The following is a 142,320-nucleotide window of genomic DNA, read 5'->3' as shown; positions in this document are numbered from 1 at the left end:
CGCTTCCTCTACCGCCTCTCTTCTTTTCTTTCCTTTTTCTTCTTTGGTCGGTTGTTGCTTCTCCTTCCTTACCCTTTACAATATAGTGCTCCTGTTGTGCTGCACTTGAAATGGTCCGGGTATGCATCATGTTTGCTGCTCCACTCATTAGTAGCAAGGCGGCGTCACAACCTTAGTGATCCACTAGATGTCTAGATACCATGTGGAAGGCATTATTCTTTGCTTTTCTTTACTAGTTGTGTTATCATAGGTTGCTTCCTTGACAACCAGGGTTTTAAGTAGCCTGCTCTATGATGATATATTGATTATTCTACTGCTACCGCTAACAATGTTTTTAGCTTCGCTAAATAGTTTTATTTCAGCTTAGCCACGGAATAGCCTTAGTACCGTAAAATACTACCTCTGGCGTCTGCTAGTTATTTTTGAACTAAAAGCGTGTGTATTAGCCTGTTATTTAAAATATTACAATGTGTGCTTTCCATCAGCGTTTTCTGCTACTGCATGGAAGGGCACACCTACCAATTCGTGTAAAAAGTTTAGCCTATTCCAATGATTGAAACCATCCAGTTGTACGCAAAATAATTGGATATGTACAATTCTTCTCTGTGTTCTAGTGTGTTATAGCAACCCATTTGTGTAACCATATCCATATACAGACGTTTGCCCATCAACACCCATAACGTATAGAGCTAGATTATCCGGAGAAGGCCGCAAAAGATGAAAGGAAGATGTATTGATAGCACCATGTGTATATATAACTTTAGGGTGTTTGGTTTTTTTAGGGACTAATTTTTAGTCCATCTATTTTATTCTATTTTAGTATCTAAATTACTAAATATGGAAACTAAAATTTATATTTTAGTTTTCATATTTGATAATTTAAGACTAAAATGAAATAAAATGAAGGGACTAAAAATTACTCTCTAAAAAACAAACATCATCTTAATATAGAAAAACTGCAAATAATCTAAGAACCTATAAGCTATGTTGTTTGAATCAATTGTATCTTATTTTAGCAACTAGCAGTTTATTTTAGCTAACTTAAATAGGACCTAAGTCAAACTTATTTAGTTTTAATTATTTTTTATAAAAAAACACAAGCATTCACAACATTAAGCAAGATTTCTAGATGCATTGAAAATACAATTCTGTGGTGTATTTATTTGATGTTATAAATTTAATATATTTTCTATAAAGTTATCTAAAGTTAGCTAGTACAGAAAACCAAAATTTACGGTTTAATAAAAACCGACGTGGTAACAAAACGACTTACGTTTTGGCGGTGCATTTGTTCGATGTTATATACCTGCATCATTTGTCAAAATCCGGATATGTATTGGTAGTTGTGGTACTTGTGTTTTAGCACGAAGCACTACCGGAATCGTGTTCTTTGCCGAGTGTCTAAGACACTCGGCAAAGGCTATTTTACACTCGGCAAAGGCTTTGCCGAGTGTAACACTCGGCAAATAACACTCGGCAAATATTTCATCGGCAAAGGGTTCTTTGCCGAGTGCTTTTTTTCGGACACTCGGCAAAGACTTTGCCGAGTGTCAAAAAACACTCGGCAAAGAAAAACACTCGGCAAATTAAGAATCGAAAAAATTAAAAAAAAAACAGCAAAACATTTTTTAAATTTTAGGAACAACTCTCCAACCCTACCCTATTACCTTACCCGTTGCCCTATTATTTTTCAGTATTATTTTGAATCAAACTTATATGTTTTGTAAATGGTGATTACCTTACCCGTTGCCCTATTATTTTTCAGTATTATTTTGAATCAAACTTATATGTTTTGTAAATGGTGAGATTCGAACTCGCAACCTCTCTCTCGCGCATACCCTCCTATACCACTACACTACTACACTAATTATGTTTATATTACGTTTTCATTCCTCATATACTATAACAAATCGAGAGTAATTTGATTATTTAAGGCACTAAATGAGTTCATTTCAAAATGTGACCAACTATAAAGTTGCATAACTTTTTGAGATCTAAAAGTTTTATTTTAATAGTTTCTACATCCGAGACCGTTTATAAAATTTGAATTTTAAATTTAAAAACTTTACACGAAATTTTCAATGATAAGATGATTTCAAATCAAAAAATTGTCAACTACAAAGTTTCATTATATTTCAAGACCTACAACTTTTATTTTGGTGGTTTTTCCATCCGAGACAGTTTGAAAAATTCAAATTTCAAAATTCAAACATAATTTTGCATAACAAGATGATTTCAAACTAAAACATTGTCAACTACAAAGTTTCATAACTCTTCAATACCTACAACTTTCATGTTGGTGGTTTTTCCTTTCGAAGTCGTTTTCAAAATTCAAATTTTAAATTTTTTAAATTCAGACGTAGTTTTCGTTGACAATATGACTACAAATGAAAAAGTTGTCAACTATAAACTTCTATAACTTCTCAAGATCTACAAAGTTTATTTTGGTTGTTTGGTAATTTGTTTATCTCAGATGATGGTTCTAACAATATGCACAAATTCTATACGTCTCTCTCGTAGTTTCATAAACTACGAGAGACATATAGGTTTTATGAACAAATTTATTTTTATTTTGTCATATGAAGAAATGTTCAATATATAAATTGTAGATCATGATGAGTTATACAAATTTGTAGTTGAAAACTTTTTCATTTGAATTAATTTACTACTTTAAAATGTGATTTTTAAATTGTCTTTGCCTAGTGTTGGAGAAAAAACACTCGGCAAAGAGCTCTTTGCCGAGTGTTGTATTTGTGACACTCGGCAAAGAGCCCTTTGCCGAGTGTCAAAAAAAGACACTCGGCAAAGAAACTCTTTGCCGAGTGTCAAAAATAAAACACTCGGCAAAGAGCTTCTTCGCCGAGTGTTTTCTTTTACCGAGGGTTTTTTGCGTGGCACTCGGCAAAGAGCTCTTTGCCGAGTGCCCGAAATAAAACACTCGGCAAAGAATATGGCACTCGGCAAAGAACCAAATTCCGGTAGTGAAGGGTCCCGAGATTAGCATACCATATATAATTTAATCGACTAGTAGAGTGTTCTTGCTAAGGCTACAGCGATATTTCAAAGATGCACATGAAAATAACTAAATACCAGTTTTTTATAGTTTAAGGTTCATGCAAGCGTATATCACCATGTAATTAGGACATGTTTGATCCTTGTGGCAAACAGTTTGCTGACTAATTTTAGTACCTTAACCTTCAAACAGGTAGGCTAACAAATTGGTTAATTATTAGCCGGAGGGTTGCAAACTATTTGCTCATTAGCCATTTGACTTTGCTAATAAATAGTATAAAGAGAAAATAACATCTATTAACCAAGTATCCAAACATATTCTTACTAATTTTTGCTGGCTAATTATTTGCAGGCTAATTTTAGCCACTATCGAATAATAAGACAGGAAGATACAAACATGACCTTAGTATTCCATCTGTTCCAAAATAGTGGTCGTTTTAATTCTTTATTTTTATGTATATATTTAAATTGATGAAGATAAATCTAGACACATATATAAAATACATACATCAAATATTGTGTGAATCTAGTAGATTTCTAAAACAAATTTATTGGGGACAGAGGGAGTAGTTAGTATTGTTTTTAGTGAATTTAAACAGGGCTTACGGGGAGAATAGGTGTTTGGTTTGGGCTATCTCAGCAGAGAGGTTTTATAGATAGACTTCGAAATGAAAACAACGATGCTTTATTAATATGATAGGACAGATATTAGTGGGATAGCCCAAACCTCGCAAAAGAAAATCCGAAATTCAGGATTACTTCACGCGCTGCAGGTTAGCAAGCTGAATTTTGTGGCCACGGCCCAAAAGAACATGGGCTCCGCTTAGATCGTCAACACCGACATGGGCTCGACGCCCAAGAGGCCGAGAGCTTTGCCAATGCCATGTGTGCACTATGCAGTGCAAGTGTGCAACCAGGAACCCTAGACTTCTGATCACCACATCAGACATCACCTCTTGTCCTCTTCGTGGCCGGCCTGCTCGCTCACGAACTAGGTGTGGCTCGTCGTCTACCGTGGTCATCAAGCTCGGTAAGGTATATATGCCGGCCCCTATTCGTCGTCCGACGGGATCGATGCCCATTGCAATTGCTCCTCTCGGTCCTCAAACATGAATCACCCACTGATGGAGCAGGGATGAGGAGCCTAAGCTGCTAAATTTATCACTGGGGCAGAAGCCAGCCAAACTGTTTGAACTTTTGAAGGAACCCCATCTCCACAACCAGCCCTCAGTTCTTAAACCATAGATTTGTCGCATTCTGGATATACTTATAGGCTTTTGTTATGTCTGCCAGGCACAACTTGCAACTGGTCCTAGACCTAGCTAGTACTAGTGGTAGTGGATTGGCAAGAAATTTTAGTTAGGCCATGAATAATCTGCAGGAGGAATATGGTGCAACTTGTGGTGGTATCTGCATAGGTTTTGTCTAATTCTTGGAATCTTGATCCGTTACTTGTGGCGGTTCAAGCGGTTGAAGACGATGCAGATAGTCAGCACTCAGCAGGGTGAACCAACCACTGACGGCTGCACGGTATCAGCGATTATGGGGATCAGTGAGCAAGTAGATAAGATCTGGAACCGAGTGAATACTATGCTTCAGTATTTAGAATGTTTGAATAAACTAGAGCTAATAGTTATCTGCTAAAATTAGCTAAAGACATAAACAGTCTAGCTAATAATTAAACTATTAGCTGCTTTTAATAAATTAGCTAATAGTTACATTGTTATTTGTTAAGTAGCTAAATCCACCACCAATTTTTTTAAACTAATTATTAACTTTAGCGCATTTAAACACCTCTTAGGCCTAGTTTGGGTACTCTAGTATAGAAATGGTTTGGAGTGATTGGAGAGTGTATAAATCCTTAATAGATCAAAAACTCTCATAATGCATCTTAATCCACTCCAATCCCTTTCATTACTAGATTATCGAAACTAGCCCTTATGGGCTCTAACGATTAAATACGGCTCTAATGTAGTGAGGCACTTTGTAATTATGTCGCTGATGTTTTGGTTGTAGTTTAATGAGGTGTTTGAATGCAATAGAGCTAATAGTTAGTGACTAAAATTAGTTAGAGACATCAAAACACCTTAACTAATAGTTTAACTATTAGTTATTTTTAGTAAAATTAGTTAAAAGTTAGCTCGCTATTTATTATGTAGCTGACATTTTTTCGTCAACTAACTATTAATTCTAGTGCATTAAGCAGCCAACGTATATAGATGTTATCTGAATCCTGCGGAGTGCGGAGCTTGGCGACTTCTCTTTATTCAGTTCTTTGATCCGTTCTGTTTGGGGTGGAATTTGGAAACCAGACATGAGTGAGTGGAGCACTGGATAACTTTTTTTTGTACGTCCTCGTTCAATTCGATACGAACGGGGTTTCCAGACGGCCGTTTGTTTGTATGTTTGAGCTTTGCATGCAGAAGAGCACCATTGCACCAGGACAAATCGAAACACCGACAAAGTTTTGCATGCATGCCCCCCCCTCCCGAGATCTGTCTCCTGCTGCAACAAACAGAAACAGTCTTGACTGGCACTCTGGCAGTGCCAGATGTATATATATACACTACTGTAGGACTCATCTGCTGATAACTCTCGGCTATGGCTATGGCGATGCTTTGCTTAATTTTTTTTTCGCGTCCACTTGGTGAAAAAATAGGCTGGAGATGGGTTTCAGTCAGATTTGATTACGTGCCCACTGCATGCATGGTTCGCACGTTGATCTTTCTCCCTCAGTACGTCCAGCCTGGTTTTGTTAGGTCTGGTCTGTAAAAAAAAATATACTTGCGTTTGCGTACTGACTGATCTGGGCATCTGTGATTGAGAGCAAGATGCGACCGGAAGTTACAGAAAACAGTTGACATTTTAATTATGAATTCTGGATAGGGCACGCTGCTAGCTTTCTGACTTAGTGCTAGGCTGCTAGCCTTTGAACTCGTTGTCTGTTCTGCATGTGTGCAGTGCAGCTGTGAAGTTCAGTATCAGTGCAGCAACGTACGCTTCCTTTCTGATGCTCATTCTGTCGTGATAGATCTCCCGGAGTCGGGACCGATTTGTCGTAGCCGCACACGAGGCTGTCACAGTCACAGGTGGAGTGTGTTGGCGCTAGCACTCACTGATGCAATACAGCTCACATTTTTTTCCAGATATCATGAATAATGTCACATATTTCTGTAAGTAGGCGGCGGCTTCCCACCACACAGACACAGACGATGCATGCAAATAGAGCCCCCAGACTCATCTCTTCTCTCCGATCAGCAGCTGGTGTCGAGCATGGCCTCGTGGAAGGCGGCGACGCGGTCCGGGGTGACGCACTGCGTGATGAGCCGCGCCCCTGGCTTGTGGGCCCAGGGCTTCACGAGGATGCACGTGGCGATGTAGTCCAGGTTTGTCAGCGGCACGACGTGCGCGGGCGGGCCCCATCCGTAGTCCACCTCCGCGAAGCCGAGGCGCGTCCAGTCGGACACCAGCAGCGTGCGGTAGTCGGACGTGATCTGGTAGGGGTCGACGCCGCCGGCGCCCAGCTCCCCCGCCGCCCAGCGCGCGAACTCCGCGGGCATCCGGCGCTTCCCGTCCTTGATCATCCTCACCACCTCCGCGACCGAGGCGCCCGCCACCTTCCCCGCGGGCGCCGACACGCGCATGATGTAGTAGCAGTTGCCGTAGAACCCGGCGCCGCCCCGCGGGAGCGACGCGTGCAGCATGGGCCGCGCGTTCACGGCGAAGCAGAGGTGCACGGCGGAGTCCGGGTCGTCGAACCCGGCCGCGCGGGTGCGGCTCCGCCACGCCTTGGCGATCAGCACCTCGAACGCGGAGCACCACGCGGCGCCTCCGCCGCCGTGCGCGGCCGCGCTGTACTGCGCCTTGTAGTGGGCGACGTAGTCGGCGGAGATGTCGATGGCGAGGTACTCGAGCCGCCGCCGCTGGCTGCCGGGACCGGGAGCCGGGAGCCGCCCCACCAGCGCGGCCGCGGGGTCCGGGACGGCGTCGCGGCCCCACTGCGGCTCCACCGACGGCACCGCGAGCGCGAGGCCTTGGCCGGCGGCTCGCGCCAGCTCCCCGACCGCGGTCATGAACTGCGCGGCGCCCGGGCCGTCGGCCACGGCGTGGCTGAAGCGGAAGCCCACGACGAAGCCGCCGCACGCGAAGGCGGTGACCTGGACGAGCAGGACCAGCGCGCGCTCGTCCTCGCCGTCGCCGGCCGGGGTGGGCGGGAGGAGCTCGTCCTTGGGCACCATCAGCGGCGCCTCCAGGTAGTCCACGTCCTCCAGGGTGCAGGCGGCCTCGGCCTCCGTGAACCACACGCCGGCGTTGCTGCAGTCCACCGCCTGCTGCGCGCCGGACTCCGACAGCACCAGGCGGCCCGCCAGAGGGTAGTAGCGGACCAGCGCGCGCGCGAGCGCCCGCTCGATGGTCCTGGCCGGGCTGGCGGCGGCGTCAGTGCTGCCGGTCTTGGTGGCGGGCCGGTCGGGGGCCGCCTTGAACACGTGGAGCGACTCGATGAGCGCCATCTGCGTCGGGTAGCGGTCTAGCCAGGACAGGCGGAGCGGGCCGGTTGGCGTGGGCTCGGCCGGGACCACCCGGCGCGCCGCCAGCCGGTCGATGGACTTATTGGCCGCCGCCATGGATCGATGGATCAGGATCACGGGATGGAGCTGGGTGAGGAAAGGAGAAGGGAGCCTGCCAGGTAAGCAAACCGCCTGCCGCCTGCGCTTGGTTTGGTTGTTGGATTGACGACGGGAAGGAGAATGGTTGATGGCGTATTTATAGGCGTGTACGGTCGCGCGGGGGTATTGAGAAGACAATTCCCTGCGCGCGCTCCCCACCAGGCACGCGACGCATCACGCATTCCTCTGAAAGCGACGTCCCATCATGAGCATGTAGCACGAGGGATGAGCACGCTTGCATGCACTCCATCTCCATGCGACGCCTTCCTCCCTTCCGATGCTCCGATCAAGTACGCTAAGCTAGTGTGGAAACCACGCTCCCTCCCGTAGTTTCAGTCAGTCAGGCATACTACACGCGTATGCTTCCTCCAAGCAAGGCACGAAAGCTACGGAGCCCTGGAGACGAGACGAGACGACACGGTCCAAGCCACGGCGCGTACTGATTGGCGAAGCAGCGATCGATCGAGTGATCGATTGGTCAAAAAATACTCACCGTCGTCAGTCGTCACCACGGAGATAGAGGACGCGGGCGGGCGGGTTAATTAGCGAGACAGAGACTGGTGGTGCCGTCGTACGGGTTCGGTTGTTTGGCTGAATTAGCACGGAAAGCACACGTACGCTATGCGTGAGCGTTGTCGCCACTCGATAGGCCGGCGCTAGCAGTTATAGGTGTACATTTGGGACCGGTTTGATAGGCCGGCCCGAAGCACGGAAAAAAAGCACGGTCCAGACACGGTACGGTTTGAAATATTTTAGTGTCGGGCCGGTACGGCCCAATATATCAGGCCAGGTTTGTGCCGAGGTCGCGGCCCATGGGCGGGCACGGGCCCAATATATCAGACCGGGTTTGGGTCGAGGTCGCGGCCCATGGACGGGCACGAGCACGACCCGTTTAAGACAAGCACGAAATAGCCTATATAGAGGCATGAAAAGGCACATATCTCTACTATACGTAAAGCACCAATTTCAACGGTCATCCCGCGTCATCTTTTTTCAAATAACCCCTATTTTAAATTATCCCGCTGCATGCCTATAGATGGCCAAATGGCGGCCCGTCACGGGCCAGACGCCCGCGGAGCACAACTCTGGCCCAGGCACGTCATGCCGGCCTGCTGACTGTGTTGGGCTGGCCCGTTAGCCCGTCAGCCCATTTGATTAAAGCAGCGTGAAATGTTAAAAAAAGGGTGCAGGAAGTGGGGTTTGAACCCATGTCTTGATGCAGGAATGGCGGAAGACAATGTGTGAAGCTGTCTAACCAATAGAACATCATGCTCAAATGTTTTTAATATTGAATACAAATTGTATATATATGTATATATGTTTTTTAAAATAAAAAATATATAATCGGGTCTGGCCAGGCCAGACCAGCGCTACGGGCCGAGGCTACAGCCCAAGCACGACACAACGTTCTTGCTCTTGCTAGCATTAGGTCGTTTCTGAAACCACATTGGCGCAATGGACTCCATGGTGTTTGAGGTTGCTGAATTGGATGAAACAACAATGATTTGTCACACTAACAGTAAAATGAAAGGTTATTTGTTGGTTAAATGTTAGTAATTGCTACGAAGTAACATAATTTATATGGAGCGCATCCAGTTTTTATTGATGCCTGACTTTAGCAATCACTCCATATTTTGATCTATCTTTTTTATAAGTTTGAGTTCATGTAACTTATTTTAAAAACTTGAGCTCACAAACTTTCTTTTATTTGGTCTCTGTATGGTGGAATTATGTCATTATATAATCTCTGTTCGTTCAGTCAGTCGTTGTGAACTCTCTTCTAATCGCTCACTTTATTGGCCATGTTGTACCAAGACATATTGGATGGAGTATGAAAGGGAATTAGGCTTACACCTAGTCCCTAATTAATTTTGGTGGTTGAATTGCCCAACACAAATATTGGACTAACTAGTTTGCTCTAGTGTATAAGTTATACAGGTGCCAAAGGTTCACACTTAGCCAATAAAATGACCAAGTATTGGGTTCGACAAAAGAGCAAAGGGACAACCGAAGGCACCTCTGGTCTGGCGCACCGGACTGTCCGGTGTGCCACCGGACATGTCCGGTGCACCAAGAGGACTCCGACTCAAACTCGTCACCTTCGGGAAATTCCAGAGGCAACTCCGCTATAATTCACCGGACTGTCCGGTGTACACCGGACATGTCCGGTGCTCCAAGGAAGAGCGGCCTCCGGAACTCGCCAGCCTCGGGAATTCATTTCAGCTGCTCCGCTAAAATTCACCGGACTGTCCGGTGTACACCGGACTGTCCGGTGTAACAGCGGGGCAACGACTACTTCTAGTGCCAACGGCTACCTGCGACGCATTAAATGCGCGCCAGCGCGCGCAGAGGTCAGGCACGCCCATGCTGGCGCACCGGACAATCAACATTACATGTCCGGTGCGCCACCGGACATCCAGGCGGGCCCAGAAGTCAGAACTCCAACGGTCGGAACCCAACGGCTTTGGTGACGTGGCTGGCGCACCAGACTGTCCGGTGTGCACCAGACTGTCCGGTGCACCATACGACAGCCAGCCTGCACCAAACGGCTAGTTTGGTGGTTGGGGCTATAAATACCCCCAACCACCCCACATTCAAGTCATCCAAGTTTTCCACTTCCCAACTACTTACAAGAGCTATAGCATTCAATTCTAGACACACTCAAGAGATCAAATCCTCTCCCAAATTCCACACAAAGCTTTAGTGACTAGTGAGAGAGATTTGCTTGTGTTCTTTTGAGCTCTTGCACTTGGATTGCTTTCTTCATTCTTGATTCTTTCTTGCGATCAAACTCACTTGTAATTGAGGCAAGAGACACCAATCTTGTAGTGATCCTTGTAGGAACTTTGTGTTCCAAGTGATTGAGAAGAGAAAGCTCACTCGGTCCGAGGGACCGTTTGAGAGAGGGTAAGGGTTGAAAGAGACCCGGCCTTTGTGGCCTCCTCAACGGGGAGTAGGTTTGCGAGAACCGAACCTCGGTAAAACAAATCCGCGTGTCACACTTCTTATTCGCTTGCGATTTGTTTTGCGCCCTCTCTCGCGGACTCGATTATATTTCTAACGCTAACCCGGCTTGTAGTTGTGATTATTTTTGAGAATTTCAGTTTCGCCCTATTCACCCCCCCTCTAGGCGACTTTCAATTGGTATCAGAGCCCGGTGCTTCATTAGAGCCTAACCGCTCGAAGTGATGTCGGGAGATCACACCAAGAGGGATATGGAGACCGGCGACAAGCCCACTACGAGCCACGGGAGCACTTCATCGGAAGAGTCTGTCACACCCGGTTTTAGAAGGCAAACCGAATGCAAACCATGTACGTGCCAGGATCAGTTATTCACGTACACAGCAGTTACATAATATGGACATCATCACACAGTGCTCAAAATAGTATTAAAAGGGAATAATAGTCGATTACATTGTACGTCTGAGACGTCCATATAGTTCTTACAATAAATCAAAGTGCGGAAAAGAAACGTAGATAACCGCGGCCTTCACAGGCAGCCGACTGGGGGTTGCCGCTAACCCACACCTAGAACTCGTCGTAGTCTTGGAACTCCTGGAAGTCTCCTTCCACAGCTTCATCTTCGCCTGAGCAGTGGTTGCAATGCTGACAGCCTGGGGGGGGGGGGGGGTTGGTGTGTAGAGCAAGGGTGAGTACACATCAACATACTCAGCAAGTATCCTGTTTGGCTGTAGTGGACTAGCTTTATGTGGGGATAAGTCAAGCAGTTGCTTTTAGTTGGTCAGATTATTATTTACTAGTAGAAAGCCAAGTTTTAGCATTAACCCAAGTTATTAACCCGATGTACCCTTTCCAAACGGAAAGAATACCACTTACCAGCACCATAGTCATAACCAAAACCATCAATCTCATAACCACCTGTACCAAAGTATCTCTGATCAAGTACCACTAATCACTGGAGCTCCCTTGGCCGCTCATAACCGTGAGCACGGCTGATATATCAGTTTTCAAACACTCTGCAGAGGTTGTGCACTTTACCCACAAGCCGTGATTCCCATTCTGCCCGGAGATCATGACTCTCCATTGATCACTACCAAGGTGACCCAGCAGGGCATCACTACGTAGCCTTTACAAAGATTCCCCGGGGCTGTAGCCACCCGTTAGGTTTCCTAAATGTACCGCACTCCTCCCCAAGGGACAAATCAACCTTGGCAGAGCGAGCCGCATACACCGAGCCCCATTGACGGCACGACGGCTAAGTGAACTACATCCCGGATCCTCTAATTATTCAGCTAAGGGCACCCCATTCTACCCTCATGGTTGCACTGTTTTCCCGGGCGGTCATCCATAGAACAGGTCCTTACGGAGAGGCACTCGAGAAACCGCTCGAGCCCCCTTGAGGCCACAAGTACAACATCATAATAAGAGAAGGGAAAACAGCATATCATAGATAATCTCATCATATTCATTGATTAGAGTTAAGCAATAGCATAAAGCTAAACAATAATAATCCAACCCAAATAGGTGAACAAGGACATGGATCACAAAAGCTAGTCAATCCTTAGGCATAAATGTGTAAAGCGGGAGGTGAATTAAAGAATGAATAGGACAGAGATAGGTCAAAGGACACTTGCCTCCACCAACCGACTGCTGCTCAGGGGCTTCTCCCGCGAGTTCCTCGGGCTCTTCAACCGGATCGTTCTCTATGCGAGCGCAAACATACATACATCCACATATTTAATACAAAAGAACAGTACACCATACAATAGAATGCAATAAGTAAACAGACGTTCTACGCGGGCTCGCGAGTACGGTTAAGAGAGAAAGAGGAAAAGACAGTCGAGAAACGATCACGTTACATGATTATAAATTAACCACTCGCTTAATGGAAGGAAATTTAATGTAGACACTATGTTTAGCGTAAAGTAAAGTCATGTTTCATGTCTAATTATTATAAGCAGGTGGAGATAAACAAAAAGATGGTCGCGTGGCGAGACGCGCGACAAGGCTCTCTAAAACAAACTAAGAAGTTAACGACTCGTCGTGCGACCGAGCACGCAACGAGACACTTCGCCTTAGTTACGAGGAGACGTTAAGCGTCGCGCGACGAAGCGCACGACGACATACGTCGACTAAACTGAGTCCAAAGTGGAACGTCGTGTGAATACACACGCGGCGTTACACCTTAAACAACCTGAAACAAAAATGGATCGTCGCGCGACGAAGCGCACGACGCAACACAAGATAGAATCTGAATTTAGATAAATCCGTCGCGCGGCGAAGCGCGCGACGCAACACGCTAATTAACGAATAATCACCGCGAGCGCGGGCGAGCGAAGATATGGTCGGGCGAGGCCGGGACGGGAACGGGCGGCCGAACGGGGGGGGGGGCGGTTGAACCGGTCCAGGGGCGGTTGAACCGGCCGGGGGCCGCGCCGGGGACGCGAACCGGCGAGCAGGGGCGGGCGGGATCGCCGCCGCGGGGTCGGGGGACGGGAGGGGGCGGGCGAGGTCGCCGAGGTCGGGGGAGGGGAGGGGGAGGCCGGCCGCGGGCCGGGGGAGGAGCGGGCGCCGCCGCCGCGGGCCGGGGGAGCCGGGGGCGGGCGCCGAGCGCCGCCGCGGAGGGGCCGAGCGGGGAGGGCCGAGCGGGGAGGCCGAGCGCTGTCGGGGAGGGGCCGAGCGGGCGGGCCGAGCGGGGAGGCCGAGCGCCGCCGGGGAGGGGCCGAGCGGGCGGGCCGAGCGGGGAGGCCGAGCGCCGCCGGGGAGGGGCCGAGCGGGGAGGCCGAGCGCCGCCAGGGAGGGGCCGAGCGGGCGGGCCGAGCGGGGAGGCCGAGCGCCGCCGCGGGGAGGGGCGGGCAGGGGCGCCGCCACGCCGGGCAGGGGCGGGGATGGGGTCGGGCGCGGGCAGGGGAGAGGGAGGGCGCGCGCGTGGGGAAGAAGAGGAGGGAGAGGGAGAGAGAGAAGAGAAGGGGAGGGGAGGGGAGCTCACCTCGGGGTCCAAAATCCGGTGATCGCCGTCTCCAAACCCTTGGGCACCACGGGGAGAGAGAGGTGGGAGAGGGAGAGGGAAGTTGTTGCGCGGGAGATCCAAATGAGGGAGAGAGAGAGGATGGGGGGCGCATGGGGGGGGGGGGGGGGGGGTTGGGCGCCAGGGGCGCGCAGGCCGGGGCGGGCCGGGCCGGCTGAGCTGGGCTGGGCTAAGTTGGGCTGGGCCGAGCCACTTCGCGGATTGAAAACCCACGACGCGCGCGGACCACTAAACGGACTTAAAACGCGAATCAAAATCCAGAACGGAACGAGACGAACACTCAACCTCAGACAAAGAAATGTGCTTCGGCATGATGCAACACCCATGACACTTAGGTTTTGGTTTATACATGACACGGACACCTGCCACTATACTGGTTTGAAATTGGGAAGAAGGAGCAAACGGGGAAAGAGAAGAGAGAGTAACGCCCGAATTTGGTGAGAGAAAAGAAGAAAAAAATTCTACCCCCAAATTCAGGGCGTTACAAACCTATCCCCCTTAAAAGAATCTCGCCCTCGAGATTCAGGGTTGGCTAGCAAAGAGCTCAGGGTATTTAGCCATCAGATCATCTTCACGCTCCCAGGTTGCTTCTTCCTCAGAGTGATGATTCCATTTGACTTTGCACATTCTGATGGTCTTCCTTCGGGTGACTCTGTCTGCAACCTCAAGGATTTGCACTGGCTTCTCAACGTAGGTCAAGTCCTCTTGGACTTCAAGACCTTCCACTGGCAACTGCTCTTCTGGCACACGCAAGCACTTCTTCAACTGAGACACATGAAAGACATCATGCACAGCAGACAAATTCTCGGGTAAACTGAGCTGATAGGCCACTTCTCCACGTCTTGCAAGAATCTGATACGGACCAATGTAGCGGGGTGCTAGCTTGCCTTTCACTCCGAATCTTCTGACTCCTCTGATCGGTGACACTTTCAGATAGACAAAGTCTCCGACTTCAAAACTCAGCTCCCTTCTTCTTGTGTCTGCATAGCTTCGCTGTCTCGATTGCGCTATCTTCAGATTCTCTCGGACCATCTTGATGTTCTCTTCGGCTTCAAGCAAAATGTCTGGCCCAAACACTTGCTTCTCTCCAGGCTGATCCCATTGCAACAGAGTTCTGCAACTCCTTCCATAGAGCGCCTGAAATGGTGACATCTTCAAACTGGCCTGGTAACTGTTGTTATAGGAAAACTCTGCATAAGGCAATCTCTTATCCCATCCGGACTGATCTTGCAACGCACAGGCTCTCAACATGTCTTCAAGAATTTGATTGGTCCTTTCGGTCTGACCATCCGTCTGCGGATGATAAGCTGAACTGAAATTCAGATGCGTGCCCAAGGCTTCATGCAACTGCTGCCAAAAATGAGAGGTGAACTGCGTTCCTCTGTCTGACACTATCTTCTTTGGCACACCATGAAGACAAACGATCCGAGACATATACAATTCTGCCAATACGGCACTGCTATAGTTGGTCTTGACAGGTATGAAGTGGGCTGACTTGGTCAAGCGGTCCACTACTACCCAAATGGAATCGTAGCCGGCTCGAGTGCGAGGCAATCCGACTATGAAATCCATACCAATTTCATCCCATTTCCACTGAGGGATCTGCAACGGTTGCAACAATCCAGCAGGTCTCTGGTGCTCTGCCTTAATTCTTCGACAACTATCGCACATAGCCACATGCTCTGCGATTTCCCTCTTCATTCCGTACCACCAGAATTTCTTCTTCAGATCCTGATACATCTTCTCACTGCCAGGGTGAATCGAATAGGCTGTCTCATGAGCTTCCTTAAGGATCAACTCCCGAATGGACTGGACATTGGGAACACACAAGCGGTCTTTGAACCATATCACGCTTTCTGCATCTTCTCGAAAATCTTTGCCTCTGCCATCTAGAATCAGTCGCCGGATCTCATTGATCTTCTCATCATTCTTCTGCGCTTCTTTGATTTCGCGCTCCAAGGTAGGTTCCAACTCGACTGTGACTCCTCGCGAATTGTTCAGAAATCCGAGACTCAACCTGTCAAACTCCTTGGCCAACTCATAAGGCATCGGACGAGCAACCATCAGATTGACTTGACTCTTTCTGCTCAAAGCATCTGCCACTACGTTTGCTTTGCCTGGATGGTAATGAATCTCCAACTCATAATCTTTGATCAACTCTAACCATCTTCGTTGCCTCATGTTCAATTCTGACTGAGTGAATATGTACTTCAGACTCTTGTGATCTGTGTAAACATCACATTTCTGTCCATACAGATAGTGCCTCCATGACTTCAGTGCATGAACCACTGCTGCCAACTCTAGGTCATGGATGGGGTAGTTCTTCTCATGAACCTTCAACTGTCGGGACGAGTAAGCCACAACTCTTCCCTCTTGCATCAACACGCATCCCAAACATGTGTAACAAGCATCACAATACACCGAGAAGGGCTTGTGCACATCAGGCAAGACTTGGACATGCGATGTAGTCAACTTCTCTTTCAGCGCTTCAAAGGCCTCTTGGCATTTCTGGGTCCACTTGAACTCAACTTTGTTGCCTAGCAACGCTGTCATCGGTTTTGCAATCTTCGAAAACCCTTCAATGAATCGCCGATAATATCCGGCCATTCTAATGAAACTCTTGATTCCTCGAGCATCTGTTGGCGCTTTCCAGTTCAGAATGTCTGCCACTTTCTTCGGATCCACAGCCAATCCTTCTTTGTTGATTATATGACCCAAGAACAGGACTTCACTGATCCAGAACTCACACTTGCTCAACTTTGCATACAACTGGTGCTCTCGCAATCTCTGCAATACCATCTTCAAATGATCTGCATGCTCTTCTTCGCTTTGAGAATAAACCAGAATGTCATCAATGAATACCACCACAAACTTATCAAGATAATCCATGAATACACTGTTCATCAAGTTCATGAAGAATGCTGGCGCATTGGTCAAACCAAAAGACATCACTGTGAACTCATACAAACCATACTTGGAAATGAATGCCGTCTTCGGAATGTCCGAAGGTCGGATCCTGAGCTGATGATAACCTGACCTCAGATCAATCTTGGAGAACACACTGGCTCCTCTCAACTGGTCGAACAGATCTTCTATTCTGGGCAAAGGGTACTTGTTCTTGATCGTGACCTCATTCAAAGCTCGATAATCGATGCACATCCTTTTGGTGCCATCTTTCTTCTCCACAAATAGGACAGGGGCGGCCCAAGGCGAGGTGCTTGGCCGAATGTAACCTTTCTCTGACAGCTCGTCAATTTGCTTCTTAAGCTCAACCAACTCTGGTCCAGATATTCTGTAAGCTCTCTTGAAGATAGGGGCGGTTCCAGGAAGAAGCTCTATGGCAAACTCAACTTTCCGCTCTGGTGGCATACCCGGTAAGTCCTTTGGAAACACATCCGGGAACTCGGACACAACCTTGATCCTCTCGATTGGGTCTGCTTTACTGCTATCAATAGCTATCTGATAACAACTTCCTTTCTTTGGCTCAGGCGGGACTAACTTGGTCACCACTTCCTCTCCTAGTGGGGACACCAACTTGATTGTCCTCTTATCACAACTGATAACTGCCTGATACTTATCTAGCCAATTCATCCCTAGGATGACATCTATTCCCTGAGTACCCATTACTATAAGGTTGGCGGGAAACGCTATCCCCCTTATTTCCACACTTATATTCAAACAAATGCTATCGGCTCGAATTCTACCACCGGCTGAGTCAATTTGAATGGGGTTTGACATGGTAGTAATTGGAAGATTATGTGCTTCTACCCACGATGCAGTAATGAAAGAATGCGTTGCTCCAGTATCAAATAACACTTCTGCAATATGGGAGTCGACTGGGAACATACCTACTATCATGCCGGGGGTCTCCTGAACTGCTTCAGCCTCCAAGTGGTTCAGCCTTCCATGATTATAACGCGGCTGAGGGCGATTGCCTGCTCCAGGCTGAGGCACATTCTGCTTTGCTGGGGCATTGGGGCATGACTGCTGCTGGGCTGCCTTCTTCGGACATTGCATCACCCAGTGGCCTTGCTCTTCACAGTGGAAACATGCTCTGTTTCCAACCTGAGCTGGTGCTGCCTGACTGTTCTGTTGGTTTGCTGGGGCAGGAAGACGAGGTGCCTGCTGATTCTGCCTCGGAAACTGACCTCCTGACTGATTGTTCTGACGGTTCTGGTACTAATGCTGAGGATACTGCCTTTGGAACTGCTGATGCTGAGGCGGACGCTGGTTTTGCCTGAACTGCTGAGGTTGATTGCCTGAGAAACGAGGACGACTGCTGCTTCCAGGCTGGGGTCCACTGATCTTGCGCTTACGATCTTCCATCTTTTTACGCTTCCTCTCTGTCATGATTGCTCTGTCAATCAGGTGCTGGAATGTCGGGAAAGTGTGATTCATCAGTTGGTACTGCAGAGGGTCAACCAAGCCTCTCAGGAAACGGTATTGTCGCTTGGCGTCAGTGTTGACATCTTCAGGAGCATAGCGAGACAATTGCAGAAATCTGTCTCGGTATTCACTGACAGACGATGACCCTTGCTTGAGAGCCAGGAACTCCTCTTTCTTCACTGTCATCAGACCTGCAGGAACATGGTACTGACGAAAGCTACCTCTGAACTCTTCCCAAGTGATGGCGTCAGGGTGGGCATGGGTGGCGAGGTAAGACTCCCACCATGACTGGGCTGCTCCTCTCAACAGACGGGGACCGTACAGAACCTTCTCCCTGTCATCGCACTGAGCGGTATGCAACTCCCGCTCCACAGTGCGCAGCCAGTCTTCAGCATCCATGGGGTCAGAAGAATGAGCAAACGTTGGTGGATGACCTCTCATGAATTCAGCACGCTTGTCTCTGGGCATCTGAGGCATCTGAGGCTGAGGTGGGGCCTGCTGTTGTTGCTGCTGCTGCTGCTGAATGGCGGCCAAAGTCTGACCGATGGCTTGAACTGCCTGAGTCTGCATCAGAAACATCTGCTCGATGGACATCGGGGGCGGGGGCGGCAGGTGCTGCTGCTGGGGCACCTCATCCTGCTGAGCGGCTCGCTCCTGTTGAGCACGCCTTCCTCCTCTGCGCCTGTTCTCTGACATCTGCAGAACGCAACCACACATCAGAACTGATCTGGCAAATCTTGCAGCATAAGAAAAGAGGATAGAATTCTTCAACAGCACTGAACAGATGAACATCTTCACTGATCTCCAACACAGACCACACAACTTCTCAAATAAAGAGGAAAGTGGAATAAAAGGTTTCCCCACTATATAACTAACTTTATTAACATAATAGGTAAACCAAAATGCAGGGGATACCCACACTCTGGTGACAATCATTACAAAGATCCAAACCAAACAAAGTTCATCATGACAAACATAGATGCACAGGATATAGCAAACTACCCTGTCTAACTAAGACTAACTAAGACCAAGACTAACGCTAAGACTGAAGCTTCTACGTATATATTTTGTATTAATTACAAGATCCAACTCTAACGAGCTATGGTTCTAGAGTTATCTTGGTCTTGCAGTCGGGATTGCCATAAGACTGGTGTCCACGCTGAGGTGAGCGGTACGGGTGCTGAGTCCCGACGGGAGCGGGGGAACCACCGTCCAGGTGACGACGTTCCGCGCACTCAGCCCGCAGCAGGGCGATCTCAGCACGAGCCCTACTCAGCTCGTCTAATGCATGGTCCAGCTCCGTGTTTAGCACGGCGGCTAGGTTGACTGTGCTGCTCAACCTAGGATTGCCCTCACCGACAGGTGAGACAATCACGCCTCCTGTGCTGCCAGATGAACGGCGGGGGTAATACTTCAGGTCAAGACCGTCAGCTGCCCTACCGAAAACCGAGAAGTAGTGTGAAAGCGCACGCCGTGCAGCATCTTGCATGGCTGCCTCAGCTGAGTCCCGCTCAGAGATAGAATAGTGCTCTGAGCAGACCTCAGCACCCTGGAGACTGTTCTCCGGGCAGCGCACCAAGCAGGTTGCCTCCCAGCGGTCCGGGTAGACCCCGCGACTGTGCTGGTAGACCACACAGCGATACTCGACGGACCAAGTATGCCGGTCAAATGCCCGACGTAGCAGGGTGTCGAGCGCATCGTGGAAGTGACACCCGCGAGCAGCGTCGCGAGTGATGGGTCGAGCAACCCATCCTTCCGGCTCAAGGTTAGCAGAGAAGTCGGTGTCGTGGCTTGAGCTGTCGTCGCCTCCTTCGTCGTCTGGGTCTCCTCCAGCAGCTACTCCAGAAGCTGGGACGCCCAGTGGTGGTGCAGGGGGCGGCTCCAGAGGAAGCACAGGGGAGCGGCTCCTCACAGACTCTATCTCCTGGTGGAGCGAGAAAGAAGAGCCCTGCTGCTCCTGTCGTCGACGTTCCTGCTCCTCATGCAGGCGGTGGTGCAGTCTCTCCAAGTGGCTGGACTGTCCAGCCACGGGACGGCGAAGCGGACGCTCAGCAAGGCGGGAGGGTAAGAAAGGGATGACTGACTTTCGTGCAGTGTGTCTAAGTCGAGCCATCTACAAAAGACATCGCAAGCAAAAGGGTGAGAACAGAATTAATAGGACCAGCAAATAATGAATCATGAGTGAATGAAGGATTAGAATAAAACATGATTTTCAGCAAGGTATAATGTATAGTAGAACATAGGTTTGGTCGGTATGACCAACTTTTGAAGGGATACCAAAGTCAAGGCAGAGACAGAGGTCTATAGTCCTTAGAACGACCATTCTACTCTAGGTTAGCGGTCCTACAGTCAGGACGACTTTGATACCACTTATGTCACACCCGGTTTTAGAAGGCAAACCGAATGCAAACCATGTACGTGCCAGGATCAGTTATTCACGTACACAGCAGTTACATAATATGGACATCATCACACAGTGCTCAAAATAGTATTAAAAGGGAATAATAGTCGATTACATCGTACGTCTGAGACGTCCATATAGTTCTTACAATAAATCAAAGTGCGGAAAAGAAACGTAGATAACCGCGGCCTTCACAGGCAGCCGACTGGGGGTTGCCGCTAACCCACACCTAGAACTCGTCGTAGTCTTGGAACTCCTGGAAGTCTCCTTCCACAGCTTCATCTTCGCCTGAGCAGTGGTTGCAATGCTGACAACCTGGGGGGGGTTGGTGTGTAGAGCAAGGGTGAGTACACATCAACATACTCAGCAAGTATCCTGTTTGGCTGTAGTGGACTAGCTTTATGTGGGGATAAGTCAAGCAGTTGCTTTTAGTTGGTCAGATTATTATTTACTAGTAGAAAGCCAAGTTTTAGCATTAACCCAAGTTATTAACCCGATGTACCCTTTCCAAACGGAAAGAATACCACTTACCAGCACCATAGTCATAACCAAAACCATCAATCTCATAACCACCTGTACCAAAGTACCTCTGATCAAGTACCACTAATCACTGGAGCTCCCTTGGCCGCTCATAACCGTGAGCACGGCTGATATATCAGTTTTCAAACACTCTGCAGAGGTTGTGCACTTTACCCACAAGCCGTGATTCCCATTCTGCCCGGAGATCATGACTCTCCATTGATCACTACCAAGGTGACCCAGCAGGGCATCACTACGTAGCCTTTACAAAGATTCCCCGGGGCTGTAGCCACCCGTTAGGTTTCCTAAATGTACCGCACTCCTCCCCAAGGGACAAATCAACCTTGGCAGAGCGAGCCGCATACACCGAGCCCCATTGACGGCACGACGACTAAGTGAACTACATCCCGGATCCTCTAATTATTCAGCTAAGGGCACCCCATTCTACCCTCATGGTTGCACTGTTTTCCCAGGCGGTCATCCATAGAACAGGTCCTTACGGAGAGGCACTCGAGAAACCGCTCGAGCCCCCTTGAGGCCACAAGTACAACATCATAATAAGAGAAGGGAAAACAGCGTATCATAGATAATCTCATCATATTCATTGATTAGAGTTAAGCAATAGCATAAAGCTAAACAATAATAATCCAACCCAAATAGGTGAACAAGGACATGGATCACAAAAGCTAGTCAATCCTTAGGCATAAATGTGTAAAGCGGGAGGTGAATTAAAGAATGAATAGGACAGAGATAGGTCAAAGGACACTTGCCTCCACCAACCGACTGCTGCTCAGGGGCTTCTCCCGCGAGTTCCTCGGGCTCTTCAACCGGATCGTTCTCTATGCGAGCACAAACATACATACATCCACATATTTAATACAAAAGAACAGTACACCATACAATAGAATGCAATAAGTAAACAGACGTTCTACGCGGGCTCGCGAGTACGGTTAAGAGAGAAAGAGGAAAAGACAGTCGAGAAACGATCACGTTACATGATTATAAATTAACCACTCGCTTAATGGAAGGAAATTTAATGTAGACACTATGTTTAGCGTAAAGTAAAGTCATGTTTCATGTCTAATTATTATAAGCAGGTGGAGATAAACAAAAAGATGGTCGCGTGGCGAGACGCGCGACAAGGCTCTCTAAAACAAACTAAGAAGTTAACGACTCGTCGTGCGACCGAGCACACAACGAGACACTTCGCCTTAGTTACGAGGAGACGTTAAGCGTCGCGCGACGAAGCGCACGACGGCATACGTCGACTAAACTGAGTCCAAAGTGGAACGTCGCGTGAATACACACGCGGCGTTACACCTTAAACAACCTGAAACAAAAATGGATCGTCGCGCGACGAAGCGCACGACGCAACACAAGATAGAATCTGAATTTAGACAAATCCGTCGCGCGGCGAAGCGCGCGACGCAACACGCTAATTAACGAATAATCACCGCGAGCGCGGGCGAGCGAAGATACGGTCGGGCGAGGCCGGGACGGGAACGGGCGGCCGAACGGGGGGGGGGGCGGTTGAACCGGTCCAGGGGCGGTTGAACCGGCCGGGGCCGCGCCGGGGCCGAAGGCCGCGCCAGGGGCCGCGCCGGGGACGCGAACCGGCGAGCAGGGGCGGGCGGGATCGCCGCCGCGGGTCGGGGGACGGGAGGGGGCGGGCGAGGTCGCCGAGGTCGGGGGAGGGGAGGGGGAGGCCGGCCGCGGGCCGGGGGAGCCGGGGACGGGCGCCGAGCGGGCGAGCCGGGGGCGGGCGCCGAGCGCCGCCGCGGCGGGGCCGAGCGGGGAGGCCGAGCGCCGCCGGGAGGGGCCGAGCGGGCGGGCCGAGCGGGGAGGCCGAGCGCCGCCGGGGAGGGGCCGAGCGGGGAGGCCGAGCGCCGCCGGGGAGGGGCCGAGCGGGCGGGCCGAGCGGGGAGGCCGAGCGCCGCCGCGGGGAGGGGCGGGCAGGGGCGCCGCCACGCCGGGCAGGGGCGGGGATGGGGTCGGGCGCGGGCAGGGGAGAGGGAGGGCGCGCGCGTGGGGAAGAAGAGGAGGGAGAGGGAGAGAGAGAAGAGAAGGGGAGGGGAGGGGAGCTCACCTCGGGGTCCAAAATCCGGTGATCGCCGTCTCCAAACCCTAGGGCACCACGGGGAGAGAGAGGTGGGAGAGGGAGAGGGAAGTTGTTGCGCGGGAGATCCAAATGAGGGAGAGAGAGAGGATGGGGGCGCAGGGGGGGTTGGGCGCCAGGGGCGCGCAGGCCGGGGCGGGCCGGGCCGGCTGAGCTGGGCTGGGCTAAGTTGGGCTGGGCCGAGCCACTTCGCGGATTGAAAACCCACGACGCGCGCGGACCACTAAACGGACTTAAAACGCGAATCAAAATCCGGAACGGAACGAGACGAACACTCAACCTCAGACAAAGAAATGTGCTTCGGCATGATGCAACACCCATGACACTTAGGTTTTGGTTTATACATGACACGGACACCTGCCGCTATACTGGTTTGAAATTGGGAATAAGGAGCAAACGGGGAAAGAGAAGAGAGTAACGCCCGAATTTGGTGAGAGAAAAGAAGAAAAAAATTCTACCCCCAAATTCAGGGCGTTACAGAGTCCCACACCAAGAGGAAGGAGAAGAAGAAGGACTCCTCCAAACGGAAGGAGAAAAGATCTTCTTCCTCACACCACAAAGAGAAGAAGGAAAAATCTTCTTCCCACAAGTCGCATCGGAAAGGCGACAAGAACAAGAGGATGAGGAAAGTGGTCTACTACGAGACCGACACTTCATCAACATCGACCTCCGACTCCGATGCGCCGTTCATAACTTCTAAGCGCCAAGAGCGCAAGAAGTTTAGTAAGATCCCCTTACACTATCCTCGTACATCTAGACATACTCCATTACTTTCCGTTCCATTAGGCAAACCGCCAACCTTTGATGGCGAAGATTATGCTAGGTGGAGTGATTTAATGAAATTTCATCTAACCTCACTCCACAAAAGTATATGGAATGTTGTTGAGTTTGGAGCACAGGTACCATCCATAGGGGATGAGGATTATGATACGGACGAAGTGGCCCAAATTGAGCACTTCAACTCTCAAGCTACAACCATACTCCTCGCCTCTCTAAGTAAGGAGGAATACAACAAGGTGCAAGGGTTGAAGAATGCAAAGGAGATTTGGGACCTACTCAAGACCGCGCACGAGGGTGATGAACTCACCAAGATCACCAAGCGGGAAACGATCGAGGGGGAGCTCGGTCGCTTCCGTCTTTGCCAAGGGGAGGAGCCACAAGATATGTACAACCGGCTCAAAACCTTGGTGAACCAAGTGCGCAACCTCGGGAGCAAGAAGTGGGACGACCACGAGGTGGTTAAGGTTATTTTGAGATCACTTATTTTCCTTAACCCTACTCAAGTTCAATTAATTCGTGGTAACCCAAGATATACACTAATGACTCCCGAGGAAGTAATCGGGAATTTTGTGAGCTTTGAATGTATGATTAAAGGATCAAAGAAGATCAACGAGCTTGATGAACCCTCCACGTCCGAAGCACAACCGGTGGCATTTAAGGCGACGGAGGAAAAGAATGAGGAGTCTACACCGAGTAGACAACCAATTGACGCCTCCAAGCTCGACAATGAGGAGATGGCTTTAATCATCAAAAGCTTTCGGCAAATCCTCAAGCAACGGAAGGGGAAGGACTACAAATCTCGTTCCAAGAAGGTTTGCTACAAGTGTGGTAAGCCCGGTCACTTTATTGCAAAATGTCCATTATCAAGTGACAGTGACAGGGATAACGACAAGAAGGGCAAGAAGAGAGAAAAGAAGAGGTACCACAAGAAGAGGGGCGGCGATGCCCACGTGTGCCGCGAGTGGAACTCCGACGAGAGCTCCACCGACTCTTCCTCCAACGACGAGGACGCCGCCAACATCGCCGTCACCAAGGGACTCCTCTTTCCCAACGTCGGCCACAAGTGCCTCATGGCAAAGGACGGCAAAAGGAAGAAGGTTAAATCTAAATCCTCCACTAAATATGAGTCCTCTAGTGATGATAATGCTAGTGATGAGGAAAATAATTTGCGTACCCTTTTTGCCAACCTTAACATGGAACAAAAGGAAAAATTGAATGAATTAATTAGTGCTATTCATGAAAAGGATGACCTTTTGGATTCCCAAGAGGACTTCCTAATTAAGGAGAACAAGAAACATGTTAAGGTTAAAAATGCTTATGCTTTACAAGTTGAAAAATGTGAAAAATTGTCTAGTGAGCTAAGCACTTGCCATGAGACCATTGATAACCTTAGAAATGAAAATGCTAGTTTAATTGCTAAGGTTGATTCTCATGTTTGTGATGTTTCAATTCCCAATCTTAGAAATGATAATGATGATTTGCTTGCTAAGATTGAAGAATTAAACACCTCACTTGCTAGCCTTAAGATTGAAAATGAAAAATTAATTGCTAAGGCTAAAGATTTTGATGTTTGCAATGCTACTATTTCTAACCTTAGAAGTGAAAATGATATATTACATGCTAAGGTTGTAGAATTTAAATCTTGCAAACCCTCTACATCTACTATTGAGCATGTGTCTATTTGTGATAGATGTAGAGATGTTGATATCAATGTTATTCATGATCACATGGTTTTAATTAAACAACAAAATGATCATATAGCAAAATTAGATGCTAAAATTGCCGAGCATAATTTAGAAAATGAAAAGTTTAAATTTGCTAAAAGTATGCTCTATAATGGGAGACGCCCTGGCATCAAGGATGGCATTGGCTTCCAAAGGGGAGACAATGTCAAACTTAATGCCCATCCTAAAAATTTGTCTAACTTTGTTAAGGGCAAGGCTCCCATGCCTCAGGATAACGAGGGTTACATTTTGTACCCTGCCGGTTATCCCGAGAGCAAAATCAGGAGAATTCACTCTAGGAAGTCTCACTCTGGCCCTAACCATGCTTTTATGTATAAGGGTGAGACATCTAGCTCTAGGCAACCAACCCGTGCCAAGTTGCCTAGAAAGAAAACTCCTAATGCATCAAATGATCATAGCATTTCATTTAAAACTTTTGATGCATCTTATGTTTTGACTAACAAATCCGGCAAGGTAGTTGCCAAGTTTGTTGGGGGCAAACACAAGGGCTCCAAGACTTGTGTTTGGGTATCCAAAGTTCTTGTTTCTAATGCCAAAGGACCCAAAACCGTTTGGGTACCTAAAGTCAAGAACTAAAATTGTTTTGTAGGTTTATGCATCCGGGGGCTCAAGTTGGATACTCGACAGCGGGTGCACAAACCACATGACAGGGGAGAAGAAGATGTTCTCCTCATATGAGAAAAACCAAGATCCCCAACGAGCTATCACATTCGGGGATGGAAACCAAGGTTTGGTCAAAGGCTTGGGTAAAATAGCAATATCTCCTGACCATTCCATTTCCAATGTTTTTCTTGTAGACTCTTTAGATTACAATTTGCTTTCTGTTTCGCAATTATGTCAAATGGGCTACAACTGTCTATTTACTGATGTAGGTGTCACTGTCTTTAGAAGAAGTGATGATTCAATAGCATTTAAGGGAGTGTTAGAGGGTCAGCTATACTTGGTAGATTTTGATAGAGCTGAACTCGACACTTGCTTGGTTGCTAAGACTAACATGGGTTGGCTCTGGCACCGACGACTAGCCCATGTTGGAATGAAGAATCTTCATAAGCTTCTAAAGGTAGAACACATTTTAGGACTAACAAATGTTCACTTTGAGAAAGACAGGATTTGTAGCGCATGCCAAGCCGGGAAGCAAGTTGGCACTCATCATCCACACACGAACATCATGACAAGTGACAGGCCACTGGAGCTCCTACACATGGATTTATTCGGCCCGATCGCTTACATAAGCATCGGCGGGAGTAAGTACTGTCTAGTTATTGTGGATGATTATTCTCGCTTCACTTGGGTGTTCTTTTTGCAGGAAAAATCTCATACCCAAGAGACCTTAAAGGGATTCTTGAGACGGGCTCAAAATGAGTTTGGCCTAAGGATCAAGAAAATTAGAAGCGACAACGGGACGGAGTTCAAGAACTCACAAATAGAAGGCTTCCTTGAGGAGGAGGGCATCAAGAATGAGTTCTCTTCTCCCTACACCCCACAACAAAATGGTGTAGTGGAGAGGAAGAATCGAACTCTATTGGACATGGCAAGAACCATGCTTGATGAGTACAAAACACCGGATCGGTTTTGGGCCGAGGCGGTCAACACCGCTTGCTACGCCATCAACCGGTTATATCTACACCGAATCCTCAAGAAGATATCCTATGAACTCCTAACTGGTAAAAAGCCCAATATTTCATATTTTAGAGTTTTTGGGAGCAAATGCTTTATTCTTGTTAAGAGAGGTAGAAAATCTAAATTTGCTCCTAAAACTGTAGAAGGCTTTTTACTAGGATATGACTCAAACACAAGGGCATATAGAGTCTTTAACAAGTCCTCAGGACTTGTTGAAGTTTCTTGTGACGTTGTGTTTGATGAGACTAACGGCTCTCAAGTAGAGCAAGTTGATCTTGATGAGATAGGTGAAGAACAGGCTCCGTGCATCGCGCTAAGGAACATGTCCATTGGGGATGTGTGTCCTAAGGAATCCGAAGAGCCTCCAAATGTACAAGATCAACCATCCTCCTCCACGCAAGCATCTCCACCAACCCAAAATGAGGACAAGGCTCAAGTTGATAAAGGGGAAGAACAAAATGATGAGCCACCTCAAGATGATGGCACTGATCAAGGGGGAGATGCAAATGATGAAGACAAGGAGGATGAACAACCAAGACCGCCACACCCAAGAGTCCACCAAGCAATCCAACGAGATCACCCCGTCGACACCATCCTCGGCGACATTCATAAGGGGGTAACCACTCGATCTCGTGTTGCACATTTTTGTGAGCATTACTCTTTTGTTTCCTCTATTGAGCCACACAGGGTAGAGGAAGCACTACAAGATTCGGATTGGGTGATGGCGATGCAAGAGGAGCTCAACAACTTCACTAGGAATGAAGTATGGCATTTAGTTCCACGTCCTAACCAAAATGTTGTAGGAATCAAGTGTGTCTTCCGCAACAAGCAAGACGAGCATGGTGTGGTGACAAGGAACAAAGCTTGACTTGTGGCCAAGGGATACTCCCAAGTTGAAGGTTTGGATTTCGGTGAAACCTATGCACCCGTAGCTAGGCTTGAGTCAATTCGCATATTATTAGCCTATGCTACTTACCATGGCTTCAAGCTTTACCAAATGGACGTGAAGAGTGCCTTCCTCAATGGACCAATCAAGGAAGAGGTCTATGTTGAGCAACCTCCCGGCTTTGAAGATAGTGAGTACCCTAACCATGTCTATAGGCTCTCTAAGGCGCTTTATGGGCTCAAGCAAGCCCCAAGAGCGTGGTATGAATGCCTTAGAGATTTCCTTATTGCAAATGGCTTCAAAGTCGGCAAGGCCGATCCTACTTTATTCACTAAAACTCTTGACAATGATTTGTTTGTATGCCAAATTTATGTTGATGATATCATATTTGGGTCTACTAACGAATCTACATGTGAAGAATTTAGTAGGATCATGACACAAAAATTCGAGATGTCTATGATGGGGGAGTTGAAGTATTTTCTAGGATTCCAAGTCAAGCAACTCCAAGAGGACACCTTCATTTGCCAAACGAAGTACACTCAAGACATTCTAACCAAGTTTGGAATGAAGGATGCCAAGCCCATCAAGACACCCATGGGAACAAATGGGCATCTCGACCTCGACACGGGAGGTAAATCCGTCGATCAAAAGGTATACCGATCGATGATTGGTTCATTGCTTTATTTATGTGCATCTCGACCGGACATTATGCTTTCCGTTTGCATGTGTGCAAGATTCCAAGCCGACCCTAAGGAATCACACCTTACGGCCGTAAAACGAATCTTGAGATATTTGGCCTATACACCTAAGTTTGGGCTTTAGTACCCTCGGGGATCCACATTTGATTTGATTGGTTATTCGGATGCCGATTGGGCAGGGTGTAAGATTAATAGGAAGAGCACATCGGGGACTTGCCAGTTCTTGGAAAGATCCTTGGTGTCTTGGGCTTCAAAGAAGCAAAATTTGGTCGCTCTTTCTACCGCCGAAGCCGAGTACATTGCCGCAGGCCATTGTTGCGCGCAACTGCTTTGGATGAGGCAAACCCTGCGGGACTATGGTTACAAATTAACCAAAGTTCCTCTTCTATGTGATAATGAGAGTGCAATCCGCATGGCGGATAATCCCGTTGAGCATAGCCGCACTAAGCACATAGCCATTCGGTATCATTTTCTTAGGGATCACCAACAAAAGGGGATATCGAGATTTCATACATTAACACTAAAGATCAATTAGCCGATATCTTTACCAAGCCACTTGATGAACAATCTTTTACCAAACTTAGGCATGAGCTCAATATTCTTGATTCTAGGAATTTCTTTTGCTAAACTTGCACACATAGCTTATAAGTATACCTTTGATCATGTCTCTTGGATATATGCTATGACTAATGTGTTTTCAAGTGTATTTCAAACCAAGTCATAGGTATATTGAAAGAGAATTGGAGTCTTCGGCGAAGACAAAGGCTTCCACTCCACTCTACTACTCATCCTTCGCCGTCCCTCCGCATCACTCTCCACCTTTGGTATAATCTTCACTCATATGTTTTATTTGCCAAAGGGGAGAAAGTAGTCTTAAAGGGCCTATATCTCACTCAAAGTATCCGTTTTTGGCGATTCATGCCAAAGGGGGAGAAAGTATTGGCCCAAAGCAAAAGGACCGCACCACCACCCTAATTTTAAAATTAATGGTTTTCAATTGGAAAATTTCAAATTGGTATCTCTTTGTGTTCTAAAGGGGGAGCAAGTAGTATTTTTAAAAACTTGATATCTTAAAACCCTCTTGAACACTAAGAGGAGAATTTATTTGAGGGGGAGTTTTGTTTAGTCAAAGGAAAAGCATTTGGAACAAGGGGAGAGAATTTCAAATCTTGAAAATGCTTCTCAAATCTTATTCATTTACCTTTGACTATCTTGCAAAAGGACTTTGAAAAGAATTTACAAAAGAGTTTGCAAAAACAAAACTTGTGGTGCAAGCGTGGTCCAAAATGTTAAAAATAAAGAAACAATCCATGCACATCTAGTAAGTAACTTTTATTGGCTCAATTCCAAGCAACCTTTGCACTTACATTATGCAAACTAGTTCAGTTATGCACTTTTATATTTGCTTTGGTTTGTGTTGGCATCAATCACCAAAAAGGGGGAGATTGAAAGGGAATTAGGCTTACACCTAGTCCCTAATTAATTTTGGTGGTTGAATTGCCCAACACAAATATTGGACTAACTAGTTTGCTCTAGTGTATAAGTTATACAGGTGCCAAAGGTTCACACTTAGCCAATAAAATGACCAAGTATTGGGTTCGACAAAAGAGCAAAGGGACAACCGAAGGCACCTCTGGTCTGGCGCACCGGACTGTCCGGTGTGCCACCGGACATGTCCGGTGCACCAAGAGGACTCCGACTCAAACTCGTCACCTTCGGGAAATTCCAGAGGCAACTCCGCTATAATTCATCGGACTGTCCGGTGTACACCAGACATGTCCGGTGCTCCAAGGAAGAGCGGCCTCCAGAACTCGCTAGCCTCGGGAATTCATTTCAGCTGCTCCGCTAAAATTCACCGGACTGTCCGGTGTACACCGGACTGTCCGGTGTAACAGCGGGGCAACGACTACTTCTGGCGCCAACGGCTACCTGCGACGCATTAAATGCGCGTCAGCGCGCGCAGAGGTCAGGCACGCCCATGCTGGCGCACCGGACAATCAACAGTACATGTCCGGTGCGCCACCGGACATCCAGGCGGGCCCAGAAGTCAGAACTCCAACGGTCGGAACCCAACGGCTTTGGTGACGTGGCTGGCGCACCGGACTGTCCGGTGTGCACCGGACTGTCCAGTGCACCATACGACAGCCAGCCTGCACCAAACGGCTAGTTTGGTGGTTGGGGCTATAAATACCCCCAACCACCCCACATTCAAGTCATCCAAGTTTTCCACTTCCCAACTACTTACAAGAGCTATAGCATTCAATTCTAGACACACTCAAGAGATCAAATCCTCTCCCAAATTCCACACAAAGCTTTAGTGACTAGTGAGAGAGATTTGCTTGTGTTCTTTCGAGCTCTTGCACTTGGATTGCTTTCTTCATTCTTGATTCTTTCTTGCGATCAAACTCACTTGTAATTGAGGCAAGAGACACCAATCTTGTGGTGATCCTTGTAGGAACTTTGTGTTCCAAGTGATTGAGAAGAGAAAGCTCACTTGGTCCGAGGGACCGTTTGAGAGAGGGTAAGGGTTGAAAGAGACTCGGCCTTTGTGGCCTCCTCAACGGGGAGTAGGTTTGCGAGAACCGAACCTCGGTAAAACAAATCCGCGTGTCACACTTCTTATTCGCTTGCGATTTGTTTTGCGCCCTCTCTCGCGGACTCGATTATATTTCTAACGCTAACCCGGCTTGTAGTTGTGATTATTTTTGAGAATTTCAGTTTCGCCCTATTCACCCCCCCTCTAGGCGACTTTCAGAGTAAACAATAACATCAGTTAACCAAATCAAAAAAATATTATACAGAGAGCGGAGACAATCAATAAAAAATCTTGAAATTTTTTAGTGGATAGTTTACGTGAGTATTGTTGTAAGTGAAAGGGAAATGTGCCCTTGGGCCATTTCTATAAGATTTTGGTGATTAAGTGCTCCACACAAATGCTTTGAGTGATATTTGTGCCAAAGACTTAAGAAGTGCAAATCAAGATTAAAGGTATGTTTCTAGACTTAGGCTAGCTCCAGCAAGAAACCCTAAAGGGTTCTGTACCCTAAATATAGAGGACCAAATGGTCCTCTACGCCCTCCAGCAGCGTCCTCTAAACGGTCCTCTAAATTTAGAGGACGCTGTTGGATTCTCTATGTATAGAGTTTCTCTAAACAGTCATCTATCCATTTGAATACTTTAAATAACTGGTTTAGCAAAACTAAAATATGTACAATACATTTGAGAGTATGACAAATATGTATGTACAAAAAATAAAAATTAAAAATGTTTCTAATATAGATATTTGAGTATAGAGGACGTGATTTAGAGGACGTTGTTAGAGAGGAAGGAGATATAGAGGATAGAATCTTTTAGAGGAGACTGTAAAGGACGGATATAGAGGATGAATATAGAGGACGTTGCTGGAGACAGTCTTAGTCCATTGTTTTGAAGACTAGTGTATTATGTCTAAGTGCTAGAAACAGGAGAAATCGTTTTGGAGAAAAATTGGCTATGTACAGCCAAAAGGCTACTCGGTCTGGGTGCACCGGACAGTGTCCGGTGTGCCAGGACCAGTCCCGATGAACAGCCTACTCTCGGGTCTTGACGGCGGCGTACGACTATAAATCACCGGACTGTCCGGTGGTGCACCGGACTGTTCGGTGAGTCGTCTGCGGCGAAGTCGCCGCTCTCGGGAAACAGTCAACAGCGTACGGCTAAAATTCACCGGACTGTCCGGTGGTGCACCGGACTGTCCGGTGAGCCAACGGTCGACTACGCCAACGGTCGGCCGCGCAATCCACGCGTGACGCGTGGCCGAGCCAACAGTCGGATGGGGGCACCGGACAGTGTCCGGTGCGCCAACGGCTCCAAATCTTCAACGGTCGGCTGCACCAATTTAGGAAAGCAATCTGCTCCGGACAGTGAACAGTGGATGTCCGATGGTGCACCAGACTGTCCGGTGCGCCACCCGACAGAAGGCAAGAATTACCTTCCCAGATTGCTTCCAACGGCTCCTAGTTGCCTTGGGGCTATAAAAGGGACCCCTAGGCGCATGGAGGAGTACACCAAGCATTCTTTGATCATCTCTAAGCACCAAGACTTTATTCTAGAGCATTTGATTCGTTGTGATAGCAATTTGAGCTCCTCTTGAGTTGAGAACTCCGTGTGTGAACTTAGAGCTCAAGTTGTGACTTGTGTGCGTGTTTGTGTTCTTGCTTTGAGTCTTGTATGTGTTGCTTTTCCCTCCCTTACATCCGTACTTCTTTGTGATCATCAAATTGTAAGGGCGAGAGGCTCCAAGTTGTGGAGATTCCTCGCAAACGGGATATAGTGAAAGAAAGAGAAACACCGTGGTATTCAAGTTGATCATTGGATCACTTGAAAGGGGTTGAGTGCAACCCTCGTCCATTGGGACGCCACAACGTGGAGGTAGACAAGTGTTGTACTTGTCGGACCACGGGATAACTCGCGTGTCTCTTGTGATTGCTTTTTGTGTGATTGTTGTGATTCGCAAGAGCTCGCTTTATAGTCACTTGGCATTATCTCTCTAACACTTAACCAAGTTTTGTGGCTATAAGTTTTAAGTTTTTATAGGATCACCTATTCACCCCCCCTCTTGGTGCTCTCAATTGGTATCAGAGCCGTTCTCTTCACAAAAGGGACTAATCGCCCGAAGAGATGGATCATAAGGGAAAGGGGATGGTGGTCAACGATAAGGAGAAGGAATCCGTCTTCAACGAGCCAAGAGATGATAAGCCCACTAACTCTGGCTCGAGTCACAAGAAGAAGGACGGGAAGAAGAAGAGGCGCATCAAGAAGATAGTCTACTACGACAGCGACGAGTCTTCCTCTTCCCAAAAAGACGACGACTACGAGAAAAACAAAGCGGTTAAATCAAACTTTTCTTTTGATTATTCTCGTATTCCTCCGTCTAACTCCAATGCTCATTTACTTTCAATTCCACTTGGGAAACTCTCGCACTTTGATGGAGAGGACTACGGATTTTGGAGTCACAAAATGCGTACCCATTTGTTCTCTCTTCATCCAAGTATATGGGAGATAGTAGAAAATGGAATGCAATTTGATAGTACGGATAATCCCATGTTTATCAATGAACAAATTCACAAAAATGCACAGCTACCACTGTTCTATTAGCATCCTTGTGCAGGGAAGAATACCATAAGGTGAGCGGCTTGGATAACGCCAAGCAGATTTGGGACACCCTCAAGATCTCGCATGAGGGAAACGACACCACCATGATCACCAAGATGGAGTTGGTGGAGGGCGAACTGGGAAAGTTCGCAATGATCAGGGGGGAGGAGCCAACCCAAACGTACAACAGGCTCAAGACCCTGGTCAACAAAATCAGGAGCTATGGAAGCACGAGATGGACGGACCACGACGTCATCCGGCTTATACTAAGGTCCTTCACTGTCCTTGATCCTCATCTTGTAAACTCTATTCGTGAAAATCCTAGGTACACCAAGATGACGCCCAAGGAAATACTCAGAAAGTTTGTAAGCTGGCGAATGATGATCAAGGAGGCAAGATATGTTGATGAGGCGTTGAATGGCCCAATGCCGATCCACGAGCCTTAAACCGTTGCTCTCAAAGCAACAAGTAGCAGGGAGGCGCTACCTAGCAAGGTGGCGCAAGTTGAGGTGGCTGGGCTTAACGAGGAAGAAATGGCCCTCATCATCAAGCGCTTCAAGACGGCGCTAAAGGGTCGCAAGGAGCATCCCAACAAGAGCAAGATGAAGGGAAAGCGCTCCTGCTTCAAGTGTGGTAAGACTGTTCACTTCATTGCTAACTGTCCCAATAATGATAGTGACCAGGGACAAGAAAAAAGCGGGAAGAGGGAGAAAAAGAAGTCTTACAAGAAGGCAAAGGGCGAGGCTCACCTCGGCAAGGAGTGGGATTCGGATTGCTCTTCGTTCGACTCCGACGATGAAGGACTCGCTGCCTCAGCCTTCAACAAGTCGTCGCTCTTCCCCAACGAGCGCCATACTTGTCTAATGGCAAAGGAAAAGAAGGTAAACACTAGAAAAACTCCTAAGTACTCTACTTCTAGTGATGAGGACTCTAGTGATGATGAAATTGATTACACTAGCCTGTTCAAAGGATTAGATAGAGCAAAAGTAGAAAAGATCAATGAATTGATTGATGCTCTAAATGAAAAGAATAGACTTTTAGAAAAGCAAGAGGATCTTTTATATGAAGAGCATGATAAATTTGTAAATGTGCAAAAGTCTCTTGCTTTAGAAGTTAAAAGGAATAAAATGCTTTCTTGTGAATTATCTACTTGTCATGAGACTGTGGCTAGCTTAAGGAGTATTAATGATGATTTAAATGCTAAGCTAGAAGTAGCAAATAAATCTAGTTCTTGCGTAGAGCATGTTGTGATTTGCAATAGGTGTAAGGATTTTAATGTTGATGCTTGTAGTGAACATTTAATTTCCATTACTAGATTAAATGATGAAGTAGCTCTCTTAATGCCCAACTTAAGACTAGCAAAAATGACTTTAATAAACTAAAATTTGCTAGGGATGCCTACACTGTTGGTAGACACCCCTCAATTAAGGATGGGCTTGGCTTTAAGAGGGAAGCCAAGAACTTCACAAGCCAAAGGGCTCCCATTTTCAACAAGGAAAAAGGGAAGGCTCCTATGGCTAGTAGTAGTCAAAAGAATCATGCATTTATTTATGATAGAAAATTTTCTAGGAATGCTCATCATAATAGGAGTTTTAATGCTTATGATTCACATGCCATGATTGGTTCAAGTTCTTCCTTTGTGCATAGTAGAAATATGCCTAGGAACAATGTTGTTCATCATGTACCTAAGAAAATGCAAAATAAATCTGCTACTGTTTTTCATGCCTGCAACACTGATTTTGTACTTTCGTGTAAAAATAAGAAAGTGGTTGCTAGGAAATTGGGGGCAAAATGCAAGGGAGATAAAACTTGCATTTGGGTCCCTAAGACTATTGTTGCTAACCTTGTAGGACCCAACAAGAGTTGGGTACCTAAAACCAAAGCCTAATTTGCCTTGCAGGTTTATGCATCCGGGGGCTCAAGCTGGATTATCGACAGCGGATGCACAAACCACATGACGGGGGAGAAGAAGATATTCACCTCCTACGTCAAGAACAAAGATTCCCAAGACTCGATCATATTCGGTGACGGGAATCAAGGCAAGGTTAAAGGACTAGGAAAGATAGCTATTTCATCCGAGCATTCCATATCTAATGTGTTTTTAGTTGAATCGCTCGGGTATAACTTGTTGTCCGTTAGTCAATTATGTAATATGGGTTACAATTGCTTATTTACCAATGTAGATGTGTCTGTCTTTAGAAGGAGTGATGGTTCATTAGCTTTTAAGGGTGTACTAGACGACAAACTCTATTTAGTTGATTTTTCGAAGGAGGAGGCCGGTCTAGATGCATGCTTAATTGCTAAGACTAGCATGGGCTGGCTGTGGCATCGCCGTCTAGCACATGTTGGGATGAAGAACCTTCACAAACTTCTGAAGGGAGAACATGTGTTAGGTCTAACAAATGTGTTTTTTCGAAAAACATAGACCTTGTGCAGCTTGTCAAGTAGGTAAACAGGTGGGAAGCGCTCATCACAACAAGAATGTGATGACTACATCAAGACCTCTGGAGCTACTGCATATGGACCTCTTCGGACTCGTCGCCTACCTTAGCATCGGGGGAAGTAAGTATGGTCTTGTTGTTGTTGATGATTTTTCCCGCTTCACTTGGGTATTCTTTTTGCAGGATAAATCAGAAACCCAAGGGACCCTCAAGCGCTTTCTAAGGCAAGCTCAAAACGAATTTGAGCTCAAGGTGAAAAAGATTAGAAGCGACAACGGGTCTGAGTTCAAGAACCTTCAAGTGGAGGAGTTTCTTGAGGAGGAAGGAATCAAGCACGAGTTCTCCGCTCCCTACACACCACAGCAAAACGGTGTGGTAGAGAGGAAGAACAGGACGCTTATAGACATGGCGAGGATGATGCTTGGAGAATTCAAGACGCCCGAGCGGTTTTGGTCGGAAGCTGTGGACACAGCTTGCCACGCCATAAACCGGGTCTACCTTCATCGCCTCCTCAAGAAGAAGTTGTATGAACTTCTAACCGGTAACAAACCCAACGTGTCTTATTTTCGTGTATTTGGGAGTAAATGTTATATTCTAGTGAAGAAAGGTAGGAATTCAAAATTTGCTCCCAAAGCTGTAGAAGGGTTTTTACTAGGTTATGACTCAAATACAAAGGCGTATAGGGTCTTCAACAAATCATTGGGTTTGGTTGAAGTCTCTAGCGACGTTGTATTTGATGAAACTAATGGCTCTCCAAGAGAGCAAGTTGATCTTGATGATATAGATGAAGACGATGTTCCAACAGACGTAATTCGTACCATGGCGATTGGAGATGTGCGACCACAGGAACACCAAGTGCAAGATCAACCTTCTTCCTCAACGATGGTGCATCCCCCGACTCAAGATGAAGAACAGGGTCCTCAAGTAGAGGCGTGTGATCAGGGGGGAGCACATGATGTCCAAGATGAGGAGGAAGAAGCACCACGGGCTCCTCCAACTCAAGTTCGAGCGACGATTCAAAGTAATCATCCCGTCGACCATATTTTGGGTGACATAAGCAAGGGAGTAACCACTCGCTCTAGATTAGCTAATTTTTGTGAGCATTACTCTTTTGTCTCTTCTATTGAGCCTTTCAGGGTAGAAGAGGCCTTGCTAGATCCGGAATGGGTGTTGGCCATGCAGGAAGAGCTCAACAACTTCAAGCGAAATGAAGTTTGGACACTGGTGCCACGTCCCAAGCAAAACGTTGTGGGAACCAAGTGGGTGTTCCGTAACAAACAGGACGAGCACGGGGTGGTGACAAGGAACAAGGCTCGACTTGTGGCAAAATGTTATGCCCAAGTCGCAGGTTTGGACTTTGAGGAGACGTTTGCTCCTGTGGCTAGGCTAGAGTTGATTCGTATTTTGTTAGCCTATGCCGCTCACCATTCTTTCAGGTTGTTCCAAATAGACGTGAAGAGCGCTTTCCTCAATGGGCCAATCAAGGAGGAGGTGTACGTAGAGCAACCCCCTGGCTTTGAGGATGAACGGTACCCCGACCATGTGTGTAAGCTCTCTAAGACGCTCTATGGACTTAAGCAAGCCCCAAGAGCATGGTATGAATGCCTTAGAGACTTTTTAATTGCTAATGCTTTCAAGGTTTGGAAAGCCGATCCAACTCTTTTTACTAAGACTTGTGATGGTGATATATTTGTGTGCCAAATTTATGTCGATGACATAATATTTGGTTCTACTAACCAAAAGTCTTGTGAAGAGTTTAGCAGGGTGATGACACAGAAATTCGAGATGTCGATGATGGGCGAGTTGAACTACTTCCTTGGGTTCCAAGTGAAGCAACTCAAGGACGGCACCTTCATATCTCAAACGAAGTACACGCAAGACTTGCTCAAGCGGTTTGGGATGAAGGACGCCAAGCCCGCAAAGACTCCAATGGGAACCGACGGACATGTCGACCTCAACAAAGGAGGTAAGTCCGTTGATCAAAAGGCATACCGGTCTATGATAAGGTCTTTACTTTATTTATGTGCTAGTAGACCAGATATTATGCTTAGCGTATGCATGTGTGCTAGATTTCAATCCGATCCAAGGGAGTGTCACCTTGTGGCTGTTAAGCGAATTCTTAGATATTTAGTTGCTACGCCTTGCTTCGGGATCTGGTATCCAAAGGGGTCTACCTTTGACTTAATTGGATATTCAGATTCCGACTATGCTGGATGTAAGGTCGATAGGAAGAGTACATCAGGGACGTGCCAATTCCTAGGAAGGTCCCTGGTGTCGTGGAGTTCTAAGAAACAAACTTCCGTTGCCCTATCCACCGCTGAGGCCGAGTACGTTGCCGCAGGACAGTGTTGCGCGCAACTACTTTGGATGAGGCAAACCCTCCGGGACTTTGGCTACAATCTGAGTAAAGTCCCACTCCTATGTGATAATGAGAGTGCTATCCGCATGGCGGACAATCCTGTTGAACACAGCCGCACAAAGCACATAGACATCGGCATCACTTTTTGAGAGACCACCAGCAAAAGGGAGATATCGAAGTGTTTTATGTTAGCACCGAGAACCAGCTAGCCGATATCTTTACCAAGCCTCTAGATGAGAAGACCTTTTGCAGGCTACGTAGTGAGCTAAATGTCTTAGATTCGCGTAACTTGGATTGATCTAGAGCATACATGTGTTTTATGCTTTTGATCATGTTCCTTTATGCATTTTATTGCTTATTTATGGTGCTCAAGTTGTGCAAGGGATCCCCGGACCTCACAAGTCCATGTGTGAATGATGCACATATTTAGGGGGAGAAATGCTACAACTTGACCCTTTGAGACTAATCATGTGCTTGAGTTTTCTTAATTTAGTCTCAAAGGAGGATTGAAAGGGAAAAGATGAGCTTGGACCATGCAAGACTTCCACTGCACTCCGATGAGAGGGTAATTTACTCAAAGTTCATCTCTATGCCCTTATTGCCTTTTTTACTCTTAATTGAAGATTTTGGTTAGGCAATGGGGTTTAAGGGCCAATAATGATCCCGTTTTGGTGCTTAATGCCAAAGGGGGAGAAATTAAGGCCAAAACAAATGGATCAGCTACCACTTGAGAATTTTGAAAATAGTAGAGTTAGAGCTTTTGTTTTGTCAAAATACTCTTATTGTCTCTTATTGTCAAAAGTTGGTCTCTTGTGGGGAGAATGTTTGATTATGGAAAAAGAGGGAGTTTTTGAATCTTTGATCAATTTCTCTTGGAATACCTCTCTCTATGCCTCAACAAGTGAATTTGACTTAGAGATAGAAAATTGAGTTTGATTTGCAAAAACAAACCAAGTGGTGGCAAAAAATGATCAAAATATGCCAAATTTGAATCAAAAACAATTTTTTTCTCATTTGCATTGATGTTGCACTTCTTTTAGTTGTTTTTTTTGTGTTGGCATAAATCGCCAAAAAGGGGGAGATTGAAAGGGAAATGTGTCCTTGGGCCATTTCTATAAGATTTTGGTGATTAAGTGCTCCACACAAATGCTTTGAGTGATATTTGTGCCAAAGACTCAAGAAGTGCAAATCAAGATTAAAGGTATGTTTCTAGACTTAGTCCATTGTTTTGAAGACTAGTGTATTATGTCTAAGTGCTAGAAACAGGAGAAATCATTTTGAATAAAAGTTGGCTATGTACAGCTAAAAGGCTACTCGGTCTAGGTGCACCGGACAGTGTCTGGTGTGCCAGGACCAGTCCCGATGAACAGCCTACTCTCGGGTATCGACGGCGGCGTACGGCTATAAATCACCGGACTGTCCGGTGGTGCACCGGACTGTCCGGTGAGTCGTCTGCGGCGAAGTCGCCGCTCTCGGGAAACAGTCAACAGCGTACGGCTAAAATTCACCGGACTGTCCGGTGGTGCACCGGACTATCCGGTGGTGCACCGGACTGTCCGGTGAGCCAACGGTCGACTGCGCCAACGGTCAACCGCGCAATCCGCGCGTGACGCGTGGCCGAGCCAACGGTCGGATGGGAGCACCGGACAGTGTCCGGTGCGCCAACGGCTCCAAATCTTAAACGGTCGGCTGCGCCAATTTAGGAAAGCAATATGCTCCGGACAGTGAACAGTGGATGTCCGGTGGTGCACCGGACTGTCCGGTGTGCCACCCGACAGAAGGCAAAAATTACCTTCCCAGATTGCTTCCAACGGCTCCTAGCTGCCTTGGGGCTATAAAAGGGACCCCTAGGCGCATGGAGGAGTACACCAAGCATTCTTTGATCATCTCTAAGCACCAAGACTTCATTCTAGCGCATTTGATTCGTTGTGATGGCAATTTGAGCTCCTCTTGAGTTGAGAACTCCGTGTGTGAACTTAGAGCTCAAGTTGTGACTTGTGTGCGTGTTTGTGTTCTTGCTTTGAGTCTTGTGTGTGTTGCTTTTCCCTCCCTTACATCTGTGCTTCTTTGTGATCATCAAATTGTAAGGGCGAGAGGCTCCAAGTTGTGGAGATTCCTCGCAAACGGGATATAGTGAAAGAAAGAGAAACACCGTGGTATTCAAGTTGATCATTGGATCACTTGAAAGGGGTTGAGTGCAACCCTCGTCCATTGGGACGCCACAACGTGGAGGTAGACAAGTGTTGTACTTGTCAAACCACGGGATAACTCGCGTGTCTCTTGTGATTGCTTTTTGTGTGATTGTTGTGATTCGCAAGAGCTCGCTTTATAGTCACTTGGCATTATATCTCTAACACTTAACCAAGTTTTGTGGCTATAAGTTTTTACAGGTGCTCTCAGTAAGCCGTCGCAACGCACGGGTAACCGACTAGTATTTATTAAAACCACACTTTATTCACACTTTCATGTACTTGATAAAAAAACAAAGCTAGAGATAATGTTAGTTACATGTTTTTTGTAGCTTTGAATTAGAGTATGTGATGTAATTTTATTTTTTGTTATGAACATTAGATAATAAAATGAACTTACGAACTATATATAGAGCTGATTATACTCTTTTTCTTTCTAACAAAATAATTTGTAAAATATTTTTGTCAAATTTATTTGTCTTATCTTTTATTTGTTTTGAATTTTGGGCTCTAATGTGAATTTCGGGCCAAAAATTGAATTTCGGGCCAAAAAATGAATTTTGGACCCTGATGTGAATTTTGGGCTTTTATAATTTCGGGTCGCCCGAAATGAACCCAGCACGTTTAAGCAATTACGGGCCGGGCCATGGGCCGAGGGCTAAGCCCATGGGCCGGCCCGGCATAACTCGAAATTCAAACAGGCCGGACTAGCCCAAAATTCAAACAATACAACCTTTTTGGGCTTGGGCCGGGTCGGGCCGAACGACCCGAATGTACACCTATACTAGCAGGTGTAGCCAGAAAAGAAGAGGAGAGCGCGGCGACGACATGGGGATATGATGTCGCGCAAGGCCGAGCCTAGGCATGTGCGAGCCGTGCGCTCGCACAGGGCCTCCAAAAATTAAGGGCCCTAAAATTTAGCATATATATATATATATATATATATATATATATATATATATATATATATATATATATATATATATATATATATATATATATTCTAGTTTTATGATCTTCTACACATGTTAATATGTAGCACATATTTTCCTCGCTACCATACCTCTGTGTTGAAACGAAACTACCAACCCCTGCACTAAAGAATAAATCTTCATAAAATCTTAACATATCTGTCCGCCTGAACAAGGTTCTCTAAATTAAAGCTACTAAATTCATATTTTTGTTCTACTATGATAAAAAAGACGTATTATTTAGCCACAATAGCAGAGTGAAGCTTTGGAGAAGATCGAATATAAGCATATTGTATAAGATTTTTTTTAAAACCCACCAAAAGAACGATGTTTTTCAAATAAAATAGAAATGTTTCTTTAGATATTCTATTATAATATATATTACTGTAACTTGCAGATTGTTATTACTGATTTTTAATAAAAACATATATTACACTTTTTAAATTTAGTACAGGACCTCAAATTTCTCTGGCCCGGCCCTGATGTCGCACTTGTTTATTGATAGGGTGGATCTTGAGATTAAAGATATAGGCACGTTGCTTTTGACGAGACTCTCGTCGTTCACCGTTGAAAAACAACTGTACCGCTAAAAGAATCTCCTTAATTGTGGTCATGTAGCTCATTGATAAAAGAATAATGCCAAATGGATTTTACAAAAATATACGGCACCACCTGCGTTACGTGGAGGAATCCAAACCGAGTGAGCATATATATATTTGACCACAGGAACCTAATAAATAAATAAATAAATATGATATTAAATACGATATGCCGAGCTCATGGCCTCGCTTTGCTTCGTGATGAACAACTAACCAAGGCGCTTTACACTTTTTGTGTCCCTTTTCTTTATCGCAAGTGTTTGTCCCTGGGACGCCAACTTTATGCTAGCGTGGTAGTAACTTATAATCTGAGAACAAGCCGCGTGCACGCGGAATGTGTGGGAGAGGTGCGCTAGCTTCTAGCTCGTTTCGTCAGACAGCCGCCACGTCTTTTGCACTCCAGCTCGGATCGGATTAGCGTAAGGGTATATAGTCGTGTGCGACGCATGTCGTCAACCACACTATGATTGCGCGTCTAATTCTAGTAAGGATAAATAAATCCAACTAAATCAATTAACAAAGAACGCTCTCGTGCATCGCGATGCAAAAAAAGAAGAAGTCTATCTATGACGACCATTGGACTAATGGGAAAGTCTGATTTTGACTACTGAACTGAAAAGATGGACAGTTTTTTTGGCAATCAAACTGTAAAAAATCCTGCTAGGAAGAATATAGCACTTCGGCTGGTTTCAAAGGTAATTCCTCCTACACTTATGTTTTCTACTAGATAAAAAAACAAAGTCCGGTTTAATCTCTAAATAACTGTAACCAATTTATTTTAAACTGGGAAAAAACCTTAATTTAGTATCGAACCTTTTCCCCATAAAAAGTACTACAATCTGTATATTGTGATCTATTTCCAAATATTCGGATCCCCTTATTTGTTCGTACTGCGATGCTAGTATCCTATTGCTCGTACGTAGCGGTGACTGTTATTTCTTCGAACTACTGTTTCGTGCTGCATCTGACCAGGAGATCGACCAAAAGGATCCAACACACTCTAAGCACATGCATGGAAGATCTCCAACACACAGATCTACCTCACGAATTGCCATGCTTCACAGGAAAGATTTTATTTAAGCATTGCATGGCTACTTTTTTTTTATTTTATCTTCGACGAATGAATACACTACCGAAATTTGGCTCTTTGCCAAGTTTTTTTCAGGCTTTGTCGAGTGCTTCAAGCACTCGACAAAGCGCTCGATTTCGGTAGTGATATGTATAACTAGTAAGTTTCAGACAAGATATGGACTCGAAGAGAAAAATGGGATTTAGAGATGCAATCTAACAAATAATTTAGTTTATATGTTGCGCAGTGAAGTAATTGCCAAGAAAGAGATCAATCGGTCATAATTATGCTGCGAAAAAATGGTTTGCTAGCCCGTCTCTCTTGCATCCTTACTTACCCCACTACCTGAGCGATCCCATTTCTTTAGTTAAACTCAAACTCATGCATGCATCTATGGATGATGACGATCCCAATGGAGTTGGCACTTAGGACAAATATCTGCCCGAGTGGAGCAACAACGATGATCAGAGTTCTGATTCTGACTCATCTAAATATCTAGCAGTGCTGCAAAGCTTTAAAAGTTACTATACAACAAATATATTTACTCCTAGTGCATGCACCTCATATTCAGGCATGTTTTCAATGCTCTGAATAATGTGCGTATAACATATCTGCTCTGCTCGTACGTGTAGGTGATAACGTTAAGAATGCATGCACCAGCTTTTTGTAACAGCCACACCAGCTTTTTGTAACAGCCCTGCTCTGACGAGAGATTGCTTCTGCCAACTCAAGTCCTGTCAAAGAAGCGCCTAAAACTTGGATGGGAATGGGATGCTGCCTACCCAACTGAGAAGTGAGAACTGTGCGGCCTCCATCCTCCTGCTTTCACAACCAAAATGCTGTCGGCAAACTGATGCTGCTAGTAAACAAGTCATGCAGCTAAATGAGCTAAAGGAAGTAAACTGCGCACGCGGTCAAAAGTTTCAGCGTTTGGCCGCTGTTGCGTTAGGGGTGGGGGGTGAGTGTGTGTCTATCTTCGACTTGTGTCTACTTGCATTTGTATTGGTTTGTCGGTAGGGCGAGGATGGATTGGTTTCCAGTTGCTAGCTAATCTGAAAAGGTTCAGGTATAGGAGACTAATAAGGAGAGACTAAAGGGTGTTTAGTTTGAGAAATCACTTCATCCAAAATAATGTGGTATATTATAGGTCTATTCCTTAAATTTAGTAGGATAACCTTATTCTTTATATTAGTACTAAGTAACTATAAAAAATGAGTTGACACAAACCAAATAAAAAAAGTGAGAAGTAAGAATATAGTGAACTAGCTTATTTCTCAAACCAAACACCCGGTAACAGACTGCCATTCCTGCACTATGAGATTCGAAGGATGTGGCTGCCAACTTGAAGGCTAGCGAGATAGTAACAAGCCAGGCCAATTTTGGCAACGTTATAAACACAACAGACTGGTATGTCGAGGTTCTATGAACCAAATCAAGGATAGCAGGTCTCTGAAGTTTTGATTGATGAACTTTGTACTTTCCATCTCTCTCTCTCTCTCTCTTTGACGTTTGAATGAAAAAAATGCAAACAGAAGATAACGGAAAACCTCAAAGAGAAGCAAATACCTCCAAAGGATACATGCTTAAACATCATTTATTGAGTCATAGACCAGAAGACGATATATAAAAAGATTTAATGTAGCGTTTGATTTCGGAGCCAGACAGCGCTGGTCCTATGATTTTGAGAGCCCCAGACGAACTGATCGTGGTAGGACCTCTAGACTATATAAAATATTATATGATATGCAATAGATCAAATTAGCACTTCATAGGTAAATGGTGATATACATTGAAATTAGTTTTTGAAATATCTACGACGCTAGATAATATATAGCGGTGCATATTAGCACTTCATAGGTTGAGAAATAAGAAATTGCTTGAACGCGCGTGCCTGGCGGTTGGCGCAGTGGCGCCCAGCGCCCTAGAATGCTAGAGGGCTAGATCAGTGAGATGGTGAACGACAATCGCGCGGAGGGTGTGGTCGTATAGACGTGCAACGGCGTGAGCGTGACGACTGGGCAGTGGGCAACGCGTGCCGCGTAGTGTGTGTGCGTCAGACGTCCGTGTGCTAAGCCCTACCGGCTTGTTGGCTACCTATACTATTTTACTACTAGCACCCATGCTAACGCTACGTTCCTGGGAAAGGGATGAGAGGGGTGGACGACGACGATGGTGGCGCGAGGCAAGGGGTTGACAGTGGTGGGGACGCGAGGAGGAGATGGCTGAAGGATGATCCAAATAATATTATCCATTAGATTTGAGTGAGCAAGAGAGATAATGTTATTCAACGATCTGAACCGTTGATTTTAATGTTGTTTTAAGTATGGGTGCAATTTGTTTAGTGCATTTAGTAAAAAATTTGGATATGTGGGTTATTTGGTTGGATGGTTTTTTGTAACGTTTAATTTGGTGTATTATATAGTGTTATATATACTAAATATTGGATCCCTGTTAGTTTTAGGCCCCTTGTCGTCGTCTCCGTTGCATAGCCTTAGGGCAGTCCCTGAGCCAGTTGTAATGAAACGACACCGTTCGAGAAATTTTGAGGAATCAAATAGTTAAACTTTTGAGTATAATTTTTTACTTTTAAAATCACTCTGTTATATATGAAATCAATCAACAAAAATTGGATAAATTGGATGCGTCACCATCCTCGGTAACTTTGTAGCATTGGACACTCACTCGAAGTGCTAAATCTCCAGCATAGTTCCATATTATTTCATAGTTCCATATTATTTCAGGAGTTTCAGCGAAGGCATTGGACACTCACGGGAAGTGCTAACTTTGTAGCTCTAATCGTGGGGTTCTATAAAAATTATCGAATTTCTGTTCTTGTATGATCCGTGAAATTATTGCCGTAGCTGATAGTAAGGTGCAGTGTTTTGGAGGAACATAAATGCATTTTGCATTCACGTTTTCGTTTATAAACCATACGTGTATTTACGCACACACAAAGGAAACGTCAACATACTATTATGTTATAAAATTCAATAAAAACAGGTTTGCTTAAACTAGATGTCGATGTTGCATGTCATATTGGAGTCACCTGTGTCCTCAAATTTGGCATACTGTGAGTCCTCAAATTTGACATATCTGTCATTTAGATATCCGGACTTCAATCACTATGCTCCATTCTGTCACGACAATGACATTCGGTTTGAGCAAAATCGATTTTTAGACTATTTTGCATGTGCCAACTACGTTAGATGACCTCCTTTACTGGATTTCTGGGTTCAAAAACTCAAGTAACACAGTTTGCTAAGTTATAGGACCACTACTTCATTTCATTTTACTCTATGAATATTTGTATTTGTATCTGATTTTAATGTGGATGTTTGTGCATTCATTTTTGAAGATTCTCTATTGGATCCCACATTTAAGTTGGAGTCCAGGGACAAGCTGAACAGACTGAGCCTTAGCTCCGCTTTTGATTTCGAGCTTCACGTCATAGTCCATGATATCGAGATGTTATGCATATCGGTACCACACCACCAACCAAAGTTTACCGTACTGTCTTGAATCCAAATACTAACCGAAAAAACGTTAAAAATCGACCGATTTGATATTTTAAATGCAAAAAACTAAAAACATGTTTTTGACAAAACCCGGTGGTAAATCGACGAAACCGCCAAATTTCATCGAGAAATCGGTTTTCCATAGGTTTTCCATTTTGCAATCGTTGATTTCTCGACGAGAAATACTTTTAGTCAGTGAAAGTCGCCTAGAGGGGGGTGAATAGGGCGAATCTGAAATTTACAAAATTTGAGCACAACTACAAGTCGGGTCAGCGTTAGAAATATAAGCGAGTTCGAGAGAGAGGGTAAAAAACAAATCGCAAGCAAATAAAGAGTGAGACATAAGGATTTGTTTTACCGAGGTTCGGTTTTTGCAAACCTACTCCCCGTTGAGGTGGTCACAAAGACCGGGTCTCTTTCAACACTTTCCCTCTCTCAAACAGTCACTTAGACCGAGTGAGCTTCTCTTCTCAATCACACGGGACACTAAGTCCCCGCAAGGACCACCACACAATTGGTGTCTCTTGCCTCGGTTTCAATTGAATTGATCACAAGAAAGAATGAGAAAGAAAAGAAGCAATCCAAGCGCAAGAGCTCAAATGAACACAAGTCACTCTCTCACTAGTCACTATTTGATTGGAATTGAACTAAGGACTTGTGAGAGGATTTGATCTCTTTGGTGTGTCTTGTATTGAATGATATAGCTTTTGTAATATGTTGGAAGGTGGAAAACTTGGATGCAATGAATGGTGAGGTGGTTGGGGTATTTATAGCCCCAACCACCAAAGCCGTTTGGTGGAGGCTGCTATCGAATGGCGTACCGGACACTGTCCGGTGCGCCAGCCACGTCACCTGACTGTTAGGGTTCGGCCGATGGAGCTTCTGTCTTCTGGGCCATCGGACAGTCCGGTGGTGCACCGGACAGTCACTGTGCACTGTCCGGTGCGCCTTCTGGTGCTGCTCTGACTCTGTCGCGCACTGTAGCGTATTTAATGCGGTTGCAGACGACCGTTGGCGCTGAAGTAGCCGTTGCTCCGCTGGCACACCGGACAGTCCGGTGCTACACCGGACAGTCCGGTGAATTTTAGCGGAGTGGCTCCCAGAATTCCCGAGACTGACGAGTTCGGAGTTGGAGTTCCTTGGTGCACCGGACACTGTCCGGTGGCACACCGGACAGTCCGGTGCGTCAGACCAGGGCTGCCTTCGGTTATCTTTTGCTCCCTTTGTTTGAACCCTTTCTTTTGACTTGTATTGGTTTATTGTGAACCTTTGGGCACCTGTAACACTTATAGTATAGAGCAAACTAGTTAGTCCAATTATTTGTGTTGGACAATTCAACCACCAAAATCAATTAGGAAAAGATGTAAGCCTATTTCCCTTTCAGTCAGTTTTCATTTTTTGAACAAAAAAATGCCAATTATATTTTTTTTAAAAACAAATACATGATATATCAGGAAAATAGTTAGACTTTTATTTTAAAATAAACTTTCCAGATTTTAAACGAATTTGGGAAAAAATGGTACTCCCACCAGTTCCAGTAAACCAGACGTTAAATTGTAACAACATAAGTGTGGACAGCCTTAAGACCCAAACATTCATTTGTAACATTGAGTTTATAAAAAACAGGACAAAACATGTCACATTTGTTTTAATATCATTTAGACATTTTCTACTTTCTACGCCCTTCTTTTGCACGTGTTCGTACATATGACAAAAATATCCGAAACATTAAAACATGTTTTGTCCTGTTTTATTTTTACAAGTCAATGCTATTAGTGCGAAACAATTTGTTTTGTCCAAATCCAATTTTCTCAAACATAAATATGAGCATTTTTTTAAAAGGTCTAGAAAATTAAAAAATCGGCACCGCGTCTCCCTCCTTCGCGTGCTCCTCCGGTCCTCCCCCGAACCCCACCCCCCTCCCACCCACGAGTCGAGGGCGAGCGCGAGATCCAGATCCGCGTCTAGATCCATCGCCCGGGGTCCGCCATGATCCCGACGCGGTCCGCGCAGGCGTCGTTCCGCGACCGCACCAACGAGTTCCGCGCCGCCGTCGAGAGAGCGCGCCGCCACGCCGTACCTTCCTCGTCGTCAGCCCCCGCCGCGCCGAGTAGCAGCTCTACCGGGCCCCTCGACGGGTTGATCGCAGCCACGTCGGCTCGCTCGGAGTTCAACAACCGCGCGTCCAAGATCGGGCTCGGGATCCACCAGACCTCACAGAAGCTATCCCGCCTTGCGAAATGTATGACCTCCGTCCTATTCCTTCCCGTACTTCCAGAATCGGTTCTCGCGCGTTGCTTAAGATTAGCTGAAAGGCTAGTCATCGTATTGGCGGCGAGATCTCGTCACGCGCGTGGTGCATAGGGTGTTTGGCTAGTGATTTACTCTGTCGGTAGTGATTGCCAGGTGTTTGTGCTTGCAGTTAGCTTGGGAATATCATGACACTTTTGACCCTTACTGTTTAACCGAGTATATCAGCTATATTCCCGTTGATACTAAAGTGTGTTGGGCTGCTGTTTTGATGATTTCAGCGATGCCATTAGCAGTTTATTAGCGCCGTAATCGGCCAAAACAAGCTAAGTTAACTATTCTGTCTGTCAACTTGCTACTTTAGATGCTTCGATGCTGCATGATTGTTATGATTGTAATGTGGCTGCAAGTGTACCAAACAGGAACCATAGTCTGGCAAGGCATTCATGAATCGAATTTATATCTTTTCCAGTGTTCTTAAGGCGCCTAGGCAAGCAAGTGCACCAGACAACCGCCTTAGCGCTTAGGCGACGCCTAGGCGGGTAAGGCGAGCAAGGCGGCCAGTTTTGCCGGAGCGCCTGGACGCCTAGGCGTCTAGGCAACGCCTTAAGAACACTGATTCTTTTCAATTACTTTTGTTTGCTACTTGACGGTTGGTGCTGTTCTGATAGCGTCAGATCTGATATAATGCCATTTGATACTAATGCTTTATTACGCTGTGTTTGTGCTTTCATGTATCGAACCTTGTGCTTAATGCTGATGAAGAGCATTGTTGAGGAAATATGGGTAGATTTGTGCCACTTTTTTTCAAATTCAAACTGAAGATTATCTGCACCATATCATGTCAATGAGCATTAGCTTGGTTTGCCGATAGCTCACATGGCTGGACTTCCTATTTGTCCAGGCAATGTCTAAACGGGAGTCCGTTCTAAATGATTTCACTACTCTAGACTTCCATTTGTAATGCAAAGTAGGGTAGGCTGCAAAAATCTTCAGCTTTGCAATTTTCCTTGACAAAATGTGTGTTTGCTTGTTGACACTTTTTTAGTGCATTCATATTTTATTATGTTCTTAATCTCATACAGTCTACAACATCCTGTCATGCTATGGTGCTGCCAAAAGATCTAATTCCGTTCATTAGTTCGAGTGGCACTTGCGATGTATTATGAGTCTATGACTAAACCTCATCAATGATATGTTCTCCTACTTGTCCAGGCAATGTCTAAATGGGAGTCCATTCTAAATGATTTCACTACTCTAGTCTTCCATTTGTAATTCAAAGTAGGGCAGGCTGCAAAATTTTCAGCTTTGCAAATTTTCTGGACAAAACGTGTATTTTCTTGTTGCTGCTTTTGGTGCATTTGTATTTTACTATGTCCTTAATCATCATATAGTCTACAACATTCTGACATGCTATGATGCAGCCAAAAGATCTAAATTTGTGCATTAGTTCCAGTGGCACTTGTTATGTATTATGACAAAAACCTCATCAGTGATATGATCATATGATTATGAATCTCTTATCGTCAACACTCACATATTATGCACTTGTAGAGATTGCGCCATTCTATGGAACATTGGAACTGATATTATACAATGAATGTTTGCAGTGGCAAAGAGAACATCTGTTTTTGATGACCCTACAGTGGAGATTCAAGAGTTGACTGCAGTCATTAAGAAGGATATCACGGCTTTGAATTCTGCTGTTGTAGACCTACAAGCTCTCTGCAATTCACAAAATGAGAGTGGCAGTCTCTCCAAGGACACATCAAATCATTCCACTACAGTCGTGGACAACCTAAAAAATCGTCTGATGAGTGCAACAAAAGAATTTAAAGAAGTTCTTACCATGCGAACAGAGGTCAGATAAAATTGTTTGTTCCGTCAACTATAGTGCTCCTTTCCTCCCTTATAAAGTCTTGAGCATAGATGGTCGCTTAAAACATTTTTTCCCTTGATGTGCAGAATTTGAAGGTTCATGAAAATAGAAGGCAAATGTTCTCTTCGTCAGCTGCAAAGGACGCGTCAAATCCATTCATCCGTCAACGACCCCTTGTTGCTAGGGATCCATCAGAGTCATCTGTGCCCCCAGCACCATGGGCCAGCGACTCTGCATCTACCCCATTATTCCAGAGGTACTGTTACACGTACAGAACTTGATGATTTTATACTTTTATCTGTCAGCAGCTATTCAAAATCACCTTATTTTTGCCCTTTCACAAGCTATGCTAGCTGTATGTTGGACATTGGGCTGCTACCTGCTAACCTCTCACTTACTTTAGTCTATTCAAAATCACCTTAGTTGTCTGCTTTCATGTATGTAATGTGGTACAAAAGAGGTACTGTTCCATAAAATATCTCATGTCTGACCAAGTATATCAACCTTCACACTAATCATTCAATGCTATGTATTGCTTGTTGCACTGTTTTATTTGAGTATTTTCTTGCTTACTAATTTTTTATGGAACGATCTAGCACTCATGAAATTTGTTAATTTACCATGTGGACACAGGTTGGTTCATTTGGGTTCACATTTCTGTCTGTATTGTTATTTGAGATCTTGAATGCTGGCACACATGTACATATTGAAATAAGCTAATATTTTTTTATTTGTTGTCTCTATGGTGCCCTGAAGTTATTTTATATGAATTGGCTAGACCAACGCTTTTGGCAGAATGCATCTGTTGCTTAGCCATGCAAACCATTGTTTGTGTTCTTAAATTTATGCTCCCGTTCACCAGGAAGAAAACTAATGGAGACCATGGGGCATCATCATCTCAGCCTTTCGCACAGCAGCAACAATTGGCAGTGCAGCAGGACAGTTACATGCAGAGCAGAGCTGAGGCCCTTCAAAATGTGGAATCAACAATCCATGAGCTGAGCAACATATTTACACAGTTGGCAACCATGGTTTCTCAACAGGGAGAGCTAGCAATCAGGTGAACTTCCTCATCCAAATTTTATCCATCTACTGTCCATGAAATAAGAACTCATTTGAACTTGGTCCATATCTTCATTTTTGAGTGTTAATATAGCCAGTGTTTGTGTTAATATATCATGACCTCACCCAGAGAATCTCATGGCCTTATCAAATAGGAACATTGTCTGAAATTGTCTGAAACGGTGGCACTGTACCACGCCCCTCAGGTTGTTTAGATAAAGATAGATTAGTTTGGGATAAGATTAGAATTAGAGATAAGATTAGATCTAGTGCTTAGGGGTCAAGTTACCCTCTGTCCCTCTCTATATAAGGAGAGTCTATATAAGGAAAGAGATTGTATCAATTGAAGGTAAGCAAGAGAATAGAAGGAAATCCCTTCTCTCTTGCTTGCCATGGGCAAAGCCCTGCGACCGGCCTCCCCAGCGCCCCTAACCCTAGCCGTCGCCCTCTAACCTAGCCATCGCCCTCTAATCCTCGCAGCCATCTGCCTCTCATAACAGAAACATAGACAATGGCTTTGAAAAATTGCTGGCTGCTTGGTTGTTTGGGTAGCTTGTAAGAAGACACTGGCTTGACTTGATACTCGAACAGTACCTACTGCAAGCATTAGGGTAGGGTTTGGATTTTCTATTTTTTTCTTAATAAGTAATAATTAGATTATGATGATAAGGTAAAGCTAACCGGTACCATATCTATTGTTTTTGGACTTTTATCTATTACTAGTTAGAAAAGTAAGGTATGTTCCATTAGGAAGGTGGAGACTGTTGTTAAGGTCAAGGCAGTCCTTGGGCATGTGAACAGTACCACGGTACTATGTCACAAACACGGACAAGGAGCCTTTAAAAGGTACACTATGTGCCAAATTATGTGCAGGGAAACAATGAACCAACTTTTGTACCTGACTGATTAGAATCGCGTGATAAATTTGGCATTGGTAGGAGCATATATCTTCATGGACCTTATCCCCCAAACAGCTCCTGTATTATCAGTCCACGCTGCCCTTATTGTATTGCATTGACTTGTCCTATTGGCTATCAATTGACGGGTTGCCCCTATGACAGAATTGACGAGAACATGGAGGAAACAGTGGCTAACGTGGAGGGAGCGCAGGGCCAGCTCCTGAAGTATCTCAACAGCATTTCGTCCAACAGGTGGCTGATGATGAAGATATTCTTTGTGCTGATGGTGTTCCTCATGATCTTCATATTCTTCGTGGCTTGACCTTCTGTACCATTCTGCCCGAGGTGCTCTGGCCGCTATGCGTAGTATTCTTTTATTTTTACTCATACTACACCGTGTACACAATTTTCACCCTGGACGATAAGCCATCGTTCACCCTTTTGTGGCCATGTAAATTGGGAGGAGTTCGAGTCCTGTTACGTTACTCTTGATTGGCAATATCTCCACTGTATTTGATGTATCAACTCGCCAGACAGTAATAGGCAGGTGGCAAAACCGCTTCTCGTTCTTGTCAGATCACTATACCTATACGGGAGTATGCCCCGCTAGTTCAGGCACATGCTATTCTGATTGTTTCTGATATCTGTTGTTTATCCTCTTTTCATTCGCTAATTTCAGGTAGGATATCTGTCAGGTAGGGTCTGTCATGACTACTATAATCATACATGAATCCTGGATGGTGCCTCTTTTGCGCTTAGATTTCTATTTTTTTTAGTTACAATTTTTTCTTGCGCTTTTTAGCTCGGTTCAGAAAAGAAAATAACTTGACATGAACCAGATATCACTACCCAGCTTTGCGATTTCATATTTCTACAAGGTTCATGAGTCATGACTCCAGTCTCTATGATTTGGGACGGTACTTATTCGGATATTAATTGTCTTTATTTTTTGATTGTGGATAAATGTGATATATAATTTGCTACACAAATTTAGCATTGAGTTTATAAAGATTCATAAACATCAAATTTATTATATACCTTCTGAAACGACGATATAAAATTTGGATATATTATACGGATTCGAATACATTTCCAATTTTTTTTGTGTAGAGAGCAAATGAAGCATAAAATAATTTATGCAAAATTTTAATTTTATTTATAATAATATGCTTTTTAGGTCGACATTAAATTCCATATATATTTATTTTAAAATATGAAATTTGTTCTAACAATTCGGATATTTATTTTTATTCCTATCTGTGAAGACTCAAGCGCAGAGGCCTGGTTCATACTATACAAGTGAGCTTGTTTAGTTTTCATGTACCAAATCCGATATGCCCAAATGTAGCTTTGTTTGATTCAAATTATGGCATATTCACGAGGCTAAACTAAAGTGACTAAATTAGTAACTTTTCGTACATGGTCTATATACTGGGAATAGCATTGGTGGGCTAAGAAAATCAACACGTGACGACTGACGTTGCAGCCCATGGGTTCGACCAGGCTTCGAGCCGCATATCAAACACGCCCGTGACGTATCAGGCGCGGGAGGACGAGGCCGCTGCACCACAGCGCGTGGCGTGTACCGTCTGGGCGTCTTGCAAGTGGCAATGCGTAACGCTGCACGCTGGTGGGGTGTGGATAGAATTGTAGCTAGCTAGCGCAAGCCGCACGGCAGCAAAGCAAACCACCGTGCCTCAGGCAGAGGCCTCAGCCTCTCTCTCGTCTTTGCGTTGCGCCGCTGCTTTAAACAAACGTCAGGTGAAGGCTGCGGCACGCGTCCCCTCCTCCGCCTCCAGTCTCCGCCCATCTCAAAACCCTAGCAACCGCGCCTCCACCCCTACCCGAATCCCAATCCAGGTCCGATCCCCCGGCGGCGAGGACACCCGGCGCCGATTCGTCCCCGCAGATCGGCGGGCAGGACAGATTCAGATTCGGGTTCGGGGTCCGCTCGGGTCGCCTCGCCGGGGTCCACCGCGGCGGTCAGGGAGCATGGTGGGCGGCGGGAGGCGGGGTGGAGCGGCGGAGGAGGTCAAGCTCAACACCGGCAACGTGTTCGCGGCGCTCGAGTCCCTCAAGAAGAAGAAGAAGGGCGACAAAGGCAAGGCGGCCGGGTCTTCCTCCAGGAAGAAGCACGGCGAGGGGGCCGCGCAGCGACAAGAGCCACCGCAGAAGGAGCTGTTCTGGGCGCCCGCGCCACTTACCACCAAGTCCTGGGCGGACGTCGAGGACGACGACGACGACGACTACTTCGCCACCACCGCGCCGCCGCGCCCCGTCTGGGGCACTGCCGGTGAGCCCGCCAAGGAAGAGGAAGACGTCGATGATGCTGTGCGTGCCGCCCTTCAGGAGGTATATTTTCCACCTTCTCTATGTGCCTTGTGATTTGTTTGTGGAATGTGCCTATGAAATGTTCTTATACCTTCAGACTGTTCGTTGCTGTTTAATCTCCGTACTGGTTAGTTGACAGTTGGCGCTGCTGCGGAATCCTTGGAGTAAGACCAATCTGCAGGTTTACTTGTCCATTATGCCATTTTTTTTGCGATTGGTGTCGGTAACGGATGCAATTATTCGCCTTGGCCGTGCGTCTTGTGTGCAATATGGCAATCAATTTCTGGTGTAGGTATTGAAACACTAAATTTCAGCTGCAAATCATGTGAAAATAAATTTGTCCTTTGAATGATAGAAGGGTTGTTCTGCTGTATAGTGTATGATTAGCTGACAAACTGACACGCGAAGTTACCCCACATAAGCAGAATTGGTAAATTGGTGTATTAATGCCCATATCGCTATATATATATAGCCCATACTATCTTTTTTGGCAATTAATAGATTCAGTAATGACCAATGAGGAGAGAATGCTTGGTAATTAATAGATTGAGCAATGACCAATGAGGAGAGAATGCTGGATAATTGTATTATCACATATTGCCAGTAAAGAATCAAAGAGGCTCGTCGTGTGTATTATGGATGTTTTCTCACTACTTTTTACTGTTCCAATTAGCTGTGGTCTAAAGGAGCATATTGCAATTGAGAGCAACAGTGATGCTCTTTACAAGCTGTGTTTGTACTAATACTGTTGGGGATAATCCCTCTGCTAAAGAAAAGGTGTACTTTGGACAGGGATTTGTTCCAAGTTTTTCTATGTCTTGGGTAAGCAAAGTGATTTGGAAATGTTTATACATGACATGTGCTGCATGTCTGTCATAGCAAACTCTGGTTATTGTTCTACTTGTTTTCTGTCAAATTTTCTTTGAAATTGAACTTTGTTAAGTGGGAGTATAATTTACTCATCTCGAGGGAATGGAACATGTTTTGCTGATTGTCGTTATAGCTAGCCACTTAGCCTCTCTGATAATATTCTTAGATGTACTTCTATATATGCTGCAGGACATTGAGAGTGATGATGGGGACCTTGATGATGAGGTTGATGATGGACCTGAGGATGAACCTGAACATGATGCGGAAGATGCCCCAGCCGAACCTGCTATCAGGACAGCTGCGGCCCCGGCTGCGCCACCCAAGGACACAGAAAGGCAGCTGTCTAAAAAGGAGTTGAAAAAGAAGGAACTAGCAGAACTTGATGCAGTATTGGCTGAGCTGGGACTCTCTGCAAATTCTAGCAGCACTGCACAGGATGGTGAGAATCATACATGCTGCCACTAAAACTGCCTGATATCAATAGCTCTCTTGTGTGGTTTTGTTGATTGTATGGACTCGATTTTCTCATGCTATGTTTTCTTGCAGCTGAGAAGAAAGGTACCAACCAAATTGGTGATGCAGAGAAGAAGGAAGATGCTCCTGCTCCTCCCGAGAGCAAGGCCTCCAAGAAGAAGAAAAAGAAGGACAAGAGTTCAAAGGAGGGAAAAGAAACACAAGAAGCACTTGATGGGTCAGAGGAGACTGCCAGTGCAGGACCTGATGAAGATACTTCTGCTGTGGATGTGAAGGAGCGCTTGAAGAAGATGGCATCAATGAAGAAGAAGAAATCGAGCAGAGAGACGGACACAGCTGCCAAAATTGCCGCTGCCGAGGCTGCAGCAAGGAGTGCAAGGCTTGCGGCGGCCAAGAAGAAAGAAAAGAGTCATTACAACCAGCAGCCCGTGCGGTAAATGGGCATAAAGTTTTGAGTTTGGGTGCTGTGAGTTTGATATCCCCTTGTTCGTTTTGGACTCGCAATAAAACTTTTTTGAGTTATCGTATTTATGACTGGGAAGTGCCTTTCTGAGTTTCATTTTCAGAATTTAATGAAAGGCCTTTGTGGTTGCAAAACGGTGGTGTAATTGTGCTTTAAATTGTTCATCCAATGATAAACTTCGTGAACAACTCCAGCACCGCCTGTAGTCCGATTTTTAAATCCTTGCATTGATGAGGAGGGCGGGGGTACACTTGCCGAAATTATCCCCAGCCTGATTTCTTTTATCTTATATATATAAATGTGCCTTTTATACTTCTATAGACTGCAGTACCTTTGAGGCGATCCCCGTGGCTTTGTTCGGTTACTAGGGAATAAATCTCACTATATATTTAATCTGGGTCTGTATTGTATTTAATCCGGGTCTGTATTTGGTGAATCTATATGTTACACCTAATCCTATGACAAGATTAAATCTACTATTTAATTCATGTATCTATTAAAGTTAGCTATTCTTTTGATCCATGAATTCTAATATAAGCTTGTGCAATATCTTCATGTATTTTTTTTATACCTAATGAGCTATGAATAGAATCTATGTCTTCCATAGTTTAAAAAATTTCTAAACCCTTAGGTTATAATACATGATGAGTTTAACCGAATAAATTTTTTTGAGTATGCTTGGATTATTTTGGGACATGAATTATGGCTTATGGCGTGGATTTAATTCCAATCCATACTAATCCAGAGCTGTATTGGTCTGTATTGGTGTAAACGAACGGTTCGAGTACAAATTCAAACCATTTCTGTAAAATTTCTATATAATTCCTGCCTTTCAAACTGGTCCTTAATATTACCCTCATTGCTCTACAACTGCAAGTCTATGGAATAACAACATAATAACGTACGTGGTTTGATGATTTATAAGATATTACCCTCATCGCTCTACGGTTCTTTGTGTAACATGTTGTAATATGATGGTTTGTAAGATTTGATTCATGGCTGTTAAGAAAATAAGCTTGCCCCCAAACAGATAGGTCCGTGAACAGTGGTGTCAAAAGGTATTTATAGTGTTTTTTTTTTATTTTAGTAACTGCTTATCTAAAATTCTAAATACTGTTGAACTATAAAATTATAATTGTTTATCCGTGAAGAGTAATTAATCATTTATCTTCTCAATCAACTCTTGGTTTCCTAATGATGATCAGACTTTTTCCTAAAGACTTTGTACCTGCAATCTATAAAAATAAAATACTATAGAAGCAGTATAAGTTAATACGGACTAAAGTCAAACGAACATGCTCTTTATTTCCTGCTAAGATTGTCTAGTAGCTTTAATTTGCTTGACTTTACGAAAATCTGTCTTCGTCCTTCAGGCGTATAATGGAGGTGATCGAATAGTTTCGATCTTCATGCTCGAGTGAATTCAGACATTTAACTTTTTCTTTTTATCGCTCTTATTGTTTTGTTCAAGTACGAAGTCGATCTTGAAAGAAAATATCAAACATAGATTGACTGTTAGTTAGCTCTAAAATATTGGGGTTTCTTTGTTCAAGCTGAATTCTCCAACAGTAGCTTCTCGTAGGGCGAAGGATTACCCTTAGACCATCTCCATCACGTCGTGAACGGCCGTGTAAAATACTATTATACATTGTAAATTGCATTGTTTTTATAAAGTGGTGTTTGGAATAGAAAATGAGATAAGACATGAGATAAGGAGTCTACTGAAGATAGTTTTAAGGTTTGAATCTCGTGAAATTATGATTTCAAATGAAAGTAAAAACATGTCCCTAATCTTTAGAGTTGGAGGCTCCTACTCTATCGGTTCTAGCTCTAGCTCTTTTAGGAGATTAGCTCACTCTTTATTTTTAGGAAGGGCTTTAAAATGAGCATAATGTTTGGTTGGAAACACAATTGCTCTTGTAATATGGACCTGACAAATAGGAAAACATAGAAGAGAAGTTGATAGACGTTCTCTTTTTGTTCTTTCTTTTTTGGCTCCCACATAATACAATCTTGCTATCTAAAGAAGGACGAGCTACCCATAAACAAAAGATCAGGTCCATTTTCAATTCATACATTTCTCAATCTTTTCGCTACGATAAGGTTTAATATTTGTTCTTATCAACTTAATATCTAATGTGGACCATGTTGATTCTGATATTAAATTTATTTTTTATGAGTATTGAGTATAATTGTTTGTTGTCATAACACACGTACGTTGTACTATACAATATTTATATTCTTCTTTAATATTTTAGAATTTTAATAGATTAATACAAAACTTACTTGATGTATATGTTTTATATATGTATCTAAATTTATTATCGTCTATTTAATAAAAATTAAGAACTATAACGAATATTAATTTGTAACAGAGGGAGTAGTATTTGGCATAACACAGGATGCATGAAGTTTCGTTTTTTTCTTTCTAAAAAAGTACTATCAATTTCGTTGGGATTCATGTGAGCCCACTCGATGAATTGACTGTAACATTTTACCTTGTGCAAGCTGATACAGACTTTTTCAACTGGACAAACCATCACTCGCATTGCATACTGATTAGATGCGACAACTCCTAAAAATAAAAGAGACCAAATTCTCAGAAACCATTAGCCTACCCAAAGACAAAGACGAAGAAAAATGGACACAAGAAAACGGAGGCGAGGCGTGGAAGCGAAAGCTTTCACCAGGCCAGGCAAAGAGGAAGCAGCAGCGCGAGTGCGCGACGACGAAACGGCTCCAGCGAAAGGCAAGCATCTCCCTGTCACCTCGCCCCGCGCTCAGACCACTACTCTCCCCTTCCTCTCGCCGCACGCAAATGGTCACCTAGGCGCGCGAGGCCGACGCGCCGCTCGCTCCCCACCCAATGTCGCACTGCCCCCGCGCCTCACTCTCCCTCGCGCCGCCGTCGCCCTTCCTCTTCCCCCACTGCCCGTCTCCGCGCCGGCGGCGGCGCCCGCGCGGTCGCAGCCTCCACCTGACCTCGCGCCCCCTCCTCACCCTCGCTCGCTTCGACCCGCCGCGGCTGTTCCGCCTCAAGGTCTCCGACTCCAGCGCCTCCCCCGGCGAGGCCGCTCACGCCCACGCCCACCACAGCAACCACCGCGCCCACGCCCACCACAGCCCCGCGCCGTCGCTGCTCCCGTGGCCGCGGGCCCTGATCGGCTCGCTCGCGCCGGTATGGCGGGAGGGGCTCTTCCTCGTGCGCTGCTCCGTCTTCGCCGCCGTGGTCTCCGTCGCCGGCGCGCTCTCCTGGTTCGCGCAGCTCCGGGCCCGCTCCTTCGTCGAGGCCCGCCTCCTGCCCGCTGCATGCTCCGCGCTCAGCGAGTACCTCCAGCGGGAGGTCCGCCTCGGCAAGGTGCGCAGCATCTCGCCGATCGGGATCACGCTGCAGACCTGCTCCATCGGCCCGCACGAGGAGGAGTTCTCCTGCGCCGAGGTGCCCGTCATGAAGATTAGGGTACGCCCCTTCGCCAGTCTTAGGAGGGGAAGGGTCGTCGTGGACGCCGTGCTGTCCGAGCCCTCCGCCCTGGTGGCGCAGAAGAAGGATTTCTCGTGGCTCGGGATTCCCGCGCCCTCTGAGGGCACGGTCAAGAGGCACTCGGGGGAGGAGGGCATAGACTACCGCACCAAGACGAGGAGGCTTGCCAGGGAGAAGGCCGCGGAGCAATGGAACGAGGAGAGGGATAAAGCCGCAAGGGAAGCCGCTGAAAAGGGATACACCATTCCGAGCGGCCAATCGGTTCCTCTGTCCAGTAATGAGATTCTGGAGGCTGATGGGCCTACCGAGATTGGGAAGTCCAGTCCACCCCTTTGCGCTGATCAAATGCACAAGAATGATCATCACTTGGCAACAGGCATCGACTCTGGTTCAAAGCATGCAGATTTGGAGAAATCTTTTGGCTTCAAATCGCCCATTCCAGGGATCAACCTCTGGTCTAGGGTGATTTCAAGCCCTAGTAGGCTCAGGTACATGAGAAAGGCTCCCAGCAAGGTTATTCCAGATGTTGATAATTCTTCTCAGCAAAGGATTCTTAGACGCAGTGCAGATGCTGCTGTATCATATTTTCAGAACACAGGTCACATTAATATTGATGATTCATCTCCTGGACCAGGAAAAGGCTCGTCGGATGGTGGTCATGCCAATGTTGGTGGCAGTGGAATCAATTCAAATGATGAAACTGTCAGCAACTCTAAGACTGCATCAACGAGTTTGGCTGAATCCCCATCGCATAGTCAACTATCTAGTCAGTGCAGTTCAAGTAATTTGGATAACTTGTTACTATGGCACAATTTGGAAGATCTGCAGATCGGTCAGGCCAAGAATCCTTCTGGAAATAAGCCTGTTCCACACCAAGAAAATATTTTTGGGAATTTTGGTTCATGCACACATGCTCACAACTGGGTGCCATTTTGGCCGTTCCAATTAAAGAGTTGTCCTGTCAGTTTTAATTCACCTTGGGCATCTCTGGACCTTCAAATTGAGAAATTGAAGTCACAATTTGCCATTGGTCCTGGAGATTTCTCTGCTGAACTTACAGAAGGGGTTAGTGAGATCCATCCTGGTGGTGTTCAGAATGCACTTCCAATCACCCTGGATTCTGTGTATTTCAATGGAGGTAACTTGATGCTTCTGGGATATGGTGATCAAGAACCCAGGTGTGATTTGTTTTTTTCCATCTTTGTTTCAGATATGTTGTCTTCTGTAGTTTTTTATCTTCCTAGCACATTATCTCCAATCAACTTGCGACATTGTGAACAATAAATATTTCCAACTTAGGCTTTCGTATTTGTATTAACCTATAACCTATCTTATAAATTACCACTCCACAGTAAAGTTGCTAAAGCATCACACTCACAGCCTGGGAACGCAGAATGCACTGTAACTTAACTTAGCCTAGAATGCACTGTAAATTATGCTGTAGGTTTGAGACTGATTTCAGCTCAAAGTTTGATCTTACTCCCTCCATCCTGTAATATAGCATATACAACCATTCACTCTTTGTTCTCAAATATAAGGGATTCTAGGGGGTAGAAAATAGTTTGCATTAAATAGTAGCTCAAATTTGGTAGGTATTATTTTGTTACTTGCCATTTATGAGCCAATCACCATTAATCATGTTGATGATAGCATCTGATTAGGAAATAAGAGGGCACAGGCGTCTATTGTGTTCTCTCATAATCTGCCCTAAAATCTATAGAATGCACTACATTATAGGACAGAGGGATTATGTAGTATTTACATTTTTGAAAGACCCCATTACTTCGTTTGCACTGACTGCGTGTGTATTGTAGAGAAATGAAGCATGCTAGTGGTCATGTCAAGTTCAAAAACAATTATAATCGTGTACACGTGCATGTAACTGGGAATTGCATGGAGTGGAGGCAAGACCGATCTTCTCAAGGAGGGGGTTATCTTTCTACAGATGTATTTGTTGACATAGCTGAGGAAACATGGCATGCTAATCTCAATATAGTCGATGCATTTGCCCCGGTAATGATACTGCTTTGTGATTTCTGTTTTACGATGGTTTTATCATTTAATTATGTCCGCTTAACAACAAATAATGTTGAAAGTTTAGTTTCTGCATTGAGAAGTAGTTTTCATGTGCAGCTGTTTGAAAGAATTTTAGAAATACCTGTTGTTTGGCACAAAGGAAGAGCTACCGGTGAGGTACTTTGCTAAGCATGATCTCTTACATTACATGTTCTTTTTCCGCTGCTTTCATTGTTACATGTTCTCATTTTTGAAAATAAGTGGAGATGTGACCTTTCAGGCTTTCACATGCTCTGGATGAGTGTCTGAACTTAATAGGGTTTACTTATTAGCCATGCCAAGACACAAATCTCTCATGAAGCTTTCTTATACCATGCTTCACCATTTGGTATGCTTATTACAGGTGCATATCTGTATGTCAAAGGGCGATAGTTTTCCAAGCATTCATGGTCAGCTTGATGTGAAAGGTCTTGCTTTTCAGATATTGGATGCCCCATCATCATTTTCTGTACGTTTACATTTAACCCCATGTATTTGATGGAATAAAGTCTTTGGAAATGTTAGTGCTGGAAATGTCGCAAGTTTGTAGTTACCACCATTTAATAATAAGCCTGAAATCCTGAATATATTCAGGATATTGTGGCAAAATTATCATTTCGTGGTCAAAGAGTATTTCTGCACAATGCAAGTGGGTGGTTTGGTGACGCTCCAGTTGAAGCTTCTGGAGATTTGGGACTAAATCCTGAGGATGGAGAGTTTCATCTAATGTGCCAGGTACCATAAACTATCCTTATTGCATACATGGTGTCATCTCGTATACAAAGCTTCCTAAACAACAATACCTGCATCTTTTGGTAACTTCTGTTCTCTTTTCAGGTTCCATCCGTTGAAGTTAACGCACTTATGAGGACAATGAAAATGAAACCTCTTATGTTCCCAGTATGACATTCACTTTCTCTCTCTCCCCCATTCCCTCTCCCTCTTCCACTCCTCTCCTTCCCTCCCTCTCTCTGGTACTCCCTATGTTCACTACATAGTCACAAAGTTCCTGGATCGATAGGGTCGAGGAACGTGGTACGCTACCTAGGAGAGATTTTTACATGGTGGGTACGAAAATGACCATGTGTACCCGGGTCGGGGACGATGTTTCTGGGTCGAGGATCGCTACCACTGTACCCGTTTCTAGTGACTATGGTTCACTATATCTGTCCATAGCACACCATGCCATAGACCAAACCATGTGGAAGTATTATAATAACGATATTTTCTATGACAATTTCACATTTCAGTTCTGCATGCATCTGTATTGATCTCTTTTGACTCAGTTTCTTGGTAATATATGGAAATGTCATATATGGTTCAGCTATAGTTGTTGCTGACCTTGGTATGGGCAGATGATAATCATCCATAGGGGAATATAAGGAGTATATATAGGCAGGAGGCCATAGGAGTAGTATGGGCTGCATGGGCCTTAACAATAGTATGGTAGAAATAAATTTGAATATACTAGTAGTTTCAATTAAGAAACAAAAGACAAGGATATTATTGATTAGTTTTGTAAATTAGGAATATCATATTGCAAATTAGTTTTGCCCTACCCTATTCAGTGTGAGAATTTACTTTTTAAAGTCATATGTGGAGTTAACTAAATTGAACACCCAACATTTCTATTAGAGTGAGTAAAGATAAAATCTTGATATATTCTCTATTTGTATGTTCGTCATCTGGAATGAAGGGGCTGGCCTGGTGTTGTGGTGAGAGCTGTTTTACCGAGTCACTAGATCGCGGGTCCGAAGCAGCCTCTCCGCATTTGCAGGGGGAAAGGTTGCCTCTATTTATCCCTTCCCCAGACCCCACCTCATGTGGGACCCTTTGGCACTAGGTCTGCTCTTACACAGTGATTTAGACTGGCCCTAGTTCTAGTTATGACGTAATGTGTTTTGACACCTATATGCCCCATGTTTCTGTTTGCCCTTTTATGGCTTGACCTCTGATACCACAACCTAATCTGTTCAGTTGGCTGGTTCAGTTACTGCTGTATTTAACTGTCAAGGGCCCCTTGATGCTCCTGTTTTTGTTGGAAGTGGGATTGTCTCAAGGAAGTCTTTTTCAGTATCTGGTATGCCTCCATCTGCTGCTTCTGAAGCTGTGATGCAAAACAAAGAGGCTGGCGCAGTTGCTGCATTTGACCATATTCCATTCTCTCATGTGTCGGCCAATTTCACGTTCAACCTTGACAACTCTGTGAGTACAAATATAGCCATAATTCTTGCTACTTTGGAAGTTTACAGTTTAGCGACTGTTTTTTTCTCACTTTCATCACTGGATGGAGGTTGCTGATTTATATGGTATTAGAGCATGCCTATTGGATGGCGGAGAAATTCGAGGGGCTGGTAACGCATGGATTTGCCCAGAGGTATTGTTGTTATGCAGTTTCTTACACTTCTTTCTACTTCTACTATAATGGCTTCAGTTGTCACCAAATTTCCATTGCTGATGAGATCATGAGAACTAAGTGAAAGATTTTGGATTCTGACGATAATATAGTAACAACTCAAAAATGAAAATTTGTATGGAATTAATATAATTCAGTATAATTCACAAATGGCACATTAGGACCATAAGTTGTCCACAACTTCTGACTTGTTATAACAAATATAGTTGCTGCACATCAAAGTCATTCTATTGCTCATTTCCCTGGGATTGCAGTGAATCTTCATTGTTGAGAGCTTAGCAAACAACTAAATCACAGCCTATATTTCTTGCTGTTAAAGTTCCTAATAACAAGTAATATAATGGTAGTATACTCCTAAGAAGGTAAGCATAATCCATTAAAGTTAACATACTGTTTCTCATCAGTACAAGTAATCACAATAGTTAAAGTATAATTATGGATTTCATTATTTACAGGGGGAGGGTGATGATTCTGCTATGGATATTAATTTGTCTGGGACTATTCTGCTTGATAAAGTATTGCATCGTTACATTCCTGGAGGAATCCAACTGATTCCACTCAAGATTGGAGAGCTCAATGGAGAGACTAGACTTTCTGGTTCCCTTATTAGACCGTGAGTATCTTAAATTTAATGTCAATGTCCTAGTTTTTTGTTAATCTTTTAACAACAAATCTCTTACTGTCTTACAGGAAGTTTGATATCAAATGGGCTGCACCAAATGCAGAAGATTCTTTTTCAGATGCACGTGGCAATATTGTTATTGCACATGATTACATTATGGTCAACTCTTCATCAGTCTCCTTTGATTTAAATAGTCGAGTTCAAACATCATATATTAATGACTACTTGTTGAACAAGGAGACTTATCAAATGAAAAAAATCATGCCACTAATTGTGGAGGGTGTTGATTTGGATTTACGTATGCGAGGCTTTGAGTTTGCTCATATAGCCTCTTCAATTCCTTTTGATTCACCACGTCCATTACATTTGAAAGCATCTGGAAGGGTCAAATTTCAAGGAAAAATCATGAAATCTAGCAATATAGCTGATGGCAATATCAATGGTGTTCTTCAAAGTAACATTGACCAAAATAAGCTTGAGACCAATGCGTCAAAGCTTGTAGGCGACATATCTCTTTCTGGAATTAAACTCAACCAGCTCATGCTAGCGCCACAATCTACTGGTTTTCTTTCCATATCACGGGATTCTATGATGGTAATTTCTTATCAAATTGTGTGTTTCTTGTGGTTATCCAGCTTCTTTTGATTTGAGATTATTTACTATTAGTCAAATTCAGTTATTTTTTCTTTTTCTGTTTGCACGTGTATTAGTTTTATGTACTTGAAGGCACATGTATTAGTTTTATGTACTTGAAGCCATGACTGAAAGCAACAATGGTATTATGTGCACAAATAGATCTGTCATAACTCATAATCTTAATGAATGTTTAATTACTTCCTATATTTGACCTTTTCAAATATGACATATCTCCTATTTACTTTGCAATACAAACAAAAGGCAATTTTTAAATGCAAGGATAAAACATGTCTTCATTTGGTTATTTTTATCAAACTTTGGGGTTCCATATACATTCCAGTACAGGCTTCATTGATTTAACAGCATAGCATAGTTTTGAGACTTCAAAGGATCTTTAGTTCCATGTACACCCATTGGTTCTACACAAAAACAAACTTGTTGCATTGAATGCTTATGATTTATTCCACATGAAGTTTGCTCTAAAAAGTTGGATAGAGCGTGCAATATGTTTGTTCTATGTTGATTTTAGTATTGTATCTGTATGGACTGCACTGTGCTTCCTGTTCATTTTCCTCTTACAATTTCTATTCCCTGGTCAAGCAGTTGAATGCTACTGGCAGGCCTGATGAAAATTTTTCTATAGAAGTGAATGGGCCATTGCTTTTCACTTCAAACGAGGTTATTCAAGATGTAAGGCTTCTGTCTATATTCCTCCAAAAGGGCCAGCTGAGATCTAATATCTGTTATCATCCTGAGAATTTGACCAGTCTAGAGGTACACCACTGATATGTTTATATTTTAATTGCCAGTGGTTATTTTGGGTCACTATAGATTTTATGAGTCTATTCAAAGTTTAATACTACGTGTTCTTGAGGCTTCTTTCCTGGTTTAAAGGTTCGGAATTTGACACTCGATGAGCTGGAGTTTGCTTCATTGCGCGGATTTGTTCAAAAGGTACTGATATTTTAGATAATAATGTAAGATATAAAGAATTTGGGAAACACCACACACCCATTGTGTGTGTGTGTGGGGGGGGGGGGGGGTTGGCCTTTAATAATATAGGTCGTATGACTTAGTGCATAAGTAAGGCCATATGGCTTGGTGTACAAGTAAGGTGAGTACAAAGATATACACGCCTGTACATATCTCTAACACCCGTCCGCAGTTCTAGCGGGAGGATGCAAAGATTTGACCTAAACTTAGTGGACAACCGTGTAGGCAAGCCCTTGGTCACGATGTTCGCGTATTTTTGCGAAGATGGGACGCGAAGCACCCGAATCTGTCCTAAAGCCACCTTCTCGCAGGCGAATTCTATGTCAATCTCGATATGCTTGGTGCGTCGGTGCTGAACTAAATTGGCTGTCATGTAGACAACACTGACCTTGCCACAATAGATAATGGTCGCACTAGCAAGTGAGACATGAAGCTCTTGGAGAAGCTATCGGAGCCAACAACACTCGACCACAACGTGGGTGATGACACGGTACTTTGCCTCAACATTGGAGCGGGAGACAATGTTAGTCGCTTGGACGACTATGAGTTTATTATCGGTTTATTAGATCTCTTTGGTTGTGTTGTTGTGCCATATACCTAGAACTAAACTACTCACCTATCTAAGTTTGGACATATCCTCTCTTGAGATTACAACAACAAAGCGTTTTCAGGCACATGGATAGCTGTTATGTACTTCCATTCCAGGCTAAATCTTTAGGTATATTTTATCCTTAGTCTTCTTTTACTGTCAATTTCCATGTCAACTTCAGCCTTCTGTTGCCTCTTGTTGCCTATCTTCCCATTGCTATTGCGCATTAGGATCCCACTATGCATTGGTGCCTCTTGAGGTCTCCTTTGGACATATTCAAACCATTTTAGCCAGTGTTGGATAAGCTTTTTTTAATTGGTGCTACCCGTAGCCTATTTATCATTGTACATTTTCTTGTATGGACATAAATCCAACGCAACATATACATTTCCACAACACTTATCTTGAATATGTCGTCTTTTTGTAGGCTAACATTCTTTTTTTTGACCGCAAGGGCACTGCCCCCCATTTTCATTACGAAATGGTATACTGTCTTACAACCCAGATAACAAGAGCAAATAGAGTTATGAGGCTTAAGCATAACCTCCCTACTCGCCATACATACGGACACTTAACAAATGTTTAAACTGGTGATAAAAGTGAAAGGCGCATTGCCAGCAGAGCAGATTGAGCATATTACAATACACATAATACTCAAACACGATATACGCCAAACACTAGGTGTTCAGGTCGAAGACTGAGAACACAACTAGCACGAGACAGAGTACTTTGAGCCCCAAAAGACAAGCAGAGACTTCATCTTGCAGCTTGAAAACGCCAGTAGTCATCCAAGGATCCTCTTAGATACTGATGCCCAACCTCTTGATCTACTAAATATTTTCTTTGCCATCATTTTGACCTGCACACTTCCTTCCTCCAGCATCTTTTTTCCCTTCTTTGTCTGCAGAATCACCCAAGAGTCAATCCAATGACAAAAGAGAAACACTATATCATTCGGGTCCACAAATCACTTATTATTAAAGCATATATCATTTCTAAATTTCTAGATTGACCAAAGAATAGCTCCAACACCAATGATCATTAAGTTCCTAAGATTCTTACTGAAACCCAGAAGCCATCCACCAAAGAGATCGTCAAATTTTCTAGGGATTGTTTTGAGGTTAAAAACAACCTGGATTATTCTCCAAATATACTTCGCAACTGAACATTCAAAGAATAAGTGATCTGTAGATTCAAAAACTCCACAGAAACAACAATCACACCCACCTCTCCAATTTTTCTTTTTCAAATTGCCTTGGATAGGATTTTATCTTTAGCAATCAACCAAAGAAAAAATTACTTTTTTGGGGATTTTGATCTCCCAAAGAAACCTGAATGAGACCTTGACCGAGTCACTTCTAATTTTTGAATACATGGACTTAACTGAATACCCCGTTTTGTTTAAAGCCCAAACAATCTGGTCATCATAATTTGTCAGAATTAGGCCACGACATCTGTGTTTTATTTCATCGAGCATATTGGTCGTGTCTCCTACCAGACTCCTTCTGAAGGTTAACATCGAAAAGTTAGAATTAATAACTTTTTCTACATTGATTTTCTTATCAAAGGAAAAATCGAAGAGCCTTTTGAACTGGACAGACAAGGGAAGGTCACCAAGCCAAGTATCAAACCAAGAACTAGTCGGTTTCCCATTGCCAATGTTTTTTCGACAATATTTGTAGAAGAGATCTTTTATCCTCATTAGCCCTTTCCAGAAATGAGAGTCTTCTTGTTTTTCCCCAACCGTAATAAGGGGATTTCCCTTAATATACTTGCTTCTAACTATTTGTTGCCATAAACCCTCTGAGGATTCAAGTCTCTAGATCCATTTGGCTAGCAGACTAGTATTCATGCACTTCAGGTCGAGCACCCCAGGCCCGCCTTGATCTTTAGGAACGCTTACCGGGTCCCATCCAACCAAATGATATTTCCTGGTCTCCTTCCCCCCTTGCCATAACAATCTTTTTTTCTAATAATATCAAATTTTTAGAACCATTCTCGGCACAGAATATAGGGCAAGCATGTACAGGGGAACATTAGAAAGATTGCTGTTAAGTAACATAATCCTTCCTCCCAGACTTAGAAACTTTCCTTTCCAAGTCTCAACTTTTTTTTCTAGTTTCTCTTCTGTGCCTACCCATTGGGTCCTACACAATTTCTTCTTATCAATAGGGACCCCTAAATATTTCATTGGAAGGTTCTTAATGGGAAAAGTAAAAATGTCCGCGTAAAGATTTACAAAATTCCGAGCTTCTCCAAAGCAAAAAACTTTGCTGTTATGGAAGTTTATCTTCAAGCCAGACATCTGTTCAAAGTTCAAACAGAATAATGATGAGTTTTAAGTTCCTGGCCAAGGCTAGGTCATCCTGAAGAAGGAAAATCGTGTCATCAGCGTATTGTAAACACACAACCCCCTTTTCCACAATATGAGAATTAACCTCGTGAGTAATCCCTCATCTTATAGCAGTTGATGGCGGCCCCTTCGGTTCCTCGGCTCTCCGCCTCCCCCTCCCTCCTCCTCCGCACCGGCGCCCACCCCCTCCCCTCCCTTCCCACCAGCCCCTCGCCGGCGCCCACTCCGGGTCCGGCGACCACCTCACCCTCCCCAGTGGCGCCGGGTTCCCCCTCGTCCTTGTCTCCTCTGGCTCGTCCTTTCGTGCCGGCTGGCCGTTCCAGGACGCAGCGGTGGGCAGAGGTGAGTCCAGCCTCTGTTGGGACGACGCCGGTATCCTGGCATCGGTCGTTCAGGGACGTGGCCCTGCTCCCGCCTCCTGGTGCTGCTCAGCCGGAGCCGCGGCGGGAGCCCCCCCGCCCGGTTTTCAAGTTGGTGGCCCGCCCTGCCTCGTCCAGTAGGGCACCGAGGCCCTCCCCTGATGCTGAAGGCTGGGTCGAGGTTCGCTCTCGGCGTCGTCCGCGCGGGCCTCCGCCTCCCCGTCGATCGATCCCCCAGGATCTCCGGGGAAGGTGTTTCAATTGCATGGCGCCCTCTCACAAGACGTTTGAGTGCAGGCGCCCGGTGCGCTGCTTCACCTGCAGGTCCTTGGGGCATCGTGCTGCATGGTGCCCGGCCCGTCCGCAGGTGCCCCTCCGCAAGTCTGTGTCGGTTTGGGATCGTCTCGGTCCGCTGCCGGTTGTGGCCGGGCCACGGTCTGTCTTGGGTGCCGGTGCGACAGCTCAGGTGCATGTTGGTGCTAAGGGGCGGCGCCACCGCACGAGGGGCAGAAGGTCTAACCCTCCCTTGGTGCTGGAGTTGTCTGCTCCTCACGCTCCGATGCCCGCTGAGGAGGGAGCATCCCCTCAGTCCCTGGTTGCAGATAATGCGTCCGCCCCTCGTGGTTGCGTGCTGGAGCGATCGGATGCAATTAGCGGGATGGAGTTCAGGTTGTAGCGCTGTGCCTTGTTTGTGGTAATCACCGGTTCACGGCCTCGGGTGGCTACGGAGGTTTTCGCGGCTGAGGTGGCGGCTGGGTTTGGATTGCTAGAAGACTCCTTCTCAGTGCACCGTTCTTCCCCTGAAGATTTTGTTTTGATCCTCAACTCCGAACAAGCAGCGATTGAGGTGTACAACAATGGTTCGGTGTTCAATTCTCCCTCCGGTTCGTTCAAGTTCATCCGGTGGTCTGGGCTAGCTCACGCGGAGGTGGTTTCGTTCCCATCTTTGGTCATGGTTGAGTTCGGAGGAATTCCCGTGCATGCTTGGGAGCTAGCTACGGCGCAAAATCTGTTGCGTGATATCTGTTCTGATGTGGAGCTTCATCCCGACACAGTCAATCGTTTCGATTTTTCTTCGTTCAAGGTCTTCGGGTGGTGCTATCGGCCGCAACTCATTCCGGCCTCGTTCGAACTCCTCATCCTGGAGCGGGTGTTTGGTTCGGGAGGGCCTCCCGCGGTGAGGCGCTTGTTGTCCTACCCGGTGACGGCCTCGGTTTCTCGCGTTCCCCTGGCGGAGGCTGCTGTTCCGCTTTCTTTCCCTCCGACGCCGACGTCTGATGGAGGTGACAGGGAGACGGGTTCTCGCCGGCCAAGGCTGGGGCGGGGTGCGCCGGTGAGGCTTGATGGTTCTTCTTCGGCGGTTTCTTCGGCGGCTTCTCAGTCCGGGCGGAGGCACGTGCATGGGCGGCTTGGCCTCGCCCCTATGCATGGGCGACACGTGGCCTCTGGCCGGTGGCCGTTGCATGGCGGTGTGCAAGGCGGTGACGGCTCGTTTCCTGTGACCGCGCGTGCTGGCCCTGAGGAGCGTGGGCGGGACCCCATTGATGGTGGTGCTCTTTTTGGTGGAGTCATTCTGGCTCCCGAGGTGGATGCTGTGGTCGGGCGTGCTGAGGGACCTGGCTCCAACGGTGGTTCGAGCCAGGGTCCTTCGGTCGGTTTTCCGTCCTCGTCGGGTGGGCCGGGCCGATCCCTGGAGTCTGTCGGGCCAGTTCGGCCTTTGGAGATTGTTGGGCCGGAGATTGAGTTGCATTTGGGTGGGTCCGGTGTGGACTCTGGCGATCTGCGCAGCACTTTTGTTGGTGGTGGAGTCGCTCCGTCGCCGGCTGCCGGCGCTACTCCCGTGGCGGCGAAGGCCGGTATGGTCCCCGCTGCGGATGCCGGTATGATCCCTCCGTCGCCGACTGCCGGTGCTCCTCCTGTGACGAAGGATGCCGGCATGGTCCCTGCTGCGGATGCTGGTTTGGTCCCTCCGTTGCCAGCTGCCGACGCTGCCGACATGGCCCCTGCTGCGGTTGGGCCCCCCTCTTCCTTCCCTGCTGCTGCGAGTGGTGGTTTGCCCGTTGCCGGGTCTGGGGAACCATCTTCGTCGTCGACTGCGCCACCTGTGCTGACGGGAGGGATGAAGTCGCTCAGGATGATGTTGGGTCCTGGCACGAGGATTTGGCCCCGTTCCCCAATCACCTACTCCCGTAAGGGACGAAGGGTGGTTGCTTCCCCGGTACTTTCACCAGTCCCTGCCCAGCCGGGGTTCGTTGAGAGGATGTCGAAGGCTGTTGATTCCATCCTCGATGATCCTCCGATGCGACAGCGCCGTCCCAGGATCCATGCTGGTGGTACCCTCCCTCGCCGCAGCAGGCGTCTTGCTGGTGCAGGGGTGGAGCCTCCGTCGATCCCTCAGCGTATCCCATTAGGCAAGCTGCGGATTGTGAAGGAGCTGGGTCTGCTGCAGACTGATCACGCTGAATTGTTGTCTCCAGGTGTGTTGGATGATTATGCTAAGGTGTTCGAGAAACGACCTTCGGTTCTGCAGCTCAAATCTTTGGCGTTGCTTCTCAACATGTCCATCCCAGAGGATTTGTTGGGGGAGCCTGCCTCGGGGGAGATCTAAGCCTTGGTGCTTCTACGGTCGTTCTTCTGCTGTTTCCTAATGGATCCTTCAAAGATTCTTTGCTGGAATGTTCGAGGCCTCAATAGTTCGGCCCGGCAGGATGTGGTTCGATGTTTAGTTGACAGTGTCAAAGCAGACGTGATCTGTATTCAAGAAACCAAAATGCCGGATGTTACCAGGTGGATGGTTCTTCGTGTTTTGGGCTCAGATTTTGGTAACTTCGTTTTCTCTCCATCAAATGGCGCGAGTGGTGGTATTCTGGTTGCTTGGAGGAGTCATATTACATCTATTGGGTCGAGGATTGATGATCATTGTGTTTCGGTGAATTTTCGTTTGGAGGATGGCGCGTCTTGGTGGCTGTCTTGCGTGTATGCTCCCCAAGGTAATGCTGAAAAGACCCTCTTTTTTCAGGAACTCACATCTACTAGGGCTCACTGCCCGGGGCCGTGGTTGGTGGTTGGGGATTTCAACATGATCCTAAACAGTGATGATAAAAACAACTCCAATCTTGATCGGGCTATGATGGGTAGATTCAGAAGATGGAAAGATGATCTTGCTCTAATTGAAATTCCTTTGGTTGGTCGCAAATATACTTGGTCGAACGGACAAGATAACCCCACCTTGGTACATCTGGATAGGATGTTCTGCTCTGCTGATTGGGAGGATCTTTTTCCGGGTTGTTTGCTTCAGAGTGCTGCTTCTCATGATTCAGATCATTGCCCTCTTCTTCTGGGTTTGCAGGATGTCAATAGAGCAAAAGGGCGTTTCTTCTTTCAGGCTTTCTGGGTCAAGTTGGAAGGCTTTCATGATACTGTGGCTCTGGCTTGGAGTTCGGTGGCGCCAGGTCCCTGTCCTTTTGTCACTCTCTCCAGGAAGTTGCAAGCTACCGCTAGAGCTTTGCAAAGTTGGAGTGCGAAAACAGTGGGCTGTTTGAAGCTGCAGCTTGAGATGGCTAGGGAACTACTTCATATGTTTGAGATGGCTCAGGAGCTTCGGGTTCTGTCTCCTGCGGAGGACTGGTTCCGGCGTGCTTTGATGAAGCGCATTCTTGCGCTCTCCTCCTGGACTAGATCTGTGGCGCGGCTTCGGTCTCGTGTTACTTGGTTGAGAGTTGGAGACGCCAACACCTCACTCTTCCATGCTCAAGCAAGATTCAGGAAGAAGAAGAATTTTATTGCTTCCCTAACTACCACCGAGGGTGAGGTCTTGACTTCACACGATGACAAGGCAACAGCCCTATTCGACTTCTATGATGGTTTGCTAGGTACTGCTTTTCAGAGGGATGTCTCTATCAACCTTGATGAGTTGGGGTTGCAGTCCTTTGATCTAGAAAGCTTGAATGTGCCTTTCTCGGTTGATGAGGTTTGGGACACAATCAGATCAACCCCGTCTGACAAAGCCCCGGGGCCGGATGGTTTCACGGGTCGTTTTTATAAATCTTGTTGGTCTATTATCAAGCTTGATGTGATGGCAGCTGTCTCACGTGTTTGGGATTGCAATTTCAGAAATTTTGGGCTGCTCAATTCAGCCCTCATTACCCTTTTGCCAAAGCTTGAGGGTGCAGCCCTTGTGAAGGACTTCCGTCCGATCAGCCTCATACATAGCTTCGCCAAGCTGGTAACAAAGATGATGGCAAATAGGCTGGCTGGACACTTGGGTGCAATGGTTTCACCCAATCAGACGGCTTTTATCAAAAAAAGGTTCATTCTTGACAACTTCATATTGGTGCAGCGTACGGCCAGATATCTCCATCAACAAAGACAAGCTCATATCCTCTTCAAGTTAGACATTTCTAAGGCCTTTGATTCGGTGTCATGGCCGTTTCTCATTGAGGTTTTGAGGAAAATGGGGTTTGGGCAGATTTGGTGTGATGTTGTGTGTGGACTGTTGGCTTCTTCCTCCACAAGAATTTTTGCTAAATGGCGTTCCTGGGGAGATCATTTCACACCAGAGGGGCCTTAGGCAAGGAGACCCACTATCCCCTATGTTGTTCATTTTGGTTATGGATGTTCTGAACTTGCTCATTCAAAAGGCTTCCGATGAAGGGTTACTTCAGCAACTATCTTCTGGGACTTTACATCACAGGCTTTCTCTCTACGCGGATGACGCGGTGGTTTTTCTTAGGCCGGTGGCTTCAGACATCAGTTTGGTCCTGGAGATCCTTCGACTTTTTGGGGAAGCCTCGGGGCTCAAGACCAATGTCCTGAAAAGTAGTGTGTTCCCCATTCGTTGTACCGAAGATGATTTGATGCGGGTCCAAGCTTCTCTCCCCTGCCCCATTTCTGATTTTCCGTGTCAATATCTTGGACTGCCCCTGTCCTTGGGAAAGCTTTCAAAGGCCCAGTTACAGGCATTGGTGGACAAGGCAGCTAGTGTTCTCCCAGGTTGGAAGGCCGACCTGATGACAAAGGCGGGTCGTGCTGTTTATGTTCAGTTTGTTCTCACAGCAAAAATGATTTATGCTGCGATGGCTTTGGACCTCCCTATTTGGACCATCAAAGCTATTGACAAGATAAGAAGAGGTTTCCTTTGGAAAGGAAGAAAACAAGCCAATGGTGGTCACTGTTTAGTGGCGTGGGGTAAGGTCACTAGGCCTAAAGTTCTGGGCGGCCTTGGGATCACTGATCTTTGGCTTTTGAGCGTGGCGCTTCGTGCTAGGTGGCCTTGGCTCCAGAGAACCGATCACTCTAAGCCTTGGTCGGTTCTCCCTGTTCAGGCCTGTGGTACGGTGGAAGCCTTGATCAATGTTGCAGTTGTGTCTCAATTGGGTGATGGACAGGATATCCTCTTTTGGAAGGATCGGTGGCTGAATGGTAGAAGCATCAGTGAGGTGGCACCTGAGGTTCTTGAGCATGTATCTAAGTGTGTTGTTTCCAAAAGGCTGGTAAAAGATGCTCTAACAAATCTGAATTGGGTGGCTGATATAAGGGGTGCGCTTTCAGTTAGGGCGCTTGCACAGGTTTTGGATCTCTGTGACTTGCTGGAGGGCTTAGTTCTTCAACCTGGGATTCCTGATAAGCATTCTTGGAAGTTCAGCGCGTCGGGGGATTACTCCTCTAGTTCTGCCTACCAGGTTCTTCTCCTTGGAGCTGTTGAGTTTAGGCCGGCTGAACGGATTTGGAAGACCTGGGCACCAAGGAAATGCAAATTTTTTATGTGGCTGGTTGTGCATGATAGATGTTGGACAGCTGACAGGTTGGCAAAAAGGGGAATGGATCATCCCGTCTGCTGTCCGCTTTGTGACCAGGCGGATGAAACTATTAATCACTTATTGGTCGAGTGCAGCTTTGCGAGGCAGTTTTGGTTCCTTTTCCTTCGGTCTGGGGACTTCCAGGTGCTCTGTCCCTCTGCAGGGGATGGCTGCTTTGACTCTTGGTGGGAGAAGAGTGCCGAGGTGGTGGGCAAGCCTTTGTCGGATGGTTTCAACTCGCTGGTCATATTGGGTGCGTGGTCGATCTGGAAACACAGGAATAGGTGTGTGTTTGATGGTTGTAGCCCGAATGTTGAGGTCGCCCTTTCGGCAGCTAGGGAGGAGTTGATGTGCTGGCGTTTGGCTGGCGCTAAAACTCTCTCTTTCTTCCATTTAGAGGAGCTGTCTTAGGCGTTAATGGTGGTGTGAGTTTGTAAAACTGTTGTTTCTGTTTTGGGGCTCCCCCCCTTTTTTCTTCTTAATATAAAAATACGCAGACCTCCTGCGTATTCAAGAAAAAAAAAATCCCTCATCTTGAGCTTTTTTGACTAGGACAACAAGACCATCAAGCCACTATGTTGAAAAGGAGGGGAGGGGGGCGGGGAGAAAGGATCCCCTTGTCTCACCCCTTTATGTGTAGCAAAGTAAGGGCCTGTTAAATTATTAGTTCGGATAACGACCTTGCCCCCCCCCCCCCCCCTACTGTCTTCATCACCCAGTCGCACCATTTATTACTGAAACCTTTTTTTTTCTAACATTTGAAGAAGAAAGTTCCATTTAACTTTATCGTATGCCTTTTCAAAGTCAATTTTTATCATCACCCCACTCTGGTTATGTTTTTAACCTCATGGATGATCTCATGCAGAGTAACGACACTGTCTAAAATAAATCTACGTTTGATGAACCCCGTCTAAAAACCACTAATGATCTTAGTGATGCAGGAGGCCAAACGATTGTTCAGAACTTTATTAAAAATCTTGTAACACACATTCAACAGACAAATGGGTCTGAAATTTTTCATTTCATTTGCATTATCAACCTTAGGGATCAGTGTCACCACTCCATAGTCCAGCCTTTCAATGGGGAAGGAGCCAGTATAAAAATCTCTAAACATGTTAAAGAGATCTTTCTTAATAACTTCCCAGAATTCTTGGAAAAATTCGGCTGGTAGCCCGTCAGGGCTGGGAGCACTATTGTGCTTAAGAGAAAAGACCGCATCCATAATCTCTTGCATAGAGAAAGGGGCAGTGAGAGCGGCTCTATCTCCCTCGTTTAATCTATCCATATCTAAGTTTCTCATAGAAATATGAGAGCTATCCGAGTGCCCAAAAAGATTCTTGTAGAAGGTCGTCGCTACTGAGTTGATATCTTTTTATCCATGAATGATTTGGCCATCAGAGATAAGAGAATGGATTCTTATCCTTCTTTTACCTTTAGCTTTAAGGTGAAAGTATTTCGTGTTTTTGTCCCCTTCTACAATGTGGTTCTCTCTGGCTATCTGTCTAAACTTAATCTCTTCTAATCTTCTTCACTTACAATGGTTTTCAATTTACGTTCAAAGTCGAATTTGGTTTGTTTTTCAGCAGGAGATAGAGCCAAAGATTCACTTTTAATTTCTAATTCGTTGATTTTTCGGGTTAGCTCTTTTTTTATTTTCTTGTAGCTTCCTTCCACATTTAAATTCCAGCCCTTCAACATCTTTTTTAGTCTTTTAACCTTCTCTTTCCAGACCTCAATACTCTTATTCTTTTTAACTGCAATTCTCCAGTTATCCACAACTTTTTGCTTGAAGTCTTGCCTTTTTGTCTAGCATAACTCATATCTGAAGTCTTTTCTTAACGGGGTCATTGGACCAGTGCTCAAGCACAAAGGGACGTGGTCTGAGAAAGATCTATTTAATCCAGTAACTGCAGTGTTATTATACATAAGCTCCCAGTCCGGACTAGATAAAAACCTACCTAATTTTTCGAAGGTTGGGTCATCTCTGTTGTTAGACCACATGTACATTCTGCCAACGAGCTCTAGCTCCATGCCTCCATCAAGTTATGCTGGGCAATAATCGCGTTAAAAAGAAAACTCCATCTATTTACGCCCCCTAGCTTGTTTTTCTCAATTTCCCATCTGATCACATTAAAATCCCCACCTATTAGCATGGGGAATTTACTATTAAAACTAAAGGACGACAGCTCCCTAAGGAAACTCTCTTTCCTATTATTTTGAGCTGCCCCGTAAACATTAATGAAATTCCACTCAAACTTTTTTTCTTTGTGAAATAAGAGGCATCTCAGCATAAACTCCCCTTCTTCTGTTTCCCTCACCTCAAAAGTATCTATATTAAAGCCCACTAGCTGACCCCCAGATCTCCCATTAGGGGCCGAGTGAACCCACTGGAACGTCCTATTACCACTGATCGCATCTAACCAACTGGTGGAGATACTCTTCTTATTAGTCTCTTGCAGACTAATAAAATCTAAGTTCTCTTCCTTAATAAGGTTTTTAAGGAATTCAAACTTTCCCGGTTTTCTCAACCCTTGACAATTCCACGAAACACCTTTCATGAGAAACTAAGGGGTAGATTGTAGCTCCGACTCATTGGCCCTCCCCTTATTAGGATCATTCCTAATTTTTTTGGGGGGGGGGCTTTTCTTCTGTTTCTTCTTCTTATGGGTGATTTTCCTTTTGTTATTTGCAAGTTTTTGTCAATCTTTAATTCCCCCATACCAAGGCTATCGTGCAGTAGACTAATAATGTTATACTACAATTATGTTACAGAGTTTAAATTTACAAGTCACGGTACACTAATAATTGTTAGAGTGGACACATTAACCAGGTCAACCCAAAAACTTAAGCTGGTGGGAGAAGGTAGCCAATCTACTTATACACTTCAACACCCCCACTCACGTGCAGTCAGAGAGAGACGTAAACGTGGAAATAAATGGGTGAAGGCACAAATAAAGCCTCTGCCAGGATTCGAACTCGAGATCTCTGGCTTTGATACCATGTTAAAGTGGACACACTAACCAGTTCAACCCAAAAGCTTAATAAGTTGATGGGAGAAGGTAGCCAATCCACTTATACACTTCAACAATAATGTTATACTATGACCATGTTAACAAAGTTCAATTTTTTACATGTTGAGTTGAAAATGTGGCATGGTTATTTGCAGTGATGTAACTTTCTGGTTTACTGCTATTTTTAGGTTGCCTATTGTTCACCACTTATGTACTTGTTTTGTCACTTTTGCAATGTTTTTTGTCTTCTATTACCGTAGCATTTTTCTGTTATTTTCTGCATACTGTTCCATTTTTTCCTTTTATAGGGATGTTGTGGCCATACAGGTTGAATCCGGAAGATTCAGAATCACTAACCTTTGTTAGTGGAGTAATCCACTATTGTATGACATGCCATTTTTTTTATTGCAGGCAGAACTTCAGCTTAATTTTCAGAAAAGAAGAGGCCATGGTTTGCTGTCAATAATCCGTCCCAAATTTAGTGGCGTGCTTGGTGAGGCACTTGATATAGCTGCTCGATGGAGCGGTGATGTTGTAAGTTTTTCTTTTCGAAATTTTCCTTGTTTCCTGAGCTGTCTCGATCCCATGGGCCCATCTGGCTTGTCCGCTCGTCACGCACCCATCTCAGCCACCTGTCGTGCCTTGCCTGTCGCTGCCTGAGTCTTCACGAGTATATAGAATGAGGCCATGTGGGACACATTCTTATTTCAGTTCTGAGACCAGGATTAACAATTCTTCTCTTTTTTCGTCGAACGCGCAGGAGAACTGCGCATCTTTATATTAAAAGGGAAGGAGACAAACCCAAAGGGTTTTACAAGGCAGAGCTCCTGCCAAAAGAACAAAAATAAAAAGAAAACAACAAAAAAAAACAGAACAAGACCAAGGGTCTAGATGGCTAAGGACCGGCCACATTCAAAGCCCTAGCGAGATCCAAGGCGGCAAGGCCCTGAATCCTTCTCAGCGAAGGGGAATCCCCATCGAAGACCACCTTATTAGTTATTACGATGAAGCCAAATACACCCACCCTAAGATGATGACACTGTTAAACCCCTTTCTTGTGCTTTTGGGCACATGACACTCCACCCGTTTCCACCACTCTGTGAAGGAAGGAGCATCAACAACTGGCGTGAGATGACCCAAACCAAAAGGGGATAACAAGATGTGCCAGAACTGACGAGCGAAGATGCAGGAGATTAGGAGGTGTTGGATTGTTTCTTGCTCTTGGTCGCATAAGGGGTACACCACCGGGTGAGGAAGATCTCTCTTTTCTAATCTGTGAGCAGTCCAACATCTATTCTTCATAGCCAACCAAAGAAAGAATTTGCATTTTGGTGGAGCGCAGGTTTTCCAAAGTCTTTTCCACGGTTGAAAAGGAGTTGAACCAGCAAACAAGCTTTGATAACATGATTTAGAAGAGAAAACTCCTGAAATAACGTCTCCATCTATGTTGATCTGGGTCCTGTGATAAATGAACCTCCCTCAAGGAATCCCAAAGCAGCAAATATTGTTGAAGGCCCAACAGAGAAAGAGGAGCTCTAATATCACTGACCCAGCGGAAATTATCAAGGGCCTGAGCTACGGTTGTAGAGGACAGAGCTCTTTTGCCCACCTTGGCAGCTACTTCTGGTGCAATGTCCCTGATTGCGGCCCCATGCAACCAATTGTCAGTCCAGAACAGCGTGCTGACCCATTCCCAATAATAGATATCACAGATTTTGCAAGTAAGTCTTTGACCTATTGCTGCACAGGAATGTTAAGACCCTGCCATGGTCTATTTGGGTCAGTTTTTTCCAGCCATAACCACTATGCTTGCAGTGCGCAGCTCTTAAACTGCAGGTTAGGGATCCCAAGACCCCCAAGAGAGATAGACTTTGTAACTGTTTCCCAAGAAACCAGACAATTGCCTCCAGCTTCCTTCCTTTCCAAATAAACCCCCTTCTAATTTTATCAGTTTCTTTTATCACCCACTTGGGAGTATTCATTGCAATGAGAAGGTAGATGGGGATTGCTGAAAGAACAAAACACACAAGAGCTGTCCTACCAGCAGCACTGCAGCAAGGTTAAGGAGGTGTGCTTTCCAATTTGGAAGCCTCTCTGCAAACCTCTCTACCCATCTTTTGAGGCATGCTGTTTTATAGAAGCGATGATATTTCTGCTAGGAACTTAGATTGATCTATACAGTGGAGTTCTGGAATACAAAATAACTAATAATTAGTAACACATCCTTGGAAGTGTATACTGATATGCACACTGTAGAAACAAAATTTCTGGAACCATAGGAGAGCTGTGTATCGTTGTATGATGAGAGGAATAGAAACCCCAAAGTACAAACACTCACAGCATTTTGGTTCTCAATATACATTTGTGCCTGTGAAAAAAGATAAACTGACCACGACATGACCTAATCACTAGGTGCAAGGGCACGCAACAGGGAGAGGCCGCCTCACGACCCAGGCACCCAGCCATGCCCGCCTTTTTTTCTACAGGCAGCAAGGCACCCACTGTTCTATGTTGGCATCACCTTCACTAAGCCAAAGAATCGGGGACATGCTCACACTGTAGAAACAAGTCACTTATTATGCTCTAAATCTCTGACCATACTCTTCTTTAAACGTATATACCCTCAGCAATCATCAATTTTACTCTGCTTTTGATCTCTAGGAGTGATACTAATTTGCAGTTGTTAGCACAAATTAATTGGTGTATGGTGTGAATGCATCATGCACCCATAGGTTTTTCCTATCATTATTCATCCATTTCTAGCAAGGTTTTTGTCTTACTTTTAATTGCTATCTTAGTATCTTGCAAAGTTTTAAAGTCGGTTAGTCGACTCTAGTCGCCTAAGCACCGATAAGGTGACTAATCGCGATTAGTCGCCGATTTGCTCGATTAGTCGAGCCTGGTCGACTCCTAGTCGTCCTATAGTCGTCCACCTATAACATGACAATATGTGTGTGTGTATATATCAATATATATGAATATATATATCTGTAGCTGCCTAGTTGGACTGCATGACTGCATGAACTGTACCAGTGCCACTGCCATCGTTCTAGGGCTGGGGCAACACAGATTCTGGGAAGATGATTTCAACATTATTACGTCGCCTCCTATTCTCATATGTAGTGGCACAACAATCAAATGAAGCACAACTCAAGAGGAGGCCAAGGCGGGCACAATACTGCTCAGTTAGTGAACATAGAACATTGAACAACCAAAATATCAGAGCAATTACCGTCTGAAGAGGTACTCATCTCAATCTCTGAATTCTAAACAGACAACAGAGGAGGACGGGAACACGCTGGAAGGGGGCCTCTGCAGACTACAACCGACACGCGATGGAGGGAGCGCAACTGCTGCTTGAGCAGAGGGCCACCAAAGCACCACAGGGCGGCAGGAGAGGAGAGTGGCGACGATGGGTAAAGGGGCGGCGACGCTAGAGAAGGGGTGGCTGAGCTAGGTAAGAGCACACGCGCAACAGTGCGTACCGTATTGGTACAAGCAGGGGCATAGGGCAAAACAACGTTTGTGTTGTGTACAGATGGTGGGCCGACTCACATAATAAAGGTCGGATTAGTGGCCCAAAACAGGCATAACTAGTCGACCATAACCCCTAGTTGGACGACTAATCGCGATTAGTCGGCGACTTGGACGACTAATCGCTATCTAGTCACTCTACTCGAGTCGGAGACCCTAATCGAGCTCGGACTAGCTCGGACGACTTTAAAACCTTGGTATCTTGGAACCCTCTCTTTCTCCCTCACTATCCTTTTTCTTTAATATCAAACGCAGATTACTATGGAAAAATCTATCCTGGAGCAAGCTAATAGCAAATATGAGGTTCAAGGGGAGTATGTTTTTCCTGGAACGCGTGATAGATTTCCTGTGGAAAGTCAGAGTAATGGGTTCATAGAGAAAGCAATGGGAGGGCATCTTGGTAGCATAATGTCTTCGATGGGCAGGTGGAGGATGAGACTAGAGGTTCCTGGTGCTGAAGTAGCTGAAATGCTTCCTTTAGCAAGGCTTCTTTCACGGAGTACAGACCCAGTTATCCGTTCGAGATCAAAGGTACACATTTGGTCCTTCAAATATGCCTTTCTACTGTTGGATAAAATATATGTTGGTATTTATGTCTATTATTAGAGGGCAGAGTGCCATATAACCCTCCTTTTGTTTTCAGGAACTTTTTATGCAATGTCTGCATTCTGTTGGGTTCAATGCTGAAAGTCTTAATGATCAGCTAAAGGTATTGTACTAAAGCTAGTGTTGTTGTCAAGTAGATCCATTGGCATATGGTTTGATACTTTGACATCTAGTCTAATGCTATGGTTATGGTCTCATATTGACATGATTATTTATGTTAAACTTTACCTTGTTACTTGCTCCAGGCATTAGAAATTTATCATGATTGGTTGGATGATGACACAATGGAAGATATAGCATTTCCTGGCTTAGCTGAACTAAGAGGCTATTGGCGTGGCTCTCTGGATGCCAGTGGAGGTGGCAATGGGGATACCATGGTGAGCATGTTCTGAAATTGTCCCTTTGCCCTTTTTGTTAGAATTTCTTTTGAAGTGTATAAGTGGATTGACTACCTTCTCTCATCAACTTAAGCTTTTGGGTTGAACTGGTTAGTGCGTCCACTCTAACATGGTATCAAAGCCAGAGGTCTCGAGTTCGAATCCTGGTATAGGCTTTATTTGTGCTTCCACCCATTTATTTCCACGTTTGTGCCTTTCTCTATGGCTCCACGTGAGTGGGGGTGTTGAAGTGTCTAAGTGGATTGTCTACCTTCTCTCATCAGCTTAAGCTTTTGGGTTGAACTGGTTAGTGCGTCCACTCTAACATTTCTAAAACAATTGGGAAAAAGCATGAGTGAACATGTATTTTATCAGTCTCAGGAAAAGTACATTCAAGGACTTATTGTTCGTGCTTTTTATACTGATCATCGTACCTTTTGTTAGAGTGGACGCACTAACCAATTCAACCCAAAAGCTTAAACTATTGGAAGAAGGTAGGCAATCCACTTATACACTTTAACACCCCCACTCACGTGCAACCAGAGAGAAAGACGCAAACGTGGAAATAAATGGTAGAGGCACAAATTAAGCCTCAATCAGGATCCGAACTCGAGATCTCTGGCTTTAATACCATGTTAGAATGGACGCACTAACAAATTCTATAGTTGTTAAGGCGTCACTTAAGAGACGCTTAAGCGGTAAGGCGAGGATTGGGGGCAAGGCGTCCAACACTCCAACTCGCTTTGCGTCCGTGACTAAGGCGTCCGCCTTAGACCTCAAGGCGTCGCCTTGGCACCTAGAGCGGCTCTAAGGCGTCACTTTGCGGACGGCATGAAAAGATGTAGGGCTAGATACCTTACGTGGCTCCGCGTTGAAGGTGCTCCAGATCTCCAGCGGCGGCTGCTGTGTTGCACCTCTCGAGGTGGCTCCTCCAGGCGGCCAAGGCGGGAGAAGCTCCCCTCCAGCTTCTCCCTGGGCTCTGCGGTGGCCCTACTCTCGCGAGTTCCTGCCAAACATGAACTAGTGGAGTCGTTCTCCTACGTGTTCGAGAAAAAAGGAACTAGTGGAGCCGTCATCCGTTGAAGGAAGGAGGATTTAGGGTTATGTGTTTTAGTGTTTTCCTATTTGGCCTTTCGGCTATTGGGCTGCAGGCTTTGGCTTTGGGCAATTGGGCTGGTATAACGTGCAGGACTGCAGTGTCCAGTGTCCAGTGTCCAGTCGTGCTGTGTTGAGTCGTGCTGTGTTGTTTGGGCTGGGGCGCTGGGATGTGGGCGTCCGGCTCATATCACGATTATACCAGCCCAATTGCCCAAAGCCAGATTTTAGTGTTGATGCCTATATCACGCGTGCACAGGTTCAGGATGATGTATGTGCCTTTAAAGTTTCAGTTGGCTGATTTCTTGACAAAAGCACAGACCAGAGCTCAGCATAGGTTTTATCTCTCTAAACTCGGTGTATCTAATCCACCTGGAGTTTGGGGAGGGGGGTGTTAGATGCCTATGCATTTATCCTTGTTGTATTCGGTCTCGTATATAGAGTTCTTGTTGTACATGGTCTCTATTCTGTATCTGTGTATATATTCGAGCCTAGTGCCCTCATATTGATCAAGAGTGCTATTCATAACAATCATAACACACTTGTGTACCACAGGCAGATTTTGATTTCAATGGTGAAGATTGGGAATGGGGAACTTACAAGACACAGCGAGTTCTCGCATCTGGTTCATTCAGCAATAATGATGGTCTGCGTCTTGATAAATTATTTATCCAGAAAGATAATGCCACCCTTCATGCTGATGGTTCGATTCTTGGGCCGCTTACAAATCTTCACTTTGCTGTGCTTAACTTCCCAGTCGGCCTTATACCAGCTTTAGTTCAGGCTATAGAATCATCAACCACAGACTCAATTCATTTTCTGAGGCAATGGTTGACTCCCATCAAAGGTATTTTGCACATGGAGGGAGACTTGAGAGGTACTCTGGCAAAACCAGAATGTGATGTTCAAATAAGGCTGCTTGATGGCACTATTGGAGGCATCGATCTTGGAAGAGCAGAAGTATTAGCTTCTGTTACCCCTACAAGTCGTTTCGTATTTGATGCAAATTTCGAACCGACAATACAAAGTGGACATGTAAACATTCAAGGTAGTATACCAGTCACTTATGTAGACAACAGCTCGATAGAGGAAAGTCCAGAAGAGGCAGATGGGAAACAAGGTATCATAAGAATCCCTGTTTGGGCAAGAGACAGAGGATCATCGAATGAGATCAGTGAAGCAAGAATGGTGAGAGACAAGACAGAGGAGGGCTGGGAATTTCAATTAGCTGAAAAACTTAAAGGTTTAAGTTATAACATGCTAGAACCAGGTGAAGTGAGGATAGATGCAGATATAAAGGATGGGGGTATGATGCTGATAACTGCATTGAGTCCTTATGCAAACTGGCTTCAAGGCTATGCTGATGTTCTCCTGCAGGTACTTCATTCTTTTTAAATTTCTACTGTTCTATTAGTGACAGTCTATATGACAGGTTCTTTAGTTGTGCTTCTGCAATTTTTAGACCCCCCCCCCCACACACAATGGATCTAACTCGAAATTTTGCTGTTAATATTTTGTGTTTTTTTTTATTTACCAAGGTTAAAGGCACTGTTGATCAGCCTGTTGTTGATGGATCAGCAACGTTTAACCGGGCTATTGTGAACTCTCCTTTTCTTCGGACACCATTGACAAATTTTGCGGGTACAATTCAAGTCATATCCAACAGACTATGCATCAGTTCAATGGAAAGCAGGGTTGGGAGGAAAGGGAGATTGTCGATGAAAGGAAGCCTACCTCTTAAAAATAGCGAGCCATCTGCCAATGACAAGATTGATTTGAAATGTGAAGTTCTGGACATACGAGCAAAAAATATTTTGAGGTCTTTGTTGTTTCTTTTCCCTTTTGTTTATCAAAATAAATAATTGCACTGTTTCTAAGTTATAGGGCATATGCTCCAGTCTAAAATAGATACACCCTCTGATTGCAAAAATTAGATCATTCTAGACCTGTGCACAAGGATTAAGAAAATAGGTCCAGTAATCTTTTTGCCGTTCATTTGTACCAATTGGAAAAGGTGGCTTATTTATTATGAAAGAGGTATCATTTGTTAAGCAAGGGCAATGAAGAAAGTAAAAATTTTAAAAGGGAAAGTACCTAGGAGTACTATGATCATATGATGACGTGGATTTAGAGAATAGATGAGAAGGTTAACACAGCATCATTTTTAGGAAAATAGTTTTGGATGTAAAGGGTAAGTGTTTTATCTGGTCTCTTCGGAGACATCCGATAAAAAAAAGTGTTTTGTCTGAATACTCCTACTTATTGCTTACTGGCAGTGCATTAAAGAAGGGTATACAGTGCTAGTTACTTATTTCCATATTAGAGCTTCTTGGCTTATGACGTTTCAGAATCATGGGTTGGGCATTTTAATAGTGTAATTGGTACTGCATTTCAAGATTAATTTAATCCATTTACAATAATATGCTGACCTTACATAGTTACATGCAACAACAAAGTCTTCTAGTCTCAAGGAAGTAGTAGTAGTCTAGAGTTGGAACCCAACAAAAACCATAAGTCAAGTTTAGGTACATGAATAATTGTTTTTCATGTACTTTTGTTCAAGGCTAAATCTTTAGGTATTTTATATCTTTTCAAGTCTCCTTTTTTCCATGTCAACTCCAGCCTTCCCCTATCTCTCTTTCCATCGCTATCGCACCTTGATTCCCCACTACACATTGGTGCTTTTGGAGGTCTCCGTTGGACATGTCCAAAGTCCAAACTATCTCAACTGGTGTTGGACAAACTTTTCTTCAATGTGTGTTATCCCTAGCCTATCACGTATATCATCATTTCGGACTTGATCACTTCTTGTAGAGCCACAAATCCAACACAACATATGCATTTTCACAACACTTATTCGTGAACATGTCATCGTTTTGTAGGTAATATTCTGCACCATACAACATAATATGTCTAAATGCCATCCTATAAAACTTGCCTTTTAGCTTCTATGGTAACCTCTTGTCATATAGATCGTCGGATGATAGGCCACTTGATCCACCCTGCTTTGATTCTATGGCTAACATCTTCATCAATATTTCCGTTTCTCTGAGCATTGATCCTAGATATTGAAAAGGCAAGGTATCCTTCCTGGACACTAATTGACCATCTAAACTAACATTTTCTTCCTCATATGTAGTAGTGCCAAAGTCAAATCTTATATATTCTGTCTTAGTTCTACTAAGTAAAACTTTTGGACTCTAGAGTCTCTCGCCACACCTCCAGTTTCCTATTTACTCCTGACCTTAAATACATTTCATAGATTGATAGGTGAATCAGTGCAGACTACAGAATATGCTCGTAACATTTTGTGACTAGATGGAGTAATATGTAAGATGGAACATTGTGGAGTTATATGAGCCTTAACATTTGTTTTGTTGTTTTTGTGTTGACTTATGCAGTGGCCAAGTAGACAGCCAGCTACAAGTTACAGGCTCAATTTTGCGACCAGATCTTTCTGGAATGATCCGGTTGAGTCATGGTGAAGCATATTTGCCCCATGATAAAGGCAATGGTGCTGCTGTCACTAGGTTGACTTCAAACAAGTCGAGTTATCTTCTTTCTGGTTTTGACCAATCAACCACTTCGCAGGATGTCTCACGAATTCTGGGGTCACTGTCAACATCGGCAGAAAGTATGTATTCAGTTAAATTTGAGCTTCACTAATATTTGCCACCAAATACTCTTGACCGACATGTTTTGCTTAACTACTTATGTTGTTGCAATGTTGCACATCACTATGCCCAACCAGTTCAATCCAGTTTTGGCATGAAATAAGTGGCATATTCTTTACTGTTTATATGCCATTTTTTGTCCAGCGCTTATGCTGTTTCCTTGACAAGCCAACTAAAGTTTTCCATCTCTATGTACTAGGAGATCAATCAGACACAGAAAAGACTCTTGAGCATGGAAGTTTTAATCCAAACATTGATGCACGGCTAAATGATCTGAAGCTCACCTTGGGACCAGAATTGAGGATTGTTTATCCTTTAATTCTGAATTTTGCTGTCAGTGGTGACCTAGAGCTTAATGGGATGGTTCATCCAAAGTATCTAAGACCTAAGGGCATCTTAACATTTGAAAATGGTGAGGTCAACCTGGTAGCTACGCAGGTAAGCCTTACTTCACTTAGAAGTTAGAATGTCTTCATTTATCCAGGTATACATTTGATTTGATATGGTTATGATGGTTTTTACACTCTACTCAATTGCAGGTTAGACTTAAAAATGATCATTTAAATGCAGCAAAATTTGAACCTGATCTTGGTTTGGATCCTGTTCTTGATCTCGTTCTTGTTGGATCTGAATGGCAATTCAAAATCCAAAGTCGAGCAAGCATGTGGCAAGACAATCTGGTGGTAACCTCAACACGCTCTGTGGACCAGGATGTTCTGTCACCTAGTGAGGTAAGACTACTGCAGTGAGTTGTAGACCGAGTCACTTCACTGTAGGATCAATAACACCTTGCTTTAGTTTCAAATCTTCAACTATTGTATAATCAGGTAAATTTTTGTCATGTTTTATGTACCTTTTGCTGGGCGTTTGCTCAATCCATCTTAGACAAGCGCATGATGGGCAACTAGCATCTAACAGATCACGAGGAACTCACACAAATACATTGGTTTTGGTGGCTGGATAGACTTAGTCTTTTGGATTTATTTTCCTTCTAGCTTTATACAGTGCTGAGAGCTACAATTGTGGCTGTGATAGTCTCCTAGTTAATGCACAATATTACTCAAATAACCAGCCTACTATTCCTATTACTCCATGCTGAAATTTAGCTAAAGTAAGGCTAGGAACCTGAATACAGCATGCATGTAGATACAAAGGATTATTTTGAACAGCGCGTGAAGTTTTGAAATCATTAAAGAATTTGTTTGCTGCATTCTTTTTCTATCATATTTTAATATGTAGTTCTTAGACCTACTTTCCTTTGCCTTTTAGGCTGCAAAGGTTTTTGAATCGCAGCTTGCGGAATCATTATTAGAAGGTGACGGACAGCTTGCGTTCAAGAAGCTTGCAACTGCAACGCTGGAAACTTTGATGCCAAGGATAGAAGGCAAGGGTGAGTTTGGACAGGCACGGTGGCGACTGGTTTATGCTCCGCAGATCCCAAGTTTACTCTCTGTGGATCCAACAGTTGATCCGCTAAAATCTCTGGCAAACAATATCTCTTTTGCCACGGAGGTCGAAGTGCAGCTCGGAAAACGCCTTCAGGTATACACACCTTTTTAAGGAAACAAGTTGAACCTTTTAGCCTGATAAGGTGCCATGTGTTGTACTGGATAGAAACTGACCTAAATTGCTGTCGTCAATGTGCAAGGCCTCTGTCGTCAGGCAAATGAAAGATTCAGAAATGGCGATGCAGTGGACGCTGATATATCAGCTAACCAGTAGGCTCCGTGTTCTCTTCCAGTCTACTCCATCCAATAGGCTTCTCTTCGAGTATTCAGCAACATCACAGGAATGATTCATTTTTTGTTATTGCGCACAGCAAGAATTGGTTGTAGCAGCTGCGTCGTACAAAGATTAGGTGGCCTGATAATCGTTTTTTTTGTAGATAAGCAAGCTTTGATAAGTTGTACGTGTACAATCGCTCAGTTGTATTGTATTTACATTCTTTCTCGGAAACAAAGTTTCTGAGCCTGTAAATAATAGGTAGCGATCTTAGCGTCGGGTGTAGAGAGAAGTATAAATGAATGAACGTTTCCTGTCTCTTGCGTTGCTGTCCATACGTGAAATTGGCTTTCGTTACTGACCAGTTAGAGCAACTAGTCAGATGCTCATGTATTACTATGGTTTCTTATATATATATATATATATATATATATATATATATATATATATATATATATATATATATATATATATATATATATATATATATATATATATATATATATATATATATAGGGAAGAGGTAATGGAAGCCCTGGGCTTCCATTAGTGGGCGAAGCCCCAGCCAGGGAGACCGAACGGGTCGCTTTAGGCCCACTGGACGTCAGCCTGCGCCATTTATGCAAAGGATAACCACGTATCCCGCCGTACACGCGACATGCGATTACGCAAGCATAAATTTGTGTACAAATGTGCGTAACTCATGCATAAATGGAATCTTTGCATGCCAGGAATCGCGCGCACGAATATCTGCATGTGATAGACGTTTACGACTGCATAACGTTGTGAGACATAATAGCGTAAACCATGCAAGACGTTCACGACAGGTTTTGGAATAAGGCAAGACGTGATTTTCGTGCGCGAAAATAAAGGCGCAGTTACGGCAGGAAACTAAAACAACTTTACAGCCGCGTCCACGTTCGCTCGTCCATCTGAATTATTGGCGGCGGTTACCGGCGGCGGAAGTGAGAGGTCCGGCCGGCGAATAATATGTCCACCACCGGCGCTGGCGATGGCATCCTCCCTGTAACATCTGCGCATGAGGCAGTAGGTACGTCTGTTTCAATGGACATGCAACCTGTTTTGTCTGCAATCGCCCCATACACAGAGGGTGTATCTGTGACTCCTCCGGCGGCATTGAGGGCACCTGGACATATCGAAGAGCACACAAAAACAGCAGACGTGGTCGGCGCAGAGAAGCACATCCCCATGAGACATATTGGGCCACATGAACAGGACACACCTCATATTCTTCAAAGCCACGTAAGTACTCCCGTATTACGTTAAATTTATTCGATATTGAATCGTAAATGTTAAATTTCTGTGCGCAGCCGGACAATATTGATATAAGATTGATACCTAAAGTCGGTATGACATTTAGTAACGTGGATGAGGCGTATAATTTTTATAGTCAATATGCATACGAGGTAGGATTTCCGTTGAAGAAATATAGGGAGCGGAAGAATTGTAAATGGTTGAACTGTTCAATGGAAGGAAAGAATGCTGAAAGGGTAGCTGGAAATCCAAGGATACGTAACACATGTTCGAAACGAACACAGTGCAAGGCTGGGATGAAACTCAAAAAAATCTACGATGATGCTAAAGAGAATGTTATTTCTGTTCGGATTGATCTGGTAAACTATGAGCATAATCATGAATTTTTGAAGAAGGATACAGAAAAAGGGCAATTGCAATGCAACAAAACACATGATCGTGAATATATGGAGTTCCTTAGTGCGATGCAAGAAAGCAGGATTCCACCACATTGCATTATGGATTTTGTTACTGAAATGCATGGTGGCCCAGAAAACGTTCCAATAACCGTGCAGGACATGAGTAACCTGTAAGTGTATTATGCATTGACAATAATTGTATTTTATATTACATAAACAATCGTAATGTGTTGAGTTAGATATAGTGCATAATCATTACATTTTTTGACAGGAAAAAAGCATGGCAAAGAGAGAGAAATGCAAATGATGTGTCAAAACTGTTATCTTTTTTTTCATTATGCAAGAAAGATAATCCACAGTTTTTTTTCAGACTTTCAACTGGACAAAGAAGGGAAAATTTTAAGCATATTTTGGTCCCATGCTAGCCAGCAAGCCGAGTACATTGATTTTGGTGATGCAATTACTTTTGATACTACACATAAGACTAATATGTATGATAAGCCATTAGGCATGTTTGTTGGTTCGAACCACCACCTACAATGCACAATATTTGGGTTTGCTTTACTAGGAGACGAGACAGTTGATACATTCGAGTGGGTATTCAATACGTTCAAAACATGCATGAGATGTGACGGACCACGAGTGATGCTGACAGGTATGTTGTAATAAAATGGCTCGTAATTATTATGTCATGTACTATATGATATCATATTGTCTTGCATGATGTTATGTAAATTTATAAATTTCAGATCAAGACCCTGCCATGCCAATTGCACTTGGCAGAGTATTCCCAAACACAATACATCGATTGTGTTTGTGGCATGTGCAAAACAGGTATATGCCCCACTTGAATGAATTATATGCAAGATTTGAGGACATGGATTTCAAAACAAGGTTCCAATCTATAATACATCATCCATTGAATGAAATGGAGTTCGAGGCAGCCTGGCAAATGATGCTTGATGATTTCCATCTACACGAGAACAACACCCTTGCCAGATTATATGACATACGCAAAGATTGGGTACCTGCATTTTTCAAAGGAGATTATTGTGGTCTTATGGTCTCTACACAACGAAGCGAGAGCATGAACAAGTTGGTGAAGAGTGCCCACGTGGATGCAAACACACCGCTTCATCAATTTGCAAAGCAAATGATGAAGCTACTGCATAGTAGGAAGATGAAAGAGGCCAAAGAGGCACTAGGATGCATGGTAAGTGAAAAAAATTAATAAAACATATGTTTTATGGTATTAAAACCAAAACAGTATTAATACTATATTGTGTAATTTGCAGGGTCAAAAGGATACAACTACATTGTATATGTTTGAAATAAGAGTAGCAAGGGCATACACTAGAGCTGTGATGACAAGGTTTCAGGAGACAGTAAAATATGCAACTGCATACCGAATAGACCGTGATACAGAGGGTGAGGAACATGATTGGGTGGTGAAACATACTACAAGATCAAATAAAATTGTTTGGGGTCAACACCAATTCAAGATAAGGGCTGATGTGGATGCCGGAAAGTATTCATGTGAGTGCAAGCATTGGGAGCATACAGGTATGTTATACTATAAAAAATTATAAATTATTACGAATGCATAGCTGTTTACGATTAATATATGACATAATGTATGTTTAATCAATTATAGGTCTATTTTGTGTTCATCTTGTACGCGCTTTCATGCATCTACAAATTGAAAGGATCCCAAGTGAGTATATTTTGCAACGATACACATACTCCGCGCATCAAGATGTGGCTTTTTCAAGAGACGATAGGAATTTGAAAGGAAAAGATGGAGAAACTAGATCATATAGACAGAAGATGTTGCTTAAAAAAGCAATGAAAGTAGTACACCATGCGAGTATGTCTAAAGCTGGGAATGATAAAGCCCTAGAGATGATGGACGAATTATTAGGGTTATTGATGCGTGTGGAGCCTGATATAGGTACTGGTGAGAGTTGTGGCACAAGTGTTTGCGATGACATCCAGGTACGCACCTCGTGATGTTATGAATTTTGCATAATTACTTGTCGAATATGATCCATGATTGTAATGATGATATAGGTCGAAGCGTATGAAACAGAAGAAATGGCTATAGACAACTTACGCAAATTAGATGATGGGAACGAGGTATGGAACAGATATTTATAATGTATTACATATACTGCACTATAAAATTTGTGTCCTCACTGGACTTTGTTTTATTTCACAGGAAATTTTAATGGGCTCTAATACAAATGAATGCAATACTAAGGATGATCAATGTAATATGCAGATATTAACATTGGAACATAACACTGACATTCGGCTGGTTGAGAGTAGTTCTATGGATGTGGAAGCTAGAAAGGTGAAAACATTGCTACAATATATGATGACATACGAGAAAGTAAAATCTGACTTGATATCTTTGTTTTGTAGAAACTGGAATTTCATATGGAAGGTGTAAACTTGACGAGACCAGATAAGGCCAAGCCTAAGGGAAGAACAATCAAAAGTAGTGAGCAACAAGTTTTAAAATTGGGTGCGAAAGGAGCTAAGAAGATGAGCAGGAAATGCCAGAAATGTGGCATAGCTGATGGTCACAACAGCCGTACGTGTTTAACTGTCGAGGATAATAGGGTTCGATTGGCTAACCTATCTGGACGTAAGCGAGGACGGCCTCCTGGTTCAAGGAACAAACTCATAGCTGCAGCCCCGCAATGGAATGAGACATCAACGTCGAAAAAACGAACGGTGGATGTCGGAGATGATGATTCATCTGGTAGAGAGTAAAAGACCATAAGATACAAATATTTCCTTGTGTAAATGTGATTCCTGTGTTCGTTTGTCTACTTCCAGAAAGAATCATAAATATACTTGCAAACTGGTATAAATGGATGTGTAGTTTGTCATAAGCTTCAACATAATGCAGTAGTCTGACTGTATATGTACTTAGCATAAATGTATGTGAAAACCTGCGTAAATATGCGTTGTGTAATGCATAAGAGGGTAAGCCTGTGAACCATGACTGTACAAAAATGACTCTGCGTAATTTGTAATACAAACTGGCATAAATGTCTGTGTAATTTGTCATAAGCTTTAACAGTTATGCAGCAAACTGACTGAACATATACTACGGTCAATAATTATATCGTGAACATGCATACGTCCAGATAGGTTATGCAGTTATGCAGCAATCTGACTGTACATTTATGCAGCAATCTGACTGTACATATGCAGCAATCTGACTGTACAAACATGCATAAGCCTTTCAATAATTATATCGTAAAGTCCGGTCAAAAAAGATGCATACTTCGAGGTTATTGACATAACAATATTGTACAGAAACCTGGAAGAATCAAATGCAAGAAACAGACATTACATTTCAAACAGGTTGGAACAACATGCCAGTTTAGAAAAAAGCTGATCCCAAAGTTGTCAATGACATAACTAAGAAACGTCTACGGTCTTTGGCCATAATATACACACATGACTGATCTGGAGTTTAGGGAACCATTGTATACAAAATATATTACATGACCAAACTAAACTACATCCTTTAGACCTTGAATCTTTGGATGTCTTGGAGCAGCGATAATGCTTTGTTCTTCGAGTGGAATGTGATGTAATGCAGCGCAAGAGACCGTATCTCACTGGTGTTGCCCTGCAATACAAAAACACTGAGTTAGTTATACCTCTGTTCCATGTGTTGCCATGGGCCAACTGTAGAATTAAATGGTAAATTTGTACATACTGCTTCTATGTCTGACCGCAAAGATCCTTCGTCGCATTGATAAAATAGAATGTAACCCATGACATAAAAACCACAGTCATTTGATCCAGCTACCATGTTAGGACAATTTTGGCACAAGTCAATTGTGAAGTTACCAAACTTGGGAAAACATGAACTGGGCCGCACATGTTGTATTGCTTTGTTTAATCTGCTCATAATAACCTTAGCCCAGGGTAACTTTCTGCCACCTGAGCCCAAATGTGCAAAATGATAGTCCTTCCATGTAGTTCCACCAAGTGTTGGTCCATATGGGTTGGAATCTAAAATATGAATGCACTTCTTGACCTTGTTGACAACATACAATGTCCAATGCCCCCTGCTTACCATGGGGACCATGATCTGACCGTGTAAAAAAAGCATAAAATTAACAGGGTAACTTACAAAAGCATAACAATGTGATATGTTACATTTAAAAGGAATTGTGTTTGGATTATGAAATAGGATTGTTACCGCTTTGTATTGGTCCAACTCATCTGTCTCAGGCAATGAATTGTCTAGAAGTGTGTGGAGTACAGATTCATCAAAAGGTTGAGGATTGCGACTGTGTCGTTCCTGTTCCTCAAAGTTGAGTATTGACTGCAATAAACAATATAAATGGAGTGAGTGTACTTGGGTTGATCTAATTTGTATATGAAAATGGTGTATGTAAGTTACAATAGTTTACCCCAACATTAACATCAAGAACCAAACTGTTTGAACTCATGGAAGTCTGCTGATTTTTTGCATCATGAATAACACATTGGATGAAACACTGCATGAATCCATTGTCGAGACACTTCCCATCGGCAAAAGATTCATATATGTCAGAACATGTCGCTGAATATTCACCATAATCTATTATGGTCCTGGTGAATTTTTTAAATCAATTAGAAAGGTGGCGTAAATCTACAAGCATATAAACAAATTTAGATTAAGTATGAACTTCGTACCTGCCGGTGTCAGATTGCAGACCACACAAATATTCGCGTAGAGCTAACACAGTTTGCATCTCCGAATCAAGAGAAGCCTGGCCAACCTGTGGAGTGTTTGTAGCTGGATCGGTTTCAACATAAACCTAAAAATATATATGAAAATATACATAAAACTCTGTGAACAATTTTGACAACTATAAAGAAAATGAAAATAACTGAGCTGACATAAAGTGGAATATACGTATGTGGAATGAAGTGTCATAAACTGGCATAAAATTAATGAGCTGCCATTACTGATACATATCAAGAGAAAGAAATATTCTTGCAAACTGCATAAATGAATGTGTAATTTATCATAGTCAGCTAGCAGTTATGTAAAAACTGCATGCACATCTACACAGCATATATGTATATGTAAATGGGCATAACACTGATTTGTAAGATGCATAACCAATTTAGACTGTGAAGCATGGCTGTAAAAAATCTGTGATAAGTTGAACACTACAAAGAAAATGTAAATTACTGAGCTGACATGTTCAGATGGAGTCTGATCAAAGCATGGACCACTGTCAGGCAAGTCTGTTTCTGCCACTTGTTGTACGCCGCCAGTAGACTAACAAATGATGGTATAAATGGATTACAAATTTAGTAAACTGCTAATGAGAATATAGAAAAAACACGAGGGGGTTTAGACATACCTTGATTTGCGGTGTCGCATCAAATATCGGCGCGTCAGGATCCATGTGTGGTGTTGCTTTAGGAGTGACGTTTGTATTGGTCGGCATGTTCTTGCCACCGTCACCATGTTTACCCTGAAAGAATTGTAATGGTTATATGCTATTTACATAAAACGATTAATACAACCCTAGAATGAAAAATACAATGATTGTAAAAACATTACCACTGAGGTTGTAGGTGTTTTGTTCTGTTTCGTTATATTTGTATGAACCAGTAGATCAATATCAGCTTCATCGGGACAACTTTCTAATAGTACACGAATATGTTGTTGCCTTAACAGTAATTCATGTACCTGTGTGTCTATAAACTGCGTATCCAGCTGAGAAACTGGAGTAGACATATCGGGTACAGTTGGGGGGGCCGGACACGTACATCCTTCTGTACGTGTCATGTAAACAAATAAAACATTGTTAAAAATAATGGCATCAAAACCATATGGATAAATGATTGCATAACTTTTTTATATTGACGTAAATACATTAAACAGACTAACCAGCTGTCTGGGGAAGAATATCATCTGATTTTGATGTGGTTTTCTGCACATCATAAGCATCTTCGTTGTCACCCGCCTCGGCACGGAGGACCTCATCAATTAACTCGCCAAAAACATCAGATAGATTGAATTGTTTCTCAACAATCTGCTGAAGATTCTGTTTAATAACTGAACACGCCTTACCAACCTCCGCATCAAAATGTGACAGCTTCTCTATGAAACCCATGCGGTGGCGGGATGGAAGCTGATTAAGCTTGCTTGATATCAAATCCCTGATGAGCGGGAGTTCGATGTGAATTGAGTGCTGTCCAGATGGGTCAGGACGAGGAACATCAAAAGCGTTGGTCCTGGTCTTATGCTGTTGTATATTGAAAATTATTAAGTAAATGTATAGCATATAACTGGATATTATGTTGAAATTCTATGACAAACAAATATATAAATAGAATCATGCCTTGAATTGTGCATGAACGGGTGGTACATCTGTGTAGCAGGTCTCTGAGGAGCTTCGGAACTAAAAAAAATGTGTGAGATATGGAGTAAAACTAAAAAAAATGATTGACACATAAGAAAAAATACCGAGCAATGTCCAAATGCTTCTTCTCCTTTGTGTATCTTGCCCTTGTCAGCTCTTGTCAGGGCTTGAATAATATTCCTATCAAAGTATTTGATTCGTGGTGTTCCACGTTTGTTCAGGGGTGCCGCTGAGTCATGCAAATGATCCAAATAATACAGCTGCAAAAGGCATAACATGAGTCATTATAAGACATAACAAAAGCATAAACTACGTGTATATGGATTTTGCATACAAGATTATGGGTACATGTAACAGACAAAAAAAGGATATGCTTACAAGAATAACGATGGAACATCCATAGATGGTTGTAGAAACGTTCGTAACGCTCCTGTTATGCCACTTCTTGGCAGCTTGGCATAAATCATTGAAAATAAGCTGACACCAGTCAATCTGGTGGAAACGATCCATCTGCTCGGTTAAAAGAACCTCATGGTTCGTTATTCCCCAGCTGGCAGTAGGGAACAACAACCTATTGAACAATATCAAGAAAAAGCATCTGATGCTTAAATCATCGTCAGAACCTTTCCTCAAACGATCTTGTAGAGCTGTAACCCCAAAATCTTCTTTCGATAGCCCAAGTTCAGCTCTCAAATTGTTGGCAACAACAGCTTCATCGATGCCCAATGCAGTTCCTCCCCCAGCATTCGGTAAACCCAAAATTAGGTGCACCATATCCTTTGTTATTTTCAGCTCCTTTCCAGGGCCAGCTCGAATTGTCATGTCATTGGGGTCGAGCTTTTCCATCAGCCAAGCTAAGTGTGATCTGCTGCCGAGTGCATGCAGTCTCATATCAAGAATACTAGAAAATCCCCTACGTGCAATTGCTTGTTGCTGTCTGTCATTTAATATCTGTATGCTTACTAACACATCTTGGGGGTTGCATCTGACGTTCAGCTTCTGCTGGGGAAAATATATAAAATGAATATTGTAAACATTTACATGTGCATAATCGCAACACAATGTTTAACTCAGACATCAAGACAACATGATTTCACGCATAAAAAGGATATATTGCCATAGACATAAATATCTAACCTGTCGGGGTGGGGCACTGCTTTCCGCCGCTTAGTGACTACCTTCTTCAAAACTTTACCAGGGCTGTCGTCCAAGTTACGCTTCTTGGATGATGGCATAAAGTCATCATCCTCATCAGCAGCACGCCTTGTCTCGGGTCTAACAGTCCCCGCCGGAGCACGGGGTATGTCAACGCTGAAGCACTCCTGAGTAGACTGGATTATGATGCGTTTTGGATTGGAAGGTGGTCGGTCTACGTTCTTCATCACTGATGTTCCTACCAAAATAAAACAACACATATACATAAAATACGTAAAGGATCAAAAAAAAGATAAGCACAAAGTCAATTCAGATCAGTTCATGACCATACATTGCATAAATGTATCAACAAAGCAGCATAACACAATATTGTAAATTGCATAGACTTATGAGACTAACTTGATAAAAAAAATCTGCTCATATGCGACATCAAATTAATGTAAAACCTGGTTATTTCGTTTGAGCTGGCCCAATTTGAACAGCATTAGGTTTTATGGCATAATGTATTGATGTATGAATCATACTTCTGTCAACAAATCAACATAACACAATATTGTAAATTGCATAAACTTGTGAGACTAACTTGATCAAAAAAATTATGCTCATATGCGACATCTAATTAATGTATAACCTGGTTATTTCGTGTGAGCTAGCCCAAATTGAACAGCAATAGGTTTTATGGCATAATGTATTGATGTATGGATCATACTTCTGTCAACAAATCAGCATAAACAAAATATTGTAAACTGCATAAAGGTGTGATAGATTGCATAGTATACATTTGTGTCTCCAATTAACTATAAATTTATAATGAATTGGTATTTGATAAATCAAGCAATTGGCAAAATAATAATGTGAACTCTATCTACGATTCAGATTGGAAGAGTTGTTGATGGCTTACCGGAATGTGGATGGGCCTGGAGGGCGGCTGAATCCGATACAGCTGTGCAGGGGACAACCCAACGCGACGAGGGGCTGTGCCAAATGCGTCGGGGACTCGACGTTGAGGACGGACCTCGCGACGGGGTAGGGGACTCGCCGTTCGGCCGACGCGGTGGAGAAGATCGAGGTCTCGGTCTCTGACGAGTAGGAGAACGCAGGGGCGGCACAACCGCCTCCTCGAATCCGGGGCCCTTGCCGGAGACGAAAAACAAGGCCACGGCCTGTTTGCGGCGGAGAAGGCGAGGGCGTGCGGCGGAGAAGGCGGGTCTCTGCGGGGGTGAAGGAGAATGCGACGGCGGGGGAACTGCGGGGGAGAATCTTAATGCGACAGCGGCGGTTAGTCTAGGGTTCGCCGGGCGCCGAGGAGAAGCAGCATACGGCGGCGGATTTGGCTAGGGTTCGGCGGGAGCGATAGTTACGGGAGAGCTGAGTTGAGAAAACGACGGCTCAGTTCCTTGATTCGTGGGCCCGGATTACGTAAACTGCCTAGAATGCGGGAACACGATCTTTTCGTGGGCCCGGATGCCGCGAGACGTGCGCACACCAAAAGAGTGTAAACGGTAACAAAAAGGAGCATAACTCGTATTTATAATTGACGTAACGGTGTATTACAGTAAACCAGTAAAGCGTGCGCGCCGGTCAGAGCACCTGGTCGGTGTCTGGTCGGGGCTTCCTGTAGTTAGAGAGAGCCCAGGGCTCTAAATACTATATATATATATATATATATATATATATATATATATATATATATATATATATATATATATATATATATATATATATATATATATATATATATATATATATACGGCGCTGCTAAAATGCACCTGGGTGCATTCTCTATATTGAATGCACCCAGGCGTAAGTCCTGTTTCGCGCGCCTCCCCGCCCCCGCCGCCGCCGCGCGCATCCCTATCCCCGCGCCGCCGCCGTCTCCTCCTTCTTCATCCGATCCTCTAAACCTAGATCCCACCGCCGTCGAGCGCCTCCCTGTCCTCGCGCCGCCGCGCGCCTCTCTGTCTGCGTGCCTCCCTGTCCCCCGCATTAGGTGGGATTGCAAGCCCGCATTATGTGTGATTGCAACTGTTGTATAATTTTACTCAAATATCTGTTAAAAAATGTAAACAAAATGATTGCAACCGATGGTGTGTTGTAATTGCAACTGCTGGTGTAGTGTGGATGCAACTGCTGAGTTGCTCTTATGTGATTGCAAGTACTGAATAACTCTGAGAAATTTTGTTAAAAAATATGATTGCAACTGCTGGTCTGGTGTAATTGCAACTGCTGGTCTGGTGTGATTGCAACTTCTATATAACTATGTCCAAAAATCTGTTAAACAAACAAGATTGTAACTACTGGTCTGGTGTAATTACAACTGTGGGTCTGTTGTGATTGCAACTTCTATATAACTATGTCCAAAAATATGTTAAACAAATAATAATTGCAACTGCTGTCTGGTGTAATTGTAACTTCTGATCTGGTGTGATTGCAACTTCTATATAACTATGTCCAAAAATCTGTTAAACAAACAATGATTGCAACTGCTGTCTGGTGTAATTGCAACTGCTGGTCTGGTGTGATTGCAACTCCTATATAACTATGTCCAAAAATCTGTTAAACAAAACAATGATTGCAACTGTGTCTGGTGTAATTGCAACTGCTGGTCTGGTGTGATTGCAACTTCTATATAACTATGTCCAAAAATCTGTTAAACAAAACAATGATTGCAACTGCTGTCCGGCATAATTGCAACTGTAAGTCTGGTGTGATTGCAACTTATGTGAAGAGGTTGAGCCGTTCGCGGAGGAGCCGTTCACGGAGAAAGAGGGGCGGGGGCGGGAAAATGAAAAGGTTCTGTCCGGAGCGTGCGGGAGGGACGAAACCGGCCTGGGTGGGACGGTTGGCTCGGACCTGGCACATAGGTTCGGCCTGGGTGCATTCTCTATATTGAATGCACCCAGGTGTAATATATAAATACAGTATATATATATATATATATATATATATATATATATATACCTGGGTGTATTCTCTATATTGAATGCACTCAGGCGTAATATATAAATACACCCTGATCAAGCCTCAGCGCGCCCTCGGCCGTCTTGTTTCCGCGCCTCCCTGCCCCCACCGCCACCGCGCGCCTCCCTGACCCCGCGCCACCATCTCCCTCGCAGCCGCCGAGCGTCTCCCTGTCACCGCACCGCCGCCGTCTCCTCCTTCCTTCGATCCTCTAACCCTAGATCCATGGCCCTACCATCGTTGCCGCACCTTGAATCGCCTCGATGCTCCTCCCCTAATTTCTTGGCGATTGTTGTGGCTGGAGGTGCTGATCCGATATTGCCGTCTTCGATTGCGACAACAGGAGCGGGTGTACGCGGCAGATCAGGTGATCCCTTGCATCACAAGACGTTGCTGATGCCACCACCTTCAATTCCACCTGGATCGCTGGTCACTCCTAATGCAGCCCAGCTGTTCCATCCGGTAAGAAAAAAACAATCAAAAATTGTTGCTCCACCGTCGTTTGTTCAATATTGGTTGCAATTAATGATTGCAACTGCGTGGTTTGTTGATTTTCTGTTGCATCGTTTGTTGCTTGTTGATTGCAACTAGGTGTATCCTCTAATTGCAAACTTGAGTCTCTGTTTTTACTCATTGATTACAATTGCATGGTGTGTTTGTGCTCCAGTTGCAACGTTTGTTGCTTGTTGATTGCAACTAGGTGTATCCTCTAATTGCAAACTTGAGTCTCTGTTTTTACTCACTGATTACAATTGTATGGTGTGTTTGTGCTCCAGTTGCAACGTTTGTTGCTTGTTGATTGCAACTAGGTGTATCCTCTAATTGCAAACTTGAGTCTCTGTTTTTACTCATTGATTACAATTGCATGGTGTGTTTGTGCTCCAGTTGCAACGTTTGTTGCTTGTTGATTGCAACTAGGTGTATCCTTTAATTGCAAACTTGAGTCTCTATTTTTACTCACTGATTACCATTGCATGGTGTGTTTGTGCTCCAGTTGCAACGTTTGTTGCTTGTTGATTGCAACTAGGTGTATCCTTTATTTGCAAAACTCATGATTGCGTGTTGTTCTGCAGGATGCAAACATACTTGATGTGTTTGTCCCCAGGGTGCAGCAAACATTTGATACAAAGGAAGAAGCCTACCTCTTTTACCTTGACTATGCAAAGTTGGCTGGTTTTAGTGTCAGGACAAAAAGGACTAGTAAAGAAACCATACACTGGGTTTGCAACCGTGAGGGGTTTCTAAAGCCAGATCAAGAGAATGAGGAGCCTATGACAAATAAGACATCGATGAGAATTGGTTGCCCTGCTTATGTGAAGGTGAAGGAGGACAAGGAGCGCAATATTTGGTATTTTCATCATGTTCAGGAAGCACACAATCACAAACTTGAACCCTCACAAAAAATGGTGAGATATATGCATTCTCATAAGCAGAGGGAGGCAGCGTTGGATGACCTGTTTGCAATCATGTCAAAGAGTGGTGTGCCAACACAGGCAGCAATGAATGTAATGTCAGAATTATTTGGAGGCCGTCAAAACTGGCCGTTCACAGAGAAAGATGTCCATAACAAGTAGGTCACAAAAAAACTGACATCATATCTTTGTGCGATATATTGACAACAGCATCTTCATTTGTTTTTTCTTTTATGGTACAGGAAAGCTGAGCAAGCAAGGGAGGAGAGGGATGGTGACATGGATAAACTGTTCCAATTTTTCAGGGAGTGCAAAGAACACAATGAATACTTTTACTGGGATGTGGATTTTGAACCAAAAACAAATGTGCTTCAGAGCATTTTTGGTGTCATGCAAGTCAGCGTGCAGAATACAAGGATTTTTGGGATGTAGTCACATTTGACACAACACACAAGACTAACAACAAGCATATGTCGTTGGCCATGTTTGTGGGTTGCAGCAATAATTTGAAAAATGTGTCCTTTGGCCAAGCACTTCTTCGGGATGAAACAATAGACACATTCAGATAACTTTTTGAGACCTTTAAAAGTTGCATGGGTGGTCAGCAGCCTTTTGTGATTCTTACAGGTATGCTTTGGCTACAAAAAAATGCCTGTCACATAATTACTGCTGTGTTGTTGCAACTGTATCTTTGAAGATGATTGCAATGTTTTAAACTGCTTGATTGCAAACCTATTGGGGTTTTTTTGCTGATTTTTATTTTTGACACACAGATGAAGATGCAGCGATGAAGGAAGCAATAAGGATTGTGTTTAACAAGACACAACACCGAAATTGCCGATGGCACATAACCAGAACATGGGATTACGAGCTCGAGGAGCTGTACAAATTGCACAATGATAATAATCTAAAGGAGAAACTGCAGTCCCTGATAAACTATCCTCTGGGGCCCACACAATTTGAGGTGGAGTGGAATAAGCTAGTGGATGAATGTGGCATAAGAGAACACCCTGCAATTGTTGCATTATGGCAGAAAAGGAAGAGATGGATAGCAACATATTTCAAAGGCATGTACTGTGGGCGAATGACTTCCACCCAGAGATCTGAGAGCCAAAACAGGGTTTTGAAAGATGGTTATGTTAACAATGTGACAAGCCTGCATATATTTGCAAAGAGGGTGCTTGACTCGATTCAGCACACAGACCACATGGATGCTGGGGAGTCACACTACTCACAGGTATTTGCCCACACCCCTGAATTTTTTGGTCTGATTGTAAAAAAACTGTTAAACATAAATGATTCCAACTGCTGGTGTGGTATGATTGCAACCCCACATTAGGTGTGATTGCAACTACTGTATAATTCTACCCAAATATCTGTTAAAAAATGTAAACAAAATGATTGCAACTGCTGGTGTGTTGTAATTGCAACTGCTGGTGTGGTGTGGATGCAAGCACTGAATAACTCTGGGGAATTTTGTTAAACAAACAATGATTACAACTGTTGTCTGGTGTAATTGCAACTGATGGTCTGGTGTGATTGCAACTTCTATATAACTATGCCCAAAAATCGGTTAAATAAACAATGATTACAACTGTTGTCTGGTGTAATTGCAACTGCTGGTCTTGATGCAGACTGAAGTTGTCAGAGCCTGCAAATCAAGATTTGATGAGCAACTTAGCAGGGTGTACACTAGGGCTGTGTACAATGAATACAAGAGGGAATATATTAACAGCACAGCTTTTGTGATAGAGCCTGATCCGGGAGTGGAATGCGGTTACTTGGTGAAACATGAGAAAGGCGATGGGACATTTTGCTGGGCACAACACGCATTCAAGGTGGTGGCTGACAAAGCAGCAGGCGTGTATAAATGCGAATGCATGCAGTGGGAGCATACAAGTGAGATGAATTGCAACCTCGTTACATTAAAAAAATTAAACATTGATGTTCCTGCATATTTATATCCAAATTGCAACAAAAAAATGCAGGTCTGTTCTGCATGCACATAATAAAGGCATTCACCCACCTCCAAGTCTAAAACATACCTGAAAAGTACATTCTGAAGCGATATACACGTAATGCAAGATCTGTGGTTCCGTGGGACCGGCACGATGTGAGTGTTGGTGGTCAAAATGAGACAGAGCAGTCAAGGTTGTCGAAGCTGCTGCCAAAGTTAATGCGACTGGGAAGAGCGGGAAGCAAATCTGATAGAGCATACACTGAAACTATCAGGCACATCGACATGATAACTACTGGGATTGAGCTTCTACGAATAGCGGAGATTGGTCCGATTGGTCCGGACGAAGCAACGAATACTGAGTTGCAGCAAGATGCAGAAGGACGGCGGAATATTGGTCCCATTGCACCAACACAACAAAGTTCTCACAACAATATAGAACCTGTTGTGATGCCAACTGGACCTACACCACCACCAGAATCGGGCCTGAATCCAGATTCTGCAAACTGCCTCACTGATCTAAGATTGACTGAACCGCCAGTGTCGCGCACGAAGGGTAGGAAGTCTGCCAGTGGGGCTAAATGTGCTAAAAATAGTGTGGAACCTGCTAATCCATACAGCACATATAGTGGGGGTCAGGGCATAAGAGAGTGCCAAACCTGCCATGTTAGGGGGCACTATAGCACAACATGCCCTCAGAACCCAAACAGAAGCAGAGCGGCCGAGAACAAGGACAAAAAGAGAAGTGCGAAAACTGTAGGTTGGACTCCAAGAAAAAGAGGTCGCCCAACAATAAAAAAAGGACTAGATGGGAATCAAGATGAGGCACAGAGTGAGGGGGATGATACACAGCAATCTGGGTGCACTATGGCGGTGCAGGAGTCAGCAGCACACGCGGTGATTGCAAGAATTAGGAGGGCGACTGTTGTGGACTTGTTCTCAAATGCTATGAATTAAGAACAAGGCAACACAAAATGTTAAACGTTAATGTCCTTCGTCCGCTGAAGCATTATTTCCTCGAGGATATAATGAACTTCGGACGAAGGTTAAAACGACACAATTACGAAGGTTAAGCTTTTATAATTAAATTCACAGAGAGTGCATAAAATAATGTGAGAAACAAAGCATTAAAGATAAGTAAACTATAGATAAACAACATCATTTTTATATTATATAAACTTGATGTATATGAATATAATATTAGATACATTTATACCTCTGCCTTGGCAAGGAATAATTCCCGAGTGATGCGATTGCAATTACAAGAATGCGTGAACAGTAAAGGAGCATTGTTCACTATTTATAGGCACAGGACACAGCCTGTGAGGAATTACAATCATGCCCCTCGTAAAAGTTTACAACAACGACTCAAACATTTATGGACTAAACGGTCATTCTATTTTTAAGTCGGTTTGCAGCTCCGAAGCTTCATGGAGAGGAACCTTCGGTCATCACATGCGGACAGCTTCAGACGAAGCTGTTTCTTCCTGCAGGACCTTCGGCGACGAAGCATGGTCCCAACAGTAGCCCCTTCGCGGTGCTAGATCGTTTTTCGTAACGAGCTTGATCCGTGAAAAAAGTCTCTTAGGCTTCAGGAAGCCGAAGGTCCGAAAAACACCTTCCCTGAGCTCGTTGCCGAGAAACGATTCAGTTTCCAAGCGCGTAGCGGTCCCACCCTGCAGAGTTACTATTTGGTCTCTGCGGTCCACCGCGCAGCGGGTGTAAGCAGCTGTTCGCCTGGTGTAAAAATCCTGACGATTCACCTTCTTACCTGCAACACTATATAAACAGACGGGTAGGTGTGAAGTTACCACAGCATTCATTGCTATTGCACTGTTTTGCTGCCAAAATTTTTAACCATAGCCGAAGCTTGACTCTCGCAATCAAACGGAGCTTGCAGTTTAAAGCCTACTTCGTCAGGAGAAATAACTTCGGAAGAAAAAGTTTTTAGTTCCCAAAAAATTCAGAATTAAATGGCCAGAGTGCGCTCTACCGCTAGGGTTGAGCGTGAGGGAGGCGAAGCTGAAGGATCGGAGACTGTTCCCATCTCCGAAGCGATGCAACGATCCGGACTGGTGACCTCGGAAGGAATCTGTACTGCCGAGACAGAGCAGACTGTTGCCGAAGCAGAACAAGTTGCTGCCGAAGCAGAAGAAGGAAATATTGAGGAGGCTGATCCCGATGATGATTACCATATTGTCGTGCCAAGCAAGCCCAGCCACTTGGACTTCGGAAAGTCGACTGTCTCTAAGGCTGATCTCTCCAAGATGGTGAAGTCGGGTTACTTCAGTGAGAATGAGAAGAAGCGACTTCGCTTCGGGGGGAAGAAACTACCCCGAAGCCAGAAAAGGATGAAATAGTCATTTTCAAGAGCTTTCTAAAGGCTGGGTTAAGATTTCCCTTAAATAGGATGATCTCTGACGTGTTGCAAAGATTTGACATCTATTTTCACCAACTGACGCCCAACGCGATTGTCAGGCTCAGCGTCTATATCTGGGCTCTCCGAAGCCAGGCGGTAGAGCCATTTGCCGACAGCTTCTGTCGAGTTCATGAGCTGCATTACCAAACAAAAGCCAGAAAAGATGGATTACATGAAAATTTTGGTTGCTATAACTTTGCTTATCGGAAAACCACGAAGTTTCCCGTGATCAGCTACCGAAGCAAATGGCCGGCAGGCTGGAAATCAGAGTGGTTTTATGTCAAAGTTGACGAAGACAAAGAGAAGCTGGTTCAGAGCCCTCTTGAACTAACCTTCGGAGAAACAAGACCCCGATGCAGAATGGAAGTAGAAGGTCCAACTTGGACTGCACTGGGCGAATTCAAAATTATTGCAGAACATATTGGCACTAGAGATTTAGTGCAGGAATTCCTGGCCTTCAGGATTTTTCCAACTATGAAAGAGTGGACAATGCCGAAGCTTGAAGGGGAAAAGAAGAAGGGGGAACTCGTCTGGCTGCCCTACCATTATAAATTCAAGAAATACTTTAAAGTACCCTGCCAAGAATGGCTTAATACGATTGAAATAATGAGCAATGAAATTCTTGGGAATTACTCTAAGAAAGAGGACCAACTGATGACAGCGGCCTTCGGCACTCGGCCGAAACGAAGGCTGAACAGGGTGCTTGATGCCATAGGATTTGAATATGCTGACTACGGTCGACTAGGCGGAGATGCTGGGGGCCCTAAGCGAAAAAGGATTGCTAGCACTACTGACGAAGAAGTCACCAAGACAGCAAAAAAGAAAAAGAAAGATTCTGATAACATTAGTGCTGAAGAGTTAAATCCTGAGCCGAAGGTGGCTACGGCAAAAAAGAGAAAAAGTGCATCCCCAGAGCCGAAAACGCCGGTCAAAGAAGAAGATACTCCTGCTTCTTCTTCTGCTATTGAAGTAGAAGAGATTATGAAGGTAATGACTGAACCCTTGCCTATCAGGCTAAGTCCACTGGCATTAGAACTGACGAAGTTTTTTCAGAGGGACAAGGCAGCTTCGGCAACAAAAAGTCCTGTGAAGCCGAAAAAGTGGAGAATTATTCAAGTAACAGATGTAATCCATCAGACGCCGCCACCGGCAACGGTGTCAAAAATTGTTTTTGCTGAAACTGCCGAAGTCGAAGCTTCTGGAATGAAAACCGCTGAGGCTGAAATGGGTGGAGCTGAAGCTGAAATGGGCGGAGCCGAAGCTACCGGGGCCGAAGCCGAGGCCACCGAAGAGTCAGACCTGGAAACCACAATTGAGGCTATTGACAATATACTCCTAAAAATGGCTGAAGAGGAAGCTACCGTGGCTACAGTGAATACGACAACTGAGAAGGGGAAAGAGCAAATTAATGAAATTTCAGAAGAAGAAGATTTCAACTTTCAAGATTTGCTCGGACAAGAATTATCAGACGCCGAAAAAGAGGAGTTGAAAAAATATGTCATATCTTGCGGATACAAATCGGGGGCTATGCTTTTTGGTGGGGTCAACGAAGGGAAACTAAGATGCCTTCGGAACCGCACTGAGGCCAAAATTGTCAGAACCCTTTCCAAAAGCATTGGCTTGCCGAAGCTGGAAGCGGACTTGTGTCGTTATCAACGACACCATATCGCCGGAAGCTTGCTTTATGCCAACTTCAAGGTAACAAATATTTTTGTTATTTCATTACTATTATTATTAACTTTTGGGTCGTGTTCTAACGAAGGTCATTTCGACAGAGTATATTATTAAGCAAGGTTCTGAAGATGCAACAAGATCTGGAGGAAGAGAAAAACAAAGCTGTCATTCAAGATTTGGCTGAAAAAGTTGAGAATCACGAGGCCAATCTGAAAAAGGAAGACTTCGCAATTCAAGATCTTGAACTCATGGTCAAAGAGCATGAAGGTGCATTAGAAAAAAAGGATTTTGTTATTCAGACCATGGAAGGCTCTTTGGCTGAAGCCCAACTTGAAAATGACAAATTAAAGAATGAACTGCTCCTTCAGTCAGAAAAATTCGAGCAAGAAAAGAAATGTTTCGAAGCAAGCCTGAAGGCTGAAGTGGACAAATACTCGAATTTACAGAACTTCAGGAGAAATGCTTAAGCTTCGGCACCCGGTGTGTGCAGTGGCTGAAGGACGTGTTTTACTCTGTCGGAGCTAGCTCTTCGAAATTTACACCTTCAGCTGAAAACCTGCCAAAAACATTAGAACATATTGAAGGCGAAGTTGACGCCCTTGACGAAGTTATTGGTGGGCATGCTGACTTCTGCGCCCTGGTAGCTTCTCGGGGCACAGCTGCTGCTTTTTTGAAGGCTGGCTGCACACATGGAAACACTGTGAACAGACCAAACTTCAGTCTGTCAGCTTCAGATTTGTTAGATATCCCAAGCTTAGCCAGAAGCATCGGAAATAGATTCATGACCCAGATCTGGGTAAATGGCGGGCGGAAAATGGCAGGCGACGAAGCTCGAAGCCATCTTAAGCCGGTAAAAAACTTATGTTTGTTACCTTTACCTTCTCCTTTGAAATTTGTACCTTTCTTATTGTGCTGCTTGATATATGCAGGATGACGAAGCTGAAGATTGACAGTGCTGAAGTTTGACAAAACTGAAGACGAAGCCTTAGCTGAAGCTTAAAATTGTTTATAATGTGCTTTCCTGCAAAAATTCTTGGAGAAACTTTTGTAATATAAATATGGAGTAACTTATGTAAATTTGTACATACCTTGTAATATATTCTGTCTTCTTTAATCGCATCCAGTCTGCTTTGCTGTGGACGAAACTTCTTTTTTGAGCCGAAGGCGAAAAACACCTTCCCTTCTTTTCGTACACAACGAAGCATAGAAATTTTTTCCTTCGAATCTTTTTCCCCTCTCTTTTTTCTGAAGCACCTATCTTTTTTGTGTAGCATGATGATGATTCTATATATGTCTAAATGAATGTTCATGAATGCAAATGACATGATGATATGTTATGTGCAAATGAATATTAGAGCACATGCTCAAAAAACCATAATCACGGTCCTTCGTTTTCCCAAGAATGATAAAAATCTTTTTGCCGTTTACTTTTCGGTGTATCAGCGTTGACTTTTCGCTGTAAGCCTCCCTTAGGAGCTTCTTCGCCTTTTACTTTCGGCGGAATCAACGTTTATTTTTCGTTGTAAGCCTCCCTTAGGAGCTTCTTCACCTTTTACTTTCGGCGGAATCAGCGTTTATTTTTCGCTGTAAGCTCTGCATTCCCTTAGGAACGACTTTTAAGCTTCTCCCTGTTTTCTTTTCTTTCTCTTTGCACTCGAGGGTGCGTTCTCAGCTTTTACATTTACATTTTTGGGGGATATCGCTCTTATAGAATTGAAATAAGGCAAAGAAAAATTACATGTTGTGGCCCCATTAAAAACCTTTCTCCCCCTTTGGAAAGGAAAAGGGTGCCACAAAAAAGAATATAAAAAATTACATCAAACTAAACATAATATCTCCGAAGCTCATCCGCATTCCACGATCTAGGAATGTCATTGCTGTCCAAGTCCTTCAACCTGTAGGAACCAGGTCTTGACGAAGATACTACCAAAAAAGGGCCTTCCCACTTCAGCTGTAATTTGCCTACTGTTTCAGGGTTAGCCACTCTTCGAAGTACCAGGTGTCCTGGTTCAATGTTCTTCAACTTGACCTTTCTATCACGCCATTTTATTGTTTCAGCTTGATATTTATTGATGTTTTCCACAGCTTGGAGTCTGATCCCTTCAATAACATCTTTTTCTACGGAGCAATCAGCTTCGTGTTCGCCCTCTGCCGAAGCTACTGTCCTTATTGATCCTGTTTTAGCCTCTTCTGGGGTTATTGCTTCGTCACCAAATAACAGTTTGAAGGGTGTAAAGCCTGTTGATCTTGAGATGGTTGTGTTATGACTCCACACCACTTTGATTAACTCGTCTGGCCACTTTCCCCTCGGCTGATTGAAGATTGACTTCATTATTCCTGTCATTATGATCCCATTGGCTCTTTCAACAAGTCCATTTGATTCTGGGTGTCGGACTGATGCAAAATGGATCTTCGTGCCGATTTGATTACAAAATTCTCTGAAGGCTTCAGAATCAAACTGTGTCCCATTGTCCACAGTGATAGCCTTCGACACTCCGAAGCGACAAACAATGTTTTGCCAGAAAAACTTTTGAATAGTAAACGAAGTTATTGTGGCTAAGGGCTTCGCCTCAATCCATTTGGAAAAATATTCCACTGCTACCACCACGTATCTTAAGTTCCCCTGTGCTGGTGGTAATGGACCTAGCAAATCCAGACCCCACCTTTGCAAAGGCCAAGTGGGTTGTATTAGCTGAGTTAAAGACGAAGGTTGTTTTTGATCTCTTGCACATTTCTGACAACCTTCGCACTTTTGGACTAAATCCGCTGCGTCCGAAGCTGCCTTTGGCCAATAAAATCCTTGGCGAAAAACCTTTCCAAGCAAAGGCCTAGATCCAATGTGAGATCCACACAGACCTGCATGTATGTCCTTCATTAATTCTATACCTTCGGATCTGGATAAGCACTTGAGCAATGGGGAACAGACCCCGCACTTGTATAACTCCCCTTCTATTATAACATATGGTCGAGCTCTTGCTTCTATTCTCCTGTTATAAGCTTCGTCATCTGAAAGAAAATTACCCTGAAGGAAAGAGATGATCTCAGTTCTCCAATCTTCACTATAAACAGGGGATATGTTAAGGATTGCTCTTTCAAGAAGCTCGACCGAAGGTGCTTTTATTGTTTCAAAAAATACTTCCGAAGGTACAGGCAGCCCCTGGGCTGCTGACTTAGCCAATAGATCAGCGTATTCATTTTCTCCACGAGGAATATTTTTGACAGAGAAACCTTCGAAGGAAGCCTCAATCCTTCGGACTGTATCTAGATACTTTTCAAGCTTCGGGTCTCTTGCTTTGTAACTTTTGTCAATATGACCAGAAATAACTTGGGAATCAGTTTTAAGGATGGCCCTTCTGATTCCCATTGCCTTTAATTTCCAAAGACCCAAAAGTAGAGCTTCATACTCGGCGATGTTATTTGTGCAACTAAAATCAAGTTTTGCCGCATAACAAGTTTTAACTTTGGAAGGTGAAACCAACACAGCAGCCGCTCCCGCTCCGAAGGTTCCCCAGGACCCATCGCAAAACACTGTCCATGCTTCGGCGTCTTTATTTGTTTCTTCCTCCTGAGCCCCTGGCGTCCAGTCAGCAATGAAGTCTGCTAACGCTTGGGACTGAATCGAAGATCTATGAACATATTCAATACAAAATTCATTGAGCTCTGCAGCCCATTTTCCAATCCTTCCAGTAGCTTCTCGGTTCCTCATAATATCCTTCAGAGGTTGTGAAGAAGGAACCATTATGTTGTAAGCTTGAAAATAGTGTCGAAGCTTCCTGGAGGCCATCAAGACAGCATACAGTACCTTCTCCAACTCTGTGTAATTTTTCTTTGATAAACTGAGAACCTCAGATACAAAATATATTGGGGCCTGTCTCTTAACTTGGCCTTCAAGCTTCTCTTGAACAAGTGCTGCACTTACCGCTGAGTGCGAAGCTGCCACATATAATAACAAAGGAGCCCCTGGCGTAGGTGGAGTTAATGTTGTTAGATCTATCAAATACTGTTTCAGCTCTTCAAAAGCCTTCTGCTGGATTGGTCCCCATTGAAAGACTTCGGCTGACTTCAGAACTTCAAAGAATGGTAAGTTTCTCTCTGCTGATCTGGATATGAATCTATTGAGAGATGCCAGCCTTCCTGTCAACCTTTGAGCCCCCTTTTTTGTACTTGGTGGCTCCATTCGAAGTATAGCTTCGATTTTACTTGGGTTGGCCTCAATTCCCTTTGTTGAAACTAAGCAACCAAGGAATTTCCCCTTCTTTACTCCGAAGACACATTTTTCTGGATTCAGTTTTAGACCAGCCTGTCTAAAATTAGCAAAGGTCTCCTGTAAATCAGCAATGTGGTTATCCTGCTTCGTGCTCTTTACAATGATATCATCAACATAAGTGAGTACATTCCTGCCTATCTGAGAATGGAGAACCTTTGCTGTCATTTTGCTGAAGCTTCCTCCAGCATTCTTAAGCCCTTCAGGCATCCGAAGGTAACAGTATGTCCCACTGGGGGTTATGAAACTGGTTTTTGGTTCATCTTCCTTCTTCATCCATATTTGATGATAGCCTGAATAGCAATCCAGCAAACTCATGAGCTCTGATGAAGCTGCTGCATCAACTAAGGAATCTATCCTTGGCAATGGAAACTCGTCCTTCGGACAGGCTTTATTAAGATCAGTAAAATGGATACACATTCTCCATTTACCATTGGCCTTCTTCACCATAACAGTGTTAGCCAACCATTCTGGATATTTTACCTCTCTAATAACTCCGGCACTGAGGAGTCTTTTCACTTCATTCTGAGCACCTTCGGCCTTGTCATCAGACATCTTCCGAAGCCTCTGCTTCCTGGGTCTGAAGGATGGGTCAACATTGAGCGAGTGCTCAATAACATCCCTGTTAACTCCGCAAAGATCATTAGCTGACCAAGCAAAGACATCTTTATTGTTGAACAAAAACCTTATCAAAGTTTTCTCCTGCTCTTCGGACAATTGAGATCCCAATAGCACCTTCTGCTCTGCTATATCCTCACATAAGAGCATGGGTTTCGGCTGATCAGCCGAAGCAGCTTTTTCCCTTCTGAACTTGTATTGCTCACAAGCTTCAGTTCCATCTATATTATGGATTGCTTTTGAGTCTGTCCAATTTCCTTCGGCCCTTCTGGCAGCTTCTTGACTTCCATGAATAGCAATGGGCCCTTGGTCCGAAGGTATCTTCATGCAAAGATAAGCTGGATGCAGAATTGCTTCGAAGGCATTAAGAGTACCACGACCAATGATTGCATTGTAAGGGTATTCCATGTCAACGATATCAAACATAACTTGTTCAGTCCTTGTGTTGTTGATGAATCCGAAGGCCACTGACATTGAGATTTTACCGAGTGCTACAATCTGCCTTCCTCCGAAGCCGCAGAGGGGATGTGTGGCATCAAGAATTTTATCTTCGGGCTCTTGCATCTGTCTGAAGGCCTTAGCAAATATGATATCAGCTGCACTGCCTGTATCAACCAAAACATTGTGGACCAGAAATCCTTTGATAACACAAGAGATAACCATAGCATCATTGTGTGGGTAATCCTTGAGTTGAAGGTCCTCTTGGGAGAAGGTAATAGGAATGTGAGACCATCTTGACTTGACGAAGGGTCCTTGCACCCCGACATTTTGTACCCTTCTCTGTGCTTCCTTCTTCTGTTTCTTGTTGGCTGGTTCTGAACATGACCCACCCGTTATCGGGAGTACCAGCTTCGGAACCGAAGCAGCTCCAGCTTGAATATTGAACGAAGCCATCAGCTCAGAGAAGTGGAAGTAAGTTCACCGGAGGTGGGCGCCAATGTTGTGGACTTGTTCTCAAATGCTATGAATTAAGAACAAGGCAACACAAAATGTTAAACGTTAATGTCCTTCGTCCGCTGAAGCATTATTTCCTCGAGGATATAATGAACTTCGGACGAAGGTTAAAACGACACAATTACGAAGGTTAAGCTTTTATAATTAAATTCACAGAGAGTGCATAAAATAATGTGAGAAACAAAGCATTAAAGATAAGTAAACTATAGATAAACAACATCATTTTTATATTATATAAACTTGATGTATATGAATATAATATTAGATACATTTATACCTCTGCCTTGGCAAGGAATAATTCCCGAGTGATGCGATTGCAATTACAAGAATGCGTGAACAGTAAAGGAGCACTGTTCACTATTTATAGGCACAGGACACAGCATGTGAGGAATTACAATCATGCCCCTCGTAAAAGTTTACAACAACGACTCAAACATTTATGGACTAAACGGTCATTCTATTTTTAAGTCGGTTTGCAGCTCCGAAGCTTCATGGAGAGGAACCTTCGGTCATCACATGCGGACAGCTTCAGACGAAGCTGTTTCTTCCTGCAGGATCTTCGGCGACGAAGCATGGTCCCAACAGCGACAACTTGCCATGTTAATTACCAGGACGAAAGTGATTAAGAATGACTATGAATCTGACTGAATCTCCAATGTAATATTTCAATTTTATCTTATTTTATAACTCTGTGTAAGTTAAACTCAATAATGACTGTGTGACTGTTTGGAAAACAGTGGACACACATGACCAACCAATTGCAACATCGTAGTTGCGCTGATTGCAACTGTATGTATACACTGAATAATACATGAATCTGTGTTATCTGTTTACGTCTCGACATATAATTAAAATATATCTTGTTTTATTATCATATAACAGTTGCTACTACTCATAAACAGGTTTGCAAAGTTTGCCATCATGCTGGTTACAAAACATAGAAATAAAAAGGAGTGGTCATGGTCAGTTGCAACTACGATTACAATTTCAGTTGCAACTGTAACATATACGCTGGTTGCAACTGCCTCATATGGAAGGGCTCCACCTCGCCGGTGGGTACAGAACACAAACATATACACTGGTTGCAACTGCAAAACCATACACTGTTTTGCAACTACGATTATAATCCAGTTGGAACTCTAAAACATACATTGGTTGCAACTGCAATGGCTGGGATTTTTCAAACAATATTGGAAACTGCAGTTTAGAGTATGATAACAACTAGATGAATAGACCAATTACAAATGGAACCAGTGCGCTGGTTGCAACCTAAACAACATTACTGGATTGTTTCTGGAGATAACATAACACAACTGATTGTTTCTGGCTACTGCATAACACAACAGATTGTTTTTGCATGAATCTAATTGTTCGACTGACTACTATCCCATTCAATTGGCAACGGACGACCACCAATTCTAAACTTATCAAGCGATCCAGGAATTTCAGCTTGGTTCAAAGGGTGGAAGATCTCGTAATGCAACAGCTCACATCTGTATATCGGGCCCTTGAACTGCAATGGCATAAAAACATCATAATGGTCAGTGACTATATTATGATGCACACATAGAAAACACACAAAAAAAGCACCAAACAGATAGAAAATTAGTTGACAGCATGGCTAACCGGATTGATTTCCTTGGTCATTTTGTCCCCATCATAATATTCCATGTACTTCCATACAAAAAAAGACAATCGCTTTGACCTGCTTGCTTTGGCACATCAATAAAAGGCCGCCTCCACTTGCTAACTCTGGGTAACTTGAGGTTGGAAACTTTCTGGAAGGCTGCATCAATGATTAGGATTTTGGCAAAGACAGTTGTCGGCGTTCCGAGACCGGGGGGTCCCTGAGCCGACGAGTGAATGTCGCCGCGTGCCCCAGCCCAGATGGGTCGAGCGCGAGGCCGAGCGCGAAGGGGGGAGAGCGAGGCGGCCGGAGACCGGCGTGAAAGAGGTGGGAATCCCGCGGCCTTCGTGTTCGTCCCGCGCCCAGGTCGGGTGCGCTTGCAGTAGGGGATTACAAGCGTCCACGCGGGAGAGGGAGCGAGCGGCTTCAAGCGAGCGCGTATCTCGTCCTCGTCCCCGCGCGGCCAACCCTCTCTAAGAGGGCCCTGGTCCTTCCTTTTATAGGCGTAAGGAGAGGATCCAGGTGTACAATGGGGGGTGTAGCAGAGTGCTACGTGTCTAGCGGAGGAGAGCTAGCGCCCTAAGTACATGCCGTTGTGGCAGCCGGAGAGATTTTGGCACCCAGCTGGTGTGATGTCGTGGTCGTCGGAGGAGTGCTGGAGCCTGACGGAGGGACAGCTGTCGGAGCGGTTGAGTCCTTGCTGACGTCCTCTTGCTTCCGTAAGGGGGCTGAGAGCCGCCGTCGTCAAAGAGTATGCGGGGCGCCATCATTGCCTATCTGGCGGAGCGGGCCAGATGGGACGCCGGTCTTGTTCCCTGTGGCCCGAGTCAGCTCGGGGTAGGGTGATGATGGCGCCTCCTGTTGACGTGGCTGATCTGCGCCCTAGGTTGGGCGACGTGGAAACTCCTCCGAAGCCGAGGTTGAGTCTGTCTTCCGTGACCGAGGTCGAGTCCGAGCCCCCGGGTCGGGCGAGGCGGAGACCGTCGGCTGAGGTCAGGGCGTAGTCCGAGCCCAGGGGTCGGGCGAAGCGGAGTTCGTCGTCTTCTGGGGCTGAGCCCAAGTTCGAGCCCTGGGTCGGGCGGTGCGGAGTTCGTCGTCTTCTGGGGCTAAGCCCAAGTCCGAGCCCTGGGTCGGGCAGAGCGGAGTTTGCCGTCTTCCGGGACTTAGCCCGAGTCCGAGCCCTGGGTCGGGCGAAGTTCGTCGTCTTCCGGGACTTAGCCCGAGTCTGAGCCCTGGGTCGGGCGGAGCGGAGTTCGTCGTCTTCTGGGGCTGAGCCCAAGTCCGAGCCCTGGGTCGGGCGGTGCGGAGTTCGTCGTCTTCTGGGGCTAAGCCCAAGTCTGAGCCCTGGGTCGGGCGGAGCGGAGCTTCCGATGGTGCCTTTGGCCGGGCCTGACTGCCTGTCAGTCTCCCTCTGTCAAGTAGCACCACAGTCGGAGTGGCGCAGGCGGCGCTGTCCTTCTGTCAGGCCGGTCAGTGGAGCGGCGAAGTGACGGCGGTCACTTCGGCTCTGCCGGTTGGGGGGCGCGCGTCAGGATAAGGGTGTCAGACCACCTTTGCATTAAATGCTCCTGCAACTTGGTCAGTCGGTGCGGCGATTTGGTCAGGGTTGCTTCTTGGCGAAGACAGGGCCTCGGGCGAGCCGGGAACACATTCGCCGCTGGAGGGGGGCCTCGGGCGAGACGGAGATCCTCCGGGGTCGGCTGCCCTTGTCCGAGGCCAGGCTCGGGCGAGGCGTGATCGAGTCCCTCGTATGGACTGATCCCTGACTTAATCGCACCCATCAGGCCTTTACAGCTTTATGCTGATGGGGGTTACCAGCTGAGAATTAGGAGCCTTGAGGGTACCCCTAATTATGGTCCCCGACAGTAGCCCCCGAGCCTCGAAGGGAGTGTTAGCACTCGCTTGGAGGCTTTCGTCGCACTTTTTTGCAAGGGGACCAGCCTTTCTCAGTTGCGTTTTGTTCCGGTGGGTGCGCGCGAGCGCACCCGCCGGGTGTAGCCCCCGAGGCCTCGAAGGAGTGGTTTCACTCCTTCGAGGTCTTAATGCCTCGCGTCATGCTTCGGCTGGTCTAGTCGTTCCCTCATGCGAGCTGGCCGTAGCCCGGGTGTACGGTCGGGTCCCAAGTTCTCGGGCTGGTGTGTTGACGCTGTCAACGGTTCGGCCGGAGCCGGGTTTGCGAGAGCAGCCCCCGAGCCTCTGCACAGGGCGAGAGGGCGATCAGGGACAGACTCGGCTTTTTTACATACGCCCCTGCGTCGCCTTTCCGCAAGGAGGAGGGGGGGGGGGGAAAGCGCCATGTTGCCCTCGATGGGCGCCAAACATGGTGTCTCCGGTGAGCTGCAAGCGGGTAATCCGAGTGGACGTCCGTGCCCCGTTCGTTAGGGGTCGGCTAGGGGCCCAGAGGCACGCCCAAAAGTACCTGCGGGTGATCTGCCGGACCCGGTCCCCTGGCGACGGGGTCCGAGGGCTCGATGCCTCCCTCTGATGGGATTCCGTTACAAGATCGTTCCCGCTGGTCTCGGAAATGTCCTAGGGTACCTCGGGAGCGCAGCCCGAGCCTTGGTTATGTATCGAACGTACCCATGGTCATCCCTCGCTCGGCGTCTGAGGCGGCTGTGAACCCTTCGGGGGCCAGCCTTCGAACCCCTGATCAGTAATGGGCGCGGAGCCCGAGTAGCCTGAGGCGGCCGTGGAACCCTTCCGAGGGGCCGGCCTTCGAACCTCTGACCAGTAGTGGGTGTAGGGCCCACGCGATCTGAGGCGGCTGTTGAACCCTTCCGAGGGGCTAGCCTTCGAACCTCTGATCAGTAGGGAGGCTCGGAGCCTGGTTCCTTCACGGGGAAGGATCCTTTTCGGGGTATCCCCCTTTCCCGGTCCCTGTTGCAAGAGAGAGAAAGAGGAAAAAAGGAAAAGGATACGAAATCGAACGACGCGGCGTACCTTTTTTGACGCGGTCATTATGGCGAAGGCGAAGCGTCGCCCGCTTCTCCTGCCAGAGGCGCCGTCTGTCCCGCCGCGGAGTTAATGCGACGGGGCGAGTGGTTGGCGGGGCGGCCGTTGCGCGTGCGCGAGCCGTTCGAGGAACGGAGTACGGGCGCGTTGTCTTCACGCCGTGAGAGAGGGTTCTCTCGCTGCCCCCGGACGGGACGTGAGCTTGGCCGACGACGTGGCCGCTGCTCCTGCCCGCTTGCCACCGCCATTACTGCCGGCCCATTTTTGGCCGCATTGACCGTCGCGCCAGGCTGGCGCTGCTGGGTCGTGCGCTGGGTCGCCTCAAGTCGCGGTATTGGCTCCGCAGTCGAGGAGGCACGGTAGTGGCGCGAGTGGCGGTGCTGTTGCATGCACGAAGCATTCGGCGCGCCGGTTGCATGACGCGTGGGCCTGGGCCTCCATGCTGGGCGTGTTGGGAGTCGGAGAAGCGCGCCCACTTGACGCGGTTGCATGCCGCCTGCATGGTTGCCCGCCCCTTTCGCCTGTTGGTCTGGGCAAAAGTGGAGAGTCGCTTGTAACCGCTGGGCGGTTGTACGCACCGCGCACGGCGGTTTGGCTTCTTCCGCTCTGAGCCGGCTTGCATGACGTGTGGGACCCAGCCCCGCGCCGTAGGGGAGGACCTTGGAGTGTGTTGGAGGAGACTCAGCCCACGACGGCTGGGGACGCAAGTAGGGAGAGCCGCCTTTAAAAAGGGGGGTGACTCCCTTGGAAGGCGACCATGTCTTCGCGCTCCCTTATGCATCGTGTCTTTTCACCTTCCAAGCCCCCGGATGGGGGATATCCGCCGTCTTTCCGCCTCGTCGTTGGAGGAACGCAACTCCGTGGGAGTTGGTACCTTTCAGCCATCGTTCGGCTTCAAGGATTTTCATCAGCCAGCCCGGCTGCTCCCCCTTGTCGGGGGTCACCCAAGACGGTGACCACCAGCCCCTGGATGGGGAGGAGCAAGCTGGGCTGTGATCTTGGCCCCGCCCCCAGCTGGTCTTCATCATCCTCGCTGGGGCGGGGGCCAGGCTGAGCCGGTGCTCTGCCCCCCGCGCGGGTCGGCCGACCACCTCCTCTTCCAGCTTCTGGTGGTGGAGACCATCCTCCAGTTCTGCGGAGGAGACGTCCTCCAGCCATGCTGGGGGAGGCGGGCTGTTGTTGTCCAGCTAGGATGCAACATTCCGTCCTCTTCCTCGCTTGCGTGGCGAGGACAGGAGTGAGGACCTGCCGGTGCGCTTTGGGGCGACCCGCGTTTGCTGGTGATTCGCCCAGAGCTTGTCGCTCCACGACTTTCCCCGCGTGGAGGTTGTCCATACCCGCGGGGACGGAACCGGAGTTCCGTTTGTAATGGCACTTTGAATGCCAGTGTTTTTTGTTCATTGTGGCTGTCGGGGCCTGAACATGTATGTATTTTCGGCACGGAGCCGTGTTTTTTCCTCATTTTCGAGCACTAAGACTCGCCTGTTGGTTGTCTGAACCGCTTCACCAAGCGTGAGTCGCCCCGTGTAAAGGTGACGAGTGAGGTATTCGTATCCCGGAGGCGTAGGAGTCCCTCGGCTCGGTCGGCCTTGTTGTCTGAGGCTTCTCTAGCTTAGTTAAAGGAACCCCTCGGCCGCTCTCCGATGAGCCGAGGCCAGGGGTAGCGGTGTCAACATGAACAGAGGTGGAGTTGGCTCGAAAAGAAAACATGGTTGGCCGGAGCCTGGCCGGGTCGTCCGTTAGCGGGACCGACGCCGGAATTGACCAGCCGAGGCCTCAGGCCGGGCTGACGTCCTTGGAGGACAGCTGGCCGAGGCCCCAGGGTGACCGGCCGAGCCGCCTGCTCGGGCCGGATTCCCGAGAAGACCCTGGCAGCGATGGCCCGGGCATGGCGATGACGTCGTCCTTCAGAGTGGAGATCTTCGGACCGCGTCGCCGTCCGAGGCTAGGTCGGACCTCGCCGAAGGTGTTGTCGATGCCGAGGGTGCTGCTGCTCCCTTCCAGCGTTAAGACCTGAGCCTGCAGGATCTGATTGTCTTGTAGCGTGTGTTTCCTGCGGCCGCCGAGGCCAAAACACACCCTCGCCGTGTTGTAAAGCTGCGTCTCTTTTCCTCTTGCTTCGAGTATCTGGACTTTTTATTGGTAACAGAAATGTTTGTGCGAGCGAGAGTTGCTTCTCGCGGAAGGTGATGAGTGAGGTATCCGTATCCCGGAGGCGTAGGAGTCCCTCGGCTCAGTCAACCTTGCCGCTTACGCGCACTCTTATCCGTCCTTGGGGTTCTGTTACCGACACAGTCGGGAAGGCTCGAAGAATCGCTCCGGCAGAAGAGCTTCCGAACGAGAAGACTTGTTCGGTCCGCGGAATCACTTATCCGAACGCGAGTTACTTATCGCAGAAGGTGATGAGTGAGGTATCCGTATCCCGGAGGCGTAGGAGTACCTCTGCTCGGTCAGCCTTGGCTGCTTACGTGTACTCCGTCGTTTTCAGGATCCACTTTCGAAGTAGTCAAAAAGCACGAAAGACATTCTGGCAGAAAAGATCTTTTTTCGAGGAAAATTTCGACGCAGAGGGGGTTCCCCCCCTTTTAGCCCCCGAGGGAGGGTCGGGCTTTGCCGAGGCGAGGCCGACCCTTCCTTGACGACTAAACTTTGCGTGGGTGCGAGGTATATGAACAACTTGAAAACATCTTAAGGGTAGAAGCGACGTAGCTGTTGGATGTTCCAAGCGTTGCCGTAGACCTCGCCTTGACTGTTTGCCAGCTTGTACGTTCTGGGCTTCAGAATTTTGGCGATGACGAACGGCCCCTCCCAGGGGGGCGTTAGCTTGTGCCGCCCTCGGGCGTCTTGTCGCAGCCGAAGCACCAGGTCGCCCACCTGGAGGTCTCGGGATCGGACCCCTCGGGCGTGGTAGCGTCGCAGGGACTGCTGGTACCGCGCCGAGTGTAGTAAGGCCTTGTCCCGAGCCTCCTCCAGCTGGTCCAGCGATTCTTCTCGGCTAGCTTGGTTGCTTTGGTCGGTGTAGGCCCTCGTCCTCGGGGAGTCGTATTCCAGGTCTGTGGGCAAGACGGCCTCGGCCCCGTAGACTAGGAAGAACGGCGTGAAGCCCGTGGCTCGGCTCGGCGTCGTCCTCAGACTCCAGACCACCGAGGGGAGTTCCTTCATCCACCGCTTGCCGAACTTGTTGAGGTCATTGTAGATCCGAGGCTTGAGCCCTTGTAGAATCATGCCGTTGGCACGCTCTACTTGCCCATTCGACATGGGGTGAGCCACGGCGGCCCAGTCCACCCGGATGTGGTGATCCTCGCAGAAGTCCAGGAACTTTCTGCCGGTGAACTGGGTGCCGTTGTCGGTGATGATGGAGTTCAGGACCCCGAAGCGATGGATGATGTTGGTGAAGAACGCCACCGCCTGCTCGGACCTGATGCTGTTCAGGGGTCAGACCTCGATCCACTTGGAGAATTTGTCGATGGCGACCAGCAGGTGCGTGTAGCCCCTAGGTGCCTTCTGCAAGGGGGCGACGAGATCCAGACCCCACACAGCGAAAGGCCAGGTGATGGGTATCGTCTGCAGAGCCTGAGCGAGCAGGTGGGTCTGCCTTGCGTAGAACTGACACCCTTCATAGGTGCGGACAATTCTAGTGGCGTCGGCCACCGCCGTCGGCCAGTAGAAGCCTTGTCGGAAAGCATTCCCGACAAGGGCTCGAGGCGCTGCGTGATGGCCGCAAGCCCCCGAGTGTATCTCTCGCAGGAGTTCCTGACCTTCGGCGATGGAGATGCATCGCTGGAGGATGCCGAAGGGGCTGCGGTGGTAGAGCTCCCTCTCATCACCCAGCAAGATGAACGACTTGGCGCGCCGCGCCACCCGCCGAGCCTCGGCTCGGTCGAGGGGTAGCTCTCCTCGGTGGAGATATTGCAGGTACGGGGTCTGCCAGTTTTGATCAGGCGTGACCCCGCTTTGCTCCCCCTCGACGTGCAGCGTTTCACCCTCGGGGGCCGAGGGTACCTCGGGTTGAACCAAGGATGCCTCAGGCCGAGCCGAGGGTGCCTCGGACTGATCCGAGGGTACCTCGGGCTGGGCCGAGGTTACCTCGGGCTGGGCCGAGGGTGCCTCGGGCTCGGGCGTGTCATCGATCTTGACGGAGGGTTGATGCAGATCCCGGGAGAAGACGTCCGGGGGAACCGTCGTTCGCCCCGAGGCTATTTTAGCCAGCTCGTCCGCAGTCTCGTTGTAGCGCCGAGCGATGTGGTTGAGCTCGAGCCCGTAGAACTTGTCTTCCAGGCGCCGAACCTCATCGCAGTAGGCCTCCATCTTCGGGTCGCGGCAGTGGGAGTTCTTCATGACTTGGTCGATGACGAGCTGCGAGTCACCGCGAGCGTCGAGGCGTCGGACCCCTAGCTCGATGGCGATCCGCAACCCGTTGACCAGAGCTTCGTACTCAGCCACATTGTTGGATGCCGGGAAATGGAGGCGTAGCACATAGCGTATGTGCTTCCCGAGGGGCGAGATGAAGAGTAGGCCTGCGCTGGCTCCTGTTTTCATCAGCGACCCGTCGAAGAACATAGTCCAGAGCTCCGGTTGGATCGGAGCCGTCGATAGCTGGGTGTCGACTAGGACTGGGCATAAAACCCGAGCCCGAAGCCCGTTACCCTAAATACCCGAACCCGTACCCGTTTAGCCCGATGCCCGTTACCCGAACAATTACAACGGGTACCAAAACCGAATACCCGAACTAAGTTTGGGCCTATTCGGGTATTTACCCGCGGTACCCGAAGTACCCACTAAACCCGAAATTAGGCAGGCTGAGGGTATTCAGATTCACCCGCTACGCTAGCCCGTTAGGCAGCCCAACAGCCAACAGGCAACAACACAGCGTCACAGGCTCACAGCCCACGCGAGTACGCGACCACGCCTGAGTTCCCCCCACAACCCTAGCTCCCACCTCCCAGGGCGTCCTCCACTGACCGGCCGACCGCCGCCGACGGCGTCCTCCACTCCTCCTCCAGACCTCCAGCCTCCAGGCTCCAGTCCGGCTCGGCGGCTCCTCCCAGCTCCCAGGCCCCAGCGGCCAGCACGGCAGCACCGGGCGGCGGGCACCGCATTGCGCGGCTGCGCGCAGACGCGCAGGGGCTGAGCCGCTGAGTCCTCCACTAGTCCACTCCTCTCTCCTCCAGCAGCACGGCAGACAGCCAGACACGCAGGGCGCAGGCCGTAGGGCGCAGCCGCAGCACGCAGTCGCGGAGTCGCCACTCGCTAGTTCCAGGCTTCCAGCACGGCTGCACGGCAGCACCAGGCCACTGGCCACCAGCACGCGCAGTCCGCAGCAGCCCACACTCCACAGCAGTCCCAGCCTCCCAGGCTCCCAGGCTCCCAGCACCAGCAGGCAGCAGTCCGCAGCAGCCACAGCCACTCAGCCAGGAACAGGAAGGTATGTAACTTGAATCTTGTATCTGTAGCTTAATATTAGGTAGTAGTGTAACTGTGTAAGTATGTAACTCTAGTATTTTGTGATTCCATTGTCATTTAGATGCTAGAAATTGAGGAACACACAGATATGGAGGTTGAATCAGTTGCACTTTGTACTGAAACGTCACATATTCAGAATGTAGTTGCACCAGCATCTCAGTCACAGGATGTAATAGCTAAACAAGAGGACCCTGAGTTGACTAAGGATGGGAGTAGGAAGGAAATAGCACCGAGGTCAGATGTATGGCAACATTTTATTAAGATAAAAGATGATAAAGACATCGTTAGGCATGCCAAGTGCAAATATTGCCATCGAAATATGAAAGCAGAGGCTGGACGTCATGGCACATCTTCATTGAAGAGGCATTTGGTTGCTTGCAAACGCAATCCAAATAAGTTTAACAAAGATCCATCTCAAGGTACTCTACAAGCAACTCAACATGAAGGTGTTAGCACGTGGAGGTTTGATCAAGACACACTAAGGGTTGCTTTTGCCGAGATGGTAATAGAGGATGAGTTGCCATTTTGCTTTGGTGAGAAACCTGGGTTTAGAAAGTTTATGTCCAAAGCATGCCCTCGCTTTCTAGTGCCATCTAGACGAACATGTACTAGAGATGTAGTACATTGTTTCTTCCAGGAGAAAGCTAAGCTAAAGAAATTCTTCAAAGACTCCTGTCAACGGGTTTGTTTGACAACAGATGGTTGGACTTCTAAGCAACTAGATAGCTACATGACTGTGACTGCTAGCTTTATTGATGATAAATGGAAGTTCCATAAAAAAGTTATTGGTTTCTTCTTGGTTAAGGGACACAAGGGTGATGATATTGGAAAAAATGTGCTAAGATGCATGGTTGAATGGGGTTTGGAGAGAGTGATGACAATAACTGTTGATAATGCAAGTGCCAATGATACCGGTATTAGTTATTTGAGGAGGCAATTGAGTACCACTAATCTAGCTAGTGGCAAGTACTTGCACATGAGATGTGCAGCTCACATCGTTAATCTAATTGTGCACGATGGCCTAAAAGAAGTAGACCTATCAGTGAAGCGTGTTAGGGCAGCTGTGAAGTACATTAGAAATGGTGGTTCAAGAATGCTCAAATTTAAGGAAATTATAAAGGAAGAGAAGCTAACCAACAATCCATATCTTAAGGCTGATGTCCCAACTAGATGGAACTCCACATATATTATGCTTAAATCTGCAATTGTGTATGAGAAGGTGTTCACAAAACTAGCAGATGAAGACATGAGTTATGTTATGGACCTATCTGAAGGAAGGGGTGGTTTTGGTCATCCTGATGAGATAGATTGGGAAAACGCAAGGAAGATGGCAGAATTTTTAGAGCACTTTTATGATCTGACTGTTCGTGTCTCTACAACTCTCCATGTCACTGCACATACATTTTTTCATGAAATTGGAGAAGTGCATGCATTGATTCAATCATGGATGGACAGTACAGATGATTTGCAAACACTGATGGGAATCAGAATGAAAGAAAAATTTGACAAATATTGGGGACTTTGGAACAGTAGCAGTGAACATGACAAGGAGATGGAGAAGGGGAGGGGGAAGGCAAAGGAGAAGGAGAACTTGAATTTACTAATTTTTATTGCTGGTTGTCTTGATCCAAGATACAAGCTATCTTTGTATACCAAGATAACCATTGAAGAGATATTTGGCGAGGAAAGGGGACAACTAGTTTGGGAAGCAATTAACACTTGCCTTCATGATTTGTTCGAAGAGTATATGAAAATGTATTCTTCAAGTGAGGATACAACTAATGTAAGTGACCCAATAACATCAAAGCAAGGTAGAGGTAGAGGAGGGAAGCTGAAGGAAATCGTTGCTAAGAAGATGAGGCTAGGCATTGGTTCAAGCAACAACACTAAGTCTGAACTTGACAAATATCTTTCTGAAGAAACTGAGGACACAGAAATGAAGCTTGATCTACTAGTATGGTGGAAGGCATCTGAGCAGAGATTTCCAATACTGGCCAAGATGGCCCGTGATGTGCTTGCTATACCAATCTCAACTGTAGCATCAGAGTCGGCATTTAGCACAAGTGGGCGCATTTTAGATGACTTCCGCAGCTCCCTTACTCCATTCATGCTTGAAGCTCTAGTATGTGCACAAGATTGGTTGAGGTGGTCAATACCTATTGATATTGAAGAAAACCTTGAAGAATTAACCATGCTAGAAAAAGGTATATCATTCCTTATTTTTTCATTATTATTCAATGGTTCATTGCATATCAACATATGTGAACCAGACAATGCTGCATCTCATTGCAGAACTAAAAGAAGAATTTGGCGATAAAGGAAAAGGAAAACAAGAAGCAACAACAACAACCGGAACAGGAACAGGAAGCAACACCATCCCTGGAACATCTACATCTTAGTTCATGCTGCTGGCAGCTGGTATAGTGTTTACTTCATTTGTTTTTTTGGTTGCTGCCTTGCTAGTTGTCCTGCTGCTAGCTGGTAATCTAGCTAGTGCTGTTTTTTTGGTAATCTAGCTAGTGCTGCTTAATCTAGCTGGTATAGTGTTTACTTCTGGGTAGTGGGTATGTTCATATGTTGACTGCTGTTGCTGCTTAATTCTGGGTAGTGGGTATGTTCATATGTTGACTGCTGCTGCTTTAGCTGCCTGCTGCCTGCTTTAGCTGGTGTTTAGTGTTTACTGCCTGTTCAACTGTTCATACTTATTCTCTAATGCTTTAATTTCTACTGTTTTAGTGCAGACTGCAGACCTGGGCATGTTGATCTTCGTTGACGACTGAATGAGCTGCGGACCTGGGCAGTGGGCACTGGGCACGTTAGCTGAATGAACTGTTGTCTGTTGGTGTCTGGATCTGGGCAGTGGACCTGGAGCTGCGGACCTGGGCAGTGGGCATCTGGAATTCTGGATCTTCATTGAGCTGTTGGCGACTTGGTGTTGGCTGAATGAACTGTTGTTTGTTGGTGTCTTAGTGACTTGGTGTTGGCTCTTGGCTGTAGCCTGGGAGTAGGACTGGGCGTTACCATTTAGCACAAAGTGACAAAGCTGTTGCGAGGCGTTTAATTTCTGTTGGCTGTTAGCACAAGTTGGCTGTTAGCACTTAGCAGTTAGCACAAAGCTGCTGGGGTTTAATTTCTGTTGCGTTGCGTTGCTTTGGAACAGTAGCAGTCGCTTAATGATTACTTTGTCTCAGTTTTCTTGTGCGCGTTGTGGACTTGTGCAAGTTATTAAACTCTAATATTTTGTGATTCCATTGTCATATAGTGATATAGAATTATAGATGTCTTGTACTCTTGTAGTCTTATCTTGTGTATGATTTATAATACCGGGTACCCGAATTCTACCCAAACCCAAACCCGAAATTGCGGGTACCCGAAATTGCGGGTACCCGAAAGTTTGGGTACGAGTACGGGTTCTACTGTTGAAAACCCGAAATATAAAAAACCCAAAAAACCCGACCCGAAATTTCGGGTAAACCCGAACGCCCAGTCCTAGTGTCGACCCATTCAGCTACGAAGTCCGCCAAGACCTGGGACTTGATGGCCTTCCGTGGAGCGAACGAGATTGTCTCGCCCATGATTTCCACCACCCACTTTGCAATCCTACCCGAGGCCTCTCGGCACTGGATGATCTCCCCCAGGGGGAAGGATGACACCACAGTTACCGGATGAGACTCAAAGTAGTGTCGCAGCTTCCGCCGCGTTAGGATCACCGCGTACAGCAGCTTCTGAACTTGTGGGTAGCAGATCTTGGTTTCAGACAGTACCTCGCTGACGAAGTAGACTGGCCTCTGAACGGGCAATGCATGCCCCTCTTCTTGCCTCTCGACCACAATCGCGGCGCTAACCACCTGAGTGGTCACGGCGATGTAGACCAAGAGGGCTTCTCCGGCAGCTGGGGGTACCAAGATAGGCACCTTCGTGAGGAGCGCCTTTAGGTTCCCGAGGGCTTCCTCAGCCTCAGGGGTCCAAGTGAAGCACTCGGCCTTCCTTAAGAGGTGGTACAGAGGTAGACCTCTTTCGCCGAGGCGTGAGATGAAGCGGCTCAGAGCCGCGAGACATCCCATGACCCTCTGTACGCCTTTCAAGTCCTTGATGGGCCCCATGCTGGTGATGGCTGTGATCTTCTCCGGGTTGGCTTCGATGCCCCGCTCGGAGACGATGAAGCCCAAGAGGATGCCTCGGGGCACCCCGAAGACACACTTCTCGGGATTGAGCTTGACGCCTTTCGCCTCTTTGATGAACCCTGCCGCCATTAGCTTGTGGATCTCCTCGCCTATGGCTCTGCGCTTCTCCTTGTCGAATCGGCGCAGAGGCTGCTTGACGGGTCGGGCTCCGGCTCGGATGTCCAGCGAGTGCTCGGCGACATCCCTCGGTATGTCGGGCATGTCCGAGGGACTCCACGCGAAGACGTCGGCGTTCGCGTGGAGAAAGTTGACGAGCACTGCTTCCTATTTGGGATCGAGCCCGGAGCCGATCCGGATCTGCTTGGAGGCGTCGCCGCTGAGGTCGAGGGGGACGGACTTAACCGTCTCCGCTGGCTCAAACTTGCCGGCATGACGCTTCACGTCTGGCACCTCCTTCGAGAGGCTCTCCAGGTCGGCGATGAGGGTCTCGGACTCGGCGAGGGCCTCGGCGTACTCCACGCACTCCACGTCGCATTCGAACGCGTGTTTGTACGTGGGGCCGACGGTGATGACCCCGTTGGGGCCCGGCATCTTGAGCTTCAAGTAGGTGTAGTTGGGGACGGCCATGAACTTCGCGTAGCATGGTCTTCCCAGTACCGCGTGGTAGGTTCCTCGGAAACCGACCACCTCGAACGTCAGGGTCTCCCTTCGGAAGTTGGAGGGTGTTTCGAAGCAGACGGGAAGGTCGAGTTGTCCGAGGGGCTGGACGCGCTTCCCGGGAATGATCCCATGGAAAGGCGCAGCGCCTGCTCGGACGGAGGACAGATCGACACGCAGGAGCCCGAGGGTCTCGGCGTAGATGATGTTGAGGTTGCTGCCTCCGTCCATGAGGACCTTGGTGAGCCTGACGTCGCCGATGATGGGGTCGACGACGAGCGGGTATTTCCCCGGGCTCGGCACATGGTCGGGGTGATCGTCTCGGTCGAAGGTGATGGGCTTGTCGGACTAGTCTAGATAGACTGTCGCCGCCACCTTCACCGAGCAGACCTCTCGGCGCTCTTGCTTGGGGTGCCGAGCCGAGGCATTCGCCGCTTGCCCACCGTAGATCATGAAGCAGTCGCGGACCTCGGGGAACTCTCCTGCCTGGTGATCTTCCTTCTTGTCGTCGTTGTGGGCCTTGCCACCCTCCGCGGGTGGCCTAGCCCTGTGGAAGTGGCGCCGAAGCATGACGCACTCCTCAAGGGTGTGGTTGATGGGCCCCTGGTGATAGGGGCACGGCTCCTTGATCATCTTGTCAAAGAGGTTGGCACCTCCGGGGGGCTTCCAAGGGTTCTTGTACTCGGCGGCGGCGACAAGGTCCGCGTCGGCGGCGTCGCGTTTCGCTTGCGACTTCTTCTTGCCCTTCTTCTTGGTGCCGCGCTGAGTTGACGCCTCAGGAGTATCTTCCGAAGGGCGGCCCTGGGGCTGCTTGTCCTTCCGGAAGATAGCCTCGACCGCCTCCTGGTCGGAGGCGAACTTGGTGGCGATGTCCATCAGCTCGCTCGCCCTGGTGGGGGTCTTGCGACCCAGCTTGCTCACCAGGTCGCGGCAGGTGGTGCCAGCGAGGAACGCGCCGATGACATCCGAGTCGGTGATGTTGGGCAGCTCAGTGCACTACTTCGAGAATCACCGGATGTAGTCCCGGAGAGACTCTCCCAGCTGCTGTCGGCAGCTTCGGAGGTCCCAGGAATTCCCGGAGCGCACGTACGTGCCCTGGAAATTGCCGGCGAAAGCTTGGACTAGGTCGTCCCAGTTGGAGATCTGCCCCGGAGGCAAGTGCTCCAACCAGGCGCGAGCGGTGTCGGAGAGGAACAGGGGGAGGTTGCGGATGATGAGGTTGTCATCGTCCGTTCCACCCAGTTGGCAGGCCAGACGGTAGTCCGCGAGCCACAGTTCCGGTCTCGTCTCCCCCGAGTACTTTGTGATAGTAGTCGGGGGTCGGAACCGGGTCGGGAACGGCGCCCGTCGTATGGCTCGGCTAAAGGCCTGCGGACCGGGTGGCTCAGCATCAATCATCTTGGAGTCCAAGAAAGCACATCGAGGGATTGAAAAAGGACTTGTGTCTAATCCATGTTGCAGGTTGTCGACATAAAGCATCTGCATGTTTTTAACATTAGGTAAAAGACACATGGGTATTTTAGGTTGAATTCATATAATGAAAAAAAGTAAACCAAATTGGCACAGGTGCAATAAGCCAGTTGAAATAGAAAATACTAAAATTATTGCTACTTTATGAACAACATAAATTACAAAATACATGTGAATGTGTGGACTAAGTTATCATAAAAAAAATAAAAAAATGCCCTCAAATTGCAACTTGTAACATATGACAGTTGTAACAGTAAACATAAAAAATTACTACTTGTGTAATTGGAAGAGTAAGTTGCAAGGGCAAAAATTGAATGTGTGTGTTGAGCTTACAGCTACGAAGATCCCACATCCACTGATGGGTGCGTTAATGCCTTTCTCCGCAAAATCCTTTCTATAAAGACGAGCAGCTATGCTGAGCCTGTCTACTACAGCTTTGCACCAGTTCTTGTTGCCCATGTTCTGGATGTCCTGAGTGTACTTTACATCATCAATCCTGATGCGAGTGTCAGTATTGGAGAATAGCAGACACTGAAATGCTGCCATGAAAAAGGCTCTCAGGCCCAGCTCCCCATTGAGAGTCCTCTTCTGCAGTCTATCAGTGATAACAGATATATTGATACCAGATATGCGTCTATAAGATTTGCCACAAATTTGCTCCCCCAGCTCATCCCGCAAGGCACGAGCATCTGCATCAGACATGGGGGGCAGATCACTGCCAACGTTTGGTAACTGCAAAACACACCAAACACTGTGTTCGGTTATTTGAATCTGTTTTCCACCACCAATCTCTAATTTCATCGTTTCTGGGTTAAGCTTCCGCATCAGCCAGCTGAGCAACTTTCTCGACAATAAGTGCGGCTTGAATCTCAGCAGGCCGCCAAACCCCTTGGCAACTACTTCACTTTTCAATTCATCAGATAGAGAATTCACAAGCTTTATAAACTTCCCAGGTGAGCATCGTATAGCTCGTGTCTTAGTTATACCCTTATTTTCATCTCCACCAACAATACCAACATTGTCATCGCCAGACCCATCGCCACCAGGAACAAACTCTGGGTCTTGTTCATCATCACTTTCGGCATCTTGTATAGGAGGGACTTTCAACCTTAATCTCTTCCTCCTTTCCTTCAATTCATTTTTATCTAATTGCTTTCTCTTGTTTTCTACACGAGGAGAGCGACAGACAGTATGAGCGCCTTGCTGGCCTGTGACATTCTGATCTTGATCCATTATAAAAAACACTGAAAAAATGGGAATGAAAAAAACATGAGGGCACAAACACATGGTTCAGATCTCATAACCAAAAATTGCTAATCAACAAAATAAAACACACAGTACAAAATAGGAACAAAAAATAGTTGCAATACACACTAATGCTGCACACATACATTAGTACTGGGACAGAATTGCCACATGCGCCATAAGCCAGTTGCAACAAGACTGCTAAAATAATTACTACTGGGACAGTTGCAACAGTCAATTTAAACAAATAACTAGTTGTATACGAGCACAGTTATAAAAGACAGTAATGATGTATGTGGTCTGAAAGTAAAAATTATACAGTTGCAACTTATGTCATGGACCAGTTGCAACAAAAGGTACACTGCAGTTACAAAAAAAGTGGAAACATCTGAGATGATAATCTAGAACACAAACTGCTTATTCAAAAATGAAATGTATCCACATAAAATACAACAATTAATAATTCCAATCAACGAATAATACTAGTTGCAAAACTTGGGGAAAAAATGGGGTTTACCGGTCTATTACCGAAAATAACAAAACAAATCCAAAAAATGGGGACAGAGAAACGGGAGAGAGAGAGCGGATGCGCTTACACGGCGGGCGCGCGCGCAGACTACTCCGGCGCGGGCTACGTCGACGTTCGCGGTCTACGTCTCCGGCGAGCAAACGATTCTGACGGGAGCGGAGAATCCGTTCGCGGAGAAGTGTGGAGGGGGCCGGAGCGGGAACGAGCGGGAGCGTGCGGGATGGACGAAGACGGGAACGGGAGCGAGCGCACAACGGCTACGGCGAGGGCTAGGTCGCCGGGGAAGAGAAGAGATTGAGCCGTACGCGGAGGGCCGGGAAAGTGGAAAAGGCGCAGTCGGGCGCGGGGAAGTGAAAAGGCGCAATAGTGGAGGGGGGCAGTCGTCGGTTCCGCTGCGTCGGTTCGGCTGTGTGGATCGGTTGGCTCGGACCATGTGCACCTGGGCGCGTAGGTTGGGCCTAGGTGCATTCTCTATATTGAATGCACCCAGGTGTAATATATAAAAACAATATATATATACTTTGTTTTAATAAAACATAAAAATATATGTCTTTTGTTGGTTAGTTGGTGTGAATGGGCAGCCAACAATCAAGGTTTAAACCTTCACTTGTGTACAACACGTTGTTATGGCTATGCTTGATTATGAGTTTAAAACAAAAGGACATATAGAATGTGAGCTTGAATCAACAACCATAGTTTGAATCTCTATTTATATATAATTTTATTTTTTTATCATTTAAATATAAGGGGAGAAGTGAACGGTGGTGAGGTGGTGGAAACCGTGGAACTCGGGTTCAGGGGTTCTATATAGTAGAGACTTTTTCAGCCATACACCTTATTTTGTTTTTTTTCTCCCAACCAGGTTAGATTCTAGAAAACACAAGGATTTTTTTTAATTATTTGATTCTCCCTTGTCTAGTTCAACTGTGTACTGTTCATTATGTGAGAACAAAACTGGTAAATGTAGTACTCAACTATAAAAATCTTGTATAGAAAGTTGTAGTACTCAATAAAATCTAGACCCTTTAAATTTTAAGTTTTTATTTAAAGTTATTTAGATTCCCTTAAAAACTGATATAAAACATGATTAATACACTTTCAAAACTTTATATTATTTCTTTGAGCATCTTAATAACCTCAAATAACAAACTAAAAACTAATCTCATTGAGAACTAATTTTTTTTGTTTACATAATACCTTTACTAAACACCGTGCAAAAATAAATGATTTATTAAAACTACAGACCTTGGTATGCAATAAATATGCTAAAGTTTTATATTATTTTCAACTTTTTAATGAGCTCAAATGAAAAAAAACTCATAAATAGAAAGTAGTATATCCTATAAAAGCTATGATTTTTGTACACAAAGTATCTTTGTCTAACACTACATAAAATATATGATTTTACTAAAACGACAAGGCCTGGTTGGTACACGATTGATATTCTACTAAAATTTTATATTATTGTTTAAGCACATTAAAGAAATAAAATGACAAACGTAAAACTTAAAAATGTATACTTTTAAAAAAATATTTCTGATAGACAAAGTACATTTATTCAACAAAATAAAATATATATAATTTTTCTAAAACAATAAACATGCAATTAATATGATGCTCAAGGCTTGTATTATTTTAGCATCTTAATAACATTAAACAACAAAAACTAAAACTGAAAAGTTGTAGTTCTCGTTGTCATCTATAATTTTTATGAACAGAATAAGTTTTTCAACACCATCTAAAGAATATATGATTTTTTTTAAAAGCGACAAACTCTAGCACGTGATTAATATGTTTTTTATTTTAGCATCTGAACACTCTCTAATAAAAACAAAACTAAAAAATTATAGATCCCATCTAAAGCTACAATTTTCATATGAAAATCATCTCCATGCTAGATCGTATGGGAAAGATATTGCTTTCCTAATATAAAGCATTAATGCTTATTCGCTGACATATCCCATTTGTCAGATCTATGCCACGTAAGGAAGTGGGTTGGTTAAATATATTTCGGAATCCACATGTCAGATATATGAAAATTTAGACTCTGTACAACATTAAAAAGCTAAAATGTATTTTGGCATTTTAGGGACAGATAATACCTCCATGCAACTTCAAAAGAATGTTGGTATATTTTACTCTTTTTATTTAAAGGTTTTTCCAATTTTAAATGGTCCATTTTCTTGGACCGTACTTCACATTTGATAGCACAACAATGTGTAATACAATATTTACATTTTTACTATTAAAAGCCCTGCTTAATTTTATGAAAGTAAATATGAATTTTCACAAATAAAATTTTGGTTTGAACGTATCAGATGTAAATCAACCATTTGATGAAATTGCACAAATAGTTATGATTTTTTTTGAAATAATCCTTCCATCGTGCACCATGTTTCAAAACGTCCCTTTCATCTCTCTTGGTATATCTTTAAATACACTCTTCTATCTCCATTGTGTTGGTTTGTATGTTTTTATCTAGTGGTTGATTTGCACATGATGTATTCTTTAAATTTAATTCATAGTCCATCACAATGTAGTTTAATACATCTATCAAACTAAAACATTCATAGAACATGCATAGCATACCTACCAAATAAACACCCATAGACATGCACATTTATGAACATGAGTAAAGCATGTATGTTGAAACGAGTATATCAAATGCCTTCTCCGCCACCATGCCTTCTCCGCCACCATGCCTTCTCACCTTTTGGGTTGCATTGCTATTACATATGTCTTCACATCAAGCTCTAAAGTGTATAAATGGATTGCCTAGATTCTCCTAAAAGCTTAAGTTTTTTTTAGCTTGAACTGGATAGTGTGTCCACTCTAACATGGTATTAGAGCTCGAGATCTCAAGTTAAAATCATGTTAGAGGCTTCATTAGTGCCTCCGATACCTTTATTTTCCACATTTGCGCCTCTCTTACTGATTGCATGTGAGTGGAGGTGTTGAAGTTTATAAATAGATTACCTATATTCTTCTAAAATCTTAAGCTTTTGGGTTGACCAGGTTAGTATGTCCAATCTAACAGCACCCACGTCAATTTTGCAACCTTGTGCAGATGCGTTTGTGCTTTGTGGTTCATGTAGTGTGAGCTTGGGATGACGCGAGTTGGCTGGCTTGTGGCATCGCTCATACCTCATTTTTAGAATCTCGTTATTAGTCAAACAACTTATGATTCTTATATTGGATTTTGTGCCAGAATCTTACAATCTTAATATAGACCAGATTTGGCTCATACCTCATTTTTTGAATCTCATTATTAGCCACACAACTCCTGAATTTTATATTAGATTTTGTGCCAGAATCTCATAATTTTAATATAAGTTGATAATAAGATTTGTATTGAATTTTGTGTATTATCCAACTTCTCAAAAATTAGAGAGAACCAAACACCACCTCAATCTGGTAGATAATGGGCTGTCCGTAGCTGGGCTTTCCAAGTCTCGTGGGGCAGGCCTAGCCCACCAATCGAGACACGCTTCACATGTCACTTGGGCCAGCGGCCAGTCAGCCCCAAGTAAAACCCTAATTCCTTTCTCCAGTCGCAGCCTCGATTTCTTTCCCTTTCCCTTTCCCTTCCCCAGTCAGCCGCGAGCCTCGTACCGGCGCAGCCATGGCGGAGGAGCCCGCCATCGTCGTCGCCGCCTCCTCCAGCTGCGAGGTCGACCTCGGCAACCTCATGGCGTACGACCCGTGTCACCACGTCGCAGCCGCCGCCTCCGCCTCCAGGTAGTGTGTTTCGTGCTTTCCTTTTCTTCTACGGTGTTTTCCCTGACAGAATGCGTGGTCTTGCTGGGGCGAAAAAACTCAGGGAGGAGCTGAGGCAGGAGTGCCTGCGGAAGGGGACGGAGCTGGCGCAGGCGGTGGCCGACGCCCTCTTCGCGCTGCCGCCCACCGAGGACCGCGACGGCCCCATCGTCCACCTCCCGCCACACACCGTTCGACTCCCGCGCGAGAAGCATGTGAGAACCTCTGTTAATTTGCTATTTGTTCTGTTTGCCTATATGGTGGTGATACGCGATGATGCGATGTACAAGTCGTCAGTCACATGGGATGTATGTTTTTTGGCCTGCTGCTATAAATCTCGTGCCCAAATAAGAACCTTTGTTTGCTGCAAAGTATGTACTCGGTTCGCTAAGCATCTTATTTTATTCTATTTCTTTACGATGGGAATGAACTTTGTGCTTCTGACATGACTGAGCCCTGAGCCGAAACAACTATAGCTGCAAGCACGCTTGCTTCTGTTTTCTCGAGACATTGAAGATTATGCAATGTGAAGTGACGTGTTTCGTATGTTTAACAACCCAGTTTATGTTCTTGTCAGCTACCCAAGCCCAAGCCACCGACCAAGTGGGAGCTGTTTGCAAAGGCGAAAGGTGATCCTGTTGTCCATGATGTCTTGCTTTTATGACTCTTTTGTGGAAATTGGAAATTTGCTCATTTTTCATCATTGTTTGGGTGATCATAAACAGGAATTACCAAGCGCAAGAAGAACAAGCGTGAGTGGGACGAGCAAACTCAATCCTGGAAGCGGACTTATGGCTATGACCGTGTAAATGATGATAAAGACGTTCCGATTCTTGAAGCCAAACTGACTGACGGTTAGTAAACAAACCTGTTGTGCAAGTGCAACAAGGCTGCTGTCTCTGGTTCCCATCCAGTAGCATATCATGTTGTGCATGCTGAATTGTTGATTCTGTTCACCATTTCTTAATGTACAATGTTATACCCTAATTTATTTTAGATAATTAGTAATTTTATATTTTAACACCTAGGATCTGACAAATATCTTGTTGTCGCTTATCAATGACTCATGTGTCATAAACCTGGTTTGCCAACCTGATACACTTTTAATCAACGATTCATTTATTGCAGAGCCTGGTGTTGATCCCTTTGCACAGAGAAGGGATGAGAAGAAGAAGAGGGTTGAAAAGCAAGAAAAAAGCAGATTAGAGAATTTAAAGAAAGCTGCAAAGGTTGGTGCTTTGCCAAGGTTGTTATCCTTCACTAGTAACTGCTGCATCCCCTCCTTTCAATTATGTATGTCTTTTTGTATTAGGAAGGAACCTTCTAGAATTACAGCTACCCAATATCTTTTGTATGCAGTCATATACAGCTTGCTGCGAAGGCCTTGCCCATCACAGGAACTAAAGCTGACCTTCCAAAAAAATCTAGAAAAGAGGATCTTGAGAGTGTTGTTGGCATGGCTTCGTCAGCAACAGCAAGCGGTGGGAAGTTTGACGAGAAGTTGCCTGGCGAGAAACCTCCAAAGCACCCTGGCAAACATAGAAAGGTTTTTATATCTGAATGACTTTGATTTCTGAGTCTGTACCTTTGTAGGCTGATTTTGTCCAGTGACTAAATGATGATGTTTCCGCAGTTCCTCCCAGTTGCTGAGGGGAAGGGAATGGGCAGCCTGGAGAAACAGCAGAATGACAAAATCCTGAGCTCTCTACTTGCCAGAAACTCTGATGAACCGCTTGATGTCAGCAAGGCAAGTTTCAGGATCCAGCCGCTTACATGAAGTTTTGTTTTGCCTATCATTTGTGGTACTGCTCCATGTTTTTTGTGTGTGAACTAACAGCATATGTGAACAATTTTTGGAGCAGGCAATTACAATGTACAAGGTGAAAAAGGAAAAGCAGAGAAGGAAAGAGAAAAATATGCCATCAAAATCTGATAAGCTTAAGCCCCAGAAGAAACCCCACAAGAAATCATCGAAGAAAAGGGCTTAGGTCCACGTCTTTCAGTTGACCACAGTTTTGAAAGCTGAAGCAAGGAGGCCTGTCACATATTGGATTGTATTTGTGAGCTTTGAATCTCTGGGAGAAATATTGTTATTCCGTCTAATGGTTATGATACAAAAACCTGAATGCTTTGCCATGGTATGCGCCCATCTTGTACTTTTCAAATTATGTTTGGGATGTGGTTTGTAGCTTGGTAAGAGTCCCTCCCTTTGGTTCTGAAACCTGTTCAAAGGAGCTGTCCTGGAAACAGTACCAATGAAGCTACTGTCTAGTGTCGATGGTACTGATTTGTTGTTGGCCTCTGAGTTTACTCTACGATGTGGTGTGAGATTATACATTTTAAATCTTTCCTCCGATACCTTGTCAAGCTGTCATCGTTTTTGCAGTGGTACGTACAAAGTTGTGATCAAATTGATTCGTTTAGTTAAAAAAATAAATGGCAGCACTAGTGCTATTGATTGATGGGCTAATGTTTGATTTCTAAAAGCATCTAGATCGTAGTTTGGATTTGGCTTTGGTGATTAATAACAAGATAAGATTATTGTAACTAACGCTTAAAAATAAGTTAAGTTAGGTAATAATAATGAAAGATGCTTGAGCTTATATATAATGTTGTCTTTATAGATAGAAATCAATGACCGGTTTTAGAAAGATGGTTGAGAAAGTTAATTAGCTAATTTTAAGTGTTAGCAGAGTTAATTTTTAAGTTGTGCTATAAAGGGGTACTAGTCGGTTGCCCGTGTGTTGCGATGACTTACAACAATACACATGTAACTTATCAACAAAAAAATTAAGATTTTTTATTAATTATCTTCGCTCTCCGTATAATTTTTTTTATTTAGCTAACCGATGTTATTATTTACTACATCCAATATGTCTTGGTACAACACGGCCAATGAAGTGAGTGATTAGAAGATAGTTCACAACGACTAACTGAACGAACAAAGATTGTAAAATGATATAATTCCACCATATAGAAACCAAATAAGAGAAAGTTTATGAGCTCAAGTTTCTAAAATAAGTCACATGAACTCAAACTTATAAAAAAGATAGATCAAAATATGGAGTGATTGCTAAAGTCAGATATCAATAAAAACTGGATGTGCTCCATATAATTATGTTACTTTGTAGCAACTACTAACATTTAAAACCAACAAATAACCTTTCATTTTACTGTTGTTGTGACAAATTATTCTTGCTCCATCCAATTCAGCAACCTTAAACACCATGGAGTCCATTGCGTCAATGTGGTCTCAGAAACGACCTAATGCTTGCAAGAGCCAAGAACGTCGTGTCGTGCTTGGGCTGTAGCCTCGGTCCGTAGTGCTGGTCCGGCTCGACACGATTATATTTTTATTTTACAAAAAAAACGTATATACATATATATAATTTATATTCAATATTAAAAACATTTGAGCATGATGTTCTATTGGTTAGATAACTTTACCTAGCATCTCCCGCCCACCTCCTACACTATTTTTTAACATTTTACGCTAATTTAATCAAATGGGCCGACAGACTAACTGGCTGGCTCGGAACAGTCAGCAGGCCGGCATGACATGCTTGGGTCAGAGTTGTGGCCCGCGCGCGTCTGCCCCGTGCCGGGCCGCCGTTTGGCCATTTATAGGCGTGCATCGGATTAATTTGAAATAGCTGTGAGGGGTTATTTGTAAAAAGATGACGCGCGACGACCGTTGAAACTGGTGCTTTAAGTATAGTATAGATATAAAACAGGTAGTTGGGCCTAGTCATGTCTAGTTAGGTGTGGTAGTGCATATTTATGAAAACTGATAAAATAGAAACTGTTGAATGAACAATGAATGAAATTCTTGTTCCCTTTATTCTTTATTGGAACGGTATTTATACAAGTGAAGGAGACACGAAGAGGAGGCCAATGGGTCACGTACTCACGTCTGTACAACTCGTGCACGTCCGTTGGCCATGTTCTATGTAGAGATCGTGCAAGGGACACGTCCCTTGGAGAACGTTGGCCGGAAGCAGTCAGCAACTCCTTATCTTTTATAACAAAAACTAGTTGCGTTTGCGCTTGTTTGAATTATCAGAGTTTTTGGGATGGTTTTTGGGGCCATCCTCTTTCTTCTCATTCTTCACATCATGATGTATTTTAGGCATAGGAGCAGCTCTAACACGACGTTGCTTATGATTTTTTATCGTAAGCTCGCCATGCTTTTCTGCGTGAAGTAGATCATGTATGAGTTCAGAGTAAGTCTGATAATTGCGAGCACGGTACTGATGCTGCAGGATCCTATCAGATGGGATCATAGTTTGAACTGTTTTTTCAATCTTATCCGCATATGATGGTTCCTTGCCGCAAAAACGCAAGCGAGCACAGATCTTATGAACATCATGG

General features: G+C 45.2%; 8 protein-coding genes across 9 annotated transcripts; 5 read left to right on the top strand and 3 right to left on the bottom strand.

The window, feature by feature from the left end:
• Positions 1 to 6,124: 6,124 nt before the first annotated feature.
• LOC103649670 (acyl transferase 7) lies at positions 6,125 to 7,772 on the bottom strand. Its single transcript, XM_008675406.4, has one exon. It carries the CDS (start codon positions 7,635 to 7,637, stop codon positions 6,267 to 6,269), a length of 1,371 nt encoding a protein of 456 aa, XP_008673628.1. The 5' UTR covers positions 7,638 to 7,772; the 3' UTR covers positions 6,125 to 6,266.
• A 41,225-nt stretch (positions 7,773 to 48,997) lies between these two features.
• Positions 48,998 to 53,825, top strand: LOC100192511 (Syntaxin 32). Its single transcript, NM_001137731.1, has 5 exons — positions 48,998 to 49,337; positions 50,956 to 51,206; positions 51,311 to 51,480; positions 52,087 to 52,284; positions 53,348 to 53,825. Exons 1-5 carry the CDS (start codon positions 49,085 to 49,087, stop codon positions 53,505 to 53,507), a joined length of 1,032 nt encoding a protein of 343 aa, NP_001131203.1. The 5' UTR covers positions 48,998 to 49,084; the 3' UTR covers positions 53,508 to 53,825.
• Positions 53,826 to 54,856: 1,031 nt separating this feature from the next.
• Positions 54,857 to 57,603, top strand: LOC100282684 (uncharacterized). Its single transcript, NM_001155591.2, has 3 exons — positions 54,857 to 55,537; positions 56,576 to 56,825; positions 56,933 to 57,603. The coding sequence occupies exons 1-3, from the start codon at positions 55,178 to 55,180 to the stop codon at positions 57,295 to 57,297; spliced, it is 975 nt and encodes a 324-aa protein (NP_001149063.2). The 5' UTR covers positions 54,857 to 55,177; the 3' UTR covers positions 57,298 to 57,603.
• A 2,203-nt stretch (positions 57,604 to 59,806) lies between these two features.
• On the top strand, positions 59,807 to 91,001 carry LOC103649669 (protein SUBSTANDARD STARCH GRAIN 4, chloroplastic). Of its 2 annotated transcripts, XM_008675404.4 has the most exons (23): positions 59,807 to 61,982; positions 62,619 to 62,817; positions 62,938 to 62,997; positions 63,224 to 63,328; positions 63,454 to 63,594; positions 63,697 to 63,759; positions 64,837 to 65,064; positions 65,153 to 65,236; positions 65,731 to 65,888; positions 65,966 to 66,491; positions 67,137 to 67,307; positions 67,428 to 67,487; positions 80,048 to 80,170; positions 83,426 to 83,701; positions 83,814 to 83,879; positions 84,022 to 84,153; positions 85,804 to 86,625; positions 86,787 to 87,067; positions 88,650 to 88,882; positions 89,122 to 89,360; positions 89,462 to 89,653; positions 90,192 to 90,464; positions 90,571 to 91,001. In XM_008675404.4, the coding sequence occupies exons 1-23, from the start codon at positions 60,190 to 60,192 to the stop codon at positions 90,715 to 90,717; spliced, it is 6,372 nt and encodes a 2,123-aa protein (XP_008673626.2). In that variant the 5' UTR covers positions 59,807 to 60,189; the 3' UTR covers positions 90,718 to 91,001. The 2 variants fall into 2 exon arrangements, with proteins under 2 accessions (XP_008673626.2, XP_008673627.1); XM_008675405.4 differs by lacking the exons at positions 80,048 to 80,170; positions 83,426 to 83,701; positions 83,814 to 83,879; ... (6 more) ...; positions 90,192 to 90,464; positions 90,571 to 91,001 and adding an exon at positions 73,847 to 77,139 and having other exon boundaries at positions 59,969 to 61,982.
• A 1,761-nt stretch (positions 91,002 to 92,762) lies between these two features.
• LOC103649668 (protein FAR1-RELATED SEQUENCE 4-like) lies at positions 92,763 to 95,144 on the top strand. Its single transcript, XM_008675402.3, has 7 exons — positions 92,763 to 92,972; positions 93,067 to 93,530; positions 93,613 to 93,880; positions 93,972 to 94,312; positions 94,388 to 94,453; positions 94,536 to 94,670; positions 94,742 to 95,144. Exons 1-7 carry the CDS (start codon positions 92,807 to 92,809, stop codon positions 95,093 to 95,095), a joined length of 1,794 nt encoding a protein of 597 aa, XP_008673624.2. The 5' UTR covers positions 92,763 to 92,806; the 3' UTR covers positions 95,096 to 95,144.
• A 633-nt stretch (positions 95,145 to 95,777) lies between these two features.
• On the bottom strand, positions 95,778 to 97,990 carry LOC103651746 (uncharacterized). The gene is made up of 6 exons (XM_020550663.1): positions 97,705 to 97,990; positions 97,539 to 97,619; positions 97,025 to 97,149; positions 96,760 to 96,940; positions 96,057 to 96,671; positions 95,778 to 95,966 (listed from the first exon to the last, which is right to left on the bottom strand). Exons 1-6 carry the CDS (start codon positions 97,789 to 97,791, stop codon positions 95,862 to 95,864), a joined length of 1,194 nt encoding a protein of 397 aa, XP_020406252.1. The 5' UTR covers positions 97,792 to 97,990; the 3' UTR covers positions 95,778 to 95,861.
• Positions 97,991 to 98,685: 695 nt separating this feature from the next.
• LOC103634453 (uncharacterized) lies at positions 98,686 to 99,587 on the bottom strand. The gene is made up of 3 exons (XM_020550702.1): positions 99,091 to 99,587; positions 98,817 to 98,972; positions 98,686 to 98,751 (listed from the first exon to the last, which is right to left on the bottom strand). Exons 1-3 carry the CDS (start codon positions 99,556 to 99,558, stop codon positions 98,686 to 98,688), a joined length of 690 nt encoding a protein of 229 aa, XP_020406291.1. The 5' UTR covers positions 99,559 to 99,587.
• A 38,178-nt stretch (positions 99,588 to 137,765) lies between these two features.
• Positions 137,766 to 140,235, top strand: LOC100192946 (uncharacterized). Its single transcript, NM_001138126.1, has 8 exons — positions 137,766 to 137,931; positions 138,014 to 138,164; positions 138,527 to 138,578; positions 138,675 to 138,803; positions 139,078 to 139,195; positions 139,309 to 139,495; positions 139,583 to 139,696; positions 139,812 to 140,235. Exons 1-8 carry the CDS (start codon positions 137,816 to 137,818, stop codon positions 139,935 to 139,937), a joined length of 993 nt encoding a protein of 330 aa, NP_001131598.1. The 5' UTR covers positions 137,766 to 137,815; the 3' UTR covers positions 139,938 to 140,235.
• Positions 140,236 to 142,320: the final 2,085 nt, after the last annotated feature.

This window comes from Zea mays, chromosome 3 (genome assembly GCF_902167145.1).
Source record: "Zea mays cultivar B73 chromosome 3, Zm-B73-REFERENCE-NAM-5.0, whole genome shotgun sequence".
Taxonomy (NCBI): Eukaryota; Viridiplantae; Streptophyta; class Magnoliopsida; order Poales; family Poaceae; genus Zea; species Zea mays.
Note: the sequence above shows the minus strand (reverse complement) of the source record. Positions and strands in the feature narration are given on the sequence as shown.

Bases quoted from the DNA above. Each gene is read 5' to 3' on its own strand.
- LOC103649670 (XM_008675406.4), bottom strand. From the start codon at position 7,637: ATGGCGGCGGCCAATAAGTCCATCGACCGGCTGGCGGCGCGCCGGGTG.
- LOC100192511 (NM_001137731.1), top strand. From the start codon at position 49,085: ATGATCCCGACGCGGTCCGCGCAGGCGTCGTTCCGCGACCGCACCAAC. The intron at 49,338-50,955 runs GTATGACCTCCG...GAATGTTTGCAG, and splicing joins GCTATCCCGCCTTGCGAAAT to TGGCAAAGAGAACATCTGTT. The intron at 51,481-52,086 runs GTACTGTTACAC...CCCGTTCACCAG, and splicing joins TCTACCCCATTATTCCAGAG to GAAGAAAACTAATGGAGACC.
- LOC100282684 (NM_001155591.2), top strand. From the start codon at position 55,178: ATGGTGGGCGGCGGGAGGCGGGGTGGAGCGGCGGAGGAGGTCAAGCTC. The intron at 55,538-56,575 runs GTATATTTTCCA...TATATGCTGCAG, and splicing joins TGCGTGCCGCCCTTCAGGAG to GACATTGAGAGTGATGATGG. The intron at 56,826-56,932 runs GTGAGAATCATA...GTTTTCTTGCAG, and splicing joins TAGCAGCACTGCACAGGATG to CTGAGAAGAAAGGTACCAAC.
- LOC103649668 (XM_008675402.3), top strand. From the start codon at position 92,807: ATGTATGATAAGCCATTAGGCATGTTTGTTGGTTCGAACCACCACCTA. The intron at 93,881-93,971 runs GTATGTTATACT...AATCAATTATAG, and splicing joins CAAGCATTGGGAGCATACAG to GTCTATTTTGTGTTCATCTT. The intron at 94,671-94,741 runs GTGAAAACATTG...TTTGTTTTGTAG, and splicing joins TGGATGTGGAAGCTAGAAAG to AAACTGGAATTTCATATGGA.
- LOC103651746 (XM_020550663.1), bottom strand. From the start codon at position 97,791: ATGCCGACCAATACAAACGTCACTCCTAAAGCAACACCACACATGGAT. The intron at 97,620-97,704 runs GTATGTCTAAAC...ATCATTTGTTAG, and splicing joins ATGCGACACCGCAAATCAAG to TCTACTGGCGGCGTACAACA. The intron at 95,967-96,056 runs GTATGTACAAAT...TTTGTATTGCAG, and splicing joins TGCGGTCAGACATAGAAGCA to GGCAACACCAGTGAGATACG.
- LOC100192946 (NM_001138126.1), top strand. From the start codon at position 137,816: ATGGCGGAGGAGCCCGCCATCGTCGTCGCCGCCTCCTCCAGCTGCGAG. The intron at 137,932-138,013 runs GTAGTGTGTTTC...GAAAAAACTCAG, and splicing joins GCCGCCGCCTCCGCCTCCAG to GGAGGAGCTGAGGCAGGAGT. The intron at 138,579-138,674 runs GTGATCCTGTTG...GATCATAAACAG, and splicing joins GCTGTTTGCAAAGGCGAAAG to GAATTACCAAGCGCAAGAAG.
- LOC103634453 (XM_020550702.1), bottom strand. From the start codon at position 99,558: ATGGAAAAGCTCGACCCCAATGACATGACAATTCGAGCTGGCCCTGGA. The intron at 98,973-99,090 runs GTAAGCATATCC...TGCCTTTTGCAG, and splicing joins GATGTTCCATCGTTATTCTT to CTGTATTATTTGGATCATTT. The intron at 98,752-98,816 runs GTATTTTTTCTT...CATTTTTTTTAG, and splicing joins AAGCATTTGGACATTGCTCG to TTCCGAAGCTCCTCAGAGAC.
- LOC103649669 (XM_008675404.4), top strand. From the start codon at position 60,190: ATGTCGCACTGCCCCCGCGCCTCACTCTCCCTCGCGCCGCCGTCGCCC. The intron at 63,760-64,836 runs GTATGACATTCA...TAATCTGTTCAG, and splicing joins TGAAACCTCTTATGTTCCCA to TTGGCTGGTTCAGTTACTGC. The intron at 66,492-67,136 runs GTAATTTCTTAT...CTGGTCAAGCAG, and splicing joins TATCACGGGATTCTATGATG to TTGAATGCTACTGGCAGGCC.